The 144,179-nt window shown below is 38.5% G+C and overlaps 1 protein-coding gene across 2 annotated transcripts; it reads right to left on the bottom strand.

Annotated features, from left to right (window-relative positions):
• Nucleotides 1–67,047: 67,047 nt before the first annotated feature.
• SYK (spleen associated tyrosine kinase) lies at nucleotides 67,048–111,791 on the bottom strand. Of its 2 annotated transcripts, XM_083351245.1 has the most exons (14): nucleotides 111,658–111,791; nucleotides 99,379–99,836; nucleotides 96,997–97,157; nucleotides 91,263–91,401; nucleotides 89,735–89,822; nucleotides 88,710–88,750; nucleotides 86,541–86,609; nucleotides 77,383–77,467; nucleotides 75,720–75,897; nucleotides 72,723–72,932; nucleotides 70,003–70,189; nucleotides 68,815–68,955; nucleotides 68,274–68,386; nucleotides 67,048–67,697 (listed from the first exon to the last, which is right to left on the bottom strand). In XM_083351245.1, the coding sequence occupies exons 2-14, from the start codon at nucleotides 99,784–99,786 to the stop codon at nucleotides 67,625–67,627; spliced, it is 1,893 nt and encodes a 630-aa protein (XP_083207371.1). In that variant the 5' UTR covers nucleotides 99,787–99,836; nucleotides 111,658–111,791; the 3' UTR covers nucleotides 67,048–67,624. The 2 variants fall into 2 exon arrangements, with proteins under 2 accessions (XP_083207371.1, XP_083207372.1); XM_083351246.1 differs by lacking the exon at nucleotides 72,723–72,932.
• Nucleotides 111,792–144,179: the final 32,388 nt, after the last annotated feature.

Below are 144,179 nucleotides of genomic sequence, written 5' to 3'. Positions count from 1 at the left end.
TGTCCTGAAAATGAACCCACGAACCTAACAAGTTGTAACCAATAAGCTCATTCCTTGAAGCAAGACTCAGCATTAAGAACATCCACAACTGTTGCCAGCCCTTTCAGCATCCCAATAAGTTTACACTCTTGTTTCAGAAGGTTAGATCAGGATATCCTGGACAGAAAGAGGAGGAGATGAACACAGAACTCCCTGTCCCCTTTCCCTAACAATAATGGCATTCCAATTGAAGCAAGAACCTTTACATTATCTTTACTCCCTATTTAATTTTATTTATTTATTTTATTACATTTACCGTATATACTACCCTTTCCCTGAGGACTCAGGGCATAACTAACTACCTTATATTTTTCCCCTTATGAATATCTACTGTCAAATTGATTTTCATATTTACAGCCTATTGTGACTCAGGGGGTGATGTAACTGATATAACAGGCAGGCAAGCAAGCATATTTTCCTGCATTGTGACCATGACACTGTAAAATGTATTATCTCTGCACTTTCAGACCTTGTTGAAGATTCCCTTCATCTGGTGGTTTTGTTTTGTTTTTTTAAAATCAGCAAATATTCATTCTTTACTGAAACAATGGCACCATATTCCACAAACCTTTGCCACTTTTTTTTAGCTCAATGTATGGAGGGTAGAAAGAAACCAGGAAGGAAATATGTATGAGGTTGTCTGTTTTATCATGCAGAAGGGATAAAAGGCCAATCTAGTGAAGCCAACATATGGAAACAATGATGGCCAAACATATGGGTTTAATGGAGATTTCTTCTCAAGCTGTGTATGTTAGCTTTTGACAGGAGCCTTCCTCCTTTAAAACCATGCTTCTCCTGATGCAAACACAATCAATCATGGCTCCTTAGGTAAATCCACTGCTGCTTCCAGTGTTACAGATCAGGTTATGATTAAGTGAACTTTACTCCATCTTAAAATCATCATCCAAATCCTGCCAGGAAAAAGCTAATCAGCCCAGGTTGCTTAAGTGTAAAAATTGGGACATTATGTTATTAGAAACGTATTAATTTCTGCAGTGCAGCCAGGGTGTACTCAGATAAAAAAAAACCTCTTCCCATATGTGGGGTGATACTGTCTGCTGTGAAGGGACACTGTGTTGAGCTCCTGGAACATTATGTGCAGTGCAGTCCCTGCCTGTAAGAAGTATGAATTCTTTCCATCTTCTTTGCACGAAGGACTTCAGAGCAGAATGTCACTTCTGGGGGGTGGGGGAGTGGGCAGTGCAGCTGACCCATTTTGCCAGAGTCAGAATTAGCTCGCATGCGGGAGGATTATTAATTTGATATGCATATAAAATATAACTAGGGATTAGTAAATGTTTACAAAATAATGTTTATTTTTTTAAAAAAAATCAAGTTGCAGAGAAGGAAAAGTAAGTACAGGATCATGATGCGTTTGAACTATGTACAATAAGCTAACTTTGCTCAAGAGGATTTGTAGGTTTGTGGAATAAATAATGTAGGAAGATGAAACACACATTGGATGAGATTCAACTTTCTCTAAATCATGTAAAATGCAAAGATTAGGAAATCATATATAGAACAAAATGGACACATGGGCAAGCAAATATCTTTTTTTATTGAACCATTGCAGAGAGTAAGGAAGATGGCCTTAATGGAGATACGCAGGAACCAAAAAGGGTTGAAGCATTTTTAAGTGCAGAATGATGAACTCACATTTGGAAACATCTCAAGTAGATGCTATAGGAAGAAAGAGGAAGTACCGCATAGTCAGACTTGCAACATTCTGTTATTATAGCCAACCTGAATGAAAGTAGTTTTAGCCTTCCTGTGGAGTTGATCTCCTGGTCTACCTACCTACCTACCTATCTATCTATCTATCTATCTATCTATCTATCTATCTATCTATCTATCTATCTATCTATCTATCTACTGGAGTTGACAACTATTTTAAAATTCACCATTCCTTGAAAGTATGCAAATGCTGGCATCAAAAGGCAAACAACAGTAAGACACCAGCAAGAACATATCAGAAAAATGAAACCATTCAAGGTGGCAAAATCAAAAAGAAGGGCTTTCTATTAAAGGAGCCCAGCATTTCAGGCTTCTCTGGAAACCTAGGGTGGCAGCGTTTGCTGCTTTAAGTTAAGGCAATTGATAAAGCAGTGACGCCTTTTAGGCATTAGAAAGTCATGCTCTTTAACAAATGGCATGTTCTGCTTCTGTGAAATAAATATAGAAGTCATAATTCTGACATTCCATACTGGGGTCTTGAGTGCATTGCTGTGGTTATTTAACATTCCCTTTGCCTTCTCATTTTCCATTATCTCCAGCCAATAGTGAATGGAATTCATTAGGACTGCAAGGGCAAAAATTACCGAAAGCAGACAACTAATCCTGCTTTCTTCCAATCTACTTCTGTTGCAGAGCCATTACAAACACTTAAGCACTGCAGCATATTTCATTCCTTGATACTTAACTGAATCTCTTCCCTTGAATCAGTAATCTTACAAGTGATCGAGTCTGATCTTTCCAACTCATCTTTCTTTCCAGCCAACAATACTTTTCAATTAGGTTACCATTACAAAGTGCAAAAGGGCAGTTCTTAGAAACAGAATAGTGCCCAAGGCATATGCAGATCAGAGGGAACTGCATAACTCAACACAACCAAGTGAACCATTTAATTAATTGGCATTGGCCAGTGGCAACCATCCATTTAATGCTTGCCTTAGGCTCCTCTTAGAAGACATGAGAACGAAGTATGGTTGTTCACCATCATCTTTCTTAATTAAGAAAGATCAGTACAAAATAAATTAAAGCAACCCCAATACCCTAAAAATATAATGTTGTAACAGTTTAATACATGATTTAACCAAAGATTTGCTCTTTGCACATCTGGGTATGATATGGACTTATCACTAAGGTACAAAATGTAGCATTTTTAAAGGTGATTTCAGGATACTTGTCATTTAAGAAAGCTTCCAGATAATGACTGGGGACCTGGGCTACTGTAAGCCTATTCTTTATGAAGGAAAACCTATATTTCAGAAAAATGTGCTTAAGAATATTTTTGAATATCCTGTATACATTGGCATCCAGATCTTGTGAGATTTGCTGGACTAACCAAAGTAGAATTAAAAAGTACTGGATAGGCATCTCCTGTTACCACTGATTAGGTCTACCAGATGTAAAGTTCAAAAATTCACCACTAGATGGGAGAAAGAGACATGGAGGGTGATCTTGCTATAACATCTGCCACCCATTGATTGCCAGGGTTGATTTTGGCTGAGCTATTTGCTGACATCTAGTGGGCTTATGGGTTTCTACAGCTAAAATCTGGTAGTCCTACTGCTGATGGAATCAACTCTCTTTCAGAACATGAAGTTCTGGCCCAGGGATGTCCAACCTTGGAAACTTAACCTCCGTGAACTTTAATTTGCAAATTTCCCAGAATTCAAGTCCACAAGTCTTAAAGTTGCCAAAGTTGGACATCCCTGTTCTAGCCTATAGCACTGTTCGGGGGCCTGTTATTCCTTTGTTAGAAGTATCTACTAAGCTGCTTTCTGTGCCTTTTGCTGGCTGATTTGTGTTGTGCTTATTCAATCACTTTTAACAGCATGAAAAATGAAGCTTTCTTTCCACCACAACTGTCAATATTTCTGTTTTAAAAAATGAAAATTAGTCTCCAACCCCCTGCAAATTTATTGTTCATAGAATTACAATAACTGAAAAAAAAGAAGCTGTTCCCTGAGTATTAAGTATTCTCATCCAAGCAGAAAAATGCTGCTTTTCTACTAAAGGAATTAATGCTCAAAGCTCAATGCAATAATGTTCCTATGTCAAAGTACAACTTGTACGGTACTCCTAACTAGAGACATTTAGCAGAAATTATTGTTATCCTTCTAAGTATCCAACAAATCAATTTAATAATAATTCACTCAGTATGTTATTCCTTTCCTAATTGTTCTTGCTCTTTTGCTTCATTAGGGACAAAATGTCCTCTGATTTACTTTTTAGGGATATTAATTTTTGAATGAAATAAATACTTCCATTAAAGAACAGGAAAGAGATACAGACAACTTTACATGTTGCTGCCATTTTGGGCTACCACACTGGCTTCACATATGGTAACCCTATGACAACCATTCCTCTGCGTGGATTTGTTTTAAGCAAGGAGGCAGACCAAAGAAGAAATATTTCTTTACCTACAATATTTCAAATTCAATCTATTATGATTAGTGATTACCCATCTCTGTAGAATATTACACTTTAAAGAATTGTGATAATTTAAACTCTTATTATTTCATACATCAGACTCATGGGAAAGTAAATTTCCAGAGGCCACTGAATGGCATTTCCTAGCAACCCTATCTTGACTATTAAGGAGGAAAATGTTGGACATTGAAATTCGGTGACATCTAAGGTGGCACAGATTCCCCATCTCTGCCTTATCTCTTCTATGCTTTCCTCAAATCTCACTCTCTGTTGATATGCTTCATTTTAGTCTTTTTCAGACTTTTCACTGCTGTATTCTTCCATCAGCCAATTTCATTTGGGTTCAGTCATATGTTACTCTAACCAGTTTTCAAGTAATGTTTTACTTGTTCTGACTTCTTCCCTTTTTTATGGATGCCATATGGCATCCTTCATCAATGATGTGGTTGCTGACAGGGCTAAATATTGGGATCTAGTAAACATCTGTTGCCATCTATTGGTCTGCTGCAAATATGCACCTTGGATCCAGTTGCAGTTGTGGTCTAATCTGCAATACAATGGTACATTTTCACATTGATAAAGAGGCTACTAACTGCTGTGTAAACCATATTTGGGGTGTAGCCTGGGCCATCTTCTCAGAAGGTGAGGTGGGTTTCCTTCTCTTGCACTGTAAACACAGGAGGGGAAAAAAGAGGCTAACTGGTTTGAACTGCATAAGTTTCACATTTAAAAGCAAAAGTACTAATCAGAATTCTTGTGCCATTGCTAACCGCAAAGCAGAACTGTGAGACACTTATTTATTCCTTGCTTATTCATTTCAAGTCCTGATTGTTGCTAGAGACAAAACAACAACAACAACAACACAAACCTGGCTTCCTTAGGCATTTGCTAGAGTAATGTCTTAACTGGCATTCTGTTTACATATGTGGGTTTAGTGCTCTCCTGAAAGAGTGTTAGACTTGTGTTTAAAAACCAGAGCTTCATAAAAGATCAATTTAAATCAAGAAGGAGAGTTGCCAGATGTATCTTGGTATTTTTTTCACCAAAGGAAGTGTAAACAGATTTTCTATTGCTTATGTTACAAGGAGTTTCCTTTGTATGTTTTATTGTTTTAAGAGGGTTTGGTTGGGGGAGCCATTTTGTCTACTTGTCTAACGGGCTACTTTTAGTCAGCACTGCCACTTCCTTGTAGCACTAATCAAGGACAGAACACAATTTAGCCTTCCACTTCACCTCATGCTTTTCCTCCACATCTGTGACATGTTAGCTAGAATATTTCTGGATACAGGCCTAACACTTTCTCAAAACCCTGCTAGCCCCATGTTCAGCTGACTGGCAGATAACAGGTGTGGAGCTCCTCCATGCCTGTAATTTTCACTGGATAATTTAACAGGGGCCTATAGCAGCCATTATAAGTCCCTGTGTACACTAACTATTCCTTGCCTTAACAAACATTAAGGAGAACATTGGTGATTGTTTTCCCTTGGCGGGTGATGCTAGCAGGAGATGCAAAGCGAAGCCAGGAGAATCCTCTATAGTAGGGGTTAACCAGCTGTTTCTTTTGGTTTCCATACATTTTTATGAATTTTCTTAAGACTTGATCCTTATTTATAATGTTGAATGATTTTAACCTCTGAAAAACATATTCATATTTTCTTCACATAAATTGGATAGTAAAACCTTATATTCTTTGATCAATTGAATATATCTGAATCAGCTCAGTACAGTTTAGTTTACAACAGCCAGTCAATACTGAAGTGCAATTCTTTTATAATAATAAGCTGAGACTGTGGTTTAACATTAAAGAAATATGTTTTCAAAGCAAGTCTTCCAGATGTTAACCTAAAAAGTGAGTTATGGACTTGTTAATCATGCACTGAAATATAAAGACATAGATTAATAAAGACAAGGGATATCATTAAAATCTGTGTGTATGTCTTAAAGAAAAGATAGTTTAGTGATTCATGAATAGTATCCATAAAATGTTATGAATTATTTTAGCACACTATGGATTAGATGATAATACAAAATTCATCCAGACGGACTCCTCACGGGTCTCAGATTAAATCCTTACTCAGCCATGGAGTTCATGGATTTAAACCATTCCTCACAGGAGCAGATTTGGATTAAAATGTAATTAATAAATAAACATGCAATCCATAATTTGATCTTCCCACATATACTGTTTCAGCATTCACTGTATATATAATTTTTCTAACAAAGCTTTAAGGTGATTGATTATTAAGTTAAAACAATATGCAATGACACCATTGTCAAACCAAAAATAAGGCCTCTGTTTCATTGTTTAACATTTAATTAAATATTAACTTAATTAAACTGTTAATTAATTTAACAGTTTTACTCTACCTGGTAGTTTAGTTTGAAGATGCTTCAACTCTGCCTATATCTACCATCCTCTGTAGCTGTATCATAGACCCTGAAACAACATCAACCTTCTCCTGAACTTCAAAACAATTTGTCCATCTATTTTGCCAGGAAACATGTAAACTGAGGATGGAAAAGACTCTGCCCTCCTAGTTATATTGATGCACCTGGACTTCATTGGCGACATCCATTTTGCTCTCTGAGTTCATGGAGAGCTAACCTTAATCCTAAGTGGATTTGCTCTCCAATTGGTTTTACCTATGGATTTTACCAGGACATGTAGATAGGGTGGGCCTGAAGAGTTTCTACACTCCTAAAGCATAGTGAAGCGATAAGAATCCATTGGCAATGTAACTTTTGCCCTCTGAGTTTACAGAGAACTAACCTAACACTAAGAGCATTTTCCCTCCAATGGATTTTTCCCACAAAGGTTAACAGGAAAGATAGATAGGGCAGGCTTGAAAACTTGATGCCCTCCTAACCATACCAATGGACTCGGAATCTGTTGGGGATATCCATTTTGCTTACTGAGTTCAAGGAGACATAACCGTAACCCTAAATAGATTTCCTCTTCCCTCATGGAATTTTCCCATGGATTTTACCAAGAAATGTATAGAGGGCAGGCTGGAAAAGTCTCCACTATATTAAAACAATTGATGTGGAAGGAATCCACTGGTGATATATATTTTGCCCTCTGAATTTGTGAAGATAAAATCTTAACCTAAGTGACTTTTTGTCCCAATGGAATTTTCCCAAGTACTTTACCAGGAAAATTATAGAGGACAGGCTGGAAAAGTCTCCACCTTCCTAATTATACCAACGCTAATAAACTATTGGTGACATCCATTTGCTCTCTAGGTCCATGGAGACATAACCCTAACCCTAAGTGGGTTTTCCCAGTGATGTAATTTTCACATGTATTTCAACACAAAAGATATAGAGAGTGGACTGGAAAAGTCAGTGCCCACCTTACCATACCAATGTGCTCAGAATACATTGGTGACATCCATTTTGCTCTTTGAGCAAAAACCCCTAAGGGGTTTTTCCTGCCAATGGGATTGTCTTATGTATTTTAGCTGGAAACTTAGAGAGGGCAGGCTAGAAAAGTTTCCACCCTCCAAATCACACCAATGCCTTAGGAATACATTGGTAGCATCCATTTTGCTCTTTGAGTTCATGAAGACCTAACCCTAACCCTAAGTGGATTTCCCTATAGATTTTACCTAGGAACTTAGGTCATGCCCAAAAAGTCTCCACCCCTCTAATCCCAGTCCTATGCTAGGAATCTGTTGATGATGTCCATTTTGCTCTCTGAGTTCTTGAAGATTGAAACCTAACCCTAAGTTGCTTTCCCCCCCAATGGAACTTTCTCACATATTTTACCAGGAAACATATAGAGGGTGGGCTGGAAAAGTCTCCACCCTCCTAATCATAGCGATGTGCTAGAATCCGTTGACAGTGTCCATTTTGGCCTCTGAGTTCATGGAGACCTAACCCTAAGTGGGTCTTCCTTTGTATTTTACCAGGAAATATATAGAGGGTGGGCTGGAAAAGTCCCTGCCCTCTTAATGACACTGATGTGTGAGGAATCAGTCACCTTTCCTCTCTACAAGCAAGAGAGGTTGAATCTAAGTGATTACCATAGAGACTGCTTCAAAAGAGCAGAACTTTCAGATTGATTGAACCCCAAGGTTATGCGTGTGGAATAAAAAAGGCTTTCATGTTTCCTACTCTTCTCGAAAGAAAATCAGAGCCAAAAGCTATCACATCAATTAGAGTTGTTCAAATGAACTCCAGATTCTCTGTTCATTTGCAGCAACCATGCTATTCATAACTCATCACAAGAACCACTAATCCTAAGCAGGAGACAGACACATCTACTTCATGATAGCATTTCCACCATGCAGTGGGATGCAATGGGCACACTATTAGAAAACACCTGTTTAGTACAATGGAAAAGCTGCCTCCAGTGATTAAAAGATCTCTTTGTGACAAATGCTGCCCAACTGTTTTACTGCAACTATAAAACAAATGGGCTATTTGCATATGAAAGGAGATTTTTTTTAAAAAAACATTTGTGAAAGATGGAATAAGATCTCTCTCTGGCAAAGAGAATACGGTTTTTTTCTTGTTACTATCAGGGTAGTGAGGGCTTTGCATTTTCTATTCTGGGATGATGATTAATAACAGATTAATTTCGGGATTGGTACTAAACAATTCATGCAACAGGTGTCAGAATTAGGCACGATGTGGCTAAGAGACATGGATTGATTTAATATCTATCAATATAGCAAATATAGCAAGGGAGACTTACAAGAGCTTGAAATAAAACATGTACAGTACACACTAGGCATTATTTGTGACAGCAGCACCACTGATTATTTACCTCAAAGGCAAGCTGACCAAAGAGATTTAAATGAGAGTCTTTAAATGAGAGTCATCTTCTGACTAGACGCACACACTGAAAGGAAGTACATTGTGATAGGAGAGAAGAAAAAACATACAACATCCCAAGTATCATTTGTCAAGAAGGCTAACAATAGGAACTTTTCCTGAGTTGGTTGAACTCAGTTTTTATGACGGTGGGGGAATGCCAGTCACTGCAATATTCTTTTTGAAGACACTGTACAGAAGAAAAGATGGGGGAATGAACTGACTTTGGATTGGCACAAAAGTGGGAGAGCACTAAAGCTCATCTTGAAAGTCTGCTTAGCTGCCTTGTCTTTCATCTCCTCACAGGATAATTACCACCAAATGCCCTTTGAGAAGGAGCTCGAAAATTGTTTCCGTTTTAAGAAAAATCATGCTGCAGAGGACTGCTAATTTGTTGTCAGATTTCAGACATGAGATCTTGCAGGCCCCAGGGGCTGCAGAATTGAATTTGGGCCATTTACAATCCATGATCATGGCTTGCCCACTTCTAATCGAGAGCAGATGAAGTCAGCATTAATAGCTTATGGCAAACATCCAGCAAATTAACAGCAACTCCTGATTTGAAGAGGTTCCTGTTCCTCATTCCCTTCATTTTTTTGCAGATTTACAGATGGCAGTTGAGCAAACAATAACAATGGGAAGGAAAAGGAAGATCAGGAGATGATCAGGAATGGTCATGAGAACCACTTTGGGGTGGGGAATCTTAGCTGGGGCCTGTCCTGACATCTCAACTGCCTTCACATCACCCTCTGGGAAGGAGTTGAAAAGTTCAACATACAAAATGTGGAATTCCAGCTAACGAGCAATGTGTATTGACTTAGGTTACACGGTGCCCATAACACTAGAGATTGTCTAGCAGTTTGAAAGCATGCAAATGTGAGTAGATAAATAGGTACCACTGCAGTGGGAAGGCAACAGCATTCCATGCATCTCAGCATATAGTCATGCTGGCCACATGACCAAGGAAGTGTCTTCAGACAACGCTGGCTTTCTCGGCTAGGAAATGGAGATGACACCCCCCCCCCCCAAGAATTGGACATGATTAGACAGGGAAAACCTTTACCTTTTTATACTTTATATTTATAAAGATATTTACATATTACTAGTTAATATAGTGTTGTAAGTATAACAGCTGCCTCGGTGCCAGGAACTGCCAAGGATATGGTTATCCTATTTCTCCAGTGACTTCTACTACTTAATTATAGTTGAATTTATTCACAAATAAATTTAAAAAATTAACAAAATAAAATAAAAAGAGCTTTTTGGTGTAGTGGCTAAGGTGTTGACTTAGAGACCAGGAGACTGTGAGTTCTAGTCCCACCTTAAGCACGAAAAACCATCTGGGTGTCTCTCAGGTCAACTCACCTCACAAGATTGTTATGGGGAAAATAGGAAGAGGAAGGAACTTGTTGCCTTGAGTTATATATACATGAAAAAAGCAGGATAATAATCTTTTAAAAAAGAAAAGCAGTACTGTATGGTACAGGCAAACACATTTTCTTCCAGTCCATGTTCCCCATACTTCCCCCCCCCCCATTTGCTTCCTTTCCCCTCTTTCAATATTCATCCAGTATTTTGTGGACTTTAAGCAGTCTTTCCTGTTTTTGGTGAGGCAGTTTTTGGTGAGGCAGTCATGAGGCAGTCATGGGGAGGGGGAAGATATATTTATTACCTGGCAGCAAAGTTCAGATTTCCCTCAAAGATGCTGACTGCACTTCGGCTACGTAAGAATTCACATGTAGAAGACTAGCTTGCTGCATGAGATGTAGTGTGTTTGTATGTTTTTATTAATATGGATGAAGTCTTAAATTACTCCAGCAGACCTCAGATCCTTTGCTCCACATAAATTTTCTTCATACAATCAGAAACTCCCTTAATGAGACTGAAGTTCACTTGGCTTTTTTTTGCCTCTCTTTCAAAATCAGCAGCTTGTCTCTGGAAAATGCTTCCATAATTTTCTCACTTATACCCTAGTTGTCTTTCTTTGCTGTGAGAGAGGTTGGTAAATATAATGAATCATCTTCTCCAGCTATCTCTTGGCATTTTTAGCTAATTCCTGCAACAACAGATGTTCCTGGCAAATTTGTCACAGCCTGTTAATTGTTCTTCTAGTCATTCTGACCCTCATCAATATTTCATATTAAGTATTTCTATGTGTTTCTTATTATGGTGTAACATATTTTTAAACTAAACAATTCAGTTTTCCATTTTCTGGTGTTTCATTGGAACAAATATTAATACGTAATACTGCTATTAATCCACAGAAAAGTAATTTTATGAAACAGCAAGCAATAAAGAAAATTGTAAAGAACCCTGCACAAAGGCTAACTCAACAGTACACGGAAAACTGATCCAATTAAATCATACATTTGCTATTCATCTCTTTTAATTAGTGCTTTGCTGCCTTGTCTACACCCACATTAAAAGAGCCAAGAATAATGGCTCTTGGCTCATATACATTAGCATGACACAAGTCTCTATTAACCTTATAAAGAGGAGGATGACAGGAACAAAATGACATTTATGTGACAAGAAAGCAAGAACTCCTATCTGGGCATTGCACATGCTGTTCAACTCAGACTCCCTGCCTTGATGCTTCCCAAGTTCTGCTAAGTGAACAGAGTTAATTTTAAAGGAGCTAAGAGCAGCTCAAAGTAGGGAAGATATCAGAGGCAACAGCTAACATTTTCAGGATTTTGTAAAGAAAAAATTATGAAAACTGTTTTTATAACAATATACATATCCTGGTAGTTTTTAGAATCCCATGGGCTGAAGTGCTCAACAGCTAGTTACTATGGATAGGTGAGTTTGTTAGTTTTGTGCTCATTCATATTTTCTTATACTATATCTCCTGTTATTTCCTTCCCATTCATGAGGTAACCTGTGGATTTGGGTTCACTATGAAAATTGATGTTAAATATAGGTACTGCCAAGCAATAATTTTAGGAATCATTATACCGGTAATCTCCCATTGGAAACATTATCTGGGTGGATTAATTAAAGTTTCTTTTCAAAAAAAATAAATAAGGAAAGTTTGTGAAGCTAGAAAAAATACAATGGTTAACATAGGAAAAGCACCTTAGAGCAGATGGCTTACTGGCTTCTTATTATAAAAACTTTGATATGAACTACAATTGTTGCAACAAATGGATGAACTTTATTTTAGAAACTGGAAAGAAACCAGACAATTGAATAGAGGCTGATATATCATTAATACCTACAGAAGGTCAAATTGTTGCCAAAATGTTTATAAATTATTTATGATGATTTTAGCTGAAAGAAGGAAAATGGATTTACAGGAGTTTATTTATGTGAGTTTTTACCTAAAAGTCAGCTGGTGGAATAATATTGGAAACGTTCGATATTTTGAAATACCTGGAACAATTTAATGTAAAACAAGCAGTACTGATTTTTCTTCATGTGGAAAAGGCCTTTAACAATTTGAATACCCACAATGGAGGAATGGTTAATAATAGAACTAGCAAAGATAGCAAAATTAACCTGATTAGAGAAAGATCAACAACTATATTTATTAGTGATTGAAAATGACATATGGATTTTTTAAGTGAAAAAAAAAGAGACAAATGAACTTGTAATTTATGGGTTTAAAGATTAGAAAGAATAGTTTATAAAAAGAAGGAAATTATAAACAATAAATTATAAACTATAAACAAAATATAAATGTATGTATATCCATTGTCAAGAAAATCAGAAGCCACTTCTTTAAAAAAAATTCTTTTCTTTCCTTTCCTACTTCTTTTTTCTATTTTTTTCATTATTTACTATCTTTCTTTATTATCTTTATTTTTATTTTGTTATAAAAATCAATAAAAATATAAAACAAAACAAAAACATTAAAGCAGAAACGTTGTTGTTAGTTGCGAAGTTGTGTCCGACCCATCGCGACCCCATGGACAATGTTCCTCCAGGCCTTCCTGTCCTCTACCATCTTCTGGAGTCCATTTAAGCTCACGCCTACTGCTTCAGTGACTCCATCCAGCCACCTCATTCTCTGTCGTCCCCTTCTTCTCTTGCCCTCAACCTTTCCCAGCATTAGGCTCTTCTCCAGTGAGTCCTTCCTTCTCATTAGGTGGCCAAAGTATTTGAGTTTCAGCTTCAGGATCTGGCCTTCTAAAGAGCAGTCAGGGTTGATCTCCTCTAGGACTGACCGGTTTGATCGCCTTGCAGTCCAAGGGACTCGCAGGAGTCTTCTCCAGCACCAGAGTTCAAAGGCCTCAATTCTTTGGCACTCAGCCTTTTTTATGGTCCAACTTTCACTGCCATACATTGCAACTGGGAAGACCAAAGCAGAAGCATACAAATATTAAATAGCACAGGAAATAAAGGACACATTGCATGAAGACCATACTGAACAACATTCAACACTATCAGCTGGGAATAGCACTATAGGGAAGCAATAAATAACAGAATAACAGACCTTGGAGGTTTTCTAGTCCAACCTCCTGCTCAAGCAATGTGGCTATCCAGAGCTATGAAATATGAATTCTACCACTTTGCTTGTTTCAGGTTGCACATTTATTTCTAAGAGCAACCTTTAATACAGGGACACCTTCACACCACAATTCTTAAAATGTAAGGAGTCACTGATTCTGCTAGGTCAGGGGTGTCAAACTCAATTTCATTGAGGGCCACATCAGCATTGTGGTTGTCCTCGGGGGGCCAGGTGGGTATGGCCAGGGTGGGCGTGGCCTCCTGGGTGGGCATGGCTGGAGTGCATATGGCCTACTGGGTGGGCGTGGCCAGCTATACATCGTTCGTATCAAGGGTGCCTATGGGGGCCTGGGCAGGAGTGGGACAGATCTGAGGGTCTCTGGCAGAAGGAGGGTCTCTGGGCCAGGGCCAAGGCCCTGGGGGCTGTTCCCTCACTGTTTCCAGAGTGGCTTCACGGGCCACATGAAACCACTTCGCGGGCCGGATCTGGTCCCCGGGCCTTGTGTTTGACATGCCTGTGCTAGGTTGTGCCATATTACAACACTTTCAACTAAGGGCATGCACGTGGATGGCAAAGGTGATTCCTTCCAGACTTTTCAGAATCAAGATCGCATCCTAAAACAAAATCCAAAGAAAGGTTTTTTGGTTTTTTTTTAGAAACCATGGAATAAGAGGGGAAGGTTTTGGTGTGAAATTGTGCCTTCTGCTCATTTTACTTCTCTTTTTCTGTATATCAGGCAGGAAACAGGAGTGGTAGAAACAGATAAAGTGTAGGGCAAACGTAAACATACAGCTGAGCTCTCTTTTACATCAATGAAAGAAGAGATAGAACATTTCAAACATGCCATTTATGCAACTAATGGAAGTTTACCATGCATCGACATGAATTTCATTCCATTGAAAAAACTGAATGTGCAGAATGTATATGCCACATACATGTGATTGATTGTGCAACTAGTTCACATAAATTTGGGGCTTGTTTAAATAACCAACTGCATATACTTGTTGAGCTGTTGCAGTCCTACTTCTCTCTCACATTTCTGCAGACACTTCTTTTTCCTAGCAAGATTAGGTAAATAAATAGTAGGAGTTCAATTTTTTCACCTTATACTTTAATTTGTAACACATTTAGTTTAATGAAGAACCATTTTTCCTGGACTTTAGCAATGTTTCAACGATACATGGTTAGGTGAATCTTTAACAGCTGACAGTTGTTAGAATATAAAGCTTTCCCCGTCAGTATTATTGGAGTCATACCTCACACTAAGCTAAGGTTTGTTTTATCATGGTTAATAGGCTAAGCTAAGCTGATTGACTTTACATATTATGTTGAGTTATAAATAATATTTACATAATTTAGTGGTTGGATTTACACTATACCAAAACCAAACAGGTCACATTATGGCTTAGTGCAATGATTGAATCCTATCAGTGTCTAAAGCTAGGAAGAGACAAACTTGTGGTATTGCTTGCCATGCAGCTCTTGTCATGTACCTCTTCATGAATTATAATATTTTTTCTTTCAGTAACTTCAGAGTGAGGCAGACATTTGGCTTTATAAAATTTACTGACAAAGAGTTAAAAGGAGACAAGTATAGCTATTTGGCTTCCATCAGCTAGCCATACCCTTCTGAGATTCAAACCCGGGCTACTTGCATGTTAGGCAGCTATATGAACCTCTAGGCCACGGGTTCTCCTCACTTTTTGTCATATGTCTCTCTCTCTCTCTCTCTCTCTCTCTCTCTCTCTCTCTCTCTCTCTCTCTCTCTCTCTCTCTCTCTCTCTCTCTCTGTGTGTGTGTGTGTGTGTGTGTTTGTGTGTGTGTGTATATATATATATATGTTTTCTGAGGTTTTCGCGGGTGTTTGTGGATTATTATATATATATAGTAAAGGTAAAGGTAAAGGTAAAGGTTCACCCGCACATGCGTGCTAGTCGTTTCTGACTCTAGAGGCCGGTGCTCATCTCTGTTTCAAAGCCGAAGAGCCAGCGCTTGTCCGAGGACATCTCCGTGGTCATGTGGCCGGCATGACTAGACGCCAAAGGCGCACGGAACGCTGTTACCTTCCCACCGTAGGGGTCCCTATTTTTCTACTTGCATTTTTACATGCTTTTGAACTGCTAGGTTGGCAGAAGCTGGGACGAGTAACAGGCACTCAATCTGTTACTGTTTTCTGAGGGTTTCACAGGTGTTTGTATGTAGATCTTTGGTCATTCGGGTTTTTCCCCACGTAGAATTGAAGGTATAAGAGCAACGTTTCAATGAAATCTCATCCGTCATCCTCAGGCTGGTGGCTTCAGCTTCGTTCTTCTGGGAGAAGTGTGTGGTAGTGGCTGTTTGTTCCTCTTTTTTAAACTGCCAGAGGGGGTGTGTTCTGTGGGTGGAGGTGTGCTCTGATTGGGTGGGGGGTTAGCTGTGTTCTTATTGGGTGGGAGTGTGTTTTGAATGGGGGCTGTGTTCTGATTGGGTGGGGATGTGTTTTGAGTGGGTGGGCTGGTCTCATTCAAAAAGCAAATCCGAACCCACAACGATATATGGTGGTTGCATTTTGTCTATGGGGTGGGTTTGGGTTTGAGTCTGGTGAGGGTGATTGGTGGTGGTGTCCTGTGTTGTTGTGGGTCCGGTGTCGGTTTTCATGGCTGGGACTCGTTTGTTGACTAGGGCTAGTTTCCAGATGTCTGGTAGGCGGGAGGTATCATCATGTTTATTCATGTTGTGGGGGTGTTTCTCTATTTCGATGGCTTCCATAATTATTCTCTTGTCGTAGTGTTCAGTTTTGGAGATTAATTTCATTCCTTCAAAGTCAATTTCATGTCCTGTTGCTTTAAGGTGCTGGAAAAGGGAGGAAGTTTTTTTCTTCTTTTCTGACTGCATTCTTGTGTTCTGCGATGCATGCATTTATTCTCATATTAGTTTGTCCAATGTATGTGGCTGGGCAGCTTTTGCATGGTATTTCATAGACTCCTTGGTTTTCTAGCTGGATCTTCTCTTCGGGGTTTCTTAAGATGTTGGCTATTTTTTGGTCAGTGCTGAAGGCTGTCTTGATATTGTGTTTGTGGAGAATTTTGCTGATTTTATCTGTGGTGCCTTTGATGTAGGGGAGGATGGCAATGCCGTTGTCCTGTTCTGTGTCTCGGTTCTTGGGGGGGGGTGTCTCTCTTTGGATTAGTTTGGTAATTGTGTTTATTTGGATTCCATTGGAAATATATATATCAGAACAAGAAATCCGAAAACTGTGATAAGGTAGAAAACTAAAACAGTTTTATTAAAAATCAAGCTTTCATTGGCTAACTACCAACATCATCAGGATGAAATCATCAGAGTGGGGAGACTGCATTTATATCATCAGCGTTTCTGCACTCCACTCATAGAGCACATCACCGCTCTGTTTGTTTTAACCGGCCGTATTCTTTCAAGTCGACTCGCATTCGTTCCTATGGAGTGTGATTTTCTCTGAATGTCTGCTGTCAGCAGAGGATTACTATCAGTTCTATTAGCTATAGTCATTGCTTTTGTCATTGCCTGTGTTTTCATGCTGGAGGCTCTAAATAGTTCTTTTTTACATTCTGCGATGGGGGGTGATTGTGTAATTATGCAGTTCTGGTCTTGGTTTGATGGAGCGCTCTGTGAGTGCTCGCATTGTCTGCACTTGCACTGTGCATGCTGCTCCTCTTCCCAACCCCTGAGGGCTTGATACACAGGGGAGAGATCAATATGCCAATTGATTGAGGAGTGGTCAGAAATCCAAGCTTCCTTGAATAATCGTCCGCCCTTGGTGTTATCACAGGTGATTGCCTCAGCCGCCGCCAGATTGAAGGTGTGATTGTGTGTGTGGCCATGTGTGCCCACACCTGTGAGTGTTGTTCTTGTCTTTTAATGGCGAGCTCATGTTTGTGTACCCTGGTCCTCAGTCATTTTGCAGTCTCCCCAATATAATTACAATGGCAGTTTTCACAAGCCATCCTGTATATGACTGAGGACTTCTCTTCATTGGGGAGTGGATCTTTAGGGTGCATGATACGAGCCTGCAAGGTCTGATCAGGTGGATGGGCAACACCGACCTTGTAGGGGGCCAATATGTGCATCGTGGCTTTGGATACACCGTGAATGTAAGGCAGTGTTATCCGTGCCATCGAGGTGTTTTCATGGGGGTGTGGGTGTTGGAATACATGTTGAAATGTATTTTATATTGCAACCACAACTACAGAGTTATCCAGCCAGTAGATGACAGTGTTTAGTTTGCATCTATGGTTATAAACTATGGTTCCTTTATGTTATGAGGAGAGTTTCTGGTGACAGTTAAAAGACAGTTGAAACCATGAAGCAGCAAAGCTCATGGTGACTGTACACTGTACACTTTATTTGATTTGCATGGCTATGTAACCATTCCCTGCTACCAATGTATACTGATGGGCTGTCTGGTAAAACAAAGCAAGGTTATGGCATGAGCTTGAAAAAAAACACCAGTATGCCTGTTCTTGTGGAGTCTGTCTGTCAAGAACAAAAAATGTTTATTCACGGAGGATATATACGTGTAACACTTGTAGCAATTCTAGGTGATTAGAGGAGTAATAACAGCAACAAAGAGCTAGACATCCTGCAAATAGAATGTGTATTAAATAACTCCTGGAGGATTCATTAGCCAAGGCTTAGGAATAGGGATGGCTAGAGACCAATAGAATAAATTGTTAGATCATTACTAAAATTTCTATTAGATGATATTTCTTATATATCCTGCCTTGTCCCACCATCCACTTTAGTGAAATTGTATAAAGCTCTCTTATCCTTTGTTCTGAGTTCTGGCATTTTACTGCCTGGGACCCCTTTTGCTGAAGCGCTTCAATAAAAGGAAACGATACCTGCACTTCCTGTCTGGTGTTCTTCATTGGCTTCGGCACCAGGCTCAGACCTGAATTGGGGACCACTGTATGGCTTTATAATAAGCCTCTCCTGCCATTTCTATAGAATAAAACAGAATTTTCTAACACAAACGTTTTTAGATTTCCATCCAATCCTGTAGCAAAATATGCTCCTGTGACATATTTATTTATTTTATGACAGGCTCCCACAGAAGCCTGAAAAATGTTAGGCTGCTTTAATAAATAGCAGAGGAAAAGTTGTGCTTTTGCTCAACAGGTTTAAAATACTACTTTGAAATCATTTTGAAAGAAATCATAGCCATAGTGCTATATACGTATATATGGCCTTGCCTTACCAGATAAGGACAGGATATAAATCAAATAAATACTCTAAATAGCTGCTGCTGTAGAAATTGAAAGAAAGAATAATCAGTAAGCTGCCTGGCATACATAACCTACACAAAGAACTGGAAGCAGTGGAAATGGCAATAAAAGATCTGTTTCTTATTAGGGGAACTGGATAGAATTTGGGAAAATCTGTTCTGAGGAAAAGTTATAGTGTTTAGTAGCCAAGGGAGGTTCAGTTAAATATCAAAAAAGGAAAGCAAGTTCAAGGATATTTAAGTATTTTTAACCAGTTATTTAAAACGCAACACTTTATTCTCTCCTTAACATAATTATTTTGATAAATACTGAATTTTATTCATTAAGGCCTAGCCATACAGTTTCCTTAAATTGCCCCATCTTGTGCTCATGCCAGCTCAGTTCTAAATTGGCTTTATAAAGTCCTTTCTGGACTGAGACATTTTGCAAAAAAATTCAGTCCAGACTTCACTGGGCAATTTCTCTGTTGCCATGCCCTTTCACATTTATTTTCTAGAAGGAAATTAACAAACTTTTTTCCTTCCTGTGATGGGTCTTCCTGAAAAGTGTGTGTTTGTGTGTGTGTGTATTTTTGTGAGTGATCATGACCAGTCTAAAATCATCCAATAAGGTTTTATGAGTGAGAGTGGACTTAAGTCTGGGTCTCACTATGTGAATCCTACATCTTCATCATTTCACTACATTGTATTAAACACACACACACACACACACACACACAGTTAAAATGCATCAAAATACACACACAGGGAGGCACAACAACCAGTTTAAAAATAATAAATTCTTTCCTGTGCCTTGTTGACATATAATGTTCTTAAATCCACAGCTATCTCTAATAGGAGTTCTGTAATACATGCCTAGCATGTAGAATATTGCTGGTTTGAGAGTTGGCAAAAATGATTCCAATGCTGGTTTTCCCCCTCTGTAAGCTACCTACCTTTTCAGTGATTTATCTAAATATATTTAAAATAAGTACAATATTATGTTTCATCATTTTGCCAGTCTCTTGGGGAAAAAAAGGGTGAGACCATTTTATAATAAATGACAGAAGAAGTGATGAAACATCAACTGAATTCTTAAATTATAGGAACAAAATCATCAAGGCTTTATAAAGCAAAAATGGACGCTCAAAGGCTTCTGAAACAATCCTAAATTTTAGAGAAAGAAAATTGCCTAAAATTAGCAGAATAATTTCCCACTATTTCTCTTGGCCTTTCACCCTAATGGCAGGTTGAATATTAACATAGATTCATAATTAAAAAGCAAGGGATCCTCCTGTTGTGTCTGTAAATAGTTGCAAACTTGTAAAATGGTAGGTTGCAAAAGTAGGTCCTTGAAGCGGGAGATTCTGGTGCAACCATTGGTTAAAGTAGCAAAGAAGCGGGAAAATAGCGATTGATGATTGGTTACAGTTTAAACAGTTCTACTATAAAAGCTTGAAACATTTGACAGTTGACAGTTGACTTATGTGTATTGAATAAACTCTTTCATTGTGAACCACTCTGAGTCCTTGTCTACCTGAACCAAACAATTGGCGACGAAGGTGGGATAGACGGCAGACCAGAGAAGGTTCGGCGGAACAGCTGCGCAAAGGCGGCAAATTTGAAATAAAGTCACAGTCAACCACAAGCGGCCGCGGCAGAATCCTGTAATCCTCCGAATGGCGCAAATCGGGTCCTTAAAAGAATTCGACCCAAGCTTCCCAGAGGACTGGGAAGAATATGTAGGACAGGTCGAAGGATTCCTGCTTGTTAACGGGATAACGGACGACCGGAAAAAGGCGGCAGCGTTACTGACAATTTGCGGCACACCAGTTTACCAGATCGCTGTAGGACTTTGTCAACCACAGCCGGTCTCAAGTGTTCCGTATGCCGACCTGTTAGCTAAACTAAAAGTACATTTCATGCCAAGGAGGTCCGAACTCTTTTGGCGTCGTATTTTCGAAAAAAGGAACCAGAGGCCAGGCGAATCAATTCAAAAATTCGTTGCAGCAGTCAGAGAAGCCGCAGTACAATGCAAGTATGACAACTTGGAAATCAGAATTCGGGACCGAGTAGTACTGGGCTTGAGAGACGAGCATCTACAAAATAGAATAATCGCCAAGCCCACCGGCGATCTGCAAGAAGTGCTGGACGAACTATTAACGTACGAATCTACCGGGTATCGTGACCCCCCCGTAGTAGCATGGCTACGTCTGCCGAAATCAATCAAGAAGGCCTTGTGGACTACGGGGAGGTGGACCAGCAATGGGAAGATGACATCGCCGAAGTCACCAGACGGTTTGGGAAAATGGCGCCAAAACCATTTCGAAGCGAAGGGCCTGAACCAAACCGCCGATCTCAAACCGCAACACCGCAACGACAAGTAACAGCGACCCAACGACAATGGAGAGACACCGCAACGAGACCGCGCGACAACGACAACAGGTGTGGCAGCTGCGGGGGCAACCATCCCTGCGCAACTTGCAGGTTTCGTACCGCCAGATGTAGATCGTGTGGGAAGACCGGCCACATCCAAGCCATCTGCAGGGGTCGTGCACGCGACAATCGCCTTCATGAAGTCGACGTTTGGCCCGAAGGTAAGGTAACCCCTTACTATAGTGGCAAAGAGACCCCTAGACCGTGGGCTAAATTTCGGAACCGTGGGGAGGTGGCGCGAGTCAATCATAGTAGGAAGGGAAAGATTAATAATTTTCCGGAAGGAAAATTAAAAATCATAGTCCATTTGCAAGGGGTTCCTTGCAAAATGGAAATAGATTCAGGGGCCTCAGTATCTATAATATCCAGTGAAACCTTGAAAATGATTGAACAAATAAGTGGCAAAAAAAATTCCACTTAGTTCAACTAAAATCCAATTAACAGACTTCCAAAAAACCCCAATAAAAATTAAAGGGAAAATTACCCTTAATGTTAAATTTAAGGGGTTTAAGGGAGCTTTAGATTTAATAGTTACTGAGGGCCAGAGGACTAGTCTAATTGGCCTCAACTGGTTTCCTGCCCTGGGGATCTGGATAGGGGGAATAAACACAGTTATTAAAAATAAGACCCTCGAATCAGTCTGCAATGAATTTGCAGACATATTCGATGGGTCTTTAGGTAAATACAAAGGGCCCCCAATTAAATTTAATTTAGACCCGTCGGTTAAACCCATCAGGCTTAAGGCCCGAAGGGTGCCTTTCGCCCTGAAGCAAAAAATCGAGGCCGAGCTCGATAAGCTTGTAGGCCAAGGCGTCTTAGAACCAGTCGAGGGTGGTTTGTGGGAAACGCCGATCGTCACACCCCTTAAACCTAACGGGGATGTGAGGATCTGTGCTGACTACAAAGCCACCCTGAACCTGGGAATGAAAAAACACGCTTACCCGGTCCCGAAGGTGAAGCAGGTCCTCGCCACGATACAGGACGGCGCCATATTTGCCAAGTTAGACTTGGGGCAGGCGTACTTGCAATTAACTGTTTCTGAAGAGGCTGCTGAAGCTCAGACGATAGTTACCCACAAGGGGGCGTTCCGAGTCCACAGACTGCAATTTGGTATTGCAGCAGCTCCAGGCATCTTTCAAGAAGTGATGGAGAGGACCTTAAAAGGCATACCTGGAGTATGCCCTTATTTTGATGATGTCCTGATAGCTGGAAGAAATGAAGAAATATTAGCAGAGCGTCTGGAACAGGTATTGGAAAGGTTTAGGAGGGCTGGATTGAAATTAAAAAAGGAAAAATGTTGCATTGGGGTTAAGTCCACTGAATTTTTAGGATTCAGGATAGACAAAAATGGAATTCATCCAACCCCTGATAAAATCAAGGCAATTAAATTGGCACCAGAACCAAAGAATAAGGCTGAATTGCAAGCCTTCCTTGGCTTAGTTAATTTTTACCACACATTTGTGCCACACAAAGCTGCCATAGCAGAACCTCTTCATAGACTTTTAGATAAAAAAACCCCGTGGCAGTGGCTTAACAAACATAGAGTTAGTTTCCAAACATTAAAAGACATTCTTTCTAGCCAATCAACAGTAACCCATTTTATTGAAAATAAACCAATTTATTTAGCTTGCGATGCTTCACCTTATGGTGTGGGGGCTGTTATCAGCCACTTGGACACTCATGGTGTTCAAAAGCCAATCGCATATTATTCCAGGACGCTTACTAAAGCAGAGCGGAATTATGCACAGATCGATAGGGAAGCATTGGCAATCGTGGCAGGAGTAAAAAAGTTCCATGATTACCTTTATGGTAGGAACTTTACTATACTCACTGACCACAAACCATTATTGGGACTGTTTACCACTGATAAACAGACACCCCAAATAATGTCGCCCAGAATGCTGAGGTGGTCAATTTTCCTCTCAGCATATTCATTCTCCCTCCAACACAGACCGGGCAAGGAAATGGGACATGCAGATGCTCTTAGCAGACTGCCATTAAATATCACTGAGGAAGACCCTGCCCCTGTGGGACAAATAATGTCTTTACAGGACATCCCTGAGTGGCCTTTAACCGCTAAAGATATAGCTGTGGCAACAAATAATGATCATATCCTAAAAAGAATTATGGCTTGGGTCCTTAGTGGGTGGCCAAGTACCAACCCGGATGCCAAGTACATTCCTTATTTTAGAAGAAAGGATGAACTGTCATCCCATTTGGGATGTGTTCTGTGGGGAAACCGTGTTGTCATTCCCGAAATCCACAGACCTACAATATTATTAGAACTACACGAGGGGCACCCTGGAATAGTACGTATGAAGGCATTGGCTAGGAGTCACTTATGGTGGCCAGGACTTGGCAAGGACATTGAAGAATGTGTTTCTAATTGCTATTTATGTCAACGTTCTAGGCCTGAGCTGCAACACACGCGTACTCACAAGTGGGAGTTAGCCAGGAATCCTTGGTCCAGGATTCATATTGATTTTGCTGGACCTTTCCAGGGGTTAACCTTTCTGGTAGTAGTGGACAGTTTCTCTAGATGGCTAGAGGTAGTACCCGTCAGTTCAATGACTTCGGGTAAAACAATACAAGTTTTAAGGGGCCTCTTTGCCACTCACGGGTTACCTGATGTAATTGTGTCAGATAATGGGCCCCAATTCACCTCTGTTGAATTCCAGGACTTCCTCAGGGCCAACTTGATTAAACACACGACATCAGCACCCTTCCACCCGTCCACCAACGGCTTGGCTGAACGAAATGTGAGGACCACTAAAGATGCATTAAAGAGAATCATCCGTGGCGATTGGCACCAAAGACTGGCAGAATTCTTGCTTACCCAACATACGACCCCGTGCACGGCTACAGGAAAAAGCCCAGCAGAGATTAGGTGGGGAAAAAGATTAACCACCAAACTGGACAGGCTACATCCTGACAGACTACCATCAAGTGCAGAACTGGACATTCCAAACAGATCATTCAAAATTGGGGACCTAGTCTGGGCCAGGAATTATACACAAGGGGACAAATGGGTCCCAGGGGTGGTCACTGAGATATTGGGACCCTTGTCTTACACTATTGAGGGGGAAGGGAACAGGGTCAGCAAAAGACATATAGATCAGCTCAGGAAGAGAACTATTGGTCGTATGCCAGTTGAGGGGGATCAATGTATACAAGGGGGGAACTTTGCATCAGGGTTTATTGATAACAACCTGCCAGTTAGTGGGGAAGCAGAAATGCAAACCAGCCCGTCCACAGCTAACCAACAACAACACAGTCAATTTGACTGGGAGCTGCCCCCCTTGAGCAGGCCAGCAATAACTGAACAGCAAACACAACAACAACCACAACTTGTTAGCAGAGAAGCATCTGAGTCAATTAGCCAAGAGTCCAGGTCCACCAGAGTAAGCCAGCCTAAAAGACAATCTGATAGAAATGATTCCGGTATCCAAAGCAATAGATATCCTTCAAGGGTCCATAGGCCACCCAAATATTTAAGAGACTATGTCCATAAATAACAACAACTGGGGGGTAAGGGGTGTTGTGTCTGTAAATAGTTGCAAACTTGTAAAATAGTAGGTTGCAAAAGTAGGTCCTTGAAGCGGGAGATTCTGGTGCAACCATTGGTTAAAGTAGCAAAGAAGCGGGAAAATAGCGATTGATGATTGGTTACAGTTTAAACAGTTCTACTATAAAAGCTTGAAACATTTGACAGTTGACAGTTGACTTATGTGTATTGAATAAACTCTTTCATTGTGAACCACTCTGAGTCCTTGTCTACCTGAACCAAACACCTCCATCCTCCACAAGCCAGGAAAAATGGGGGGAAAAAAACTCAGGTCTATTTCATGCATGTGCTAAGTAGCATTGCTCTAACCCCACTACATTTTTTCACCTTCTCCTCCAAAATTAAATGTGGCCCATGACTGAAAAGCCTGACCTAATTGTTAAGTAGAAACCATTTGATGGCAGCCATTTTATAGATAAAAGTATTATAGTTAAAGATGCATTTGTTAAGTGTGAGGATGGATGAGGCCTCATAAAATTTGGCAGGGAATTTTATATAGTAGTCACTTTAGGTTGGTTTCTATAAAGGGCACATGGTGAAATTGCTGTGTCATTGTTCCGAAGTAATAAACAGTCTAAATAAACAGTCCGAGAAATAATCTGAAGTTTCAAAAGCAGTTTGTGATGGTGACTATCTGTCTCAATCTGAATGAGCTGCTAAGTAAAGAGTAAATGATTGTATTTAGGGATTCTTTAAAAAAAATTACTTATCCCTTATGTACCTATACTCAGGAATGAGTGCAACATACAGACTGATATTGAACCCTTAAATAGAAAAAGGTCTGATTTGTACTTTGTTGGGATCAAGAAAATGCTTGCAGATTGGACTGGAAAGTTTAAAAAAATCTAAGAAAGCAATGAAAAATTATTTCAGCTCTGTTGCAAAAAAATCAGCATTGTCATATATAGGAGAGGTTAATTTAAGCAACTTTACCTTATTCTAATGGTAATTTAACTTATTTCCTTTCTTCTCTGTGAACTCTCTACAGTAAATTACTCTACATAATTTTTTTTGTAAATAATTATACTTGACTTACCATATCAATTTGTTCGTGTATGTATTTGAATAGTTTTTTTTCCCAATGACTGACAGGTCGAGATAAATTTTCACTGTAGTCTTCCTAGAGCTAGACATTCCTAGAAATGATTATTTATATACTTTTTTGTTTTTGTTTTGGAGTTGAAAACATTACAGAAAATGCAATTATAAAAGCTTTTCAGATTAGCGTTTGACATTACTGTACATACCCATTCTTCAAAATGTAGGTTAATAGCACCATGAAACAAAACTTTTGAAAAAAGAAAAAAAAATCTGAAGCAGTTAGATCTTAGGGATTTAAATTATTTCAGAACATATTTGAGTTCAAAGTAGCTAAAATATCTGCAAACCTGATATGTTATAAATTCATGGCACGGATGAAATGATCTGAAGAGCAAACAAGTAGCGATTAAACCTTTAATCAGCAGCATTATATATTGCTAGGTTCTTCTTGTGGCTGCGGGAAAAGATGCTGTAATAGATCTTTAAATAGAAAACCTGAGGCCAAATTCCGCTTCATCTATCAAAAGCAGCTGCTAGCAGATTATCTAATTTTAGCAGCTTATCAATTCCTTAGTGCTTATTGGTTGATGTAACTCTGATCCTCTGATGCTAGATGACTTTTGTGCTGAATATAGCTAGAATTTAATGTGAATCTTTTGGATGGCTGCCCAGCCAAGCTGTATAATCCAAACAAAAAGAGAAGTGGAGAAAAATAAAATAAAAGAAAACTATAGACTCAATTAATCACGTGTACAATAATATATCTCAACACATGTCCACACAGCTGGTCACATGCACCATTCATGTTGCCAAGCACATATTTTATATATAGTATGTCAATGTTCTCTTCTTTCCTAAACATTGTCTTTGTTTTCACCTGACAAACACCTGCATGTTGTAGGATTTAAATGTTGCCAAGTAGTAATGATAATTACAGAATGCCCATAATAAATGTTTTCCAACCGAATCATAGGCATTTCATTCGACTATTATTTCCGTTTATCTGCAAATTAGTTGACAATCGTATCAACAAGAAAGGAAAGAAAATGGCGGTTTCAGTGTTTCTTTTTGTGATGTCTTTTGTTTTCTTTTCCTGGTCCCCCCTTTTGTGTTTATTCCCTTTCTGGCTTCTCCATAAAACCATCTGGGGCACACTTGCGCCACTGAGCATGTGGCTGAATGCTTTACATTTTTCCCTTGCTTTACTTGGCATCCTTTGTTAGTCATGTTGAAGGAGACTGGTGCCCTATTTTTTAACGTTATAATGATTTTATATAAAAGTGAGATACAAGGCTGAAATCAGCTTGAGTCATAGTTTTTTTCTCAGACCTAACTCTAGTTCAGTATTCACAATCCCTGGAAGATACTAGATATTATCATCTAACTCAGAGGTCTTCAAACTTGGCCCTTTTATAACTTGTGGACTTCAACTCCCAGAATTCTTCAGCCAGGAATTCTGGGAGTTGAAGTCCACAAGTCATAAAAGGGCTAAGTTTGAAGACCCCTGAACTAACTAACATGAACATGCCTGTGACTCACCTTGTGAACTCTTTTTCCTTTATAAACTATTTTGTTTTCTAGAGTACTCCCAAGTGAAAATCCACCAATTCAAAAGTAGCCCACACTTCATGATATCATGAGGTTGGCAGATTTCTCTAACTTAACTGAACTGTGATATCAATATGCAATCAATATGTAAATCAAAAGCAACACTCCCAATATATCTTTTTTTTACATCAGTGATGTTCTGTAATAGTTTCTCCTTTGAAAAGAATACTTGCCCTTTTTTCCTTCAAGTTCTTGAGTTCCAGCAGACCTACCAAGCAGGTCTTTTGAAGTGAATACCAGTGTAGCCATCAACTAGAAAGCTGGATGCTTGTCTGTTATGTTTGATAAAAGACAAACTAGGACTGCTGGCTTTTTGTTTTTGTTTTTAATTCACTTTTGGGTGAATTGAGGTGGACTGGAAATTTGTTGCTACTCCAGTGGAAATAATTATAATCATAATAGTAAAGTTGGAAGAGACCTTGGAGGTCATCTAGTCCAACCCCCTGCTCAGGCAGGAAACCCTATACCATTTCGGACAAATGGCTGTCCAGTCTCTTCTTAAAAACTTCCAGTGTTTGAGCATTTACAGCTTCTGGTGGCCGGTTGTTCCACTGGTTAATTGTTCTAACTGTCAGGAAGTTTCTCCTTAGTTCTAGGTTGCTTCTCTCCTTGACTAGTTTCCATCCGTTGCTTCTTGTCGTGCTTTCAGGTGCTTTGGAGAATAGCTTGACTCCCTCTTCTTTGTGGCAGCCCCTGAGATATTGGAACACTGCTATCATGTCATTCCTAGTCCTTCTCTTCATTAAACTACCCAATTCCAGCAGCCGTTCCTTATATGTTTTAGCCTCCAGTCTCCTAATCATCTTTGTTGCTCTTCTCTGCACTCTTTCCAGAGTCTCACCATCTTTTTTACATCATGGTGACCAAAACTGGATGCAGTATTCCAAGTGTGGCCTTACCAAGGCATTGTAAAGTGGTATTAATACTTCACGTGATCTTGATTCTATCCCTCTGTTAATGCAGCCTAGCACTGTGTTGGCTTTTTTGGTTGCTGTAGCACACTGCTGGCTCATATTTAAGTGATTGTCCACTAGGACTCTGAGATCCTCTCACAGTTACTACTATTGAGCAAGGTACCCCCTATACTATACCTGTACATTTGGTTTTTCTTGCCTAACTGTAGAACCTTACATTTTTCACCATTGAATTTCATTTTGTTAGATAGCGCCCAGTGTTCAAGTCTGTCCAGATCCTCCTGTATGTTAAGCCTGTCTTCTGGAGTGTTGGCTATTCCTGCCAGCTTGGTGTCGTCTGCAAATTTGATGAGTTCCCCATCTATCCCCTCGTCCAAATCATTGATGAAGATGATGAAGAGCACTGGGCCCAGACCAGAGCCCTGGGGCACCCCACTACACACTTCCCTCCATGTAGATGCAGTTCCATTGAGGACCACACGCTGAGTACAGCCTGTCAGCCAGCTACGAATTCATCTGGTGGTGATGCTGTCTAACCCACATTTTTCTATCTTATCAAGTAGTAGGTTGTGATCTACTTTATCAAACGCCTTACTGAAGTCCAAGTAAATTATATCCACAGCATTCCTCTGGTCCACTAATTTTGTCACTTGGTCAAAGAATGCAATAAGGTTTGTCTGGCATGATCAGTTTTTGACAAACCCATGTTGGCTTTTGGTAATGATTTTGTTTGCCTCTAGATGGTCACTGATTCGGTGTTTGTTTATCTTTTCCAGAATCTTCCCAGGTATTGAGGCCATGTTTTAGCAGCTGCAGACTAAAATATATTTCCTTCCTTATTTCTGCCATCATTGCAATAGTTAGAGCAAGTTTCTTTTTTTAAAAAACTTGGCAAGTTAAAAATGTGTGGGCTTCAACTCCCAGAATTCTCAATGCTGGCTGTGGGGTTCTGCGTGTTGAAGTCAACACATCTTAAGTCTGCCAGTTTGAAAAACAGTTTGAGGGCTTGAGAATAACAGTGGAATGAAATAATGCTATAACTACCAATAACACAGCTTGGAACCCAACATCTTTACTGTGTTATAAGCAATGTAGGTGTTTTATTTTTGACAAACTTTTGTCTTGGATATGAATATACTGTACCTATATCTGTAATGAAAAAGGAAGAGAAAATACTAACAACTTATTTCCATTTTGTAAGAACTAGTGAGGAAATATTTTGTTGTTTCAGAGCTACCTGTATATTGGGAGGCGCCGTTCAAACAGTGCAGCCCGCCAAATCGACAAAGTTTGAAGAAACGGTCCACCGTGAGGACACCAAATGCACCGAAGAATTCTCCAAGGAGGAAGAACCTGAAATCAACTGACTCCAAAAGCAGCCCAACACGCAACACCAAAACCCAAACGGCCAGCAGCGAGAGGACAATTACAAGGCAGTTCTCTTACCGAGATGTAAGGGGTGTGGCGGCAACCATTTTTGCGCCAACTGCAGATTTCGATCAGCCACGTGCAGAGCTTGTGGAAGGATAGGCCACATCGCAGTGGTTTGCAGAGCCCGCCAGAGAGACCGGCCACCCAAACACCAGTCGGAAGAACCAACTAGGAGAGGTACTGGGGCCCAGGGTCCACTTAGTGTGGTTTTTTTCAGAAGCCGTAGAAGCATATGCAGCACCGGGACTCGACGCCCTCTCAAACTCAAACTTAAGCTCATGATAGAGCTACAAGGAGTTCCATGTAAGATGGAATTGGACTCCGGCTCTGCAGTTTCAATTATTTCTCTAGATACTTTTAACTTCATGTGTAGGCGCAGTAACAATTGGGCCAAACTAAGACCCTCAGATCTACTCAAAATGCTCATGTTAAAGTTTTGGGAGAAGCCACTTTATTGGTAAAGTTTAAAGGGTTTTTGAGGCACCTGGATGTAATAGTAGTAGGGAGCCAGAGAACAAGTCTCATTGGACTAGATTGGTTTGATGCCTTAGGTATTCAGATTACTGGCATAAACCAGGCGCAAATTGCAGACCTTGCATCAGTATGTCAGGACTATGCAGATGTTTTTGATTCAACCCTAGGCACATACACAGGCCCGCCTATCTCATTTAAGTTAGATCCCAACGTAGTTCCAATCAGGTTTAAGCCTCGTAGGGTCCCCTTTGACTTAAAACATGAAATTGATTCCGAAATTGATAAGCTCATAGAACAGGGCGTGCTACAGCCTGTTGATGGTGGGGAGTGGGAAACTCCTATAGTCACCCACTTAAAGCCAATGGGGAAGCTCGCATTTGTGCTAACTATAAATGCACTCTAAATAAAGCCCTCAAGCAACACGCTTACCCAGTCCCAGTGGTCAATCATATTTTGGCCTCCCTGCAAGGGGGTACTATTTTTGATAAACTTGATTTAGCACAGGCCTATCAGCAATTGGCGGTTGATGAGGCCACAGCCGTGGCTCAAACAATTGTGACTCACAGGGGGGCTTTCAAAGTTAAACGCTTACTGTTTGGAGTCAGTGTTTCACCGGGTATTTTTCAGGGGATCATGGAGCATACACTCAAGGGTATTCAGGGCATCTGCCCTTATTTTGATGATGTTCTTATTGCAGGGGAATCCCCTGAAGTGTTGGTCAGTAGGCTCAGGGCTGTCTTGCAGAGGCTTCGCAAAGCAGGCCTCAAATTAAAAAAGAACAAGTGTAATATTGGGGTTTCTTCAACAGAATTCCTGGGTTTCCGAATGGATGCTAACGGCATTCACCCTACTGATTCTAAAGTGAAGGCCATTAAAATGTCTCCTAGGCCCAAATCAAAAGGAGAGCTACAAGCATTCTTGGGCCTCCTAAACTTCTATCATACATTTCTACCTCATAAGGCAGCAATAGCAGAGCCTGTCCACAGGTTTCTAGATAGGAAAGCTCCATGGAAATGGACTAACTTACATGAAAAAAGTTTCCAGGACTTAAAAGCACTATTGTCAGAAAAGTCCACTGTAACTCACTACAAAGAGTCTAAACCTGTATGTCATGCATGTGATGCATCTCCCTATGGGGTGGGGGCAGTTTTAAGTCACATAGAAAAAAATGGGAAACAGGTTCCTATTGCATTTTACTCAAGGACATTGTCCTTTGCTGAGCGCAACTATGCTCAGATTGACAAAGAGGCCCTGGCCATCGTTGCTGGAATAAAAAAATTCCATGACTATTTATATGGCAGGGATTTTTTTTTAATCCCATTTATATCCCACCCTTCTCCGAAGACTCAGGGCGGCTTACAATCTAAGAAGCACAAATCAATGTGCTTAGCAATAGCCTTCATTCTATGTATATGCCTGCTTATTAGGGCTTTCGCCCCCCCGCAAGTGGCATTTTTACAAAGTCAGCTTATTGCCCCCAACAATCTGGGTCCTCATTTTACCTACCTCGGAAGGATGGAAGGCTGAGTCAACCTTGACCCTGGTGGGACTCAAACCTGCACTAATTGCAGGCAGCTGGTGTTACTTAAGGAGGCATTAGCCCACTGCTCCACCAAGGCTCTTTTCACGGTATACACTGACCACAAACCTCTGTTGGGACTTTTCACAACAGACAAACAAACCCCCCACATACTATCTCCAAGAATGCTGAGATGGTCTATTTTCCTATCTGCATACAATTTTAAATTAATTCACAAACTGGGCAAGGAAATGGGCTATGCTGTTGGCCTCAGCAGACTACCACTGCCACTAATGGATCCTGATCTGGCTCCAGTTGGTAGAATATTGTCCATACAGGACATACCTGAGTTTCCCCTCTATTGCTGCTGAAACTGCCACAGATAAAATACTTAGTAGAGTGTTGTCATGGGTATACACATGCTGGTTGGATAAAAGTCCAGGCTCAGAATTTCAGAGCTATTTTATCAGGAGGCATGAGTTATCTGCCCATAAAGGGTGCATTTTATGGGGAAACAGAGTCATAATTCCCACTTCCCTAAGAGACAGGGTTTTACAATCATTACATGAAAGCCATCCAGGCATTGTCAGAATGAAAGCTTTAGCTAGAAGCTACCTCTGGTGGCCTGGCCTTGATAAGGCTATTGAGGCTCAAGTCCATGGTTGTTATACATGCCAGCAATCTAGGCCTGAAATGCCACAGGCTCCAGTTCACAGGTGGGAGGAAACACACACTTCCTGGTCTAGAGTTCACATAGACTATGCTGAGCCCTTTCAGGGACAGCCCTTCCTTATAGTAGTGGATAGCCACTCAAAATGGCTGGAAGTAATTCCAGTTCCTAACATGACTACTGCTAGGACCATCCGGGTGCTGAGAAAACTCTTTGCCACACATGGATTGCCAGATGTCTTAGTTTCAGACAATGGGGCCCAATTAACTGCTGCTGCATTTCAGGCCTTCCGTAGAGCTAATCTCATCAGACATGCAATGTCTGCGCCTTTTCATCCATCTTCTAATGGTCAAGCTGAACGCATGGTGAGGACATGAAGGAAGCACTCAAGTGCATTGTCACAGATGACTAGCATCACAGATTGGCAGATTTTTTACTCTGCCAGCATTCTACGCCCTGCACTACTACTGGTAAAAGTCCTGCAGATCTACGTTGGGGGAGGCATTTGATTACTAAACTGGACAGGTTGCATTCAGATAGAGTGGCAGCAGAAGTCTCTTGACCAAAACCCCCAAGGGGGCTGCACATGGGTGATTGGGTTTGGGCCAGGAACTATGGTCATGGGAATCTGTGGGTTCCTGGTCAAATTACCAAGGCATCCGGACCCCTATCTTATGAAGTGGGGTTGGAGGGAGGGCGAGTTGTCAGATGACACATTGATCAGCTCAGGAAACGGTTTCCAGAATGGCCACTAAGTGAGAACTGCATCATAAGTCCCTCCCAAGGTCCTCAATCTTGCGTCCAAGCCAGTCCTCACATGGACTATCAGGACTTTTCCTTCTTAACTGAGGCAGAACCAGAGGAAGAACTGGGAAGCCCTGGAGTGCAACATGGGTCCCTTGAAGGAGCAAGCCAACCGAACCTCAGCAACTGCTGTGCCTACTCTGCCGAACAGTCTGACTCTGGGGTGGACCAACCTGGAGAGGCCAGCCAGAGTGCATTGAATCCCCTTGACTCAGGAGCACAAAGGGACTCAAGTCCCAGCCCACTGGGTAAGCTAGTAGACCACAAAGTGATGGGAACTCCAAGACATTCCTCTAGGGCACACAAGCCTCCTTCATATCTTGCAGATTACGTGTAAAATAAAGAGCTATATATTGTTGAAATTCCTGTTGCCACTACACTACAGAACTAGTGCTATGATGTAACTGTCTTAATAGTGACATTTTTGAAGCCTATTCATTGAGACGTTGTTTAATAACATTGTAACCTACATTGTTTTTTTAAAACTTTTATTATTATTATCACTTTTATTTTAGTGTCTTTGGATAATGAGACTTGACAATTGTTGAGATTAATTGGTGTTATTATGGTCTGGTCTAAGAAGGGAGGGGTGTTATGTACTGGGCTGTTAAAGAATACCACATGGGTTGCTGGAGCAGCTAACGGCTCTCCAGCAACCCAGACTACAAGTCTCCTATGTGCAATTGGCTATCTCCATGCAGCAATGGTTGATTCAAACCTATTGGCTGTCGCCTAGGGGCTACACTATATATTGTGGCTAGTTGCAGCCTTTTCTCCAGTACAGTTTCTGCACGAAATAAACTATGAGTTACCTTGTACTCAGCTTCGCATCTTCATTCCTGCGCCAAAAAACCCGCTATTTAACAACTGTGAGGAAAAAAAATACTTTTCCCATATGCCATCTTAAGCCCTTTAACAGAACATCAATATATAAATAAAGCTAAATCAGTCAGATTCTGACAGCTGGTTTAAGATGTGGGTGCATATATGAGTCATTTTACATTTGGATAATCCGTTTGCACTATCAAATACATTTTTGATTTTGTCATTTATTGAAATTGCATCCATATTTTGCCATACTCCATTACACAATTTTCTTTATTCTGGTAGAACTTTAGTTTCATCTCATCCCCCCGCATAATAATAGTAGACATTTTTTGATATCTACTACTGTTGGCCAGAAGTTGTACAATTATATAGTGTTTGGTGAAAACTGAAGGTGATCTTTACTAACTAACTTTCCCTCTCCCCATCAGTAATGCCTATAAATTCTATTTTGAATGATTGGTAAATGGGATAATAAATTGTATGCTAATTTATTGTTGTATAGTATTAAGAAACAAAGAGATTGGAACCAAATGAGACTTGACTCAAATAACACTTCTTTTCTTCCAAACTGAATCCACATTCCTATTAAGATGACTAATCGGGCTAATACTAAAAATCTATGGAGTGTTGGTTACAGAAAGTCCCACTTTAATGAACAGATTATCACGTTTTAGTTGCAGTACAGTTTTGCACACTATTGAAATTGGCTCCAACTAGAAGTTTCCATTAAGTGATTCACTTGCAAGCTGCCAGATCCCCTTGATTTTTTACATGCTCTGCTTCTTCATTCTGTTAACCATTTATATAACAATCTTAATTGAATAGCTGTGCAGATGGCATTCATCCATCTGAGAAAGAATTTACTTGAGTTTTCTAAATCAGAGCTCAAGCTAGGGGTGGTCACGTGTGTAATTTTGCCATGAGAGACCCAGTAAAGGGAGGCATTTTAAGTATCAGTACCACAAATTGCAGAAATGGCATTAGATAACCACACTTTCATGATATTGCTTGGATTTCTTTTTTTAATTCACCAGTTTTGGAGAGTGCTTCCTGTTGGAAAGATGGATGAAGCTAGACGATCTCACGTTTTTCCATCTCCTGACTAAGAAATAGATGAATTCATTGCTTGTTAGTCATTCATTGCTTGGTTTGGTGCAGAAGTTATTTTATGTACAATGTAAAAAGCACATTCTATTTCATTACAGAGATGCTTCATATCAGTTAAGTCTTTCTAAACATGAACTTATTTTTTTTAAATGTTTGCTACGGATGTTTAGGAAATTGGGCTTACAGATATTAATATAAATTCTGAGTCCCAGTTTTTATTTTGGAAGTCTGGTTTTGGACTATATTTTGGACTATATTTGCCTCATGTAAGCTCACTAATTCCTAAAATGACTAAGCCATGTGGATTTTTTTTTATTTTTCTAAATGTTACCAGTGGGTTGCTACTGTAGATGAGTATTTATATATTAGATACACACAAATTTAGAGAAAAGTATGAGTTCTGTGATGCAGGGAGTGTAATCTGTACAATATGCTGCTAGGCAACATAACTAACCAACTTGTTTGGCAGATTTCTGCAATAGATCAGTAAAAGTAATTTGGTAACCTAGATGCAGCTTGTAATCTGAATACAACAGCAATAACTTTTAATACAATGACTTGGTATCTAGATCTACATATTAACTTAAAACTTCTCAAGCCACCTCTGTGAATAGGTCTGCAAAGTGTATTTATAGTCACAGGAATTCATAATTAATTAGGTCTCTCTAAATATAATCAACCAGCCAAATACATCATAACTAATATTGATAGAGGCAAAAGATTTCTAAGATATGGCCCCTATATTCTGATTGGGCCATTTTGACCTTAGTGGATTCCCCTGTTTCTATTCCCTTCCTCGACCAGTAAAAAAGAAATCAAAACAACCTTTACAAAAGTTTCAAAGCTCAGTCTCTTTTCCTCTCTCTTCTAACTCTACACATTAATACAGCATATTTTGTATTTACAACTTCAGATCATAAATATGGGCAAATGAACAAATTATAGTTCTGTTTTATAAATTTGGGTTCTCTTATTTAAAAAAAACTACACCAAACCATTCCAAATCTGAAATTGTCTGATTAAGACTAGTGGAACCAGTATAAACCAGGTTAGGAACAATAGTACTACAGAGCTTCTAGGATTTGCAGATGTTTCGTTTTAATGAGATTTAAATGGAAAATACTTTTCTAAAGTTATGGAACATTATTTTTATCTATCAGAACTTGTATGCACCAAGATTCAGCATTACCCACAATGGGGCAATGGTTGATGGATGATGGTCCTTGATGAGATGGCTAAATTAACTCCTCCCCCCCTCCCCAACTGTTTGGCCATCAGTCCTCAAAGAAAAACCTTTTGTCTTAGTTGTATATTAATCTTTAAAATCCTCTGAATCAGTGTGTGATTTGAATCCAAATTTTTAGCTTTTTTACAAGCTCACCTAACTTGATAAAATGTCTTTTTGTTCTTATTTTTCAGCATAAATTTGAATGCCTTTATACATTCTAGACAATTTGTTTGGTGACATACACTAACAGTGCATCATTTTATATATTTATTCAGGTTTTTGTGGACTCCCTTTGATACTTCACAGCTCCCCAGGGTTCTGCAGACCACAGGTTGAGAACCACTGCCATACACTAAAGAAAAGCCTGGGAATGGGCTTGCTTAATTTCTTTCTTTCTTCTTTCTTTCTTTCTTTCTTTCTTTCTTTCTTTCTTTCTTTCTTTCTTTCTTTCTTTCTTTCTTTCTTTCTTTCTTTCTTTCTTTCTTTCTTTCTTTCTATACCACCCTTCTCCTGAAGGACTCAGGGCAGTCTACAGGGCAATAAAAATACAATAAAAATACAATATACAAAAGTTAAAAATAAAATTAAATAGAACTAGCCCATTACAATAAATAATTAAAAATTACTAAATAAAACACCCCAAACCCATTAGACCAGGCTGGCTTGTTCAAATAGGTAAGTTTTCAGATCATGGCGGAAAGAGCGAAGGTCAGGAGCCATCCGGAGCTCAATCGGTAATTGATTCCAAAGGGCTGGCGCACCCACAGAGAATGCTCTCCCCCTGGGGGCCGCCAGCCGGCACTCTCTGACCGGTGGCACCCTGAGGAGGCCCTCTCTGTGGGAGCGCACAGGACGAAGGGAAGTTGACGCTGGCAGCAGGTGCTCCCGTAAGTAATCCGGACCCATGCCATTTAGGGCTTTATAGGTAATCACTCTCAGGCTTGTGTTTTTCAAGAGGATATGATTGGCCACTGTGAAAACATTGGAGATATATTTCCAAAACCTATACAATTGCCCAATCACTATGGCTGTCATCTTGTGAAGAGGCTCATGAAGTGGAAGGTAGCATTAACAAAAGAGTATATATGAATATAGAAAGGCACAGAATGGATCAAATACACGATTTCCAAATTTATATGGAAGAAAATATAAATGATATTGCACTTAAGTTCTGCCTTTAGTAGACCCTGCATTCCTATTCTACTCTTTTCCATTTGTGTTTCCATTTCCATCATTATTTCCATTTAAGTTCACCACTAGGATTATAGCTCTTGGTTCATATTTTATACTCTTTTTGATTCAGTCCGGTTCAAAAGAAATTCAGAGGATGAATCAATAAGATTGACAAAAGATGGTGTTCTTATCTTTTTCAACATATTTGTAGATTGAAATGCTGAAATGAGAATTTTTATAGAAGCTATGGCTCAATAATGGATCATATAATATTGCCACTGATGCATTTGGCACATTGCTATCATGCTTTCAGCTCCAGTATACACTCTATTTAAAGCCTTTGCCAGTATATATTCTATTTAAGGTGTTTGCTATAAATATGTCTACTGTTTATAAATATGCTGTACAAATGACTGTTGCACTGAGGTAAGTTAAAAGAAATATTTCCAGTGTCAATATAAATAAATGAAGAAAGTGCATGATAGTTCTGCTGCCAACTTAGAAGGCTGACATTGTTTGAAATTACATATTTTGGCAACAGAAATTATGCCACTGAAGAGAAATAGACTATTTTGCTTATAGCATTACTGGAATAAATTCAAAATGAACCCAACAAAAGTAACTGAAATTTTCATCTACCACTGTTCATTAAAGAGTTTCAAATAGTGAATACTTTTATTGATCAACAAGTAAATGGATGTTTCCATGTGACTAGAAAAAAGGAACATAAGTCTAAAGGAAACCATATACAGAACTCCCTAGTTTAATCTCCATTGCTATTTTTAGTTTTTTGTCCTCTCTTATCAACAGGAAACATTACATGTCTGAGTATTCCATTTAGATTTTCTATCAAGACTGGCATTGTTCACTCTGACTCGTGTTCCACTAAAAGTGGCTTGAATCCTAGCTCTTGCTTTTTGTTGGATTCTTAGTTATTGTAAAAAGACAACAACTTTTTATTTGCTTTTTATTGTTTCTTTCATAGAGAACAAAAGAATCAGGGAGGGAGGGAAGGAGGGAGGGAGGAAGGGAGGGAAGGAAGGAAGGAAGGAAGGAAGGAAGGAAGGTAGGAAGGAAGGAAGTCACCTTACCACACAGACAATGGAATTACTTTTTTAAAAAATGTTTCTTTTATTTCTAAATAATGTTCCCCATATTGAGGCTCACAGGGGTATTTGCCTCCTTCTTAAGGATGATTAATTGACTGCAGCACTGCATGGTCACTTGATAACTCTTATCATCAATCAATGAAAAGTCTGGCCCCACTATATAGAGATTTGATATTCATGCTTTTAGTAGCATATCAATGCTAATTGAATTGTTCAATTTCTAGCTACCGTATATTTAATTTAATTACAATCTAGATGTTAGAAGGATATGATGATTATGTGGACCAGCCATGTGATTAGCATATACATCCCTAACCATATCAAGGTTCATAATATTTCTCTATGAACAGGATGACTCCAAAATTTGAAATCATCATCCTTTGATTTCTCTTCATGATATGCTTGAGAAGCAGCTTTTGCTGAAAGATAGGCTCAAATCTATTTTATTTTATTTATTAAATTTCTATATTGCCCATCTCATATAAGTGACTCTGTGTGGTTTACAAACAACAATGAGGAATAATAAATCTGGCTGTGAAAATCCAAATCATTGCCAGTTGCCAGCAAAAAGATACAGAAAACTATAACTCCTTGCTGTTATTTAGCAATCATCTTTGACCTTTCCAAGGCTAACTTGTTAACATCAGGACTGAACAGGATTTAAAACTAGGCTTCCAGTCTCTGTCTCTGTCTCTGTCTCTGTCTCTGTTTCTGTCTGTCTGTCTGTCTGTCTGTCTCTGTCTGTCTCTCTCTCTCTCTCTCTCTCTCTCTCACACACACACACACACACACATTTATTTATACCTGACAGGAAATAACATGTAAGTTGCCTGCTTGCAAGGTGTCAAAGAATCATTATCTTTCCGCTAGATGTTAATTATATCACAACCCTGGTGGTTTACCTCTTGTCTGTACTAATGGGGAAAGGAAACAATGGCAATTTGCCTTGTGAGAATAGTTGTGTGTACTGGTTCAGGCACTGGGTAGAAACTGGGAGATTGTGATTTCTAGTCCCAACTTGGGCACAAAGCCAGCTGGGTGACTTTGGGCAGTCACTTTCTTTCTTAGCCCTAGGAAGAAGGCAATGGCAAACCACTTCTGAAAACCTTTGCCATAAGCCTCATTGGCAAACAACAACGAAATCACAAGACAAAAAGACAGGCAAAGAGAGACCGCCTTGCAAGCAGTTAGAGCATAGGGGATTTTAAATAAATAAGCATTGACCATGATATTTTCTTTTATTTCTAGCAAGAGTCTTTACATTCTAACAAAGCCTCCCTTTGTATATCCATTTCATAGGAAAAAGTCTTGCTTCAGGAATACACTGGTGGAAAGAGCAGAACCTCTGGCAGTAGGACAAGGTCACAACATGACAGTGCCACTAGCATTTCCCACCCCCTTTACAAATATCCATCAGAGTCACACATTTTGGATCCATGTATTTCAGAGAACTTCCATCTGCATGGTGAACAGTTACAACTCTGAAACCTTTTTGAGTACATATGTGTATCTTGTTTCACTTCAGTGCACTGCCTCATTACTATGGTAATTTTCTCTGTGTGTTTATATTAGGCTTGTTCCCTTAGTTAGGAAACAAGAATTGCTTTCATTGTTGGGCTTCCTCCAGTATCTCCATCATTAATTATAAACACATTTTCCACGTCAAATCTTTTCACACCCTTTGATCTCCAGCTAGCTATTTAAAGACCCTGATAACAGCACATCACCAGTGTTGGCAAGAGCCATAGATCCTGAAGGGAAAAAAAAATTCTGCATGGAAACACTGATCATTCTTATTGTGTTTATTCTCTCAGCATACCAATCTCAACTGTTTCTTCGCTATTTTTCCTCATGTACAGCGCTGCCTCTTAGCAGCAAAATTCATTCACTTCCAAACTATTGTTGAGGTAATAATGACTCTGCTACTATAGGACTGAATTCTATTGACTGATACTTCCACACTGCTGTCCTACAGGTCTGAAACATTATTTCAGTTGCTTGGAAACTAAATTGAAATAGTTTAAACACCAGCAATTACAAACTTTATTTTTTAAAAAAAAATAAAAAATTGCTTGAATGTTCAGAGTAGCATAAATCGTGAAATCTGCATTACAGCTGTATAGTACTGCAGACTCAATTTCAGGAAGGTGCTTTGTAGTGTTGGAAGCATGAATGGAGCACCTGCTATTTTTTCAAGAAGCAACATTTTTTCCTTGGGTCACACAGCACAGTGGGTTTATGTTCACACTCCCCAACTGATCTAAAGCACTTTTTTTTTCAGATTGAATCCTAAGTGCTCCATAACCCTAGGAGCAAATTCAAGAAGAACAAAGAGGAAGTAACAACTTAAGGGAAATAGAGACTCGTTTTAGAAAGAAAGAAAGAAAGAAAGAAAGAAAGAAAGAAAGAAAGAAAGAAAGAAAGAAAGAAAGAAAGAAAGAAAGAAGGAGTCTAAGTAAGGGGAAAGCCCAGCTTGAATGTGCACCTGAGCCTCTATTTTGCAGCCCTTCTCAATCATTTTCAGATCATTCCACTGCAACATGGCAGCAAAATGGCTGATTGTCATGGTGACATTTTTTTGCCAGACAAAAGACATCCATTTTGAGGCTTACAGCTATTTTCCCCAAATTCTAAGAACAAGTCAAAAGTATTTAGATCTACCCATGTGTTGATATGATCACAGCCCTAGATTTGCATACACTGCAGGGCTTTCTCTTAAATAATAATTTTGAAAAGGGTGAAAAGTATTGCCTTCCCCCCAAATTACAGGGTAATTTTTATGAATCACGTTTGTACTTTAATAATAATAATAATAATAATTTTATTTGTATACCGCCCTTCTCCTGAAGGACTCAGGGCGGTGAACAGGGCAAACATATAAAAATACAAGACTATAAATATTAAAAAAGATTAAACAAAGTGCCCAAAACTAACAACAATAAGTTAAAATGCACTAAAACAATATTAAAATCCAAACCCATCACCCATCAGGCCAGGCCAGCTTGTTCGAACAAGTAGGTCTTCAGATTGCGTCGGAAGGAGTGAAGGTTGGGCGCCATCCGGAGCTCAACCGGCAAACGGTTCCACAAATCCTGCGCTCCCACAGAGAAGGACCTCCCCCTGGGGGCCACCAGATGACATTCTCTGATCGGTGGCACCCTGAGGAGGCCCTCTCTGTGGGAGCGCACAGAGCGGAGGGAAGTTGATCCCGGCAGCAGGTGATCCCTAAGGTACGCTGGACCCATGCCATGTAGGGCTTTAAAGACCATTACCAGCACCGTGAATCTCACCCGGAAGACAACTGGGAGCCAAGGCAGCTCACGGAGCAGAGGTGTAACATGGGAGTATCGGGAAACTCCCAACAGTCTCTACCTAACAGATTGCTAATACTGTACTCAGGTTAACTGAAACCACAAATAAGCAAACATGAAAAGCCCTTACATGGAATGGGTGCAAAATACTGATACTCTTTCCATTCTCTGAAAATATGAATGAATGAATGAATGAAGTGTATAAATAATCATAGACCTTCAGTTCCAGTATACCGTTCTTCCCTTCCTTACCTTGTTAAGTCTGCAACTCTCAAATTATTTGTAGTTGAAATCATTAGTTATTGGAAAATTGGGGCATTTTCTCTAGTAGTCCCTACTTTATGGAATATTTTCCCCTAGGAGATTAGAAGGCTACAACCCTGTTAGCCTTTCATAAAATTTAAAAACCTGGCTGTATTCCAGAGCGTGAGCTTTCAAATGTTCTAGGTCCCCATTTCATGGCTTTATTATTAATTGGCCAAGTATCTTGGCTGCTGTGTATATTTATTTTGGATTGTTAAAATTGTTCTTATTGTTTTAAAATGTATTTATTGTTTTAACTGTAGCATTTTTTAAACTGTAAGCCACCCACATTCTTTCACTGAGATAGGCAGCTATAGAGATTGCTTGCTTGCTTGCCTGCTTGCTTGCTTGCTTGATTTAATGAAGAATGTAGTAGTCAAAGAGGATGACATCCCATACACTAATACACATTTTGAACAAACCCTGATATTTTGCAATGTATTTGAAAATTCATTATGTTGGGATCTATTATTATGTGGGCAATGCATTCTGTCTCTTTTTTCTGACACCAAAGAATAGGATAGGGTTTTTCATTAGGACTTTGTTGAAATGAATGATGGTTTAGACCTTGATGGAAGGACTTTGGATCTCATTTACCTGCCATTTCAATTGCATACAGTTTAAACCAGTTCAAGAGAAACATAAGCACAAATGATGCTATATAATACTTAAATGGAACCAGAGTAAAGTATATATGTCTTGTAAGTGACATATTACAATATAAACAGCAAAAGTGTTAGAAACAACATACGGTATGCATCTTAGATTCTCATATTCTTTGAACTGGAGAAATAGACAATGTACTTTTTGAACTTATTTTTATTACTTACTAGATATATATCAACACATTCCTCATATATTACCCAATATCAATTTTCTGTCAAGTTCGGATTTTGTAAGAATGTACAAAAAGCAGCTTTGAACCACTATCTTCATGTTCTGGTTGTGATGATCACATCAAACATAAATTCAGTAATAGGAAGCAAGATAATGTTTTAGCAGCTGCAGAGGATTTCAGCTATCCATGACAGATATATAAGAATATGTACCTTATCTGTATATTTGAACTTAACTTGTTTAGATAAATTGGGAAATTGTCTAGGAAACAAAGTTACAAATACATAAGCCTTTCCAATCTATGAAGATCAACATTTTATTTCAGTTTATTTTAATGGTTGTAGTCATTTGTTTCATCAGTAACTTGCTGACATCATACATGCCTTGAACAAAACATTTTTATTTCTGCCATTACACAATGGTCATTGAGAGACAATAATCTTAAATATAAATCTATATACTTCTGGCACTTTGGATACTTGAAAACATATGTGATTTTGTTAAGGTTTTGCTACTATAGGCAACATATTAATTGCTAAGCAACTTTGTTTTTTATATGACACACTTGAGATGTTCTATACTATTTATCACTGCAATGTTATTTAAGTTAATGAGAATGTAGCCATTTCAGTGCCAAAAGGGTCCCCTGATTGATGTTATAAAATGCAGCTGAGAGATCTAAAAGCATTCGAGTCTCAACAAATGTCATCCACCACCACAATCAATGCTATTTTGATCTGAATCTTTATGGAATGGGATGTGATAATTCACTTCCTATAGGGCATTTTGCAGCTAATTCTCATCATCCTTTCCAAAACCTTCTAGGAAAGGAAAGTTGACCACTGAGTAATTCTTGTCCAATATGGTTGGATCGAGGGAGGGCCTCTTGAAGATGAAGCAAAACTGAAGACATTACCCTCTCCTGCAGTAAGCACTTATGATTTCCCATATCTATTTCATTATGACCTGCTCTCCAACGCCATGCAGAAACCAGGAAGGGTATGTATCTATCCCATAAGTGGCAGCAGTCAAACTGGAGAATGCCTTATCCACTTCTTTGGAATCACTAGGCCATAAAGAATCCCAGCTAATATGTTGACATATCTCCCTTGGATTCTGTAAATGAAATGTTGAGATTTTGGGCAATGTTAGCAACTTTATCAGTAAAATGGTTACAATAGCCAGGTAGAAGAACCACATGCATATTCTTACCACATGGGAGTTGCCTATTGTAAACAAGGCTACTGCTTAATAGTATACTAATACAGTGATAGAGAAGAAACAGTGATGCTTACCTGTACCATGCTTGTCCAACACACAAAGGTCACTGAGAGACAATAATCTTAAATATAAATCTATACTTCTGACACTTTGGATACTTGAAAACATATGTGAACTTGTTGAGGTTTTGCTAGTATAGACAACATATTAATTAGTTGGATGTAAATTTAGACTTTGCCGCGTAACAGAGTGAGCGCCTGTTACTTGTCCCAGCTTCTGCCAACCTAGCAGTTCGAAAGCACGTAAAAATGCAAGTAGAAAAATAGGGACCACTCCGGTGGGAAGGTAACAGCGTTCCGTGCGCCTTTGGCGTCTAGTCATGCCAGCCACATGACCACGGAGACGTCCTCGGACAAGCGCTGGCTCTTCGGCTTTGAAACGGAGATGAGCACCGGCCCCTAGAGTCGGAAACGACTAGCACGCATGTGCGGGGGAACCTTTAAATTTACCTTTACCTAAATTTAGACTAGGGCATCTACTCATTCTCAGCCAGATTACTTTTGTCTTCTTCTACTAGTACTTCAGGCTTTGCTTCTGACACTTCATTTCCTTAGGCTTCTCAGTAAATTAGTTGGGATTTCTGATTACTGAAGAGAGAGGCTGGTCAGGAACAAGCCATTGAGATCTGGTCCATCTGTCATTGTCAGAGGCTAATTCAAGCAGTTAATGGAACTTCCTGGCAAATCACTGGGAAATATCCCAGGATCCTCTGGAATCTTATGCTAATAGGTATATTTTTTTCCCACTATTGTTCATTCTGTTACCTACCTTATTCTGTACACCGCCCCGAGTCCCTCGGGAGAAGGGCGGTTTATAAAAACAAACAAATAAATAAATAAATAAATAAATATTCACCCAGCAAGATCTCTGATGACAATCAATATAATCTACACCAAGATATTATTTGACCATGTCAAAGGGATTTCTGTAATAATGCTGTGAAGTAAAAATGAGATCTACCACATACATATCCACCTTTAATTGCTATTAGCCCTTACTTTCGGTGGTGTGACACAGAAAATAAGAAAATAATATCTCTGTTCAGAAGATACATACTGGGACTTTTATGTGTATGTTCTCTCTGTTTCTTCACCAAAACTGTAATTTTGTAATATAACTTGAAGCATACTTCATCTCTCCAAATTTCTTTGAAGGGTCCTTGTAGAGGCTCTCACTGTTATTCACCTGGGCAATTCTGCAAAATCATATCTCACAATCAAATCTCATGACCTCATTTCAAAAGGAAAGTTCACTGGGCTCATTCATTCTATCTCAGAACAACCTCCCAGAATGGTTGTGATATTTAGGAGAGACCTTCATTTGTATTACACTGAATTTTCAGGTAAAAGAATTGATAGGGTACCAGTAGTATTCATGTGATTAAACACACAAAAGCACACACATTTACATCTACTAAATTACTCTATAATTTGGGTTGAGCCAATTCCCTCTAGCACAGGAGTGTCAAACTCACAATGTCATGTGACATGTCACGACATATCGTAACTTTTTTTTCATTGCCAGCAATGAGGTGGGCGTAATTTCGGCATCATGTATCCGGCTTGCGGGCTGGCAGTTTGACACCCCAGCTCTAGCACTTTGTCAGAGGACTATTTTAAACCTACAATTTCTCTATTTCTTTGACCACGAAGAGGTAAATTCATGGTAAAACCAATGGAAGTCAAGTATTGATTTGAAGTAAATTTATGGACACTCCTTTCCTCAAGTTTTGATTTGGTTATTAGAGTTTAAAATATAGGAGGAGAGATGTTTTTGGTTTCTGGGGTGGGGACTACTGGAAAATTAAATAAAAAAAATTAGGCCAGTTTTTGCTAAAAACAAGAACAAAACAAGAATCTTCTAGGACAAATCATTTGAGGCACAGTTTTAAACTTTTATACCATCACTCACCAAATATTGTAGCAATAAAATAAAATAAAATATAAAGTAATAAAATAAAATATAAAATAATAAAATAAAATAATAAAATAAAATAATAAAATAAAATAAAATAAAAAATAAAATAAATAAAATAAAATAAAATAAAATAAAATAATAAAATAAAATAAAATAAAATAAAATAAAATAAAATAAAATAAAATAAAATAAAATAAAATAAAATAAAATAAAATAAAATAAAATAAAATAAAATAATAAAATAAAATAAAATAAAATAAAATAAAATAAAATAAAATAATAAAATAAAATAAAATAAAATAAAACCTCATAGTAAGTGCACCTCCTTCCATATACCAGCAGCCCTGGACATATCTTTGTGTACCATAAATGGCTCTTTTGTGCAGTTCTGGAAAAGAACTCAACAAGCCAAAACCTAGAGCTTATTGTGGCCCATCTGTTTGTTCCCTTTTCTGTTATTATTTTAGAAGAATTTCTTCAGACTTCTGATAACAGAGTGAAGACGAAAGTAAAAATATGATCTACCTACATGTTCATACTGTATCATACATCAGCTACATTTGCACAACATAGTGAGTAACTAGCTAACCATAATTTAGCCTAGTTGACTGATTAGTCCTTTATTTCTTTTGGGTAGTTGGAGAGGGGTATAAATAATCCAATTCTATTTTAATTGTAACTTACACTTTTGAGAGTTCTGTTTGAAAGGTGGTACATACTGTAACTGCCGCATACTGTATGTAAATGTAAGACTGAAATATAAGTATATACTGCAATGTCTTTCAGTAATGTACAGAGGTGTTAATTCCTTAGTATTTAGTCATGCTCAAATAAAACATGTTTTCATAGGAGAAAATTGCCATTAATGGAAATGATATTGATATTTCTGTGTATAAACAGTTGACAAACTTGTTCCAATGATGGATTGTGAAACACTCAAAGACTCTTTGGAGTCCTGTATTAAGGAGGTCTTTCAACTTTTTTGAAGAGTAGCCATTTTTTCCCACCTGACAAATATCAAATATCACAAACAGTTTTTTAAAATATCCCCAACTTCCATAAGTTTATTTTAGGCAAATCCAGCCTCTGGATTTTCTGACAGACTCTAATTTAGTCTCCAAATTGCTAGACCATTCCTCTAAGTAAAAAAAAACAAAAACCATATCCAGATATGCTAAAACCAACATCCCAGGTTGATTTTCCTATGATGTGCTTTGAATAGGTATTGTAGTGGAATATGTGGATGACTTTGAGGAAAAGGGGGAAGAGATGCTGCCTCGGAAACAGACAGAAAGGCAGAAGTCCCCAGTACACAACATTCAGTCCACTTTGTATCAGCACCAAAATAGGATCAGTGACTGGAACTGTAATCTGCCACAAATCAAAATAGTTAAATGTATTCAAAGAATCAAGGGAGTGACACACCGATAAACAAATTTATCTCTTGAGTGGGTGAAAGTTTTAATGTTAATTCAGACTATTCAATAACTCTGTGGTAGAAACAGTTCACAGTTAGTTACCACACAAGTATTTACTTTCCAAATTCCAATCTTTTTGTAAATTAAGTCGTGTCAAATAAAGCGGGCCTGGACTGATCATAGTTTTTAATTTTGGTTTTTTATTGGTTTAAACTGTTCTTATTTCTCATATTGTTTAATCCTCTTTTAATTTTTGTATTTATATCTGTTAACTTTTTATTGTTGTGAGCCACCCTGAGTCCTCAGGGAGAAGGGCGGCATATAAATTTAATAAACCTAAACCAAATAATATCTATCTGATCTTCCTTTTAAAAATATATTTTGGGTAATCTGGGCAGTTGTCTCATGCAAACGTAATGTGATACATAGTGGTGTACTCATAAATGCTTGCAAGAATTCACAGAAAATGTATTCTTGTAAATTAATGTATACTTCTCTCTTATTTCTCCTTTATATAACTAACACATTTACTTACTTTTTTTTCATGGAACAGAAGATGCGTCTAGGAGATAATCTTCATATGTTTTTAATGGTTTTTAACGCTCCTTTTAAAATGAGTAGAATGGTACTCCATTGATGTAATAATAGATCCTATCAAGCTTTTAGGCATTCGTTTACTGATGGTGGCCATCTACAAACAAATAGCACAGAAGAGAACAATAATGTGATGTCACTGCTAATCAAACATCTAGTTTCCATTTCACATGAGGCAAATTGTTGCCATTAGTGCAGTCAGTTCTTTTTATAAATACAAAATAGGACTGGGTCACAATCTAGATCCAAAGAGGAACAGATTCAGAGAGCGTTCAGTGTGTGGGTAGCCCTTATCAGTAACTCCTTCAACCAAATATATCTTCCTGGGATTGCACTGCAGTTGAGGAAAGCACTTGTGCAATCCTGGGAAAAGAGATGGATTTTTGACGGAATCAGTTCTATGCAACTCAGTCCACTGTGTACTGAGACGAATGCAATGCATTGAATTTAAGAACCATTTGTACCTGTGCTGTTTGTATAACTACTAGCTTTCACTTTTTATACGTTGGAACGCCAGCTTCCAACTGCCAGCCATGTTTAATAAACCTAAACAAGATTATGATGGGAAAGGCCAATTGACAATATGCTTTTGGAGCAATCCAGAATTCCTTTGCACAGAGCAAAAGCTTACAACAGCTAAAGAAAAATGGTGTTGTATGACTGCCACCAAGTGTTCTTTAGAGAGTGTCAAGGTCTCTATAATATCTGAGGATAATATCTCAAAGGGTAGGAAAAAAAGATTATTAGATATATTATTATCCCACAAGGCAGATCACTTAAGACTGACAGGCATGCAAAGTCTGTACCTTTCTCCTCACTTATTTCTTTTTGTATATCCTGCTATGATATTTCTGTATCTGTCTGTCCAGCTTTCTCTAGCTTTTAGTTCAACATTTGCTCTCAAACAGTGCAGAGGCTATTTGTTTTAGACCAGAAATACTGTATATTGTATTTTTCCCTTTGAGAATTAATGGGTGCGATGAGATATTTGTATCTCCTAAGGACAGAAGGCTCAGAATGAACTAAGAAGTGCAACAAACGTCAATAATATTAACAATAATAAAGTTTATTTCAAGATGTAAAAAAAAAAACAAGAAAAAAGTCAAGGAAATAATTGGTCCACTAATGGAAGAAGATGGCAAGGAAATGGTGGGCAGCAAGGAGATCGTAGACTTGCTTAATTCTTTCTTTGCATCTGTCTTCGTGCAAAACGAAAAAATAGACCAACCTACCAAAAACAGAACATAAAAGACAGACTAGGAATACAAATTAAGACAGGCAATAAAGTGGTAAGAGAACACATGTCCACTCTAGATGAGTTCAAATCAAAAGATAGATTGTATCCCAGAGTTCTGAAAGAGCCGGCAAATGCAATGTCAGAACCGTTGAACCATCCCATAGCACTGGGGAACTACCACCCGGGAATTACTACCAAGACTGGAAAAGAACTGACATGGTTCCCATCTTCAAAAAAGGGAAAGACTAATCAGCCTGACATCAGTACCTGGGAAGATCCTGGAAAAGATAATCAAGCAACAGATCTGCAAACACCTGGAAGCAAGCAAAGTTATAACCAGAAGCCAACACGGGTTTGTCAAAAACAGATCATTCCAAACAAATCTTATTTCATTCTTTGACAAAGTGACCAAATTAGTGGGCCAACAAAATGCAGTGGGTATAGTATACATGGATTTCAATAAGGCATTTGACAAAGTAGACCACACAACATACTTCTTGATAAGCTAAAAAATGTGGACTAGACATCATCATTACCAGATAGATTTGTAACTGGCTGACAAACTGCACTCAACATGTAATTCTTAATGGAACTACAACTATTTGGAGAGAAGTAAACAGTGGATACCCCAAGGTTCTCTTTTAGACCCAGTACTCTTCAATATTTTCATAAACTATTTAGACGAAGGAATAGAAGGGGAACTCATCAAATGAACACCAAACTTGCAAGAATAGCCAACATCTCAGAAGAGAGGCTTAAGATCCAGAAGGATCTCGGCAGACTTGAACACTGGACCTTATCTACTGGTAACAAAATAAAATTCAGTGGTGAGAAAAGTAAGGTTAGGCAAGAAAAACCAAATATACAGAATTGGTGGAACCTGGCTTGATAGTCACAACTGCAAGAGGGATCTAGGAGTCCTAATAGACAACCACTTAAATATGAGCCAGCAGTGTGCTGCAAACACCAAGAAAGCCAATGCAATCTCTGTTAGGCTGAGTTAACAGAAGAATAGAATCAAGATCACATGAAGTGCTAGTATTGCATTATAAAGCTTGGTAAGACCACACTTGAAATACTGCCTCCAGTTTAGGCCACCACAATATAATAAAGACATTGAGACTCTGGAAAGTGCAGAGAGTGCAACAAATATGATTAGGGGGCTGGAGGCTAAGACATATGAAGAATGATTGCAGGAATAGAGTTTATGATCATGATCATGTTGATAAATAGTACAGAAATTCAAAAGAATTAAAAGTGGGCTAAAAGCAAAAAATATTCATTGCAAATAAATGTTAACTGGTTTAAGTACTCCATGTAAAAATAAATAGATGGACTGATAGACACGTTATTCCATAGCATATAACAGTAACAAATAAACCAAAAAGCTTGAGATAGACATTGTTTCTATATGTAAGTATCACATGTAAGTGAGAAGGATCCAGAATCCCTTTGTGGTAACTTTTATATTTTCAAAATTGTCATTTTTATGTATGCAATTCCTTAGTGTTAACAGGAGACACATTATTTGGTTAAATGGATACGCTTGGCTCCAGAGACTGTTTCTCAATTACAAGAATATTAGTGTGAAACTTAAATTAAAACTTAGAAATGTTCCTCTGTTATAAACAAAATATTCCCTTTGGCAATTAAAAAATATTGTGATTTTAATTAAAAGAGCTTATGAGCTTATCAGAGAAATAGCAGATTTTCAGCCATGCTAATTATTTTTATACATTTGCTATTTAGATTTGCAAATTACTCGATGGTACATTTAATTGCTTTTAAGGGATATGATTATTTCATTTCATTATTTCATACAGTGCTTGAAAAAAATATTATTCTTTCTGTCTCTGTCTTTGTCTCTCTCTCACACACAAACTTATTTATACCTGACATGAAATAACATGTAGGTTGCCTACTTGCAATAAACCAAGGTGTCAAAGAATCATTAATTATCTCAAAGCCCTGGTCTATACTAATGGGGAAAGGAAGTAGTGGCAATTTGCCTTGTGATAATAGTTGTGTGTACTGGTTCAGGCATTGGATAGAAATGGGTAGATTGTGAGTTCTAGTTCCAACTTGGGCACAAAGCCAGTTGGGTGACTTTGGGCCAGTCACTTTCTCTCTCAGCCCTAGGAAGAAGGCAATGGCAAACCACTTCAGAAAACCTTTGCCATAAAAACCGCAGGAACTAGTCCAGGCAATCACCAGCAATCACCAATGATCACAAGAGAGAGAGAGAGAGAGAGAGAGAGAGAGAGAGAGAGAGAGAGAGAGAGAGAGAGAGAGAGAGAGAGAGAGAGAGAGAGAGAGAGAGAGAGAGAGAGAGAGCGCACCTTGCAAGCAGTTAGAGCACAGGGGATTTTAAATCAATAAATATTTGCCTTGATATTTTCTTTTATTTCTAGCAAAAGAGCCTTTACATTCTGATAAAGCTTAAAACTTCTCTCTCTTTCTCTTTCTCTCTCTCTCTCTCTCTCTCTGATACTTCTTTTTTCCCCCAAAGAAGAGAGTTTAGAGAAGTGAGAAATATTTGTTACGAGATATTTGAACTGACCTCTTGAAAAGGACTTTTCAAGAGGGACAGGCCACCCTGCATGTTGCTCATTCCAGCTTAAAGTTCAGTGCAATTTTAATCAAGTCTAACAATTTTCCGATTGTAGCAAATTATGAGAAAGAGTGTATATATCTAATTTTACATATATTAACTTCAGCGAGAATTGTAATCACCCAACATTGGAAAAATGAAGATTTACCAACAGAGGAGGAAGAGTTAATTAAATTTTATTTAGATTGTGCAGAAATGGATACATTGACATTGAAAATGAAAGAGAAAGAAGATTCAGTATACTTTAGAACATGGGATACCGTTTATCAATGGCTAGAAAAATGAAGTAGAGAGCAAGGAATTTAACATGTATTTCTAAATTAAATGTTGGAACCAGACAGTATGTTGCTGATAAAACATTAAGCATTTGTTGTTATAAAAATAATAAAAATATATAAGACAAAAAGAAGATATCATGTTGGGGGAGACCAAGTACACTATTGGAACTCCTTGGAGAAACGTTAAGGTGGACATGCATAATATAAACTGTTAAAATGGAAATAAAAATAATATATACAGAAATAATAAATATTTGAGCGGCTACCTCAGTTGGTGTGAGAGGACTAGTCTGCAGGCATAGGAATTTAGGATTAGAATGTAAAACCATAAAGCACGTATATAGGAGCCTGTCTGGCTTTCAAATTTGATGCCTTTTCTCCCTTGGAATTTTATTGTTGTGATACCTAAAGCATTGTAACTACAGTAATACTGTTATCAAAGCCTCCTTCATTAAAACATTTCAAGCAAACAAATTATAAGGGGACTTTGGTGCCTCTTTTCCCTGGTGCAGCACTCTCAAAAGGCTCTGTGGCCAACTGTGGCAAAGTGAAATTTAGAAAATGTTTTCCTGTTTTCTGTATGAAATTAATTAGAAAGCATATTAAACAAATGGTGAGTTTAATTAATTTTGCTGACTCTAGACGGAGAAACTCATTATTTCTAGGAACAATTATAATCTCGACTAAATAAAGGTAACTCATCCCAAGGTCACTTTCAACTGCAAAATCATCTTTTGCTAATGCGTTAACACTGGCAAGCGTTTTGATTAGAATTATTTATGTACACATTAAAAGAATAATAACTTTGGATATTTAATAGAAAGCAACACCAGCAGTAACAGCCACCATTATCTACAAGTAAAGTCAAAATCACTAGCAAGAGACATTCTAAAGTATTCTCAGGCATCTTGAGAATATAATAAAGGCATAAAAACAGAGACTTCTGTTTCAGGGAGAAATAGGTTCTGAGGAAAATGTGAAGCAGTTTTCAGCATAGCATGACAACAAAATGTAATCAAGATTCAAAATTCTTTGTATCTGTGAATTCGGTTCATACGTGCTAGAATCAGATTTATCTTTCACCTCCAATGGGGAGGTGAAAATAGTTAGGTAAAAATAGCCTAACATGCTAAAGTGTCTTTGTGCAAATGAATACAGTATGCTTCTCTGTAAACTGTTTTATAGAGTTATGCTGTTTTGCTTCATGCATGCTTACAGATAATCTTTAGGTTATGACCACTTGTTCAGTGGACCATTCAAAGTTAAGACAGCACTGAACATGGGGACTTGTAGCTGATTCTCAGAGTTCTGGTTGTCAAATGATCACAATCTAGGCATTTGGGTGTCTGTCTCGCAATTATGTTAATGCAAGGAAGTATGGTCACGTGATTATGATTTCCGATGTTCCCTGCCAACTTCTCACAAGTAAAGTCAACCAGGAAGCCAGCAGGAATTTGGAAGTTGATCCTAGTCCTGCTGTTTTTTCACCTGCCCACATTTCTTAGCACCTGCCCATGGACTTCCTGTGCCAACATTCCATACACCAGAGGTCCCCAACCTTTGGGCACCAGGGACTGGTTCCGTGGAGAGAGTTTTTTCCATGGACCAGAGGGGGCGTGGTTTTATGTGCTGCTGCATCTCATGGATGGGCCTTTGCTTGTTTGTGTGGACCAGTTGCTGGCATGCCACAGACCGGTACTGGTCCACAAACTGGGGGTTAGGGACCCCTGCCATACACTCATCCACCGGCCTGCTTGCCTAAGAGTGCCACCTCTTCCTGCTTACATACCTACACAGACCTGAGGTTGCTAGGCAATGCCATCATGTGACATTGAACTTTGTAGCTGCATTGCTTAGTGATGGTCATAGCAGTCCCAACTGCCACTGTAACCGGAAGACTTTCTATAGTGATAAATCCACACATTTAAGGGAACTGATTCCCAGCAGGGATACCTGGGGAAGGGGGACCAAAAAGTCAACATGGCAATGGCAATTGAAGCCCTACCTACAATCATGCTCATGTAGCACACAAAAAGGGGGCAATGCTTCAGTCCTGGATTCCACCCAATTCTAATTTTAATTAGAATAATAATTGTATTATAATTCACCTAAATCTATTGCCAGCAAGTAACCTGTAGAAAACATTACATTCACTGAATGGCATTTTTGTAAAGGTTTTAATATGTTAAAAAGGCAGAGCTGTGGCAGTAAATGGTTCCTTATAATTTTCTCAGGTCAGCTGTAGCTTTAAAAAGTTAGTGTTTTCTCATTATTTTGGAATGAAAACATATTATTTATATTCCTTCTGAGAGTTTCAATTATTTTTCTGGCATTATGATTCAAGGCATATAAATATTATTTATTTATTACACTTCCAGGCATAATCAAGTAATACAGAGCAGTCAAAAACTTCAGGCAAGCAGCTCAAAACATGTTATTTTGGCCAGTTTTTAATGAGGATCACATTTTATTTTTCTTGTTTTACTGAATTATTTTTTTCCTCAGTTTGAATGCATTAAATTGATGGTCACAACGTGTAGTAGGAGGGGTTTTTTGGTAACTTTTTCTGTTACTTCTTTTGTACAAGCTATTTTTCAATTTATTTGATAAAATGCAGAAGATGAAGTCTTAATTTAAAAGCATTTTCCATAAACTTTATTTCATTTTCCTCTCAGGGCTGGTTCTAAGTCTAGATTCTCTAGGGCACCAAATTTTAGGGGGTGCCAAAATTGAATCGATTCTTAAAATATACAATATGAGTATAAAATCTGATTGTCTTTATTGCTTTAGAGCAGGGCTCTTCAAACTTGGCCTTTTAATGACTTGTGGAATTCAACTTCCAGAATTCCTCAGCCAGCATGCCTGGCTGAGGAATTCTGGGAGTTGAAGTCCACAAGTCATTAAAAGGCCAAGTTTGAACAGCCCTGCTTTAGAGGGTGGGAGGGAGGGAGGGAGGGAGGGAAGGAAGGAAGGAAGGAAGGAAGGAAGGAAGGAAGGAAGGAAGGAAGGAAGGAAGGAAGGAAGGAAGGAAGGAGAGATGAACCAAATCATAGGTAGTGCCAGAATATGACTTTGCTTTGGGTACTGGCTTTGTCTGTGCAGTAGACTGAACATTAGAAGCCATACCTACATCTTTCTATCCAAAACTGAATGCAGCATATTATTTTTTGCAGGCAATAAGAAAGAAATGGCTACTGAGGAGAAGCAAGCTCTGGATGAAATAGTGCCTCCATCAGAGAGTGGGGAAAACTTGAAAAAAATCCCCCCCCTCTTTTGAATAAGCCTTTTTCCTTTAGCATCATTGCTGAGGCTCTTCTGCCTATCTTGTTTATATAGTACATTTTCCTGCTAGATACTGTAATTCTTTACCTCCTTTCTGTAGTACAGTGGTGTGGGAAAGTGAAGGGAACTCATAAGGATGCCATTTAGAATTGCTGTTAGTTTCCTTCGCTTCACTTCTTTCGTGTGCTGCAACCTCCCGCATTATTTGTAAGTTAGGCAAGCCTTTCCTTCAAAGTTTTCCTTCATCAATTAGGCAGTCCTGTTCAAAAACTCAAAGGGGATGAATTGCTTTTCCTCTGTTAATGTTCCCTAAGATTTTTTAAAACACTTTGATCTTTCAACGCAAAATTCAACTGCTTGCTCTCCTCAGATCAAATTATATTTCTCTTTCAAATTCTTTTCCTCCATTCCCACAAGATCTTTCCTTTCTCTTTCGTTTTACTAATGTCACCAAAGGGCTTTCCTAAAATCCTCCAGGTACTCTCTTTCCTTGCATTGGCACAAGGAAGTTCCAAGTTTGTAACAATCTCATTCTCTGCTTCACCAAGAAATAGATTAACTCAGTAGAACTGGGCCCAATGCAATCTATTCATTGCATTGCCTGCTTTTTATGTCTTAAAGACAAGTTATCTTTCCAGATATTTTGCAACTATATTGATTGAGAATGATCAGTGTTGTATTTGGAGGGCACAAGTTGAGATAGATAAGGAAGACATCAGTGCGTTGAGTTCAACTAAGAATAGACTTGAATTTCAGGCTATATTTTTAGTATAGCAATTACAAGGCAAGCTAACAAATTAAATATCCAAAAGAAGCCTCTTGCAGTTACAGAAAGGGATTCTAACAGTTAAATTTTGACAGTTGAACCACTGAGGCCTCCTATCCTTCAATGGTTTTTATTAATGTGTTCATGTTCTGCTTCTTTATGGCTTTGTACTTCTATTTGTATCATAAAGGCATATAGACACCTGCTTATAAAATCAAAATCTTCCTATGATTAGTCAAAGCACATTTTGTGGTTCTGGTATTTTGTTCTGCAAGAAGAAGGCTGTACTCACATTTCTCACAAAAGTCAGTTTTGATTCTTCCTTTGTTTTTTCCTTGAGGGGAATGGGTAGCTCATATTCTCCGTTTATCACTAAATGCACATCCGAGGAAAACAGACAAGTTGATTTATATCAGCTTCATATGACTTGGGTTTGGGTGTCTTTCCCTCATTAGCTATACCTGGTTGTGGCTTTGTCAGCTTTTGGAAGGCATTTGAGTTGTGTCAACTCCCACAACTGGTGCCTTATTTCCGGCAGATGTCCCAGATGTGAGCCTCTGGTATTCCACCACAAAAAAACAGTTCTGTAAAATATGCTTGCTCTAACCTGTCCATGGAAGTGATTTAAACTTAGCTGTGCTTTTATAGAACCTGCCCAATTGATGGGGGCAGAAGGCTATCCACTAGATATTTTTTTGTGGTTTGGCAAAATGACTTCACTTGAAAAAAATAAAATAAAATGTGAGGATGTATCTTTCTTAGGTTGTATTTTTCTTAATCTTCCTTAAGATTTGGATGGTTTAATCATTATAGTTCTTGAGTGTCCTATCTCTATCTCCATTCTCTACTTTGTGGCCTTAGTTCTGGACTGAAGGACTGCTTGGCAGAAACAAAGCAAGTTTGATCTTGGACTCTTGGGAAAGTGACTATCATTCATCATTATTGAGCAAATTCTTAATTGGTTTCTGACCAGAATTGAGCTGCAGTCAATATAAGTAGTCTGTAGTGGTTGAATCTAACAGCATTTGGCATATGTTTGACACCACAATATATGCACAAAAGTACTGGGACTGGTATAATGATATCATAATGCTTCTTTCAGCAGTCTAAATCTACTTGATTCGCTTTCCTTGGTTGAACCTTGGTAGTTTTTCTCTCTTGGCTGATCAAGTTAATAATAAATTAATTTATAATTTTGGAAACATTGCTAATCATAACTTGGATCATTCTTACGTATCCTCTCCATCTTTCATTCCCATTTCATTGGCGGGCTGTAAAAGTATACAACTGTCACTGATGATATCTACTGAGAAATCTGTAGCAATGCAACTTTAAATGCTACAGAATAGGATAAAGGAAGAAGAGAAAACAGGAATACAGGGCATTTAAGAGCATTTAAGAGAAAGAGATTTGGTTTGCGTGAACTCTGTGACTAAGAAATTCAGGGCAGCTTGATTTTCTATTTGTTCAATATTACAACCAAAGTACAAGGAAGGAAGGGAGCGAGGGAGGGAGGGAGGGAGGGAGGGAGGGAGGAAGGAAGGAAGGAAGGAAGGAAGGAAGGAAGGAAGGAAGGAAGGAAGGAAGGAAGGAAGGGTTTCTCAAAGCACATGAGACAACTGGAGAAATCTTTTGGTAACAAATGAATATTTTGTTTATTGAGTCAACAATGAACAAATATAACGTTTATTTATTTATTTATTTATTTTATTGGATTTGTATACCGCTCTATTCCCGTTTGACATTTGCTAATGTCTGTGGATTTTCTCTCTTGTTTCCTAAAAATACATTTTCCTGCATTGTGCTTACAGCATTAAGACTCAGAAATCTACATCCCATTGTTGAAATTTATCAAGGATCAGAGTGGAGGTCCTGGTCTTCTTGTGTTTCTTGCCTAAAATTTTTGAGTTGTGTGGTTAATATATAATAGTTAATAGTGTCTAAACCTGGGCTATACACTTAGTCTATCCATATGTGAACCATATTTAAATGGAAGCGGTTCAAGAGGTAATACTAGTTAGTTTGAAAAAATATGTGTTTGACAGATCTTATGGAGATCTCATCATCTCCTGAGGTTATTTGGAGGAAATTTGTGCTGCTGACCCAGAGCAAGTGAAGAATTATCTCAAAGGTGCTTTTTCAAAAGGCAACTGGAATTTGTTTTTCCTTAAAGATGTTTCACTTCTCATCCAAGAAACTTTTTCAGTTCTGATTTGAACTTTTGAAAAAGCACCTTTGGGACATCCTTGACCTGGATGACTGAGAATCTCCAAACACATGAAAACACATGAAAAACATTATCTGCAATATCAGTTCTTCCCCCAGCAGCCTGGATCCCTGGTCTTCTTGGTTGGTGAAGGCTCTAGAGAGGTAACAGGAGGCTGGATCAGGGCAATAGTGATGGTATCCTTAGGAGTGCAGCTATCAAACCTGCCTTGAAGGAGAGAGTGGTACACTTGCTCCTCAAGAAACCATCATTCTTCCTGGCAACTTTGGACAACTGTTGCCCATTCTCCAACCTCCCCTTCTGGGGGAAGGTTCTTGAGAAGCTGAGCTCTGCAGGAAACAGATCTTCTGGACACTTTTTCATACTTCTTCCAAGGTATATTTCACAACATATAATTATCTCATTGCTTATTTAAAGGCCTTTTATATGGAAAAGCAAATATAGCATTTTAAATAAATTAATACATTGACAAGGCTTCTCTTATGCCTGATAGGCATTTTGGCATTCCTGGTCTCCCACTGTTGATACCTAATAATTGATGAGCCCCACTTGTTGGTCTGTCCCACTTGTTCTGGCAGAAGTGACTGGCTATGGACCTGTTTTTCAGGAAATTTCAGCAGGCAGGGTCTAGGACAGGGGTCAGCAACCTGAAACAGTGAAAGAGCCCACACAAAAGGAAAAACTGGAGCCGCAAAAAATGTGTGCGCATGCGTGTACATGTGCACATGCGCAGAACAGGGTTTGACTGAAGAGTGGAGCCAAGGCGAGATATGCACCTACCCTGCATATTTGAATTGATTGGTTGAACTTTTTTAGTCCCCCCCTTTTTTGGGGAACTACACGTAGCAGAAGACTGGGAGCCGCAGGAGACGGCTGAAAGAGCCGCATGCGGCTCCGGAGCCGCGGGTTGCAGACCTGTGGTCTAGGATAAGAGCCTTTTCTGCCATGGCTCCTGCCTTTTGGAACATCTTATTGGAACATCTTATTGAATGAGATCCATTCCAAGTTTTCTGGTGGGTATGTTTAGTTTTTATTCAACTCTTGTAATTTTAATTGTTTTTATATTTGTGTTTTATTGTATTCTAAGCTGCCCAGTCACTTTGGATGGGTGCCATATAAATTCATAAAATTGTTTTAAAAATAAAGCACCAAGCAATATAAACTGCAAGGTGAGGATAAGAGGAGTAGGTTAAATGATGAGTTAATAGAACTGAATCCTTTCATTCTAATAGTCTAGAAAAGTATACTTAAGTGAAGTGCTGCTTTTCTTATGCCAGCTTGCTCCCCCCCACTGACATGGCTAAACTGGTCTGAAAGGCAAAGTATTTGGGAAGTGCCTGTATTTATCTGAATTTGGCTTTGAATTTTCCATTAAGTTAATGCTATGTGTTAAACAAAAACCAATTGGCTAGATATGTGCATTGTATTAAAACACTAATTTAAAATCATAATGGTTGAGTTCACACCACATGTTAAGTTAAAAACCAAATGAAAATACCTTATGTCATAATGTTTAATTATCTGTAGATTTCTTGAGATTTATTCGCTCGGTTTATCTGTAAGGCAAAGTTCAGTTACTTAAAACCGAGCCAAGCTAAATATAAAAATATTTCAATTCAGGAAGGATATACTTTTCACTGAGACATGCACACATTTCCTATGCATTACATGCATAAAATTTACTTTTCATGATTTCAGAATAATGATGCTGTTGAAGGGACTGCATGCTACTCACTAAAATGAAAACTAGAAAAGAAAAAAAAAGCAAACTCTATTCAAATACTGACATCTGCTGGTCAAAGGCATGTCTTAATTTCTTTGGCTGGTATGGGAAGGACATTACATTACATTACATTGGTTGTATAGTTATATCCAAGGTTTTCTTCTGAAGGGTAAGAGGCATACATGGGAGAAGAGTCCCGATTCCTTCTGAAAATAAGTGAGTCAAAAGAAATAGTGTCTGCAGATCACCCAATAAGCTCTTTGAGAGAACTGCATGATGACAAAGATTTCATCAGAATCCTGAAATGCTGCTGTCAATCATTGGAATTGAGATTCAAATATATCTTACTATATTTCTTGACTGCAGAAATTCCCCAATTTCCCTGAAATCTGCAGCAAGGGTGGGATAAAAAAAAAGCACCTCCTAAAATTTTTGGAGATCCCTAACAATCAACATATATAACAACGAAACAGTGATTGGCCCTGCTAGCCCTAGAGAGTAACAAGCACAAGCTACAGACCGAGTTGTAACCAACATGCAAATGTTGAATGTTTGTAAAAGAAGTCCATTGCCATCTGTAAAATATCTTTTCATCTAAAATAGCACTTCATGCAGAAACTGAGGATTTGCCTACTATAGAAGAATGGACATTTAAAAGTTTCTAACCTGGCAGAAATGGCGAAAATCTCAGCATATTTGAAAGACCATTCGCAACAAAGATATATTTTGGAATGGAGAAGATGGATTGATTATATCCAGAATAAATATGGGACCAAAAAGTTTTATTTAGCATTTGAATGAGTATTAGATTTAGAAGATTTGTTATTATTTAGTTATTTTTAAGAAGACTTAAAGTGCGATAGGACTTAAAGTATTATTATAGTTAGTTTGCATATTATAGTTTAAGATTTTTAGGGTCAATACCCTGTATTTGCTCTGGGAAGTCGGGGGGGGGAGGGAGAGGGAGGGGGAATTGGGTGGGGGTGGGGGGATGGGTTTTTATGTTTTTTATGTTTAAAATGTATCTGTAAAACTCTTTAATAATAAAAAAGAAACTGAAATTGTAGATTGAGGGGGGAAAACTAGGTAAAAACAAATTTATTTTTTTAAAACTGCAGACAGTGGAAATAAGGTGACAAAAACATACTCTGTTCATTTGTGGATGATAAAAACATAGCACAATTTAAAAATGCATATTAAACAATGTCAAGGTTTAAATGTCTTAATGTATTAAATTGCATTCCAGTGTACCCTTTATTTTGGCTGTTCTTTATTTTCTCACATTTCACAGATACTCTTTATACAAAAGTTTTAAGTGTCAAAAGAAATAATCTTCTACACTCAAGCGAGATGAGGAAAAGATTATAGCAGCTCTCTCTTTTGTACACATTTACATTTGAAGCCTCTCAGAAAGCATTCCAGTAAGTAGTTACAGGTAGTGATGTGATTCTGAATGTTTATTTACTATGATTCTTTCCCCCCCTCTGGCAATAAAGTCAAAATAAAAGGAGTTCCATTGTTTCCCTGTTGAATCATTTCTAGAAATGGAAGCTCCTTTTTCCTTCAACCCACAAAAAAGTTTAAAGAGACAATTAGAAAGCAGCCTTTGTAAGCATGTTTGGAAACTCCATGGAATTCAAGGTGTTATAGGTTTCTGGCTTAAATGAAGATGAGTTTTGTTTTGCATAAACTATGTATAGTCAGTTAATTGTCTTTTCATAGTTTCAGTCATCCTTATCAGCCACACATTTATCTCCAATGGTTTATTACAAACAGGAGAATCAATCTTTTAAGGTGTCTAAAATAGGTAAGAAAGAAGGCCTCACCTTCAATTTTGAAAGGTACATCAGCTTAACAAAAGTCAGTATTGTTGACTGTTGTGACAATCTATTGTTGACAGATTGTGACAATCGAGGTTTAATCAGAGATTGGAGATCTTCATGTAAGCTACACATACTATTTCTCATTAAGGAAAGGCATCAGGATTTTAAAATAGATACATTTATCTTATTACTATGACGATATTTGTTATATGCAGGTGGGCTTGAATTCATCAGCCTCATTACAAATATATTTGCCATAGAAACAGATAAAATAAGATCTTGTGAATGTATATAAAATTAACAAATGAAAATTAAGTATAAGCTATTCAATTTTAGGGGACGCGGTGGCTCAGTGGGTTAAGACGCTGAGCTTCTCAATCAGAAGGTCGGCCATTTGGCGGGTCAAATCCCAAGTGCCGCGTAACAGAGTGAGCGCCTGTTACTCGTCCCAGCTTCTGCCAACCTAGCAGTTCGAAAGCATGTAAAAATGCAAGTAGAAAAATAGGGACCACTACGGTGGGAAGGTAACAGCGTTCTGTGCGCCTTTGATGTCTAGTCATGCTGGCCACATGACCACGGAGACATCCTCAGACAAACGCTGGCTCTTCAGCTTTGAAACGGAGATGAGCACCGGCCCCTAGAGTTGGAAATGACTAGCACGCATGTGCGGGGGAACCTTTACCTTTACCTTATTCAATTTTATTATTATAGAATGTTTTTCTTTATGCCTAAAGAGATTTAAAAATAAATTAAAGTGAAAATGTTTTATGTCTAGTTATTTAAAATAATATAGATAATTTGTTTTATATTAGTTCTTAAATCTTCCTGATAGGATGTATGACTACATATACCAGACGTCTTCAGGGATAAAATTAAAATATAATCCTAATAACATTTTTTTAAAAAAATACAGAAAATGCTATTGATCAGGAATTGCATCATTAAGCATTACAGAAATCATTAAATTCTAAGCCAACAATGATGTTTCAAAAAAAAAAGTTGCCAATATTATCAATCAAATGCTTTGTGGTGTTAGTCCAACTCTCCCTTTTTAGTGGACTTTCTGAGGTAAGAAACAGATGCAAGATTACAAAAATGTACGATAGTTATAGACTAAGGCAGAGGTCTCCAACCTTTTTGGTTTGGTGGCCCAGAAAGGGAGGCAGGCACCGCTACGTGTGTGCAAATGGGCCGCATGTGTGCGCATGCAAAAATGTCCACCCACGCGCACACATGCACACATGCAAACGTGGCTGCTCAGGTGCGATTGCTGCAAATGGGGTGGCGCTAGTGCCAGTGAGACACTCTGGGGCAGGCTTAGGACAGCGCTACTACCAGAGGGATACTTGGGGCGGCACTAGTGCTGGTGGGACACTCAGGGGCGGGGTGGTGCTAGCACCAGAAGAATACTCGCAGTGGTGCTAGGGCGAGTGTGGGAGGGTGAGTACTGGGCATCTCTTCATGTGGCCTGGTGGCCAAGCAGCCACAGCCTGGTAGTGGGCTGCAGCCCACAGGTTGGGGACCCCTGGACTAAGGAATATATTTTTTTTCTTCCATTAGTTCCTGTCTGATTCTCAGAGACTGCCTGGAGAAGTCCCTACAGTTTCCTTGGCAAGGTTTTTTCAGAAGTGGTTTGCTCTTGCTTCCTTCTTAGTGTTGAGACAGTGATTGGCCCAAGGTAAACCAGCTGGCTTCATGCACATTGTCTCCTGTTTTCTATCCTGGTGCCTTAACCACCACACCAAACTGGCTCTCTAAATAAGTTAATAAGGGTCATCTAAAATTACACTTATATTGCGCAAGCATATGCAAAAGGATTTGCATTTATTCTTGCAATACCCACAAGTGCCTGCAATCTTCTGCAGCATCCTTGGATAGAACACTGGTAGAAGAATATATTTCACTGGCAGATGTTAAGCTAACAGGAGAAACATGCATAGTTGGATATATACCCTACCGTGTAGTGGAAACATTTCAAGAAACTTAAATTCAGATGCTAAGGCACGAACATTCAAATTCTTTTTCTGATAGTCCTATCAGAATAGCACACAGAAAAGTAATATTGCACAGTAGATGCAATATTAGAAACTCTTATTAAATGAATCAATTCAGTAACAGTTTCTCCATGCCTGAACTGAGAAATTTTTGGTTACTTGAAGATGTTTGTTATCAAGGCATCTTGCTTATCAGCCGTGGATGGATTTCTAGTCACCTCATAATACCCTCCTTATCACAAGCTAAAACCATGAAGATGGTAGATGGTAAGTCAGCTTTTGGGCTCACAATTATATAAAAAAGAGTAAAGTAAAAATAATGTGTAAAGAAGACATTCATCTTTGGGATAAATGCCGAGAAAAAGATGGCCCTTCCCTACTACGTAATTCAAGTGGCTTTCTGTGTTTGAGTCAGCAGAAATCTATCTTGGCATAAAATGTATTGTCCCATCGCCTTTCCTATTCCTGGATCTGGAGAACCCTCACAATTTGTTAAGCTCTCGATGAAATTGCTGGGTCTGGAGCAACTATGCCCAGTGGTTTCCATGGCTTTTTTTTGTCATAGAACGCTCAGAACGGAGTTCCGGCACCTTTTTTGGATGGAACCTTGTAGAGTAGGCAAGGTGGGTTGTATGACGTGTGAGTTCCGGCACCTTTTTCTTTTACAAAAAAAGCACTTTCTGCCAAAGGCTAAGAAAAAGAGAATGGTGACAGATACCTGGGAACTGAAGGGAAAGGTGTGTAACTCCAGAACCTGAAGCTAATCCAACTCTTGAGAAGTCACCTGACTGTGCTGCTGACAGAATAGTCCATGAAGGATCTAAGATTTTACAGACTTTGGGATGACTAGGGAAGAGGTCCCCAACCTTTTTGACACCTGAGACGGTTTCATGGGAGACAGGTTTTCCATGGACTGGGGGTGGGGTGGGGGCAAGGGAAGATTTCAGAATGATTCAAGTGCATTACATTTATTGTAAATTTTCTAAATAAATAATCCACTTTATTTCTAGTATTGTATTAGATTAGACCACTTCTAAAAAAAGTGGGAAGGAAAAGAGACAATCCTAAACTCAACCTTCCAGTAAAACAAACCAAAGACCCAGCACACTGAGGAAGTGCTGAAAAAAAGCATGAGAGAGAAAGAGAGAGAGAGAGAGAGAGAGAGAGAGAGAGAGAGAGAGAGAGAGCAAACCAACACAGCACCATGCAAGCCCAGCAGCCTTAGAAAAGATGCAAATGAGAGAGGGATTCCCTTGGAGACACAGTGCTTAAGGGGAAATGTAGCTTCTCCCTCCCCCATTGTAAGCTGGGTAGGAGGGCGGTTGCCTTGCAAACTTTAAGAACTTCACGAAGAAAGGAGGGACACACCCACACCCACATCCACACAAATACACCAAATGAAACCTTGAAAAGCAGGCAGGATGTTGCCAAAACACGAGACACCTGGAACATCAAAATAAAAGCAAAAAACTCCAGTTGAAGTGCAGCAGAGCCCAGCGGTCTTAGAAAAGGTACAGACAAGAGAGAGAATCCCTTGGAGATGCAGCGCTTAAGGTGAAAGGTGGCTTCTCCCTGCCCCTATTTGCACCCTGAGAAAGACACCCTCACACACACACACACCTTGGGGAGGGCTCCCCCTCCAACGAGGCTTTGGGGGAACCCCCAGTTGCAAGGTTGTCTGGCACACGTTTGTCTTGCAAACTTGGAGAGTTGCACAAAAGGAACGCGAGCCCAGCTGGGGTGCCGGGAGGGGGGGAGGAGGAAAGTGAGAAAGAAGAGGAGGAGGAAGAAGTAGCAGAAGGAAGAGGGAGCAAGACCAGGAAGAGGAGGAGGAGGCAGAAGAAGAGGTAGCAGAAGAAACAGGAGGAGGGAGAGGAGGAAGGATACAGAGCTCAGATGTTACAAACCAGTTGCAAGTGCAGCCATAGGAGGATCTTGCACTGAGCAAGATGGCTTCTGCCCTGCCACTCTCCCACCCCTGCCCAGACCCCTGCAGACTTGCTGCATTCATGGAAGTGAAAGACGTGCTGTCAGCGCACCTCCAGCTGCGCGGCCCAGTTCCTAAGTAGCCGTGGCCCAATACCGGTCCATGGACCCAGGGTCGGGGACCCCTGGACTAGGGGGTTCCTCTCCCTGTAAGATACAAAACATAATGGATAAGAACAACTTAAGCCTGTCTCATCAATGGGCTGGGGACAAGACAAAGACATCACAGGAACACATATATAAAGAAGTTGCTAGAATATGTTTGTATTATGGTTAGATGCAAGTGGGTAAGGATATTTCAGAGAACATTTGAGGACAACAATGATCAGAATAGTTAAAGCAATGGTCCTTCCAATCATATACTGTATATTGATACTGAGAAAGAACGAGGGAATCAAGTTCAGATGATGGATCTAAAGACAGTAAGAATACCATGCAAAAAATGATTATTCAGTCCTGAGCCAAACAAAGGCTCACTGCCTTTTGAGCATAGAATAAAAAATATGACTTTGTTTGTCAAGATGGAGAAAAAGAAGAAAGGGTTAAGACAGAGGAAAGACAGGTTAAAGCAGAAGGAGAGGATAAAAGAAAAATTGCATGATTATCCCAGGAAGAATTATGAGTTATTGTTGGAAATAAATGGAGATACTGAGCAGTACTCCAGGAGACAAGCCTGACTCATTAAACAATTAAGGTTTTAATATAGAGTAACCTAAATAAATGGTGTTCCCAGAGCCCATCAGAGTTTTGATTATATGATACAAAAGACTGAAGTTAAGCGCTGATGTTAATTCATCTATACTTTTTATTTTTTTTACTTTTATTATTTAATAAGTGAAACCTTAAAGATTAAAACAATAATAGGGATCTGTTGTTACTGTATGAAATAATTTGCCAATTTTGTTAATAGATGTTTATATTTTACAAAATAATAAATACTAATGGGGAATATTTGACAGAAGTGAGGATATAGTTTTTGTTTTGCATATATATATATGTCATATGTTTTAAAGCTATGATCTGTTATTTCTAACTTTATTAGCTCATTTCTAATTTAAAACCAGTCTCTGCTTTGAGTTTTCAAAAGTGAAAGTATCCGATTCTCTTAACAGCAATAATGATGAATACAAACATTCTTTTGATATCATAAAAGATGGTACATTTGAACACCAAGACAGAAAGCAACCTAACAAAATCCATTTTTTAAAATAGACTAAGCAAATATAACTAATTCCAGATCCTTGAACATCAAAATAGCTCAATTTGAAAATATTAGTGTAGCTACTAGCAAGTTTTTTTTTAAAAGTAGCAACGTAATTCTATAGCAATGGTCTTTTCACAATGATTCTTCTGGAGTGCATTATGGTACTTCTGCAACGTATTTGAAGAATCAAATTTTGTATCTGCCTCTTGGGATGTCTTCATTGCAATTCCACAATAGATTTATTGAGCAATGTCATAGTAGTAGTTGCGCAGCTTTAATTCAACAGTAAAAAATGATGGCCGATCATCAACACTGGAAGAAGGAAGAAAAATATTTTTGTAGCCAAGCAGACTCTTTATTATTTGTCTGGCAATTTACAGTCAATATATTATCTCTTTAACAACAACATTTACCAGCACTTTCTCTTGCTTCAGGACAGCTTATTGTGTAACTGCTATCCTTATCAGATAACTTAATAGTGGTTTCTCAGCACTTAGCAAGAAACAGCCAGCAAAATACTGCATTACAAAATGACATTTTGGAAACACAGGAAAGGATCACAAATCTAGGCAAAGTCGTGATCTGTATTTTGCTTTCATCTTCTTACTTATCAATACTATCAGATAGTTCCAAAAGAAGGGTATCTCTTGGGTGAAGGTTGAAACAAAGAATGAGTCAAAAAGTCAGGATGGTGGTCATAACCAAGAGATCAAATCTTGGTATTTATGTTGTGATCAATGAAAAATGGGGTGTATCCCTTCTCATCTGCTAAAGAATTCCAAACTCAGGTAGCAAGGAATGCCTGTATATGCTGGTTTTGATGGAACATTTAACTATGGTCAATGAGCTGGTTATGCTTCAAGAAACTATTGATATGAGAATACTTACCTATATGTCCAACACAATTTCATTAATTCATAGATATCAGATGAGCAACCCACTGGACATTCCAGTCGTTCTCCTCTTTCAATCATCTGTGCAACATCAATTCCTTTCATACCCTACAACCAACGACACAGAAAACTGAGACGTTGGTTTCAACTGAAATAAGAATATCACAATTTCTGAAATATTTTTCTCACAAAGAAGTATTGTAATGCATGGCTTTTCAACCAGTGGTACCGGTACCACCTGAGGTACATTGGCACCTGGCAGGTGGTATGCGACCATCCTAGAAAAGTGGTAGCGGGGGAGGGGAATGAGCTGAACTGGTGGCAGCACCGCACAAGCCTAAGCGAGAGATGGCTGGAGCTAGGCAATTGGTGGTACTCGGATGTTGCCATATCCTAAAAGTGGTACAATGGGTGAAAAGGTTGAAAAGCCCTGTTGTAATAGACATTTGAATAGCATCTACATCTTGGTTTATTTTTAAATCTATGATTTGGAATTAAAAAGGAAAGTTTAATAATGGCAAATAAAGTTTATTTACCTTATATGGCTTTTGCCCATAGGAAAATGTCTCCCACATTAACACACCAAAACTCCAAACATCACTCTTGCTAGAAAATTTGAAGAAGTTCATGCATTCTGGAGCATACCATTTAACTGGCCATTTGCCATGATGTTCTGCCTGTAATGACACCCAAAATTAAAGAAAACAGTAAAATACATTGGTGTATTATATCTATCAAGCACAATCTATAGAAGAATCAGAAAACATATTCCATTTTAATTGTTCAATGAACCACAATTTGTTGTTGCAACCCAGAGGGTTTACAGAATTTATTTATAAAATAGATTTATTATGCAATAAAACAGTAACAGTAATTAATAAAGAAAAAAATAAATTATATAATATCAGGTTAATACTCATTAGCAAAATTGTTATAAGAACAAAACCATCATCAGTTAATGGTACTATAGAAGAAATGTTTATAATATTCAGTTGCTGTTCAAGCAAAACTTGCCAATCTCCACATCTTCTCTGTGTTCAATAAGAATTCAATCTTATCTGAATCTGGCTAGAATACTTTGCTTTTTAGAAGACGTTCTAATTATTTGGTATGGGTAGCTGAGGAAGTTGGGCAATACTGTATAGTAGATAGTAGGAATAGCCTATAAAATGCTTTTTTAAAAAGGGGTAGACTCGCTGGGAGTGTGAATGTTTTAGGCCAGGGGTCTTCAAACGTGGCCCTTTTATGACTTGTGGACTTCAACTCCCAGAATTCCTCAGCCAGGCATGCTCACTACCTGATATTTCTAGAATATATTTCTAGGACCATGAGTGAATGAGGTGGATTTCACAGGAAGCATCTGGCCCATCCCTAACTATAAAGAAACTGATGCCATTAGAAAAAATACTAGAATTCGTCCAGTGAATTCTAGATCCTTGATTTACTCAGCTTATATAAATTTTAAGTAATGTTTAAGCAATGGCTTTTGTGATGTCCTGATAAATGTTTTCCCCAACAAGTCATATACATTTAACAAATAAGCATAATTTCACTGGGCTTTAAAAAACTTAAATACAGGAAGAAATGTTCTATTCAATTCTTTTCTCCCAACAAATTTGTGCAAGGCATAAAGTTGAACAAGAGCCGAATTATAGTGACATCACAGTTCACATTGACATTTGATGATAAAAATCTTAAAACATGTTAAAGGATGGAAAAATTACCTTGTAGTAATCATTAGAACCAAGAGCTTTTGAAAGTCCAAAGTCACTGATTTTGGCATAATGTTGTGTAACCAGAAGCACATTTCTTGCAGCTAAATCTCTGTGTACAAAATTATTTTCTTCCAAATATTTCATTCCCATGGAAACTTGATGCACCAGCTCTATTAGGTTCTTTTCTGTGACATCTCTGCAAAATCAAACCTGACTTTTAGAAACCTATTTCTTTTTACATTCTTCATTCCTTATCCCCACCCAGTAGAGAGCAGATACTAATGATACTGTCAAGATTAAAAACTTGGCAGCTACATGCCTGGACTTTATTTGGATACTCAAGCTGGAGGTTGACAGATACATTGAATAAATATTCCAACTTAATTGCTTAATAAGGACTAATTTATAGTCCTTATGCATTCATTCTTTTTCATACATTATTGCTAATTTTTTATTATATCCATGTAGCATCCACATAGTTTAGAACAGAGGTGGAATACTTTCCTCCCAGTCTTGTACTGTCTCAGAAACCTTCAGAAATTGTCAATGGATTGTAAATTCTAATGTGACAATTATGATTTGACAGTTGATTATTATTTATACAGGAAATAAATATACTAGTTAAATTAATCTTTTAAACTAATCTTTTAAATTCAAATAAAATTAGTATTTTCTTCTCTTTGGTCATTTCTTTGTCCTGATCTTAACAAATGTTTGGAATGTGCCCTGAAAAGCTTGACTTAGTTGGTTTACAAGCAAATGCCAACCATTAAATAGAGATTTTCTGGAAAGTAGACTTTGCAGAGATCAAAGGTTCACCTAAACCAGGAGTGGGGAACAAAGGCCCTTTTATGCCTTGTGGATTTCAACTCCCAGAACTATACTGGCTTGTCCTAGCAAGAATATATACTCAATCAATATCACAATTAAAAGGTAAAGGTTCCCCCGCACATGCGCTTGTCCGAGGCCCAGCGCTTGTCCAAGGCCCAGCGCTTGTCTGAGGACATCTCCGTGGTCATGTGGCCGGCATGACTGGATGCCAAAGGCACGCGGAACGCTGTTACCTTCCCACCGTAGTGGTCCCTATTTTTCTACTTGCATTTTTTACGTGCTTTCGAACTGCTAGGTTTGCAGAAGCTGGGACGAGTAACAGGCGCTCACTCTGTTACGTGGCACTCAGGTTTCGACCTGCCAAACTGCTGACCATTTGATTGACAAGCTCAGCGTCCTAACCCATGTTGATGATGTAGACTGGGGTGGGGAACTAGGCCCAATATTCTTCAATATTTTCATAAATGACTTAGATGAGGGAATTGAAGGGGAACTCATCAAATTTGCAGATGACACCAAACTGGCAGAAGTAGCCAACATCCCAGAAGATAAACTCAGAATCCAAAAAGATCTTAACAAACTTGAATAATGGGTCCTGTCCAACAAAATGAGTTTCAATGTGGAGAAATGCAAAGTTTTACATTTAGGCAAGAAAAATCAAAGGTACAAGTACAGACTGGGCAAGACCTGGCTTAAAAACAGTAACTGTGAAATGGACCTTGGAGTCCTAGTGGATGATTACTGAACCATGCAGCAGCAGCCAAAAAATACAATCCTGGGTTGTATAAACAGAGGCATAGAATCAAGATCATGCAAAGTATTAGTATCGCTTTATAAAACCCTAGTAAGACCACACCTGGAATATTGCAGTCAATTTTGTTCACCATATCACAAAAAAGATGTTGAGAGTTTGGAAAAAATTCAGAGAAGAGCAATTAAGATGATCAAAGGCCAGGAGACTAAAACATACCAAGAATGGCTGCAGGACTTGGCTTTGGCTAGTCTAAAGAAAAGAAGATACAGGGGACACATGATAGCAGTATTCCAGTATTTGAGGAGCTGCCACAAGGACAAGGGGGTCACGTTATTCTCCAAAGCACCAGAGGGTAGGACAAGAACAATGGTTGGAAACTGAAAAAAGAGAGAAGCAACCTAGAATTAAGGAGAAACTTCCTGACAGTGAGGACAATTAACCAATGGAACAAAAATTGTGGGTGCTCCATCACTGGAGATTTTTAAGAAGAGGCTAGACAGTCACTTGTCTAAGATGGTATAAGTTCTCCTGCTTAAGCAGGGAGCTGGACTTGAAGACTTCCAAGGTCCCTTCCAGCTCTATTCTATTCTATCTGTGGACTTCAACTCCCAGAATTCCTGAGTCAGCATGGCTGGCTCAGGAATTCTGGGAGTTGAAGTCCACAAGTCATAAAGGGGCCATCGTTCCCCACATCTGGCCTAAACAGACTAAATCATTTACATTTGTGACATTTCTATATTGCAGTGACTTCCATGCTTTGCAAATGTACTTGTGGAATACTAAATTCAGCAAAAATCGCAACCATGCACTCAGGTAAGCAGGCATGGCAAGCCAAAATATATATCCTTTATATGAATATATGTATATTTGTATTCAGTAAATTCACTTGTAGTAAAATTCAGTGGTCTGTCACAAAGCTGTATATATGCCTTCAATGTAAATTGAAGAATAAAATGTTAATTTTGAAAATGTCACTGTTATGGAAAAGTTTATTTCTGAAGTATTCAAAATTTCAATTTCCAGATATTACAAAAACTGTTATTTTCATATAACTTGCAGTTTCCAATGAGCAGCGATCATTATAATTATCAATTTATATTCCATCCATTATTGGTCAAAACTTGCCAACTTACTGTCAACTCACCCGTGTTTTAACAAATATTTATTCAAGGGGCCAAGTTCAGCCATTTCCATTACCAACATCCAAGATTCAGCTTCACATATCCCAATCATTCGGACAATATATGGGTTATCAAGTTGTTGCATTACATTTGCTTCTCTTAGGAGTTCATCTTTTATTGCTGGATCATTACTTTCATTTTTGAGAATTTTCACAGCCACAGTTTTCTTTCCTCTATAACAGAAATTCCAAGAAAACAGAATTATGTTAAGTTTAGGGGAAGGGCAGATGGCTGGAAATGAGGTGGCCTATTTCTATCCTAAAATAAATTTTGCTGGCCAGCAGTAGTTCACTTGCTTTGCTCTGTTGACATTTTCCAAACAGAATCAGCCTTAATTTCAAATCTGTAGATACCATTTTAATATTTTAAGATCATAGGCCATTACTGTGGCTTTATCAGAAGTTCCCATTCTTTAATCTATGTTTGAAATATTCCAGAAGAGTCCACTTTCAAATTTTTCTTGTACTTTTGATAGAGATACAGTATGCTATAGGTGTTATTTCTATAATGGATTCCATCACACAAGAAAGCAACTCAGGTGCCTTTGAGGCAGCCAAAGCACCTCGTCCATACTGATCCCTAAAAACATTCTTAAATTGAAGACACATCCACTGTTGCAAACTGGGAAGCCAAAATTCAATTTGAAGTTGGAGAAAATCCTTAAACTAGCCATTATATCATGATCCATCTTGTATCTTAGCTTTCCAATTAAGTTATTTATCATCAATTTTCAAAATAGAATTTCCCCAAAGAGGTAGATGTTCATGAGTCCCTATCACAACTCAATTTACATCCTAAAATGGCTCATAGATTTCTCACCACTACTTTTCCTAGAAATCTTTTCTGCCACATGTTTCAAGAGCTTGCCATAGAAAATAGCACAAAGGGAATAGATAATAATTGCCAAACTTAACCCATGAAAGCTAATATTTGATTATATGTTCATTTAACGAAGACATGCTAATAAAAACCACAATAACAACAACTTTATTGTCACTTTGAATGTACACCAATCGGCATACATCAAAATGAATATGGTAATATGATCATTTAGTATCTTTTGTGATAGTGTATTAATGTATATTAATAGATATATGGGTACATTTTCAAATGTTAAAAATATGTTAATATAATGTTGAAGTTTTGGAATTTATCAAGAATTGTGGTTGTATTGAGCATGGGGTGGTGGTGGGTTGCAAAACAATTACGTTTAAAAAAAATGGAAGATATCAAGGGATGGTTGTCAGAAATGTATGACCAATCTTTTTTGAAAAAATGCAAAACAGATTATTTTCTAGCAATCAAAGGATGCAGTAATATATGTTACTATAGCACAGATTCTGTGATATGTTACAATAACGTCTTGTAATATTCCTGTTATAGTAGTGAATTCATTCAATGTCTATTGATAAGTATAATATATTAGATTTTTCTTTTCTTTCTTAGTTTGTACTTTTGATTTTTTAAAATTAAAGATTGTTTTGTTACAAAAAATAATAATAATAATAAAATATAAGTTGCACATATAACATTTTTCCCAACAGAAAGGGCAAAGAAAACATTTTTGTTAATTATATACTTTACCAGATTAAAATTAAAATGCTAATTTTCATATGAACAAATTATAACAAATACATTTAAATAAGAATACTGTTATGCTAAACTGTAATCCAAAGTATTCTTTCTAGGCTAATTAAATGAAACTTCTGTATAAACATATACAAAACTGAATTTTAAGGATACAATTATATCCATATTTATAAGGAAGATTCAGCCTGAAATTTGGTAAGCAAACTTAGTGGAACTTCTGACTGAGCTCAGAGATAGTAAACTGCCAAAGTCTTTGGTTTAAAGGTAACACACTAGATTTTTGTTATAGAACTGGATTCCAGTGCAAAGATCTGTGACTTAGTTTCATTACGTTAAAGTAATAAACTATTGTTTATGGGAACAACTCTATATTCACTTCAAATTACCAAGTGTTTTGGAAAGTTATAACAAATGAACAATATTCATTCGATTGAACTACTTAATTTAGATTGCTGGAAGAAATATCAACAACCTAAGATACGCAGATGATACCACTCTAATGGCAGAAAGTGAAGAAGAACTAAAGAGCCTCTTGTTGCGGGTGAAGAAGGAGAGTGCAAAATTTGGGTTGAAACTTAACATTAAGAAAACCAAGATCATGGCATCTGGCCCTCTCAATTCCTGGCAAATAGATGGGGAAGAAATGGAGGTAGTGACAGATTTTGTTTTCCTGGGCTCCAAGATCACTGCAGATGGGGACTGTAGCCAAGAAATTAAAAGACGCTTGCTCCTGGGAAGGAAAGCCATGGCAAATCTAGACAGCACACTAAAAAGCAGAGACATCACCCTGTCAACAAAAGTGCGTATAGTCAAGGCTATGGTCTTCCCAGTTGCAATGTATGGCTGTGAAAGTTGGACCATAAGAAAGGCTGAGCGCCAAAGAATTGAGGCCTTTGAACTGTGGTGCTGGAGAAGACTCCTGCGAGTCCCTTGGACTACAAGGCGATCAAACCGGTCAGTCCTAGAGGAGATCAATCCTGACTGCTCTTTAGAAGGCCAGCTCCTGAAGCTAAAACTCAAATACTTTGGCCACCTAATGAGAAGGAAGGACTCACTGGAGAAGAGTCTAATGCTGGGAAAGATCGAGGGCAATAGAAGAAGGGGACGACAGAGAATGAGGTGGCATGATGGAGTCACTGAAGCAGTAGGCGTGAGCTTAAATGGACTCCAGAAGATGGTGGAAGACAGGAAGGCCTGGAGGAACGTTGTCCATAAGGTCGCGATGAGTCGGACACGACTTCGCAGCTAACAACAACAACAAAGATAAAGGGTTTCATACAAACTTTTTGTAATAATTACTGTAAGAACAGTATCAAAATCCAATAAAGAAGAGGATACTAGACAAATAAAGATGGGGAACAATAACCTACTTTTTCATTTCGTAAGTGCCTTTTTTTACTGTACCAAAATTACCAGAACCAAGTTCTTTTTCTTCCAAAGTCAGTAAATTTCGGTCAAGGGTGACATTTTTAGCTTTCACTTCTTCTGGATCTGCATATGGACTTTCATAAACTTCTGTATCCATAGGCAAAGGTTCCCTCTCTTCACCTGTTAAATGAACAGAAATTACTTTATTACAATAGTCATTTGTAATCTGTCCTTATTAAATTTAAAATATGAACGTCAAAATATTAGCTCAAAATGAGGCACTTTTTTTGAAATAATCATAATTATATTTTAGTTTGAACTTTGGCATTGCACTATAATGCTTTTGTTGCTATGCTATTTCATGCATATGGTTTTCATTTGCTTTTGTACATCTTAATGAATCACGTATAGTTTCAAACTTTGTGAAATCAGACGGAATTAGAAGAAAGAAAATGTATTTTCATGAGGAACACCCAAATGCTGGACTAATCCAATTTCTGACAAATAGGCAAAGGATTTCTTGGATAAATTTTATAAAAATACATTTGTGTTATAAATTATCCCAATTAGTCAGTCTTTCTGTTGCTATTGCTGATTTTATTTCCACATATAAGCTATTTTATTCCAAAGGAAGAAAAAAAATATTCATCAATGTGAATGTGATTTAAAGACAACTACTAGAGTCTTGGGTGTGGTTTCCAACCAGTATTACAAAATAATTTGGAATGGAAAGAAAGATAGGCAAAACAAAGCCTTTTCCTTGGATTCCATGTTAAAGAGCAAATGTCTTTTTTGACGTTGACCAAATAAATTTATAGCCATAGAAAATTATTTGGAGTATTTATTGAGGCTAGAGTCCCTTTTAGACTCTACTGGGAAGGGCCATGTTAGATACAAAATGTAAGGAAGCTTTTATACCAGTTAGCAAAAAGTAACAACAAAAGATCGAAAAGGCTAGCTACGCTGGCTAAGACAGCCCCTATTTACTGCCCTTTCGTAAGGTCGTGTAGACCTGGTTCTTTTCCTAGGCACTGGAGTTGGGTTATCAGCACTGGAGCTTTGGCATGGATATATGAAGTAACAATAGCAATAGCACCTAGACTTATCTACCACTTCACAGTGCTTTACAGCCCTCTCTAAGTGGTTTACAGAGTCAGCCTATTGCCCCCAACAATCTGGGTCCTCATTTTACTGACCTCAGAAGGATGTAAGGCTGAGTCAACCTTGAGCTGGTGAGGATCAAACCCCTGGCAGTCAGCAGAATTAGCCTGCAATACGACATTCTAACCACTGTGCCACCACAGCATAGTTTATATACAGTTTTATAGGTTTTTGGACTTTAATGGAATCTTTGCTTTTATCTGGTTTGCTGCCCAGAGTTTATTGGATAGATGGATGGCTATATAAACTGGATATATAAATAAAGTGAAGTCTAGCATTTTTTCCAGGCACTAAGTAAGAGAAAAATTGGAGAAGTCTGGTCCACAGTTATACAAAGCACCAATATATCTCAATCAGTGTGTAGAAATCTTAGGCCAATGTGAGACCTGAACAATTGATTTCACTTGTTTGCAGTGAAATAAATAAGCATTTTAACTTGTAAATAGTTACCTTCACTGCCTGTATTTTAGACATTATCAGAAATTATACAAAATCATTACATACCTGGTTTTGCCCACGAGGGTGCATAATTGTTAAACATTGCAAGTAGTGCAGAATCATCTCTCTGGGCAGGAATAGAGAAAGATGGCTGTGACAGAAACAGATTTTTTTATTTCAATCATTTGGGGTCAAAGAGAAAGACAACATTAAAAAGAAAATTACATGACAAACATTAAGCAAAAACAAAATGCAAGCGGAGTTAAAGAAAGAGAGCAAATCTTACTTAAATTTTTGAAAAGTTATTTGCTGCTTACATTTGGCAGTAAAGCAAGGCTTACAATGAAAAAACATAAAGATTTCTACAAATATTTTAAATAATTTCCTAAAGAAGGAATTAAATAACACTTTTATATTTCAATTGTACACAACCACAGATCTTATTTTGGAATCCCATGTCCACTGAAACAAGAACTGCTCAGTGTTTTTCTTCCAATATATTTTATATTTTCACTGCTATTTTTTCATTTTATAAACCATTCTTCAAAAGTGCATGGACTTTGAAGCAGTAATTTGGGAAATAAATGTAATTTACTGGTCTAGCATTATTTGAAACAAACTTATCCCTAAATATCTCTTATTGTTTTTCCCAACCATTGATCTATGCTTTTTTTATACAAATGAATAAAAATGAAAAGCTGATTAACATATTAACATGTAACATATTAAGCTTGCTTGGAACACTAGAAAACTGACAAATACAAATGTACCAGGATAAACAAGTGATGCAATAGACAATTGTGGTGGCCATAAAATCCATCCTTCCTTCCTTCCTTCCTTCCTTCCTTCCTTCCTTCCTTCCTTCCTTCCTTCCTTCCCTTCCTTCCTTTCCTTCCTTCCTTCCTTCCTTCCTTCCTTCCTTCCTTCCTTCCTTCCTTCCTTCCTTCCTTCCTTCCTGTTATGTCGTGGGCTCGGGTGAGCAGGAATGAATACAGACATTTGTTCAGAAAGCAACACATCCTTTATTAGTTATGACAGAGCTTAACCCTATAGAGTCAAACCCCATAGCAGCAGCCAATAGAATGGAACCCATGCTTCCTGCCAAGGTTGACCAATTACAGGGCCGGAGATGGTCTGTCTAGGTTTCAGGAGAGACATTGACTCATGTGGTGTGATACCACAAGCTCAGTACATAACACTCCTTCCCCCTAAGACCAAACTAAATTCCCCCAACAACTTGACAACAGTCAAGGCTTATTGATCACTCCCAATAACCAACATACAAAATAACACAAAATACAAATAATAAGTAACGGTGCCTTTACATACCGTGTGATTATAACACGACCTTTACAGACGTGACTTCAATAAGATTAAAAAATGTCTCAGTAAAAATGTGTGTCCCCAGGCGGTTCAAATCACCCTTATTTCTGTAGGTAATGGTAGTGTTCTGTACCAGCCTGCTACCGGCCTTGCAGAAAGGCAACCCCTGTACAAACGGCAGAGGCTGGAAAGCGTCTGAGGCTGGAAAACGTCTGCCAAGTTTATTACACAAACAAACAACAAAACATGAAACAAGATACCGGAGCTTTGATCCTCAAACGGAGCGGTTGCTTTCAGCAACCAGCCCTTCCCCAAACACTCCCTTTATTAGAGTTCAGGGCGTGGCCTCCCTGTGCCTCCTTCCGAGGAGTCCCACAGCCTTTCTCTGCTTGCTTCTACTGGTCTGCCTCCTGCGTCGGGCGTCCTTGAACAGGGCCAGCTGTGGGTCCTCTTCATCTGCACTGTCGGGCTCGCGCAGCTGAGTCTCCACCAAGTAAGAGGGGTCTGGCTGGGGGCTCTGCGAAGCCTCCAAGCCATCATCAGCAAGTTCGTCTTCAACACCCTCCTCCTCCCCCTCGTCTGAGTCATCCGACCCGGCTGCCGAACCCACAGGCTGACCCTGAATCACAACAGGTAGGGAGGCTTGTCAAACACTTACAATACTCATTTAACAACATAGTCAGTTAGATATGCCGGAGGTTTGTGTATCTGGGATGAACGCCTTGGGGTTCCCCCCACTTTGTGATCTACCAGCTTACCTGGTGGGCTGGATAGACCCAAGTCCCCTTGTGCTCTGTTGTCTAGGGGAAGTGACATGCTCTGGCTGGCCTCAGCAGGTTGGCCCACCCCAGAGTCAGCCTGTTCTGTAGCATAAGCGCAGCGATTTCTGAGATTTAGCTGGTCTGCCAGATCAGGGGGTCCATGTTGCACCTCCAAGCTCCCTGGTATATCCCCAGAATCCATTTCTATTGAGGGGGGGGGAAACCCTGGTGGTCTTGGTGTGGGCTGGTCTGGGTGTCTGTGTGAGGGCCTCTGGAGGGACTTATGCTACGGTCCTTACTTAATGACCATTCTGGAAACCTTTTCCTTAATTAGTCAATATGTCTTCTTATTTGACGATCCCCCTCCAACCCCACTACATAAGATAGGGGCCCTGACACCTTGGTTACCTTACCAGGAACCCACAATTGCCCAGGCTCATAGTTTCTGGCCCAAACCAGATCACCCATATGCAACCCCCTCAGGGGCTAAGGCCTGGAGGCTTCTGCTGCCACGCGGTCCGGATGCAATCTGTCTCCCCCAACGAAGCTCAGCAGGACTTTTACCTGTAGCAGTGCAGGGAGTGGAGTGCTGGCAGAACAGAAAATCAGCCAGTCTGTGATGCCAGTCACCTGTGATAATACGCCTGAGTGCGTCCTTTGTAGTCCTTACCATCTGTTTGGCTTGTCTGTTTGACGAAGGGTGGAATGGTGCAGATATAGCATGTCTGATGAGGTTAGCCCTGAGAAAAGCTTGAAACTCAGCAGCAGTATATTGAGACCCATTATCAGAAACCAGAACGTCAGGCAACCCATGTGTTGCAAAGAGTTTTCTCAGCACCTGGATGGTCCTAGCAGTAGTCATATTAGGAACTGGGGTGACCTCCAGCCATTTGGAATGGCTGTCTACAACTATCAGGAAAAGTTGTCCCTGAAAAGGCCCAGCGTAATCAATGTGAACTCTGGACCAGGGCGTATGTGTTTCTTCCCACCTGTGAACTGGGGCCTGAGACATTTCAGGCTGAGATTGCTGACAAGTATAGCAACCATGAACTTGATCCTCTACAGCCTTTTCCAGACCCAGCCACCAAAGGTAGCTTCTAGCTAAGGCCTTCAGCCTTACAATGCCAGGGTGGCCTTCATGAAGAGATTGTAAGACTCTATCCCTCAATGAGGTGGGAATTACGACTCTGTTGCCCCATAAAATGCAGCCCTTGTGAGCAGATAACTCATGCCTCCTGACAAAATAACTTTGGAATTCTGATCCTGGACTTTTATCCAGCCACCCCGTGTATACCCAAGACAATACCCTGCTCAGAATTTTATCTGAGGCAGTTTCAGCAGCAATGTCCCCAGTGTGAAGAGGAAATTCAGGTAAATCCTGAATAGACAATATTTTAGCAGCAGGTGCAGGGTCAGGCTCCATTAGTGGCAGTGGCAGTCTGCTTAGGCCATCTGCATGGCCCATTTCCTTCCCTGGTTTATGAAGTAACTTAAAAGTGTATGCAGACAAAAATATGGACCACCTTAACATTCTGGGTGAAGGTATGTGAGGAGTTGGTTTGTCTGTTCTAAACAACCCCAAAAGAGGTTTGTGATCTGTGTAGACAGTGAATTCCCTTCCATATAAATAATCATGAAATTTTTTAACACCTGCCACTATGGCCAATGCTTCCTTATCAATCTGGGCATAATTACGTTCAGCAGATGATAAGGTTCTGGAATAAAAGGCAATGGGAACTTATTTCCCATTTCTCTCAACGTGGCTCAAAACTGCCCCACCCTGTAGGGAGGTGCATCACATGCAAGACAAACTTTTTTAGACTCAATGTAATGAGTGACAGTAGACTTTTCAGATAAGAGACTTTGCAAGGTTTGGAAGCTTTTTTCATGCGAGGGCAACCACTTCCATGGGGCTTTTTTTTTTATCAAACAGCCTGTGTAGGGGCTCTGCTATGGCAGCCTTATGAGGTAGAAATGTGTGATAAAAATTGAGGAGGCCCCAAAACGCCTGCAGCTCCCCTTTTGACTTTGGCCTTGGAGCCATTTTAATGGCCTTCATTTTTGAATCTGCGGGGTGTATTCCATTAGCATCGATACGGAACCCCAAAAACTCCATAGATGAAACCCCAATACTACATTTGGTTTTCTTTAATTTGAGGCCTGCATCGCGAAGCCTCTGTAAAACAGCCCTGAGCCTATTGGCCAATACTTCAGTGGATTCTCCAGCAATGAGAACTCATCAAAAGAGGGGCAAAATCCCTGAATACCTTTAAGTGTGTGTTCCATAACCCCTTGGAAAATACCTGGTGCCACACTGACTCCAAACTGTAAATGCTTGACTTTGAATACTCCCTTGTGAGTTACGATTGTTTGAGCTGCGGCTGTGGCGTCATCAATAGGCAATTGCTGATACGCTTGCACTAAGTCGAGTTTACCAAAAATAGTTCCCCCTTGCAACGAAGCCAAAATATGGCTGACTACAGGAACTGCGTAAGCATGTTGACTAAGAGCCTTATTCAATGTACATTTATAGTCTGCGCATATACAAACCTCCCCGTTAGGCTTCAGAGAGCTGATGATAGGAGTTTCCCACTCCCCCCCCATCAACAGGCTCTAGAACATCTTGTTCCATGAGCTTATCGATTTCTGAATCGATTTTGTGCCTCAGGGCAAACAGAACCCTCCTTGGTTTAATTCTGATGGGTACAACTAGAGGATTTAATTTGAACGAAATTGGCGGCCCCTTATAAGTTCCCAGATTTGACTCAAAAACATCTGCAAATTCCTCGCAAACGGTCATGAGGTCTGTTGTCTGAGTTCAGTTAATGCCTGTAATTTGAATGCCCAGGGCATCAAACCAATCGAGTCCTATAAGACTCATTCTTTGTCCCTCTACTACAGGGGTGTCAAACTCAATTTCATTGAGGGCCACATCAGCATTGCGGTTGCCCTCAGGGGCCGGGTGGGTGTGGCCTACTGGGTGGGTGTGGCTAGAGTGCGTATGGCCTACTGGGTGGGCATGGCCAGCTCTACATCAAGGGTACCTATGGGGGCCTGGGCAGGAGTGGGACAGATCTGAGGGTCTCTGGCAGAAGGAGGGTCTCTGGGCCAGGGCCAAGGCAGTGGGGGCCATTCCCTCACTGTTTCCAGGATGGTTTCGCGGGCCACATGAAACCACTTCACGGGCTGGATCTGGCCCCCGGGCCTTGTGTTTGACATGTCTGCTCTACTACTATGACATCCAGGTGCCCCAGAAACCCTTTAAATTTTACCAGTACAAAGGCTTCCCCTTTAACCTTAACATTAGCGTTCTGAAAGTCAGTTAACACAATATCAGAGGGCTTTAGTTTAACCCACTTGTTGCTGTGCCTGCAAACACAGTTGAATGTGTCTTGAGAAATGATGGATACAGCCAAGCCGGAGTCCAACTCCATTATACAAGGAACGCCTTGTAGCTCTACTGTGAGCTTGAGTTTGGGCTTGAGTGGGCGACGAGCCCCAATGCGGCAAATGCTTCTCTGACTATTGAAGAATCCCACACTAAATGGACCCTGGGCCCCAGTACCTCTCCTAGCCGGCTCCTCCGACTGTTGCTTGGATGGCCTGTCTCTCTGGTGGGCCCTGCAGACCATGGCAATATGGCCGGTCCTTCCACACACTCTACACATGGCCGAGTGGAATCTGCATCTGGCGCAAAGATGGCTGCCTCTGCACCCCTTACATCTAGGTAAGAGAATTGCCTTGTAATCGTTCTCTTTTTGCTGGCTTCTCCGGTGTTGTGCACTCGGTTGTTGTTGGAGCTTGTTTACTTTGGGTTCTTCATCTCCTGATGATTCTTTGGCATGTTTGGCGACCTCAGAATGAACTGAATCTTCAACCCTCGGGTTTTTGGTTGGCTGTACGGTCTGCACAGCTCCTCCGGCGGCTTCGTTGGCCATGATCTCGTCCTGAGCTTCTGAGAAGGTGGGGTTGGGTCTCGCAAACAGTCTTTGCTGTAATGTTCTGTCTCTGAGACCGCAGACAAGCCGGTCTCTCAGGCGTTCCTCTAAGTTCAAAAACTTGCAGAGGCGTGCGGCCTGCTTTAGGCCCACAATAAATTCTGACGCTGTCTCTCCGGGTAGCTGTACTCTCTAATCAAACTTAAAACGCCATGCCATCTCTGACATTTTCGGCTGAAAATGTCCAGTCAACTTCCTTTTGAGATCTGCAAATGATACGGCTTTGATGGGCATTGGCGCGAAGAGATTTTCAGCTAAGTCAAACGTTGCTGGTCCACAAACGTACAGCAATGTGGCAGCTTTTAGGCCTTCCTCTGCAATCTGGTTAGCGTGTAAATAGTTTTCTACCTGCGAGAGGTAAGACGGCCAATCTTCTGGATGCTTGATGTCTAACTCTCTGAATTTGCTGACCTTCGGCAGCTCTTTTGATTCCGGTGCTCACGGAACCTGATTTGAGGGCTCAGGAATGCCTCACTGAGCATGTGGCCGCTAGTGTAGTGTTACTAGCCGGCCTAGAGAGGGGGGGAAATGCCTCTTCCCACCAGCGCATCTTGCCGACCCCTCGCTGACTTCAGCCCTTTTCAGGCGGTGAAGCAGGATCCCACCTTTGTCACCACTGTTATGTCATGGGCTCGGGTGAGCAGGAATGAATACAGACAGTTGTTCAGAAAGCAACACATCCTTTATTAGTTATGACAGAGCTTAACCCGGGCCGAGCCCAGCCACTATATATAAGTCTAAAAAAAATCTACAATCTAAAAAATAAAATTACATGCACACACACACACACACACACACACTATGTAAGTACCTATATCTGTTAGGAATATGTAAAAAATCTACTTTGAATGAAGCAGAGAAAAACAGAGATACGTAAGATGACTGATCCGTTAATGTTCCTGTCTCCTCCAAACCATTTGATTTTCTCTTTAGCAATAGGGAACTGAGAGTGTTGAAACTGACAGAACTGAATTGATTGGAGAATTACTTTTAAATATGAAATTCATTCGTATGAGACTTTAACACATTTAAGGAGAGAGGAAAAATAAATTAAGTTTTCCCTATTTAGTTATGAAGACGTGAGTACGATCCATTTGATGGGAAAAGAAACAAGCATTTGTAAGTCTGTTTTGGAAATTAGGCATCTCCTTTACAACTAACATTTATGTAAAGTGCATAAAACTCATTTCTCATAATAGGCTGTGAATAAATACAATACTTATGTTTGTTTTAAACTTATCAACATAGTTAACGTTCTAATAAAATCGTTCTAATATTTTTCTATTAGAAGAGTTTCCACAGCAAATGAGGTCCATGAACTATTTTATTTAATGTATATCACATACATAGGAAGCTGGAAGGCCTTGAAAGAGATTACAAAGTGGCAATCAAAATCACCCATACAGTTATTATAGTTTGAGAGGTAAGTAGCAGAAATAAGTCTAATGCTTTGAATTATATAGGCAAGGGATTCATAAACTGATGATACCCAACTTTTTTTCTCCACCCCGAACCAACCCAGTGATGCCCTCGCCATGATGTCCCGCTGCCTGGAGGCGGTCCAGGTCTGGATGGGGAGAAACAGGCTTCGTCTCAATCCTGCCAAGACTGAGTGCATACTGGCATCTCAGACTAACCAGTCCATTCCATCTCTAATGATGGGGGCTGAGGTGTTACCCCCCCGTCGATAGGGCTCGCAACTTGGGCGTCCTCCTGGATTCACGGCTCAGTTTTGAAGACCATATAGGAGCCGTGACCAGGGGGGGTTTGCCCAGGTTCGCCTGGTGCATCAGTTGTGGCCCTACCTGGACCAAGATGCCCTGCGCACAGTCACTCATGCACTCGTGACCTCCCGATTGGACTACTGCAACGCTCTCTACATGGGGCTGCCCTTGAGGACCACTCGGAGGCTCCAGCTGGTGCAGAATGCAGCCGCACAGGTTGTGATGGGGGTTTCCCGATACTCCCATGTAACACCTCTACTCCGAGAGCTGCATTGGCTTCCGGTTGCCCTCCAGGTGAGATTCAAGGTGCTGGTGATGACCTATAAAGCCCTTAATGGCTTGGGTCTGGGATATCTGAGGGAACACCTGCTGCCGGCATCAAGCTCCCTTCGTCCTGTGCGCTCCCACAGGGAGGGTCTTCTCAGGGTACCACCGGTAAAAGATTGCTGGCAGACAATACCCAGGGGGAGGGCCTTCTCTGTGGGTGCACCGGCCCTTTGGATCCAGCTGCCTGTAGAGCTTAGGACTGCCCCTGACCTTCGCTCATTCTGCCGGGACCTGAAGACCTGGCTCTTCGAGCTTTCTGGCCTGGACTGAGAGTATTAACTGGGGTTTTAATTGTATTTTAATTGTAATTGGGGTTTTTAGTTCAAGGTTAGTGTAATCATTTTAATTGTTTTTAATTTTTGTAACTTCTTGTATTGTTTTTTAAAAAAAACCTTGTGAACCGCCCTGAGTCCTACGGGAGAAGGGCGGTATATAAGTCTAATAAAATAATAAATAAATAAATAAAATAAAATAAACTCTGGGTCATGATCTCCTGGTGAAGTCTTAAGTAGCTTTGAAGGAAATTGCATTTCTGCTACTACATCTGGAGGGCGCAGCCTATCTGACTGCTAGCTTAGGACTCAACGCTTATTCAATGACCTTTTCTGCAACTCTTTCTACTCCAAGCAACCCAGCCAAGATCAAGTTGCTCTTATCTAATCTCCTCTTTGTCCTCTTCTTTGGTATCTCTACAGGGTTGGGAAGGGAGTTGGTCTATTAAGCCCTGCAGTCACGCTAACTCCAGTCTAGCTAACATTACTTCACAGAAGAGGACAGTAAACTTAGGCTGCTTCATGTCTCAGAAATTAGACCTGCTTGTAAAAATACTTATTTATTTTCATTCTAACCACCATAATTATTCTAAAACAAATCACTGTTGTATTTCAAAACAAATAAAATGCAAGCCCAAGTATAAAATAGCCATGGATTAATTATATAAATTAAGAAGTCAAAGCTGAAGGAAGTTGCTAGATGCTCACAGAAGATTAGCAACAAGAGGCAAGGTAAACTACAAAAAGGTTGTAAGTCAGCAAAGTCAAGGTAATTTTTAAATGTATGGAAAGACTTAACAAAGTCATGTTTAATTGCACCTTGTGGCTTCCTGGCTTTGGGAAAGTGTATGATTTGATTCTGGTGATAATTCCACCTGTTGTCCAAGTCTAGAAACCATAAAGGATATCAAATGAATAAATAAATGTATGAAGAAAATATGAAAAAAATCCATATTTATTTTTTTCAGCCATTCACAATAGATCCGTTCTAAGTATAGCATATTTTGCGAAGTACATTGTAATAACTGATTTTTAAAGTTAAGTGAATGTTTGCTTCCATTAAAACTCTGGCTAAATTCAAACTTTAAATTATTTGAAAAGAGATCCACTAAAATCAATAGATCTTAAATTATTCATCTGCAGGTTTATTGATTACAATGGCATATTATAAGTATTCTGGATTTTATGACAACGGGTGCATTTTTAATTAGAACTTTTAGCTTTGTAGTCAGCTTGCTATATTGCTAGTTTTAAAGATTATAACTGGGAAATACAGCTTTATGCCTATATATATTTAGCAATAATATGAAAGATGTTAAGAAATTTTCTGGGTTGAAACTTTTTAATTTCTTTTCCCCAATGGTTCAATTTGTTTTCTGTATATTTGAATACTGCAAATGGAATTTAATTTATTCGTAACATACACCATCCTCATGTAATCAATTAAAAAGTTTGATCAGTTTGGTCTAATTAATACATCTATGGAAATATTCATTTAAATAGCTTTTGTGAAACCAAAGTTTTTGGAGATTCTTCCTAGAGGAATTTATGATACATATTCATTCCTTCCAGGCATGGATACTTGGGTAACTGCTTCACAAATCTATCAAAAATAGCCATCTGCACACAAATTTAAGGCCTAGTTTGCTTAAACATGTTTGCAGATAAGCATAAATGGTTAGTATCATATTAAACTATAAAGCAGAGGTCCCCAACCTTTTGGGCACCAGGAACCTGTTCTGTGGAGAAAGGTTTTTCTGCGGAACAGAGGGTGTGTGGTTTTGTGTACTGCCTGCACCTTGTGGATGGGTCTTTGCTTGTTTGTGAGGCCCAGTTACTGGCATGCTGCAGCCCAGTACTAGTCCACGGAACAGGGGTTGGGAACCCCTGCTATAAAGCACCAATTTATAAGGCACAATGATCAGATTTACCAACCAGTCATATGATGACATATCACAATTAATAGATTATGTCTAAGATAAGAAGATAAAAGATTAACTAGTGCAAACAAGGTTAAAACAATCATTTTCACTTACATGCGTGTTCTAGCACTGAAGTGAATGGAAAAGATAAAATCCAGTCTTACAAACTAGGACAGGAATTTCCAATGGTGTTTAATGCTTGAGACTAAAAGCTTTATTGAACTGGGTTCATTATTTTCTCTGCTTCTTCAAACTGAGCCTTGGTGGAGCAGTGGGCTAATGCCTCCTTAAGTAACACCAGCTGCCTGCAATTAGTGCAGGTTCGCATCCCACCAGGCTCAAGGTTGACTCAGCCTTCCATCCTTCCGAGGTAGGTAAAATGAGGACCCAGATTGTTGGGGGCAATAAGCTGACTTTGTAATAATGCCGCTTGGGGTGTGTGTGAAAGCCCTAATACGCAGGCATATACATAGAATGAAGGCTACTGCTAAGCTTGTAAGCCGCCCCTGAGTCTTTGGAGAAGGGCGGGATATAAATGGAATTAAAATAAAAATAAATAAAAAATAAAAATAAATATCTTATATGAATCTATGTAAGTTTATCACATGCATTATTTTTAAAAAATATAATACCATCATGGTCTCCAATTATATTTTCTGCTTCTAATGCATTCAAATCCTATATGCACTTGCTTACAGAGCAAACTAATATATCTAAAACTACTTCATTAGTTATTCTGAAAACAGAATTGATGTTTCAAAATTTAAAATATGATAGCTATTATTTTATTTTTATCAGATAAAACCCCATATATGAATATTCAGTAATCATGGGTGCTATAGTTGCCTTCTAACAAATTAATATTATATAACATTTAAAAAACAAAACATATTGAAGAAAATGCATAAAATGTAAATTGCAACCTTATTTGTAATTTGGAATTAAATGTAATTTGAAACTTATTTAACCAGCAAGAGTAAATACATAAACCATGCTAAACACTTAAATATTGTCATACTTTATATTATTTAAAATATTACTGGTTTTCACCAATGCATTTTCTTACCGTGGAGTTGCGAGGCTTAGAAATTTTGGGGGGTAATGTCCCTAAGGTAAAAAGATATATCAATTACTATAAAAATATCAGTTGTGACTTATTGTTAAGATCAGCATCAAGGAGCAAAGACAGGTAGAAACTTTATCTCCATGCAAAGACAAACCAAGTTCCCTTTTTAAAAAAATGAAACAGTAAACAAATGAGCACATGTGAATTGATCCTGGAACAGATTTTTCTGGAACAGAAAAGGTTATGTACAAATTTTTGTCTGCTTTTCAAGAGGATCTTGTACTTCCGCAATTTACTGGAGAGTTTTTCAACAGGCTGAAAAGTAGAAGAACCTCATTATTAGTTCATCATTAGCAAATTATCAAATTGGGAACAAAATGTAATAACTCTCCCTAAAATTGGCTCCAAGTGGAGAGAAATCTTATCATGTCAGGTTTTCCTGATGTGTAAACTAACTACAGTTTATTATAAATGAAGAAGAAGTTGGTTTTGTATGATAGTGAAAACATGGGCACTTTGTTTTACTAGCACTCCTAGTGGAAGTTTGGTTTTAGTGACATGGATCTACAACCTGAAAGCAGCCAAGTTATCTAGAAGTCACTTTAATGTCAATATTTATGAGAGTCACACTTCATTTGTGCAATGTGCTAGGAAAAAAATTCTTTCAAATATTTGCACGCTTTTCATTTAAAAGAATATGCCATTCATATCTGATACAATTTCATGCTGAAGATGGAATGGATCACATATTGGTACATAAAAGTTCCTCTGCCCTCATACACCCCCACACCATGTCTCACCACTCCAAACTGAGAGAAAATGATGTTTTTTTCTAACTGATGCGATAAATATTTGCTATATTTTTAAGCAACTGTATTTCAGAAAAATTAATTATGCCAGCAATGACACATTAGAGTACTTTTAATTTTATTACTAGGAATTTGCCTGATCTTGACACAATCAGAAGTTAGTAATTCACACTGTATGGATTTGACTTCAATATTTTAATAATATAAGCTACTTACTACTTCTTGATTGAAAATCTGGATCACAAACTGGCTCTGTTATTATCCTTAGAAGTCCATCTGCTTTGTAGGAATAATGTTCCACTAGCTGTCATGCAGATGAAATAAAATAGCAGCAATTAAGCCAAAATAAATGCATGCACAAGGTATTAAATCTTTAGTTGCAGCCCAAAAATATAATTTTGGATTATAATTTCTACTTAATACTCCACTTAAATATCAGGTTTCAATGAATAAGCAGGAAAAGTTCTTGGAAATTGGAAAATTCATAAGAATATGAGAACTTCTGATAAGCAATTTTATTAAGATTAGAAAGCTATCATGAAAGAATTTGTAGCATTTCAAGTACAAGCGCCATTTCTAGAATAAATATTCAAACCTTTTGTATCATATTATATTGTTCATCCTTTTTAATGGACTTCTTGGCTGCTCCTTGGGGCAGAAGGTTCAATATCTGTTTTGATAACAGATGTGATATCAGACTGTTTTCCTCTAAAACATGTGAGGTTTAATTCTCATAATAAAATGAGCTGTGAGCTGTGCACAAATTTCTCTTTTTCACTAACCATTGACTAATTAGGTTTCTGCAGATATTAAACTTGAACACCCCAAGATTAAAAAAACAATGAGGCAACTGCATGTATGCAAACTATCTCATAAGTGAAAAGTATATAAATATAAAAGCAGTAGAAAATTTTATGGTATGGAACAAATTCCTGTAAATTTTGCATGTTTGTGTTGTGATGTTACAATGCATAATTTATTTAACAAATTTATATGGCTGTCCATCTCACTGAATGTGAATCTAGGTGAAGTACAACCAACAATTAAAATAATGTCACAACCATTAAAAAAACTTAAAAAATAGAAAAAGTAAGTTGCTATCTTTCAAATATATTAATCAGTTTCAGCTTGGGGAGGGGGACAATATATATATATATATATATATATATATATATATATATATATATATATATATATATATATATATATTCTTTTATATACATGTTTCTTTGCATGTAGCCTTGTCTCACATTTCAAATAATTTTTTCTCAAAAAAACTTAATTTTGTTTGTTTCAATGATTTGCCTCCTTTGCAAGATTACAATTTTCCAAGGTAGTCTTTCGAGAGATTTTATAATTGAAATTCACTCAAGATACAGAAAACATCTGAAATATTCTGAAATGGAATCCTAGATTTTTTTCAGTAGCTATTTTCATTTAGATCTAAATAGATCTGAATATAATAGATCTATAATAGACATATTATAATAAATGTTTTCAAATTTGCTGTGCCACAAAATATGCTGGGTTATCTTAATTGGATAGGTTAATTTAATCAATATTAAACATGGCATATTTTATACACACAACCACACACAATACACATACATAAGGCTTCAATAAATGTGACCAAGAAAATAATTACAGCAATTGTTAAAAAATGTGGATACTTACAGCAACATAAATATGTATACAATTAGCATGCAAGTTCAATAGATAGTTAAGTGAATAGCATTCAACAAACCTGGCATAAAGTATCAAATTTCTTTCCAGCTGGTATTGAAAGTTTTCCTTTCTTGTCTTTATCAATGCGATAATGTAGTACCTTGCCTTCATTGAATAAGCAAAGAGCATAGGATCCATTGTTATCTCTTTCCCTTATCCTAAAAATTAAAAGAATAATAAAGTAAATTATAGTCTAAATAAAGACAAGGGGCATGAAAATCTAACTTAATATTCATGACAAAACATGTTGGGATACATTGTCCAAACTACAATCATTAACTGCTCCTGCAAACAGTAGGTAAACAAAATTGATTATTATGTGGTTCAAACTGAGATTTTTTTAAAAAAAGAATGAATAATTTATTTTAAAAGGAAAAGGAGAAAAAAGAAACAGATTGCAAATTGCAAATTATATGGAAAAGTTTGCAGAATAATGTTAAAATGAAATTAAAATGAAAGTAGAACTTATTCCACTGGAAGAAGCATCTCAAATTTTATCTTTATATAACCAATTATATTTGGATTAAAACAATTATACAGAGTAAGAGAGTTGGAAGGGACCTTGGAGGTCTTCTAGTCTGACCTCCTGCTTGTCAGAAGGTTGCAAAGTGTGGTCACATGACCCCAGGACACTGCAGCCATCATAAATGTGAGTTAGCCGTCAAGCATCTGAATGTAAATCACATGACCACGGGGATGCTGCAACAGTCATAGGTGTGAAAAATTGTCATAATTCACTTTTTTCAGTGCCATTGTAACTGTGAACAGTCACTAAACAAAGTGTTGTAAGGACTATCTGTAGAGCAACCTTCCTCAATCTGATGCCTTCCAAATGCTTTTGGGCTAAAATTGCAGTTTAATACACCTGAATGACACCAGATCAAGAGGACTACCATACAAATTGGTTTCATTTACTTACCATCTCCCTTCTCCCTTAATCATGTTCTTAAAAGGTTATATTTTTTAAAAGTATAAACTAAGGAAAAATGAAGGCCAGTTAAAAAAAAAACCCTGTCATGATTTATACTCATTCTGTGACACATTCTGTAAAAAAAGATATAACTGATATGATCTTAATATATTATTTCCAAGCCTCCGTGAATGATTATTATATTCCAGTTCCTGATTCACTATCATTCTGTGTATTTTTTGTTTGACCTATAAATAGTTTAGTTCTAATAAAAAGGCAGGAACTACAAATAGTTCAGAATATTTTTATCTGCAAATTACAGCATTTTTCTGCATTTACAGAATTTAGACTTTCACACAATCTAATTCAGGTTTTCAGGATACAAGAAAAGAGTTTCATAATATAATCACATATGACTTCTGGTTTGCCATCGTGGCGCGTGTGGGCACATGAAGGCGAGCTCCGTCTTTCGTGTCCACTTTCATCCCACTGGGGGACCCTGGAAAGGGTCAAAAGTCACCCTGTAGGGGTGACGAGCAAGGAGGGGATCTCTGCTTGATCGCAGGAGGGCGACAGCCCTTCTGCTTTATCCAGGACAGCACTCCAAACCGGTCCGGCCATAGCAATACGGCTCGTCATTAAGCTGCTGACAGCCGAAGTCAAAATTACTACCAAGCACCTTTAAAGCAATGTGGATGAAACTGGGTGAGATCGGATCTTCTCTTTAAATATCTTTTCCTGCAAAAGCTGCCCAAAGTATTTTTTCCCCTGTGAGGAGAGAGGGAAGGAAATCTCTACCCCACACTCTAAGAACAGTGGTGACTGACTACCTAAGGGAAACAGAGCAATTATAAGAACTTTAATCTAATTAGATGCATAAACTTTTGAAATTTGGGGGCTAAATGTTTTCCTATTTTTACTGGAGACGTTTTTTATCTAAAAGGAAAAGAAATAAACCTTGAAAAACTATTATAAAAACTAGGGACTTTAAAAGTTTTAAATGGCATCAGTGCCATCTTGTGGCAAAGTATGGTGTTACAACTTGTTATTGACTAAAAGAGACTTGGCTTGAAGCCCAGAATCTAGAAAAAACTCTCTTGACCTTAACAGACACCACCTATGAAAAACTTAGCTATAAAGAAGGAACTTCAGCGCGGCATATCTGGCCTGTTGGAACTATGAAGATAAACCTTTACTGATTTTCAGCATTATATGTGGAAAATTGTTTTCCTATTTCTTTACATGAGAAATATCTGTTATTACACGAGATGATGGAATACTTTGGACTATAAATTCTTACTTGGCAAACAATTTCCACTATAAAGACTACCTACAACACATGAAATAGATGTCCCATACCTAACTATAAAAACAAAAAAAAACTATTTTTAATGTTTGATTTTAAAATCTTCAACTTAATACATTATCAAGAGAATATGGATGAAGATCAGGAAAAAAATCCTTTTTATGTTGAAATCAATACACAAAACCATTCTTTCAGTGTGTAACAAAATAAGAGGCAACATAAAGGAACAAGATGCCAGCTTAGATATGAAAACCCACATGCTGACTACAACCAAAGAAGTAACAATGCAGAAAGTAACAGAAGTAGAACAACTAAATACTAAGACAGAGGACCCAATTGATCAACAGATCCAGCCAATGGGAAAATTAGAAAAAGAGAGTGACAACACTGAAAATGGAAAAGACATTTTACATAAATCAGAAGAAATTTGAGGAAAAGGAAGAACAGATTGGAGATTGGAGTAATAGGGAGGCGATTAAATGAATACAAATGGGCTATTTCTTCCAAAAAAAACCTGTAATTAAATGTTTTTTCTTATTCAAATAATACATATAATAATAGAGGAAGAACTGTTTGAGGATTCAAAAGTACGAACATGGAAGGTTAGTTGGCAAGGAAAAAAAGCCAGAGTAAGGCTGAAAGAAACTAGGGTTTTGATTTATTAGACGGGATTTCATACTACTGATTAGAGGGTTGAATATGGTGGAAAATAGATAATTTTTAGAAAATAAAGTAACATTATAATTGAATAGGTAAGATGTGTAATAAGATTAATAGACTTTTGGTTTAATATGGTGGAAAATAGATAACTTTTAGAAAATAGCATAAGATTATTTGCAAATAGATATGATGTGTAGTTAGAAAATTACATTTTGTTATAAAAAGGGAAAATTGTAGAAGTTGAGATAAGGAAAACTCTGGTCACCTAAAGCTTGCAAATTATAATATACCAAATGTTAATTTGAATATTAATGGGAAATAAAAGCCTGGGGGAAAAAGCAACAACAGGACATTGATTGTATATAAGGATTGAATTCAAACACAATTAAGATATGTATAAGCTAAAAATTATTGATAAATGTAACAAAGATGGCTTTACTTAGTTGATAATAAGAACTATAGTAGCCTAATATGAGATAGTAGATATTAAGGGAAAAAGAGAGGAAATATCTGATGTTGTAACTTGAGATTTGTGCTAAGGATTTATTTATGTTACTGAATTATTGATTACCCAGTCACCACATTGCTTTTTAAATGTTTAATTGTAAAATTAGAAAACTAATAAAATATACTATAAAAAAATAAAATCACATATTATGCAGCTTATCTGATTTATTATATTGATCTGTTACTTATTTAATAAATTATTAGAGATCTATTATTAAGATCACAGTAGGTATAGTTGCCTATCACTTGGGGATATTGCAATCTGCCTTCTAAATGGTAGACGAAACCTATAAATTGTAACTTTTCACTTGATTATCCTCAACAAGTAAGAATTGCTTCACGGTTATTAGGTAGTTTGTTATTTTTCCTTTCAAGACAGAATACTGTTAATAATTTATAAAAGGAATAGTGCTGTAGCAATTTGGGTCAAGTTTTCTTTTCCTGAAGACTGCTCTACTGCTGTTTTCCTCAACCTGGGTAGCTTCTATGTCTGTGGACTTCAAGAGTTTTCAATGAAGTCAGGCTAGCTATAGAATTCTAGGCACAGAAGAACCTATCTTAGCGCAAGCTTAGAAGTAACTTTGAAAACACAGCAAAAAGAAAGGCAATGCTGTAATTGTCTAGATCTGAGTTCAAAGTATTAATGCTAATCTAAAAATAATACTGAAGAATGAAAGAAGATTAAAGAGTACATGATGAAGTATAAGACAATACCTATTTTGAAAAACTGTTTAAATAGTATAAACATGGTCATAAAGCATAGCAAACTAATTATAGTTTTAGAGCAAGGAATATGGAAATATCTCTCAATTTCAGTATCTTTCAATGTAAAATGAGCGTCAATGGGAGAAATAAACAAAATGTTTCTTAATATTGTTGTTACGGTTTTGAACCCACAATAGTTTCTTCCATTGGGCACAATGAAGAATGCATAATTTTCATCCAAAAATTACGCTAGTTTACTTATTTCAGGATCTATTTTTTCAAACCACTGTTCTGGATGCACAAAAGGAGATCATGAAGACAACATAGTTCTCTAGTTATTCATTCAGGTTCTGACATTCAGTGATTAAATGAACTATGAACTAATTGAAATATTGACCTATTTAGCTACAGAGATTGTAACGACTATCTACTATTAATTTGTTCATTTTATTTATTTATTGTAGTATTTTATCAATTTTCTAATTTTACATTTAAGTATTGAAAGAGCAACGTGGTGGCTGGGTTAATCGATAATTCAATAGCATACAAAAATCTTTAGTACAAATCTCAAGATACCACATCAAATATTTCCTCTCCTTTCCCTTAATATCTACTGTCTCATATTTGAACTAATACAGTTCTTATTATATCAATTGAGTAAAAATAGCATTATTACATTTATCAATAATTTTTTAGCTTATATATATCCTAGTTACTTTTACATTCAATCTTTATAGACAATCAATGTCCTGTTATTAGTTTTTCCCAATTTTTAGTTTCCCATCAATATTTAAATTTAACATTTGATATTTATAATTTCCAAGTTTTACGTAACCAAAGTTTCCTTTATCTTAATCTTTAGTCTATTAGTCTTTCATCTGCCAGTTTGGAGGGCTGCTCCGGATCGAGCGGAAGGGCTACCGCCCTCCTGCGATCAAGCGGGGGTCCCCTCCTTGCTTGTCGCTCCTAGTGGGTGACTCTCAACCCTTTCCAGGGTTCCCCAGGGGAGCGAAACCGAACACGGAAGACGGAGCTCGCCTTCCAGCGTCCACGACGGCAAACCAGAAATCTTGTTCATTTTATTTTGACTAGAAGGTGATAGCATATGAAAAAGTTTTTCCCAGCTCCCCAATCAGTGGACATAATTCTTTATTCTGTAAACCACTGATTATAAACAAATCACGAATGCTGTTTTAAGTTAATGAAAGTGCAATGATCAGCATCATAAAGAAATTTTGGAATTGTTAAAAACATTGCTTTGTTTAACCTTTCCTACTCTTCTTCTGGCGATCAAACCTGTCAGTCCTAGAGGAGATCAACCCTGACTGCTCTTTAGAAGGCCAGATCCTGAAGTTGAAACTCAAATACTTTGGCCACCTAATGAGAAGGAAGAACTCACTGGAGAAGAGCCTAATGCTGGGAAAGATTAAGGGCAATAGAAGAAGGGGATGACAGAGAATGAGGTGGCTGGATGGAGTCACTGAAGCAGTAGGCGTGAGCTTAAATGGACTCCAGAAGATGGTAGAGGACAGGAAGGCCTGGAGGAAGGTTGTCCATGGGGTTGTGATGGGTTGGACATGACTTCGCAACTAACAACAACAACAACTCTTCTTCTGTTTTTTAGCATTAAGTTATGGAACCTGTAAGGAAAAAATGTATACTTACAAAAATTTCCCATTAGTCTTTGTACCCAGAAGTAGGCGCTGCTCTGAGTCGCCCCGAGATATCATCCCATGGAACCAGGGCATTTTCAAGTGTGCAGTTGTAGCAATTAGTTTCTCCAGTTGTGGTTTCTGACTGATAACTGCTTGCTCGAGGGCATGTCCCTGTAAAAGTGTAAGAATATAATATAGTTAATTATGGAAGTTGGGATATGAATGGTTCTGACATAAACAGAGCAGTTTACTAAGATTTTAAACTATAAACATTCAGAGTGCACAACTTTTTAGCATAATGTTTAGAGATCATTTGAATGTTCGGCTTGCCCTGAGAGAAATTTACCACACTGACCCGTTTTTGAAGAGTTGAAAATATCATCAATGGCTCACTCCAAGGGCAGTTTGTCCATTTTTTCTTGTCCACTATCAAAAGTGGTGTTTTCTAACTTCTTCCAGTACAAGCAGTACTGTGAAATGTTTGTGATATAAACCCCCGGCAGAGACATTGTAAGATCACAATAAATAATCCAAATAAATTTAAAATAACATGAGAAATGAATTATAAAATCATTCAACAAGAATTTTGAAATACATATATAAAGTTGGATATTAGCCAAAGTAACGGTTAGCTGATTAGATGACAAAGCAGTGAAAAGAATGTTTATTTTTTTATTTATTCATATATATATTTATACATTTATTCATATATTCAAGAGCCTTGGTGGAGCTAATGCCTCCTTAAGTAACACCAGCCGCCTGCAATTAGTGCAGGTTCGCATCCCACCAGGCTCAAGGTTGACTCAGCCTTCCGAGGTAGGTAAAATGAGGACTGTTGGGGGCAATTAAGCTGACTCTGTAATAATGCCACTTGGGGTGTGTATGAAAGCCCTAATAAGCAGGCATATACATAGAATGAAGGCTACTGCTAAGCTTGTAAGCCGCCCTGAGTCTTCGGAGAAGGGCGGGATATAAATGGAATAAAAATAAAAATAAAAATAAAAAATATATATGAATAAATGTTGCCTAGAGATAACATGGTCAATGTTTACAAAATAACAAACTTAATTACGCACATATTTAACTGGAAAATTCCAGGTATTCTGAAATCCATTCTCATATTAAGAGAAAAAATGTTGCACCCAGCAACAGTAGTATGTTAATTAGGGAGTATGATAAGCGTGCCATTACAGGTTGTGGTTTTGGTTCATCTCTTTGTTTCTTACTCTTTTACATTCAGTGGTGATTTAATGTTTGTAAACCTTTTAAATTTTTAATATTTCTCCACAAGTTATGCCCTAAAATATATGTGCGCCACACAAGTTCCAAAATTAGGTTCAGCTACTTTTACGACACTTAAATATGTAGATTTGGATGATTTTCTTCAATAAATAAATGAATAAATACAGTGTTTTTAACTCATTTGTTTCACTGGGTTCTCTTTATGTAGTTTTAGGATTTGTGTGGAAATCAGATCACATTTTAGGTCATACTTATGCAGAAATACTGAAAATCCAAAAGGGTTCACAAACTTTTAAGCATTGCTGTACTTATTATTTGTTAAACAAGGACATCAGCATGTCAGGAAGGTATGTGGCAAGCTGATCTATTTGTGCAGTTCACAGAAAATGCTAAGAACAAAATTGGTTAAAAACATGCCAGAGTTTCCCATCCTTTTAAAGTGATAAATACATGTATCATTTTAAAATGGTGGGGAACTATGCCGTGTAGCTTATGGTGGGAATTAAAATGGTATGTAGTTAAAATAGTAGGAAAATATGTCAAATGTAGTTTAAGACCTAAAATAGGGTTCAAGTAAAGGTAGTCCTTGACTTAAAACCACACTGAGACTGGAATTTCCATTGATAAGCAAGGTGGTTGTTAAGTGAGGCATGGCTGATTTTATGACCTTTTTGCCATGTTGTTAAGTGAATTACTGCAATTGTTAAGCAAACCGTGCAGTCATTAAGAGACTCCAGTTTCCTTCATTGACTTGCTTGTCAGAAATTGTGGAAAAGTCGCAAATGATGATCACATGACCAAATTGTCATAAATATAACATGCCGGTTGTCAAGCGCCTGAATTTTGAACATGTGACTGTATGATACTGTGACAGTCATTAGTGTGAGGACTGGTCATAAGTCACCTTTTTCAGTGCTGTTGTAAATTCAAAAGGTTGCTAAATGAATGGTTTTAAGTTGTGGATGTCTATACTGAACAAATGCAGTATAGAAACCAACTCCAATTCCATCCTAAAAATCCAGAAAAACTGGAAATCCTGGCTTTGTCTACATATATGACATGGTCTTGGCTACTTGGCCAACTTATAGCCACTACCTTCCCAAAAGCAAAAGAGGAAAAACTACAGAAAAGGGGGAAAAAAGAACCTTACATATAAATTCCAGGTTTCTTTAACGTATTCTTTGATTAGATTTTCCTTTAAGTCCTCAAACTGACTTGTTTTGGGTTCCACTCCTGGTGGCCGATTAAATGGTTTCCTGAGTAAACACATGAGACCATCAATTTCATCTGAGTGGTAGTCAATGAGTTCTACAGGACTCCGGTGGGATTTTCCTCCAGTAATAGCATAAGTGCCATTAATTTCCCTCTCAATGGTGTAATGATAAACCTTTCCATTATATGCCAGAGACAAAGCAAAACCACCCAGATAGTTTCGGCTCTGTCGCAGTAAATACAGTCCGTTGTTTAGTCCTCCTTGCAGCAGGTAATCTTCAGCTTCTTCACGTGTGATGTTGCCAAAAAAATAGGACAGGTGGCTAATAGAATCAGAACCTGCCATTTTCCCCCAATACTTCTCTTTGCTTGTTTGCTTTTGAGCCTATATTACACCTAGAAAGAATTACCGGTAAAAAAAAAAACAAGTTAGTGACACTTTTGTATGAATGTATGTTATTTTGTGTGCTACCTCGATGATCTTATTGAAATCAGGAGATGGAAATATACACAATGAGATCATGAGCTAAGAGATAATCAATGAATCATAATCATAAACCAAAGGGAAACAATATTTTTGCTGCCAACAATATCCGCATAATGCATTTGTACAGGAGTACGCAATGTAATGCCAGAAAATAAACACAAAAGAGAAAGCATTCTGTGGCTTCTGAAATGCCTTCTAACCCTTTAATAATATCTTTATTCTTGGTCAAAAGAGGGAAGTGACTTAGAATAGAGCAAGTACCCACACAAGAGCAAAAACAAATTCCAGCAGCTTAAGGATAACCTGCCAAGAGGTTAGGAGATCCTTTTCCATTTTTAAGCGTCCCAGCTGAATTCCATGTTTATCTGTCTGTCTGTCTGTCTGTCTGTCTGTCTGTCTGTCTGTCTATCTATCTATCTATCTATCTATCTATCTATCTATCTATCTATCTATCTATCTATCTATCGTAAAAATTCAAAAATAATTTTGCCTTAATAACTTTGGTCTTACCCTAAATTAACTCAGGGAAAAGAAGCATTTGAACCAAAATTATTATCTATGTAGAATTATGTCAATAATTTATATATTTCACCATCCTTCTGTTGCATATGGGCTGAAAGAGTGCACTTTCCTTAAAAGTTTATAAGTACATGTTCAAAACTGCACATCAGTTCTGAATCAGGAACTTCCTAGCTTAACTTTATTCATCGAAGTATGAATTGCTTGCATATAAATACAAGCAAAGAGTTTGTCTATACTGCTGATACATATAAGTCAGACATGTATACATTGATGTACTAAGAATTCTAAAAATCAATTGCTCTTTCATTCTAAGAGCTGCTGAATGATAGGAAAACTGTGTTTGTTTAGAATTCTGCATTTATGACTATCTTTGGACTATTCCTTAGAAACTGTTGCTTATTTCTACCCCACCCACCATGCTATTGATTTAGGTTTTTATTTTATTTTTTATTTTATCAAACTTGTATGATAAAGGCTCTTGGAATATCCTTTAAAAAATTATTTTAGCCTTACACAGAAAACCTCAGTTTAATTTCATTTAAATTAAAAATTCTGAATTAACTTGTGATCTGACAATATTAATAACTGATGAGCATTATTTGAAATGATTCTTAGAGATTTGCAGTGGGGGGAGGTAAAAATAAGATAAAAATGTATACATGGATAGGATGAGGTAGGAAGAAATGGGAGGAATTATACAAATATGTACACTTAATATACACTTATACATGTATTTTATAAATGTATTTACTGTATAAAAATGCAAAAAATATGAGCAGACAAGACTTCTTACAAACTGAGGTTGAAGTGGGACAGAATGAATATGTGCTTTTAAAAAATGTGAACATCAGAGAACAGATTTATCCTAAATTAGACAATTAGTAAAAAGCTTTTCCACTGTTCTTATTATAATTTTCAACCCCCTGTTAAACTAATACCATACATCAATCCTTAGGTGAATACAACAGAAATATTAAAAGCTATATGCAATCTCTTCAAGTAGAATAGATGACCAGTTAGCAATTTTCTACTAAAGTCCAGCTGGATGTATTTCACCCTCCTCAAAAAATTTACCTGTAGATTTTGAAAGTATATATAGGTATATATATATAGAAAGAAAATATGCAACGTGACAATATTCTTCAGCAAATAATTGCATTTCAATTGCAAGTAAATATGATTAAATTAAATATTCTTGCATTAAATAATATCCTAGCTTGCACAAGCTAAAATAATAAAAAATTGTTAATAAAAAATAATAGATTTTTTTAATTATTGGGAGTCTTAAGCACAATTATTATAGGTTTGTACTGATTAGACGGGCCAAATTACCAAATTAAGAAAGTCTGTTAGATTTTTTTTCTAAGAAAGAAACCTCTAATTTTCGGGGGGGGGGAAATAAAATAAAAACTTAGAAAGAAAAAAGTGTCTTCTGTAATTATTTTAGTGTCCTCTGTATTATTTTAGTGACTGAAGAGTTAGGATTACTGTTACAGTTAGCAAAATATGTCAACTGGTAAAATAAGAGAAAAATCCTCGGAGAATTTTAATAGCCCATCTGCCTACATCTATTTTTATAAGTAATTTGTTAACGCTAGCAAACCAACACTACATGAAAAAACCAACACTTTTCCAAACGTGCTAGCTACATTTCATTCTCCTGAAGATAATATTTAATAGTAAAAATAAGATGATTTATGAAGTTTACAATACAGTAGGAGAGGGAGAAACGGCTCTGAACTTAGCGTACCAAACATCTAAATCAGACATGTCAAACACAAGGCCCGGGGGCCGGATGCGGCCCACGAAGTGGTTTCATGTGGCCCGCGAAGCCATCCTGGAAACAGTGAGGGAGCGGCCCCCACTGCCTTGGCCCTGGACCAGAGACCCTCCTTCTGCCAGAGACCCTCAGATCTGTCCCACTCCTGCCCAGGCTCCCATAGGCACCCTTGATGCGAACGATGTAGAGCTGGCCACGCCCACCCAGTAGGCCATACACACTCTAGCCATGCCCACCCAGTAGGCCACGCCCACCCTGGCCATACCCACCCGGCCCCCTGAGGGCAACCGCAATGCTGATGTGGCCCTCAATGAAATTGAGTTTGACACCCCTGATCTAAATGTATAAAGCAGAATGCAGAGAGAGAGGGTGGGGAGAGAGAATCACTCCATAACAGATGGCTGTCCAGGCTTTGCTTGAACACATCCTGTGAAAAACAGCTGACTTTGTGTCTAAGATGGAACTAAAACTCATGGTTTCCTGGTTTCTAGCTGGGTCCCTTAATTGGTTCTCATAGAATGATCACAAAGGTCATCAAATGACAGATCTGTCATATTCATATCATATCATATCATAGAGCCATAGAGCCTTGGTGGAGCAGTGGGCTAATGCCTCCCTAAGTAACACCAGCTGCCTGCAATTATTGCAGGTTCGAGTCCCACCAGGCTCAAGGTTGACTCAGCCTTCCATCCTTCCGAGGTAGGTAAAATGAGGACCCAGAGTGTTGGGGGCAATAAGCTGACTTTGTAATAATGCCGCTTGGGGGTGTGTGAAAGCCCTAATAAGCAGGCATATACATAGAATGAAGGCTACTGCTAAGCTTGTAAGCCGCCCTGAGTCTTCGGAGAAGGGCGGGATATAAATGGAATTAAAATAAAATAAAAATAAATCATACCATACCATACCATATCATATCATATCATATTATAACCAGAATGTATACAGACATACATTCAAGGTGCTGGTAATGACCTATAAAGCTCTAAATGGCTTGGGTCTGGATTATCTAAGGGAACACCTGCTGCCGGCATCAACTTCCCATCGTCCTGTGCGCTCCCACAGGGAGGGCCTTCTTAGGGTACCGCCGGTCAAGGAATGCCAGTGGGTTATCCCCAGGGGAAGGGCGTTCTCTGTGGGCGCGCCGGCCCTTTGGAACCAACTTCCCGCGGAGCTTAGGACTGCCCCCGACCTTCGCTCATTTCGCAGGGAATTGAAAACTTGTTTTTTTGAGCTGTGTGGCCCAGACTGAGGGGTTTTAATTATTTATTAATGGGGTTTTAGTTTAAATTCAGGGACTTAATTTAATTAGTTTTAATCGATTTTAACTTTGTATGTTATGTATTTTTAATTTTTCCCTGTAAACCGCCCTGAGTCCTACGGGAATAGGGCGGTATACAAGTTTAAATAATAAATAAATAAATATAAATTAATAAATGTGATTATGGATGATTGGTCCCTGACTGAGTTTATTTTTTTGTGAAGGCTTACATACTTAACCTTATCTTAACCTTAAAACCTGGACCTTTTTATTTTACTATGTATACAAGTATCAATTATCAGCCAATTCTATGAATAAACTGATAAAAAGCCACAAATCTCATCAAGCATAGCACAACATATATGTAATAATTTGCATATATGTGAAAATGTAGAGCCAACATCTTGATTCCCTGATGAAATGCATGACCATTAAAAGCCATACCTAATGTCAGAATTAATAGAGCAATAAGCAAAAATAAAATTTTACTCATGAAAGTAAACAAAATCAAGTGGAACAAAGTGATATAATGACCTTAATATTCTTTAATTTAAGTGAAAATATTCCTATTAGCATGTCAGTGTAGCACAATAGCTAATGTCCACCTACCTCAACTTCCACAATTATGGATTGTTATATATAGCAGTAACACATGATGAGCTTACTTTAATGTTGCAAAGTTGCAGACGATTTGCTTTAGTCTTGTTATGCATTGCTTTATGGCTCTGAAATCTCCTGCATATTTTGGTCTGAAAAACCCATGTTTCCTTCAGAAATATTCCCATGGGATTGATGAAACATAAAAATCAAAGAGGACACAGGAGAAATCTACAAATACTTCTGCCCCATAATTATTTGCAAAACCCTGGCATTCCACCAATATGAATGTCACCAAAAAATTACTACACTGATTAAAAAAAGCTAAGCAAATCAATCAAATTGAAAGACAATGTAAAAAAAAATAGAAAAGATGTTGACACATAATCACTATGCAGCATATATATATCTATGCAGATGCATAACAACAACAATAATCCAGAAATACTTTGCAACTTTAAATTAAAAACTGTTCATTACTTGGATGACTTTTCTATCTATTTTTGCTGACACACGAACTGAGGACAAGAACCACCTACACCCCTAGAAACTGAGGTTACGCATAAATTGCACACATAAATAATTCTCAAGCACACCATTTCTAACTATCTGTATGGTGGAAAATTGAAATTACTGAATTTAAAGATTATAGAGTCTCCAGATGGCAGGGTAAATTGAGGAAGGAGCAATGTTTATTTCTTTTTTAACTGTGTCTAAACAAATATCTTCTGAATACTTCCCTTTTGGCTAGTTTCATTTTAGGTTAATACCTTAACTGGAATAGATTAGAAACTAGTTTGGGGAAGGTTCTTCAGTGCTTCTTAGGCCTCTCTCAACGTAATGTCCAACGTCCCTTCCTGCTGGTCCCAGCAAGTTTCACATGGGCAGGTGGGGGAATTTCCAAGATTGAATTTCTTTGCAATGGGGTACTCTCTTTCCATCCCTGAAGGCAAAAATCTGAAAAAACTTCTATGCTTCAGTGACATCTTCAGAAGTTTTTAACATAAACCTTCTTAAACATAACTAAAGGTATTATGACTGTTGAAAACCTTGAGGAAAGGTAGCACAGTCTAAAATTTGCCTTACAGTATTGTCTTGCTTGCAGATTCCAGTTACATGATACAGTACTTCTATTTAAAGCTCAGCCACAATGGAGCAGAGATACTGTGTATGTGGTTCAGGCCTATGCTGCTGGCTTAGTCTAGTGAAGGACACAAATGTTTTATTGTCTTGTCTAACAACCTACTGGCCTTTGGACCCCCTCAAAACAGTGGCATCAGATACCTAATTACAAATTGGTATCACTCAGCAGAAATAGAGAGGTCTGTTAGTTTTGATTTCTTCTTCACTAGTCTTTTTATCTCAGATTTGGTCCCTCTCATATGTAAATAAAAGGGATGTGGTGGCTCAGTGGGTTAAGACGCTGAGCTTGTCGATCAGAAGGTCGGCAGCTTGGCGGGTCGAATCCCGAGTGCCGCGTAACAGAGTGAGCGCCTGTTACTCGTCCCAGCTTCTGCCAACCTAGCAGTTTGAAAGCATGTAAAAACACAAGTAGAAAAATAGGGACCACTACGGTGGGAAGGTAACAGTGTTCCGTGAGCCTTTGGCGTCTAGTCATGCCAGCCACATGACCACGGAGACGTCCTCGGACAAGCGCTGGCTCTTCGGCTTTGAAACGGAGATGAGCACCGGCCCCTAGAGTTGGAAATGACTAGCACGCATGTGCAGGGGAACCTTTACCTTTATATGTAAATAAATCTGTAATTTTTGCTAACTTTTTACTGAAAGATCACAAAATGTTCTCTCATCCCTATGTATTCTTATATTTGTCTGGAAAACAGCCAGACACAAAATGAGTGAATATTCATGGGGTAATTTGGAATTGGCTAGATAAGGAGGCTTGTCACATAACCCTGAAAAACATTGATTGGGGTCTGAAACTCAGACCTCATAGAAAAATGGAGGGTGACTCTTATATCCCATTAGCAAAATTAGGAGTTACGTCTGCAGCATAAAGAGTTTTAAATTGTCTGTCTACACCAGGGGTGAGGAACTATGGTCCCTTTATGACTTGAAGATTTTAACTCCTAGAATTCCTGAGTTAAGCCATGCTGGCTCACGAATTCTGGGAGCTGAAGTCCACAAGTCATAAAAGGGCCATAGTTCCCCGCCCCTGGTCTATACCATCATCATGCTTCTTAATCATCTCATATTAATTGTGATATTGAACCAGTATATATTCTTGCTAGGACAAGCCACTGTAGTTCATAAACTATATGTTAAACATGTTCCTAATGTATGGGGAAAGTTAAACAAATATGGTTACTGTAGTATTATTTATTTATGATACAAAAAAAGCTAGCTCAAAATCCTATTAACATTATTTATGATCTGTATAATTGAAGATAGTTCAAATGTCAGAAACTATTACAAACAATAATAAAATATGATAATTCAATAGGTAAAATTAAAGTCTTCATGATTTTTACTTCTTACACTTTAACAATATTTCTCTGAATACAAATAATTGGATATTCAAGATTGATATATTTTTTGCTAATGTATCACAATAAACATTGTAACAGTTATATTTCTCCTTGTAGCATATAGTAATAAGAAAAAAATAATAGGCAAAAATACATAAAGTAAATAGGACATTAGTTTTACAATAGATAAAAGCATGAGATCTGGAATAGAATTTTATACTAATTTATTCTATGCTTATTTAGTCAATATGATTATTTTAAAGACTGCTTTTGCTAGATTTTGATTTTATTATCTCTATGAATATAGAGATAATACTCCCTCCTTATTATAACTGTATATATTTTTAATCAGTCAGCTTGACTTATTCCCAGAATTATTAGATTCAAATGTTGTTATATTTAGAAAGATTACCTAATATCAATAAGACTAAATAATAATTCAAAAGTGTCATCTCATTTATTTCAGTAGGTTTATTCTGTGCATAACTAAATTTGGATTCTCCCAATTGAAAAAGATATAATCATGACAATTATTTTCTTTTAATCATTTCTTAAGAAATATATGCTCTGCTAAGATAATAATTTGAATTTGAGATAAACCTTTATAAAGTTTAAGTTTTATAGAGAAGAATTACTATTCAAGAGCTGTCTCTAGAATGTAAAAACAATTACTATGGTAAAACCAACTTTTTCTCACCTTTTACTGAAAAAGTTGTAGATACTTGTTTTGAGTTCCATTATTGGGTCTCAATATACCTGCATACAGTATTGGTTATCAAGCAGAAAGCCAGTTGGCTGACTTTGGGCCAGTTACACTCTCTCTCTCTCTCTCTCTCTCTCTCTCTCTCTCTCTCTCTCTCTCTCTCTCTCTCTCTCTCAACCACTTGCAAAGATGGTAGCAAGAAAACTGCAGGGACTTGTCCAGGCGATTGCCAGGAGCCAAAACTGACAGAAAAGCATGCAGCTGCACACACACCCAATGTTTTCATGTACTAAGATTAGATAGTCTTACAAAATTCAGTAAAATTAGTTTGAGGGGGAAAATGTACATATTTGCAGTTTTGCAGCAAAAAATTTATGTGTCAACAGGGTTAATTGAATTTAAATACATAATGTTTAAAGGATATATTAAGGGATGGAAAAGAATTGGCCATAACATTTATATTATGCGGGTTGAAGTAATCCAAATCTTTGCATGTAATCAAAAGCCCTAGTTATTTATGGTCTGCATTCATGTTGTCTGCTTACCTATGGTACGGCAGGGATATTTTGAATTTCTTTCTCACACTTCCCATTTTCTGAGGACTATTGTAATTTTTTTCCCCTTAATGGTTCAATCAGTCTTTCCCCAAGATAAATTCTACAATCCATTACACCAGGAGTGTCAAACTGCCGGCCCATGGGCCGGATGCATCATCCAGAAGCAACGCCCACTCCATTGCCAGCAATGACAAAATAGTCCCGATACATCTCGCAACGTCATGTGACATCACAAGTTTGACATGTCTGCATTACACTAAGAAAGGTCAGCAACCTGGGGTGTTACAACTAAATCAGATTAATGGACAAACCACCTCTTCCTATTTGTGCTGTATCTATCTATCCCATTCTGCCCAGGAGAGACATGCTCCAGGTCTCATCTACTAATGTGTGTCATCTCTTCAGGCCCAGGAAGAGAACTTCTTTATTGTGGCACCTGCCCTTTGGAATATCATCCGCACCAGAGATTAGATTGCAAGGGTTTGAAGATATGGCTTTGCTTCTGGACTTGGGGATCTAGACATGTGGCAGAACCTGCCAATGGCTATACCGAATTTTGCTGAAGTGTTTCTGGAACCCTACTGTTGATTTTATTTAATAATTTTGATTCATAAAATGTGCTTTTTATATGCTTTTATACTGTATTTTTATTGCTTTTAGTTCTGTTTTTCCCCCCACTGTTTTCAGCTCCCAAGACTTATATATTTGAGATGGGCAACCCTATGAATCGATAAATGGCCCACCACAGAGCTAGTGCGTCCATCCAGCCATGGAGCTCTGAATTTCTATTTCCCCTTCATCTATTCAAGAGGTCAGAAAACCAGTTTTTTCCCCCCCTTGGACAAAAGATACTGCATTGACTTGAAATGTATTGCACAAGGTTACTACTATTAGTAACATCCACAAAACCAGCCACCACATCCCACCCTAATGTTCTTCCTCCTATCCTCCCTTACCATATCTGTTTCACTCTTCTCCTTAGCTGCCTGCCCTTCTTCCATCCTGACCAAATACAGATCCTTTGCTTTTTCTGCTTCTCTTATTGTGTCTTTGAAAGGACCATTACTGCTCTCAACTGCAGCAGCTAAACTGAAAAATTTGCAACCTTTGTTTAGGTCCAGTGGTGACATGCTGTCCACCAATTGCAGAGGAAAGGGAACAGCTTACACAGGAAAGAATTGAATTTGTTGGGGGGGGGGCAGACAGAAAGATAATCTCTCTTTACTCACTCCTCACAGGGAAGTACTGTCCCAAGTGTGAAGATGGCAACTCTATCTTGAATCCTACTTTAATAGGGCCTACAGATCTCTGAGATATTCAAAAGTGAAATTAACCTCCAACTTAGCCTACCAGTTTCACACATTCAGAATTTGTCAGCAGCACCCATTGGATGTCATCAGGGTGTTTCTAAGGGGATAGAACAAGGGGGAAAAACAGACTCCCAAGACACTATTCTTAAGTTAACAGCCATATACAGACACTGCAATAGAAATGGAAAGTTTGTCTTAAGATAATACCAGAGCCAGTCTGGTCTAGTGGTTAAGGCATCAGGCTGGGAACCGGGAATTCTAGTCCTGCTTTGGGTCCTAGGAAGGAGGCAATGGCAAAGAAAAATGCAGGGACTGGTCCAAGCAGTTGCCAGGAGTCAACAATGGCTCACAGGCATAACACATCCAACACACATCCTAAGAAGTTAAATCTACAACCCTTAAAAAATTAAGTTAAAAACCCCTAAGTTAAGCATTAAGATTTTTTTTAAAAAAAGTACTAATCAAGCATGACACAGAAAGCAAATGAAACCTGAGAATCTTGCTCATGAAGTATCAATCTTAACTTCCAATCCCATTTCATTTTTATCCTCCTGTAGGCAGAAAGCCATGGCAAATCTAGACAGCACACTAAAAAGCAGAGACATCACCCTGTCAACAAAAGTGCGTATAGTCAAGGCTATGGTCTTCCCAGTTGCAATGTATGGCAGTGAAAGTTGGACCATAAAAAAGGCTGAGCGCCAAAGAATTGAGGCCTTTGAACTCTGGTGCTGGAGAAGACTCCTGCGAGTCCCTTGGACTGCAAGGCGATCAAACCGGTCAGTCCTAGAGGAGATCAACCCTGACTGCTCTTTAGAAGGCCAGATCCTAAAGCTAAAACTCAAATACTTTGGCCACCAAATGAGAAAGAAGGACTCACTGGAGAAGAGCCTAATGCTGGGAAAGATTGAGGGCAATAGAAGGGGACGACAGAGAATGAGGTGGCTGGATGGAGTCACTGAAGCAGTAGGCATGAGCTTAAATGGACTCCAGAAGATGGTAGAGGACAGGAAAGCCTGGAGGCACGTTGTCCATAGGGTCGCGATGGGTCGGACACGACTTTGCAACTAACAACAACAACAACAACAGGCAGATGGTCTATTATCAATGCCTCTGTACATAGTATTCTGATTCCTAGTTTCCAGTCATCTGCATCAAGCCACCCTATTTCTGCACTTATTGTCAAGCAGCTTCTTTTACTTCCCTATCTTGTGTGGCCTGTAACATTTTTTTCTTTTCTTTTTGAAGCACAACTTCAAAAATATTCATTCACCAGACAGATAAAATCATGCCTATAAGGCAACTTTTGTCAGATTGATCTGTGTGCTAATATAACGAGACAGGATAAAAAAGCACAAGACGAAATTGTGCTTGATTTAAAAAAAAACTACTTCCACTTGTAGTCTGTATATTATGAAATCCTTCACTAAGAAAAGCAATCTGAAGTCAACTTCAGGAGCACCGCAGCTTTCACTTCGGCTTTGTCAATGCTTGTAATTCTTCATTAAAAACTACTATGTTTCTAGGTGCATCCATGTAACTATTATCCATAACTGTTCCACAGACATACATCCGCCTGTCACAACCTAGTGAACCTCCAGTTGTGTTGGACCACAACTACCAACCATTTTGAGAGAGAAGGCGAGAACTGTAATCTAAGGCAGGGGTCTCCAACCTTGGCAACTTTTAAGACTTGTGGACTTCAACTCCCAAAATCCCTCAGCCAGCTTTGCTGGCTGAGGGATTCTGGGAGTTGAAGTCCACAAGTCTTAAAAGTTGCCAAGGTTGAGGAGGAGCCCTGATATAAGGCACCCGCGATTTTTCAAGGACTTCCCACCGACGAACCTGCTTTCTTTTCATCCTCCTCTTCCACACTGGACACGTCCCTTTCCCCCGAAATGACTCACCCGCCGCCTCGTTTCGGCAAAGCTCGACCTCGCATCCCCACCTCCCGCCTTCCAAAACCACCTTTTGTTATTGCTCGGTTTGGAGGGTATTGTCCTCCAGTCACTCTCGTCTCCTCAAACTTTAAAAAAAAAAGTATGGAAGCCTTAACTCGAACCTCGGATTTCCTCCTCCTCCTCCTCCCGCAGTTACCCAACTCCAAATCCGGGCTGACAGAATTTGGGGAAATCCCGAAGCGCCCCTTTTGTCACCCCTCCCGCTCTTGAAATCCGGGCAGGAACGCTTCTTACTTGAGAAACCAATAGGACAGGTGGAGGGAACCTCCGATTAAGGCAGGGGTCTTCCAACTTGGCCCTTTTATGACTTGTGGACTTCAACTCCCAGAATTCCTCAGCCAGGCACGCTGGCTGAGGAATTCTGGGAGTTGAAGTCCACAAGTCATAAAAGGGCCAAGTTGGAAGACCCCTGGATTAAGGGGCCTCTCCTCTCCAGCCCCTGCCTTTTTCAGCGGCGGGAGGGAATTTGCGGAGAGACGCGCTTCCCAGGGGCAATCCTGGTCAGTTTGCGCGTTCAGGATCTCGGCGGCAAGGCTTCGCCTTCCCCACTAACCGGTACCTCGGTGCCAGCTCCCGAATCGGCGCCCTTCTCCCAGACGCCTCGGTTCTTTTCTGCCCGCGCCAGCTGGGGCGACTCAGCCGAAAGCCCCGGTCGGTTCAGGATGAGTGGAGCGCTCGCTTCCTCATTTTCTCCTTTCGCAGCCCCAACTATTTCCTCAGCGCGGAGGCTCAGCTGAGTAACACTTCCTCGTCGGACGAAGAAGCATCTGGCTTCGTTTGTTTAAGAGCCTCACAGGCCGATTAGGGAAGGAGCAAAAAAAGAAAAAGAAAAAAAAGCCCGGTTTGGGCGAGTAACCTGTTCAAATCGGGCAACGGGCGCTTCCAAAGACTTCCGCGGGAACGGGGCACCTTTCAGACGTCCAGCTTTACCAGCAAGTCCGGCAAAAAAAAAAAAAAAAAAGTTTGGGGAATTAACATTGGCTGTCACAGTCCACCGCCTGCTTCTAATTAAGTCTTGTGACCCGCAAGACCTTGGCTTATGTTTAAAATTTTCCAGAGGGATAGCTGCGTTAATCTGCAGCTGCAAAAAAAAAAAAAGCAAAAAAAAAGCAGATTGACTGTGGGCATGTTTAACACCAATGTGATTTGGCATGGACTTTGTGGAATTGCTTCCACTTGTTTTATTACGTTTATTAACTCGATAATAAACTTGAGCATTTTCTATTCGGTAGACCCTTAAACTGAAAACAAGATGCCTAAAACCACAAATAGGGGATACTTGATAAGATTTGTTTTATTTGTTTTATTTCATTCATTCATTCATTCATTCATTCATTCATTCATTCCCGCTATGTTGACTCTGAAGGAAAAAAAAATCTGACGTGAGAAGTGATCTAAGGGGAAAAGCTAACTCTCCTTTCTTCTCTTCTTCAATATAGCTTGGAAGCTGGAAGATGGTATCTAGGGGAGGCTTCCCGGATAGGCAGCTGCTAGGGTCCCTTTTGCTTCTGTCCCGATTTGCAGGATGTAAGAAAGCAAGAATAAGCACCATCTTGCTTATTCTCTGAGAGCAGATTGTCAGATCTTAGGGCCCACATTGGTAACCTGAGACTTGAGCACAAACAGTTCATCTGACTCCATGGGGGTTAGAAAATCGGTCAACTGGGGTTTTATTTATGCAGGGACAAATATAATTTTTTTTAAATTTGTTTTTAACTTTTGTATCTTGGTTTTTTAATCACCCTGTAAACCGCCCTGAGTCCTTCGGGAAAGGGCGGTATATAAATGTAATAAAATAAATAAAATAAATAAATAAACAGATGAGGAACCAACTCATTCTCTCACTTGCTGTTCTCCCCTCTCCATCGCATCCTGATGAGAACTGAGCCAAAATAGCCCATATTTACATATCAACCAATGAGGGAATTGAAATAGGAAGTGCAAGAAAACAGACTTTTCTAAAGGAGAAAACAGGTGAACAACAGCCATTACTTCTTGGAGGGAAGAAAAAGTACAACATGGAGGCAGCTACCTCTTCCTTTCACTTTCTTTGGGAGTATGGATGGAGTGGATAAGTGTGCTAAAGAAGAGAGAACAATTGTTGCCCTTAGTTCTTATTGAGCCTTTGCATTTTTCAAAGACCTGAGGAAGAATGTAATAATCACTCTTTTGCTACTCATAATTTTTCCTTTGATTATTCAGCAGGCAAGTTCAGCATGGAACAGCCTTCTTATCTGCAGACCTGAATTTTTCCTCCAGGCAATACACTGGTATACCAAATTTTGCCATTCAGAAAAATGGGAGGAACAAGAGAAACATCTTCTATTTCTGTGCTTTTGTTAATCCTCTCCAAAAATCAGGCAACAGGTACAGTCTGTCTGCTAAACATCACTATTGGGTAGAGGAGATCACAGATCAGTGGACTTTGTATATTTATTTATATATAGTAACACATTTCTTAGACATATTTAGCTATTATCTTGAAAGAGAACCATCTATATCAGGTTGCTTATGTTTATGTTAAATGAGCCCAGGGAGGGGAAGAAATATCAGTGCTTTTGAAAAAGAAAAGTCCTTAGCCTTTACAGGTGGTCCTCAACTTACAACCATTCATTTAGTGACTATTGAAAGTTACAACAACAGTGAAAAAAGTGACTTATAATCATTTTTCACTCTTATGACCATTGCAGTATCCCCATGATCATGTGATCAAAATTTTTGAATGCTTGGCAATTGGTCTGGATTTGATGGTTGCAGTGTCCCAGAGTCATGTAATTCCTTTTTCTGACAAGCAAAGTTAATGCAGTAGCCAGATTCACTTAACAATTGTGTTACTAATTTAACAACCACATTTATTCACTTAACACCTGTGCAAGAAAGGTTGTAAAATGGGGCAAAACTCGCTTTACAATTGTCCTGCTTAGTGGAAATGTTGTCATAAGTCAAGGACTATTTGTATCATCTCTATCTGACACTCAATTCCATATATTCTAATTAACAAATACAGCAGCATCATAGTACATTGAAAGCTTTATACTGTACTACTTTTGAAATTGTGTTTAGGAACATTTTTAAAAAATTTTTGCCTGCAGTGAATTCCCAGAATGCCGTGACATTCGCAGCTACTCCTATGCAAAGGTGTGAGTTGGGAAAAAGTTAAGGGTAAGTTATGCAACATCTGGATCTCTGTCATTTTGAAATTTCCCAACCAGCTGGTTAAGTCAGTTTCTTTCTTTCAGATATTATATAGTATTAATAGTAATAGTAGAAATAATGATAATAAATGTGTTGGAAATAGGTACAAGAACAAACTGCTTTTATTGTTTCATGTCTCTGGAGTGAAAAAAGTTCCAGATATTAATATTAAACAGTTAAGTTAAATTCAGTAAAGGTATTAGCCTTCATGTAGAATAAATCATAATAAAACAAGTATTTAGATTCTTCTGTGTTACTGAGAGATTTCATTGATAGTACGTTGATGATTCCTTTCTGTAGTTCTCTGTAGATGAAATCTCATGCTGTTGAAATGATTTCTTTCGATATGCATAGACTAGAGTATTGCCTTTATTAACATTTGGATCCCATTTGCTATTATACCATTTAGCTCTGTGTTTCTTCAAGTATTTCAAAATAAGCTTAAAGATACAATTCTGCTAAACATGAATTTCCTTAGGTAGAATTCAATAGTCACAGTACTAAAATAGATCAGTTGGATCTTTTCCAGCAGATTTTGCCAATTTTCTGTTACAAGGGATTCTAGAATGTCTTTGTCAAATATGTCCTTTATCTCCTTGTAACTTGAAAGAGAGCACTACTCTAGTAGTAAAGATGCCTGTATATTTTGTAATGAATAATCAGGGATGAGTATGTAAGGGACAAAATTTAATTTGAATTAAGATGTATAATTTTTCCTCCTTGGGTATTTTTGTGATTTTCTACAGTATACTTAAGTGTTTGCTTTAATTAGGGATAGTTTAATCTTAATCTCACTCGGTTGTCAAGAGGGCAACCTTTTATTGGAACTGGAAGGCAGCAATTGCCTCAATACTCACAGACAGAGAAAACACTTATCAACATACAAACATCTTGGTGAGAAATGATGGTATTTTTTTTTAAAAAAAGTGGATGCCTGTCCTGCATCCCTTCCTCCCACAAAGATGAAGGTGCTTTTTTTTTAAAAAAAAAAAATCTGTTCTCTGCTTAATGTGCATTTCTTTCATTGAACTCTTCATCTTGCTTCTTATATGTCTTGCTTCCTCCTCTTTCCAAAATTAGCCTTTGCTATTCCTGTATTTTCAGATTAATATTAATAATTACTTCTCCCAAAGTTCCTAAGCTGTAAACCATTTGAGACTTAAATTGAAATGGACATTTCCTCCCTCAGTTCTGTCAGCCTGATCACGCCTCAAGTGCAGAATATTAAGTCCTTTATTAGAGAGAGAGAAAGGGGGGAGAAATCCCAGGGAAGCCTTTCCTTGCAGGCCTCAGTACGTGTGCTAGGGCATGTCACCAAGGTCCAATCATTCAGAAGTATAGCCTCCTTCAGGTCCAGTCTCAAATTTGCAATTTTTGTCTAAAAGTGCTCTCTCTTTCACTCACTCACTCACTTACTTCCTCATTTCTTTTTGCAGCCCTAATTGTTTCTTCTGTGCCAGGGTTCAGTTGAACAACACTTCAGCCTTTTCTGCATTGCAGCCTTAAACTGCTCGACCTTTCACATATACCTTGGTTGGAAATTAAACTGGTTTAAGACATTCTTTTCTGAGTTCTAACCCTTTTCTTTTCTTTGGCCATGGTGATGCATGGCATGTTTAATAATAATAATAATAATAATAATAATAATAATAATAATAATAATAATAATAATAATAATAATAATAAGTTGGAAGGGACCTTGGAGGTCATCTAGTCCAACCCCCTGCTCAGGCAGGAAACCCTATACCATTTCAGGCAAATGGCTGTCCAGTCTCTTCTTAAAAACCTCCAGTGTTGGAGCATTCACCACCTCTGGAGGCAGGTTGTTCCACTGGTTAATTGTTCTAACTGTCAGGAAGTTTCTCCTTAGTTCTAGGTTGCTTCTCTCCTTGACTAGTTTCCATCCGTTGCTTCTTGTCCTGCTTTCAGGTGCTTTGGAGAATAGCTTGACTCCCTCTTCTTTGTGGTAGCCCCTGAGATATTGGAACACTGCTATCATGTCACCCCTCACTCTTCTCTTCATTAAACTACACATACCCAATTCCAGCAACCGTTCCCTATATGTTTTAGCCTCCAGTCCCCTAATCATCTTGGTTGCTCTTCTCTGTACCCTTTCTAGAGTCTCGACATCTTTTTTACATCGTGGTGTCTGAATCAACACAATTTTCTAAAATGGTCTCAAGGATAATTGTTTTTCTGCTTACCAAAGACATGCAAAGTGTCACATAGAAACTAAGAAAGACTCTTCTTGCCTAAACTTGTATGAACAGGCCCTCTGCCTTTTAGTGCAAATATATAAAAGACAGCAGACTTCACAGGCATCATATATTTATTCTGTGGGGACTGGAAGATGTTGCATGAGCACAAATGGAGAAGGAATCTGCAGCAGAGCAACCAACAAGGGCAGGCGGAATCAGAACAGATGGGTCTGGTGGCAAAAAAAATCCACAGCTGGGAGGGACAGATCAGATGTCAGCGAGGCTAGATAATAATGGAATTACTAAACAGTTCGGAAAATAAATATTTTTCCCTCTTTCAACTTTCTGTGCTAAAAGTAAGTGAAGAAGTATAAGTACAAAAGCTGCTAACAAAATGAGCATATCAGCTTGTGATTAAGGTGCAGGGTGATCAGGAACTGAAGGAACAAGATAGTGAAGGGAGAGCTAAAGAGTTTTATATATAAAAGAATGTATAGTATAGTTTGCTAAGCTAAAACCACTCTATCTTAATAACAATAACAATAACAATAACAATAATAATAATTGTTCTGTACCAGCCTGCTACCGGCCCTGCAGAAAAGGCAGGGACAACCCCTTTTATACAGTTTAGGGCGTGGCTTCTCTCTGCCTCCTTCCGAGGTGCCCCATTGCCTTCCTGTGTTTACTCCTGATTGACTGCCTCCTGCGTCGGGCGTCCTTGAACAGGGCCAGCTGTGGGTCATCTTCATCCACGCTGTCAGGCTCACACAGTTGGGTCTCCGTTGTGACCAGGTGGGAGGGGCCTGGCTGAGGGCTCTCATCAGCAAGGTCTTCAACACCCCCCTCCTCCTCCTCTGAGTCGTCCGACCCAACTGCCGAACCCACAGGCTGACCCTGAATCACAACAATAATAATAATAACAACAACAACAACAACAGGACCTTGGAGGTCATCTAGTCCAACCCTCTGCTCAGGCAGGAAACCCTATACTATTTCAGACAAATGGCTGTCCAGTCTCTTCTTAAAAACTTCCTGTCAAGCCCCGCCGGCCACCCGTCCGCTCGGGCCTCGACAATGCCCGTGCCGCCGCAGCCGCAGCCCCGCCGAGCAGCCGGCCGGTCCCCAGCTGATCGGCACGCCCGGGCAGCACCTTCCCCGAACCCTGGACGCTCGTTTAGAGGGCGTGGCCTCGTCTTCTGCCGCAGCGTGCCGCCGCAGCCCCGCCGAGCAGCCGGCCAGTCCCCAGCTGATCGGCGCGCCCGGGCAGCACCTTCCCCGAACCCCGGACGCTTATTTGGAGGGCGTGGCTTCGCCTGGACTTCGCGGAGTGCGCCGCCGCAATCCCGCTCAGCTGTTTGGCGTGCCCGCTCCCGGACGGCCGGCGGGCGCACGCTCGCCTCGTCACCGGGGACGGCGCTGGGCGCCCACCGGTCTGGCGCTAACGTTTGCTTCTCGGCGGCTGGACCCTGGACTGCGGATGGCGTCCGGGCGGCAACAGGCTGAACCCAGCGACCAGTTAGACTCGCCCCAGCAGTTGGACACGCCCCAGCAAACTGTGGAGGGGTGTGTGGCTGTGCCTGTTTTGCCACCCTCTGTTACTGGACTCGGGGGGAGCTTAACGTCCGCAACGCCAGCACGGACTGGGGCGCGCGAGGGAGCAGAAGGACAGTACTCACCTGGGAGGGGGCTTGACAGGCTGCAGCAATGCACACAATGGGTGGTGGCTATGCACGGTGATGGGTGGGGTGTTTATGGGGAGGCGGGCGGATGTCGGTTTGCTTTGAAGGGGTGTGGTTAGGGTGTGGTAACATGATAAAAGAGCGTTGAGGCTAGATGCCTCAACGCTGACTTTACTGCGGTTTGATTTGTGGAGTACTTTTGGAGTACTTTTGTTTCCTGGCAGAGGACGTCGTGACACTTCCAGTGTTGGAGCATTCACCGCTTCTGGAGGCAGGTTGTTCCAGCTGTCAGGAAGTTTCTCCTTAGTTCTAGGTTGCTTCTCTCCTTGGTTAGTTTCCATCCGTTGCTTCTTGTCCTGCCTTCGGGCGCTTTGGAGAATAGCTTGACTCCCTCTTCTTTGTGGCAGCTATCATGTCCCTGCTCATCCTTCTCTTCATTAAACTAGACATACCCAATTCCAGCAGCCGTTCCTTATATGTTTTAGCCTCCAGTCCCCTAATCATCTTTGTTCTTCACTGGCAATAAGCAGAGTTTATCTATCTAAAACACTTTAACAGTAAATATCCCTTTAATTTAAATAAAAACAGCATGTGTGTGTATCTGGAGAGTTCCCATTCCTTTCCCAGCTTCCAGTATAATGTTTACCACAGGCTCCTGAGTGTGGATTCTGCTGTTGATTTATGTATTCCATCTGTAATGGGAAACCCATCACTTTTTTTTCATGGGGATGCAGTGGACAGTATGTGGTTTCTACTGATTTCGTTTTTGTGTGAGCCCCCTCCTCATACTTGAATTCATCCTACCTGGTGCATCCAGAGGAAACATTAAAAAAAAGGAAAGGAAAATGAACCTAACATTTTGCTGTTCTACCAATGAATCTGACAAAGAGGAAAAAAAGTATTATGGTAGTCAAGGTCCCTTCAAAAGCAGGCAGCAACTCAACTGTCCAGGACAGCCTGGCTATGGCGAGCAGTACCACTGAACTGAAGGGGAGAAAATATTTCTTCCCCAATTCTCAGTGGCCAAATAGAAGGGGCGGGCGGGCGTGGCATTGTCTACAGTGAAAATGGCTTCATTGTAAGAAATGCATACCAGGGAAAGATGTATGGAGGTCTCATGAGTCCCATGAGCTGAGGTGTGTGGAGACATTTATTTAAACATTTATATACCACCCATCTTGTACTAAACTCCATGCAACTCACAACTAAAAATAAAACAAATCTATTTACCAACAAATGTATTAAAACCAAAAGACCTGGCACCCTAGAATAACAGTGGCGGAATGTGGTTCAGTCATAGGAGGACTATGCCAAGGAGTTAAAAAGCAGATTAGCCTGGAATCTTTGGTATGCAGGCAGAGAGCCAGGTGGATCCTCCCTAACCTTTCACGGGATATATCTAATAGGCAGAACTGTGCTTTTGTCTGGAAAGATTCCCATTTATAGACAAAAAACAATAAAGAAACTACTGTGGTAACTTTTTGTATCACACTTGTTTCCCTTGTGGCTGATATAAATTTTCCCATGCAGCCCACAACGGGTTCATCTCACCAATCCCCCTGTTCCAGAACTTGAGGGAAATGCTGAGTCTTGAGAACTTTTTGGAAGGTTAAAAGGGTGGGGCCCTGCCAAACATCCAGGTTATCCTGTAAATAAAATGGGCAGGGCAATATAGAAACTTTTATCAGGTGAACAACCAGCTCATTCTTTCATTGCTTACGCTTTCCCTTCTCTGTGGTATCCTGATGAGAACTGAGCCAAAATAGCCAAATTTACCTATGAACCAGTGAGAGGAAGAATTGAGATAGGAAATGCAAGCAGGTAGCCTGTGGTATGAAGAGTATTGACATTACTTTCACTTCTTAGGACATCAGTTATAAGACTGATGGGTAATTATATATACTGGATATATGAAAAGTTGAACGAGTTGTCTTATCTAAAATAAGTAAGATTAGGAGGAACAGGGTGTAAGGTTAGGAGGAACAGCGTGCTTTGGAAAATTATATTCTACACGACAGAGATTAAGGTGGCTGGATGGAATCACTAAAGCAGTAGGCGTGAGCCTAAATAGACTCCAGAGGACAGGAAGGCCTGGAGGAACATTGTCCATGGGGTCGTGATGGGTCGGACATGACTTTGCAACTAACAACAACAATAACATTCTACATTTCTGTTAGTTTTAGAATGTCACTATACAGTCATGGCCGAAATTGTTGGCACCCCAGAAATTTTTCCAGAAAATCAAGTATTTCTCACAGAAAAGTATTGCAGGAACACATGTTTTGCTATACACAGGTTTATTCCCTTCGTGTGTATTGGAACACAACAAAAAAGGGAGGAAAAAAAAGTAAATTGGACATAATGTCAAACAAAACTCCAAAAATGGGCCGGACAAAATTATTGGCACCCTTAACTTAATATTTGGTTGCACACCCTTTGGAAAAAATAACTGAAATCAGTCGCTTCCTATAACCATCAATAAGCTTCTTACACCTCTCACCCAGAATTTTGGACCACTCTTCCTTTGCAAACTGCTCCAGGTCTCTCTTATTGGAAGGGCGCCTTTTCCCAACAGCAATTTTAAGATCTCTCCACAGGTGTTCAATGGGATTCAGATCTGGACTCATTGCTGGCCACTTCAGAACTCTCCAGCACTTTCTTGCCATCCATTTCTGGGTGCTTTTTGACGTATGTTTGGGGTCATTGGCCTGCTGGAAGACCCAAGATCTCGGATGCAAACCCAGCTTTCTGACACTGGGCTCTACAGTGCGACCCAAAATCCTTTGGTAATCCTCAGATTTCATGATGCCTTGCACACATTCAAGGCACCCAGTGCCAGAGGTAGCAAAACAACCCCAAAACATCATTGAACCTCCACCATATTTCACTGTAGGTACTGTGTTCTTTTCTTTGTAGGTCTCATTTCATTTTCGGTAAACAGTAAAATGATGTGCTTTACCAAAAAGCTCTATCCTAGTCTCATCTGTCCACAAGACGTTTTCCCAGAAGGATTTTGGCTTACTCAAGTACATTTTGGCAAACTGTAATCTTGCTTTTTTATGTCTCTGTGTCAGCAGTGGGGTCCTCCTGGGTCTCCTGCAATAGCGTTTCATGTCATTTAAATGTTGACGGATAGTTCGCACCGACACTGATGCTCCCTGAGCCTGCAGGACAGCTTGCATTTCTTTGGAACTTGTTTGGGGCTGCTTATCCACCATCCGGACTATCCTGCGTTGCAACCTTTCATCAATTTTTCTCTTCTGTCCACGACCAGGGAGATTCGCTACAGTGCCATGGGTTGCAAACTTCTTGATAATGTTGCGCACTGTGGACAAAGGCAAAGCTAGATCTCTGGAGATGGACTTGTAACCTTTAGATTGTTGATATTTGTCCACAATTTTGGTTCTCAAGTCCTCAGACAGTTCTCTTCTCCTCTTTCTGTTGTCCTTGCTTAGTGTGGCACACACAGACACACAATGGAAAGACTAAGTGAACTTCTCTCCTTTTTATCTGCTTTCAGGTGTGATTTTTATATTGCCCACACCTGTTACTTGCCCCAGGTGAGTTTAAAGGAGCATCACATGCTTGATACGATCTTGTTTACCCACAATTTTGAAAGGGTGCCAATAATTTTGTCCGGCCCATTTTTGGAGTTTTGTTTGATATTATGTCCAATTTGCTTTTTTTCCTCCCTTTTTTGTTGTGTTCCAATACACACAAAGGGAATAAACCTGTGTATAGCAAAACATGTGTTCCTGCAATACTTTTCTGTGAGAAATAGTTGATTTTCTGGAAAAATTTCTGGGGTGCCAACAATTTCGGCCATGACTGTATATATATATATATATATATATATATATATATATATATATATATATATATATATATATATATATATATATGTATATATGTATGTATAAATCCCATTTATATCCCGCCCTTCTCCGAAGACTCAGGGCGGCTTACAATTAAAGCACAAATCAATGTGCTTAGCAATAGCCTTCATTCTATGTATATGCCTGCTTATTAGGGCTTTTGCCCCCCCCCCCAGCGGCATTATTACAAAGTCAGCTTATTGCCCCTAACAATCTGGGTCCTCATTTTACCTACCTTAGAAGGATGGAAGGCTGAGTCAACCTTGAGCCTGGTGGGACTCGAACCTGCACTAATTGCAGGCAGCTGGTGTTACTTAAGGAGGCATTAGCCCACTGTTTCCACCAATCTACGTTGAAGATTTGATTATTGAGAAATGTCTCCCAAAGTCAATTTTTATTTATTAAATATGGTTAGTATTGCAGTCAAAAGAACTGTAGAATTGCCCCTTCAATGGCATCATGCCAAAAATTCCCCCATGAAGCACGATCTAATGAATATGATCATATTGACTTCCATATTACTTATTGCCAATGTGTAACGCACTCACCATTTTATTGAAATTGCAATGAGTGTGTCAATGGATAACAATTGCTAAAAACATCTTTTTAAAATGTAAGACGTGTCAATTTAAAATGCTAAAATATAAAATATAAAAAGGACATCGGTCAATAGTAGTGTTAAAGCACATGCAGAGAGGACCAAAAGTATTTGCAAATTTTCAAACGCATTTGGAACTTACTTTTGTTGTTGGTAAAAAAAAAAAAATGATTTGGTTTGCAAATGTTACCAGCTTTGATTATTATCCTGCATATCACACTGCTATTAAAAATCACAAGAGCATTTTTCTCTGGTCAGGTATCAGTTCAGATTCCTTGTCACAGGATGGATTGGAGTCTGAACCTGCATTTTTATAGGGTTTTCCTTCAAAAACTTAAATGAAGTGCAAATCGTACTTGCCTTCCTAAAGCAAAATGAAGTTTTGTTCTTAATTATCACCTTGTATTTCATGAATAATCCACCAGTATTATAAGAACTACATGCAATTAGTATACGATCATTATATTTTCTCCGTGAATAGTGAATGGCATATTATTCTGTAGAAGTGTTACACTATGTAGGCATCATCTTAGGAAAAGCTGTTTGATGCCAGATCCACAATTGTACTATTCAGCATCATATATCTATGAAAATTATAATTAGCTTGGATAAAAAGGTCATAAGCCAATAACGACTCACACAGATATTTTTAGTGTGGGTTTTGCACAACAGAAACACTCATTTTTCTATAGCTAGCAAACATAAAATTAACATTATTAGTAGGCATTTATGTTCCAATGTATTTTTTGGATTCCTGTAGTGATTGCAGAAATTCTGTGTCGGCTTTGTTCTTGTTTCCAGCAGATGGCACAATACATTGCAGGAATTTGGAACAATAATATGGCTACATTTTTTTTATTATTATTGAATGGTTTTAAGAGGAATAACTCAGCTTTTTTATTAGCATTGGTATTAAAAATATTCTCTTTTTTGACAGCACTAGGAAAATGCTGTTTTTTTAGTTGTTTGTTTCCCACAAAAGTATTTTATATTACTTTAGTGGATATTTATACTTTTATCTTTGCAGTCGAAGTTTAGAATCATTAACAAGCAAGTCTGTGTGACTTTGGATAAAATCCAGGTAATTCAGAACTGATTTAAATAGGATATTATATTATTTAAAACTCTAAATCTGCTTACAGACATACTATAGGAAGTGGAGTACACACATACAGAAGAAAGATTCACTTTCCCACATTGTTGCTAACAGACTAAGAAACAATTTTTAATTCCTACTGGAGCAGTAACATTTACTGGTTTGGGTACTGAATTGGTATACTGTAGCTTAAGAAAAGAAACTCCACTCAGCTTTTCCCAAGTTCAGCAATGCAAGGTCTAAATTCTATTCTCATGTATAACCTATAAATAAAGGCTGATGTTTTTTAACTGTTGAATTACATAAATGAGTCTCAAGCTAACTTGGCTACTGAAATGATTATTGAGCTTCTTGTCTAATCCAAATTCTGTTATTGATGAAAAAACCAGAGACGTTAATACAGACTATTCAGTATCAGCTGAGCAGATTGGGAATTATTCCATTCTTTGCAAGCTCTAACTTTGGGGAATCACTCTAACTTTAGGGACAAAAGGCAAGACTTACGACACATCCAGCTTTATTCACTTTGTTCTTTTCAGCACCTTCTGCCTAAAATAGCTGCTCACTCTATTTTCAGAGTAGGGGTCTCAAAAGGGATAACTGTGTCATCAGCATAAATAATCTAGGTTTTTATGCAAACTTGGAGTCCAAAATCCAAATTATTCAAATAGATCACCAGATCATTTATATAAAAAATAAAATTGCCTGAAAAGATGATATAGTATAGAACAGGGGTAGGCAACCTTGGCTCTTTTATGTCTCCTGGACTTCAACTCCCAGAATTCCTGAGCCAGTTTTGGGACTTGAAGTCCACGAGTCATAAAAGAGCCAAGGTTGCCTACCCATGGTATAGAACAGGGGTCGGCAACCTCGGCTCTTTTATGACTCGTGGACTTCAACTCCCAGAATTCCTGAGCCAGCCATGCTGAGGGGAAAGGGAGAGGTTTCCAAGCTGAGGCATGCTGGCTCAGGAATTCTGGGAGTTGAAGTCCACGAGTCATAAAAGAGCCGAGGTTGCCGACCCCTGGTATAGAATAACAGAAAGAAGTGTAAAATACAGTGACTTAACAGTGGTAATATCTTTATTACATCCTAACAATAATAGTAAAGTTCTAAGACAGGTATGTCAAACTGCTGGCCTGCGGACCGGATGCATTACACCAAAACCGTGCCCACCCCATTGCCAGCAATGGGAAAAAAAGTTGCAATATGTCATGTGACGTCACAAGTTTGACACCTGTGTTCTAAGAGAACTTCATTAAAGCCCTGATGGCACAGTGGTTAGAATGTAGTGTTGCAGGCAAACTGTGGCCATAATCTGGAGTTGGATCCTGACAGGCTCAAGGTTGACTCAGCCTTCCGTCCTTCCGAGGTCAGTAAAATGAGGATCCAGATTGTTGGGGGCAACATGCTGGCTTTGTAAACTGCTCACAGTACTGTAAAGAACTAAGGAGCAGTATATATGTCTGAGTGCTATTGCTAAGTGCTATCTTTTATGTTGAAAGTGAAATATAATTAAGAGAAAAATAACTGATTTTGATGTTGGAACCAACCTTATCCCCATATCCCACTATCTGTTAATGATGATTAATTATTATTGATCTCTAAGGACCAAGTCTGATAAAATAGTAGCTACTGTATTCTGGATTAAGGATCAAAAGCTGTGACTTGGTTCATAAACACCTGGCTCTTCTAATTCTAGGATACTTTTATGTGTCCCCATCATCTCAAAATACATAAATATAATTGCTTTTGAACAAATCTGTTAAGTAGTAGTGCAAAGGAAGATGCTTCCAATTCAAAATAAAAACATTTAAAAATTTAGATGGTCATGATGTGGACAATAACAACCCTAAACCTAAATGGGGTAGCTGATGCTAGGCATATATAGGAGGATAGATGAAAAGGATTAGAGAATTCAACACACTAGGAACTGAATGCGCACTTTCCTTAAAGCACCCAGTGACATTGAGCAGCATCACCAATGACTTTTCAAGCAGATTCCACATACTAATGGCAATGCTAATACATTTATTTTGCACTGCACAATAAAGAAAGGTGTTATGTATAGGGTTTAAGCAACACCTCGGCAAATACCACCAGGTGGCGCTATACCGTTACCGTATTGGCTGGTTAGCTTTCGGCGGGAGATTCAGACGAACGGATTGGCCAGAGCATACCTGGCAAGGTATATAAGGGGTACAGGTAACCCCCTTTGTTCAGGACAGTCCTACCCACAATAAAGAGCTGTTGTTGTACTCATCTGCCTGCTGTCTGCCATGCGGTCCACTACACAATAAAAGGAAATTAGATTCATATATAATACCTATTTAAATACAGGTAGTCCTTGAATTAGAACAGTTTATTTAGTGACTGTTCATAGTTACACCGGCATTGAAGAAAGTGTCTTATGACCATTTTTCACACTTATAATAACCACTGCAGCATCCCCATGGTCGTGTGATTGAAATTCTGACACTTGGCAACCGATTTATATTATGACAGTTGCAGCGTCCCGGGGTCATGTGATCACCTTTTGTGACTTTCTGACAAGCAAAGTCAATGGGAAAGTCAGATTCACTTAACAACTGTGTTACTAACTGTGTTACTAACTAAGGTGCTGGTAATGACCTATACAGCCCTACATGGCATGGGTCCGGATTACCTACGGCAGCACCTGCTGCCGGCGTCAACCTCCCTCCGTCCAGTGTGCTCCTACAGAGTGGGCCTCCTCAGGGTGCCTCTGATCAGAGAATGTCGATTGGTGGCCCCCAGGGGGAGGGCGTTCTCTGTGGGCGTGCCAGACCTGTGGAACCGCTTGCTGGTTGAGCTCCGGATGGCCCCCGACCTTTGCTCCTTCCGACGCGATCTAAAAACCTATCTATTTGAACAATGCGGCCTGGTCTGATGGGTTTGGGGTTTGGATTTGATTTTAACATAGTTTTAATTGTTGTATTATATTGGGCATAATTATTTAATCTTTTTTAACTTTTGTATTTATATTTCGATATTTATTGCCCTGTACACTGCCCTGAGTCCTTCGGGAGGAGGGCGGTATAAAAATTTAATAAATAAATAAATAAACTTAACAACTGCATGTGTTCACTTAACATCTGTGGCAAGAAAGGTCATAAAATGGGGCACTTAACAATTTCTCACTTAGCAACAGAAATTTTGGCCTCAATTGTAGTTGTAAGTTAAGGATTTCCTGTAACTGTTAACTGTTTCTTTTCTTTGACATTTAATCATCAGTGATTTATCACCCAGTTCCCAGTGAATTGGTTGAACTCTTTAGTTCTCCAGCCTGTCATTCATGATAATGGAAGTTGTCCAATCACATATAAATTGCAAACAATATTTTCATTGCTTCTAAGAAGGGAAAACCGATTGCCTTTTTCTTCCACTCAAACATATGACAATTGATTTTTTTTTGTAAAAATAGAGCCCAAAGTAGTTTGTGAAGGAAAGACTTAGAATGGTTGTTATTAATATATTTGTGTGTGACTTCTCAACAGCCAGAAGCTCTACATTGTCCACATCTATGCATTTTCAAAAAAGCATTCTTTATAAAAGTGCTAATTTTTCATGTCCCAAATTTAGCATTCAGCACTATTCAAGGATGGCACTTTGCCCATCAGATCCAGTATTTGGGAGATAATTTAACTGACAAAAACAGTAATTGCAATTTTCACATTTTTGTTTTCTCTCTGTTGGTAATGCAGTTGCTAAATCCACAATAAATATACCATTTGATGTAAATCCACCTTTGCACACAAGGACTGGCCATGACAAATTGATCTTACTGAACTACTGTTAGCCCATATCAGTTAGTTGATATTAAAGAAGATGAAGAGTATATGATTACTTATCTGAGATTGTTTTTCAATGTTTAGTCTGCTGCTGATATATTACAATTCATTAATTTATAAAAAATTATAAAAGTTATGACTCACTGATGTCACATTATAGACACATGCCTACCATTCACAATGGATCAGCATGGTAGATTATGGTCCATAATGTTTAAGGAAAAGTTTTTTTTTGCTGCACTGGAGTTATTTGGGGAAATAATAATAGCAGTAATAATAATACAGGTTCTACAAAGCATTTGACTTTATTCTGAAGACATCAAATTCAATTAATCTGACAACAACAATTTTATTTAAGAGGGTTTCAGCAATAAACAATTTTGTGACTGATAAAAAGATACCGTATATCTTTGGGATGATATAGTGGTTATTACGATTCTTGGCAAGTAAAATTTATTCCACTCTGCTTTGTATAAAAAGGTACTACTAGGGATTGTGATGCCAAAAGTGGGACAAAGTGTCCTAGTGCCACACACCTGCTTTGAATTAATATATGTCACCACAATTATTGTTTTGTGTTTTCTAATATGTGACCCTCAACTTTTTGCTAATCATATTGTCCCAATAATTATCTTAGAGATACCTCTCCTTCGTATGCTGATTTTTTTTTCTTTTCCATCCAAACTTATTGTTAGCAGATATGTCCAAGGAATAATTCAAATTCATATATTTTGTGGATGTACCCAAACCCGCCTTTCTTATTTTTTACTGCTTTTTTCCACTTCAGTTAAAGAAATGAAGAATACTTACATCCAATGACTTAATTGTTGTTTTTGAAGTGGCAGAAAAGGTAAAGGAGAGTCCCTGAAGATTTTACTCTGCTAGTCATAGCCAACTATAGGGGGCGGTGCTTATCTCCATTTTGAAGTGGTGCTTGTTTTTAATTGGTTGCTGTAACCTGAGCAACCATTTCACAGCTATTGTAGAATGGGCAAAACATTTCCAAAGATTTGGAACATTTCTGGGCTGTTCAGTCAGCCTTGAAGGTTTGTTGGTCAATGTGATTAACTTTTGAATAGTAAAGTTTAAGAAATTATATAGTCAATTATTAATATTTCAAGCTATGGAGTTAAGAAAGAAGGCATACAAAAATTATGTTTTCTTGTGTATTATGTAATTCTGGTGATTAATTTTAATGATCTAAATAAATTAGAATTTTGTTAAGCAAAAATTATTTCAAAAAAGGTGTCAAACCAGATGAGCCTATCAACTGGGAAAAGAACAAGAGAGAGAAAAAACTTCCATTGGAGAGAGTAGAAGTATATTTCAACTTCAAAAAAAAAAGAGAAATCAGTTTTTTATTAATTCTTAAATATATATGTAAACAACCATTTCATAATGAAATGTACAGATCTGCAAAAATAATTATTTAACAAGCCCATTACTAAAGATGAATTAAATGAAGCACATAGAAACTAAAATTGAATAACTCTCTAGGCCCAGGTGTTTTTTCTGCAATATAATAGTTTCAAAGAGATTTTGATGAAACAATTTTTGATGGCCAGTATCTAATACTTCCTTCTTTGTGACAGGAGTCTTTCATATCTTTGATGTATAAGGGCCCTGGTAGCACAGGGATTAGAATGCAATACTGGCCACTACTTCTGCTGACTCCTGGCTGCCAGCAGTTTGTCAAATCGAGTCTCACTGGCTCAAGGTTAACAGCCTTCCATCCTTCCGAGGCGGTAAAATGAGGACCCAGATTGTTGAGGGCAATATGCTGGCTTTGTAAACTGCTTAGAGAGGGCTGTAAAGCACTGTGAAGCGGTATATAAGTCTGAGTCCTATTGCTATAAGGAGGGAAATGACCCCACACATCCAGTCTATCTTCAGTTAATGTATTCTACATTTATCACTGTTCTTGCAAAGAGGTTGAACTGTCTTTTAGTTGGCATAATTTACCTTGATCAGAATTCATTTGTCCTTAAGAGATGTTTGAGACAGATAGATTTTGATTCCCATTGGCAACAATAATTAAGGAGGCAAAAAAGAAATTCAGAGAATGATTTTGAAAAATAGGAACTGCCTTTTATAGCCATGAAGAGGATGAAAGGTAGCTCTGATATTCTTTCCTGGATGGAGAATGTTTGCAATCAAGAAATTAAGATCATTGTTAATGGATTAGATGTATTATTGTGTAAAGGACAAGATAAGGTAGTCTCCTCTCGCCTCTGTTTTTATTGGCATTAGAATCACAAGAAAGTAAAATTTTAGGAATCAAACTGGGAAATCAAATGCATAAATTCAATTTATATGCTGATTACATTGTTCCCACACTTAATTAAAGGACTGTTTAGAATCTACAGTGCTGCATACAGTCTACAACTGTACAACTGAATATCAGGATACTGAATAAACTATAAAACATGAATATTTACATACAGTGCTTTTTTTTGTAAAAGAAAAAGGTGCCGGAACTCACACATGTCATACAACCTGCCTTGCCTACCCTACAAGGTTCCATCCAAAAAAGGTGCCGGAACTCCGTTCTGAGCGTTCTATGACAAAAAAGGGCCCTGTTTACATATAATTTATATAAAGAAGAAAAACAATCTATTAAACAAACAATAGATTTTAATATCACTGTTAAACTAGTTGAGTACTTGCAAATTTACTTAACTGGAAACAATAACTTATTCAACATAAGTTTTAAAAACTTATTCAGTATCCAGTGTTTAAATGTCTGATTGGCCATAAAATACTGTTTCAGTTTATTTATTTAGAAATTCTTGCACATTCTTACTAATTTGACTTAAAATTCTAATCTGGGGTGTTTTTATCTTTTTCTGATTTAATTTTAATAGTAAAGTTCAGAGCTGACATGTTATTTTTTTTGTATTTGCTCTAATTCAATATTATTTGGAAAAAAAATTGTTAGGAGTGTTTTTTCCTTCTGTTTCCCCCTTTTTTCTATTAAATGCTTAAATAATTTTTATAGTTTGTAAATCCACAATGTATTTATTTTCTTTCTTTTTCTGCCTTATAAAAATTTTTAAAAAGTCTTACAAAAAATACTTTTTAAAAATCTTCTTACTGTATTTTTTTTACTAGAATATTCTGGGAGACATACATTTGCACTGCTTCTCCAAATTACTTTCTCTTCATCTGCTCCCTTCCAATTTAAGTTGTGTTTTCTATTCAATTTCTTCTTTGTATTGGTGATTTTGGTATAATGGTGTTCTCTTGGCTTCACATTTTCTACTACTTTCGCAAACTGCTGGAGTTTTATCAATGCCAGATTGCTCTGGTATTATTGCATTTCTGAAAGGATGGCCCAATATATAACAGATGGAAAAAGAACAAGAAATGGCAAACAATGAACATCTTATCAAAATACCCAATGTCTCCTTTTTGTTGTCATCTATGATTTCATAAATATTGTCCATTTTTTTCTTTATTTCTCCAGTAAAGCCTTTGAAATATATTCTAGGCAAATCAGAAATAATACTTCCTAGTCATTACTTTCAGATCAAGTCCATCCCCCTCGCCCCAATTTTCACATATCGCCCTAATTTTTAGAGATATCCAAAAGGATTTTATGTAAGGAAGCACATAATAACACTAACAAAATAGATTGGGCATGTTAGGCACATCTGTGAAGTTGTAGCAAATGGAGAAGAGACAGCACATTTGTTGCATTTTGAGATATCATGTTACTTCTAGGATGAGGAAGTGGCAGCAATTAATGAAACTGCTTTTTGCCTTTCTGTGTCTGCCAACACAATTGATTCAGGCTGCATATTCTAGCTTTTATCTTTGTTGCTAAGATGGAAAAATCTAATACCAACATCTTAAGGCTAAATAGCTAAGTGCATGGCATATACTGAAAATAGCCAATGACAGCCCACTCTTACAAAGTGTTCACTGCTTTTGAAATTGAGTAGGACACACAAGAATTATTTAAGACAAGCACAAATGAGAGGAATATAAAATGGGAATCATTAAGATGAAATGTGATTGGAAAATGGCATGTCAATCATGGGGCCACTGGTTGCTAGGGCAACGTCTATGTACAATATGCTCACTCAGAAATTCCAAGACTCATATGCTGATCATTTAGAGTTAGCAAAGAACAGGTTAAATAAAACAGCTTGAAACACCACTTTAAGATATTGAGTGGTAACTAGATGAGGAAGCAAATCCTGTTTATTTAGTTCCCCTCAAGCTTTCTTACATGACTTGCATTATGAATCTCATGAATTCCATCTGTGTACTGCAATGTTATAAACCTAGAAACTAATGGTAGATGACAGAGAGGTAAAGATTGATTCAGAGTTGGGGAATGTAGAAATTGAAGAACGGAATGAGAGGACGATGGAATTTCTACAATTTTTTTTAAATGATCAATATTCAACCCAAACCAGAACATTTATTGCTGGGACTGGTGGACATTCAGTTAGAAAAGAGCCATGGAAGATTTTTACTTTTTATTTTTGCATACTTGGTATATACTAGCTATTTCTATAACAACAAACATATCTATTCAGCAAGTCCAAAAGTTAGAATTTCTTTTTTTTTCTGTTTCAAGAAAAGATCTATAAGTATTTCCAAGTAGAAACGGAATTGGATGTAACCAAATATGTGGGATTATCTCAGGTATTATAAGGATACTGTCAGGACCCACCCCAAACCACGTCTTAGGAAGCGGCTCCTGTTCCATTGGACGGCCCTGGGGTTTCAGGTGTTGGATCCCTTCTGTTACCCCTCCAGTTGCGACCCCAGGTGTTGTGTCGGTTGCGGTTTCCAGCTTTCTCCTCCCTTAGTGAGCTCAGGGTTGTTTTCATCAAGTCAATAGCTTTTTCCAGAATCCGCCCTTCCTCACTAGCGTGCAGGGAGTTCTCCATCTCTTGTTTCCATTCCGGTTGGTGGTCGCTCCGTCTCAGGGTCACTTCTCCCGAAGCCTTTTCCCACTCACTTTTCCTTCCAACGCCCATCGACCACCGGGGTTTTCGTTCGTGCTGCTCCACCGTTTCCTCCCAGGAGGAATATGACGCTTCAGCTTCCCAATGTTTCTGGGAATTCGGCTGGGAGGAAGGCTCCTTCTCCGTGGGGCTTCCCTCCCTTCTTGCTTCATCATCAGACATCATATTTATTTGCAAAGTCCCCCAGTAAGGTTCCTCTTCCCAGGTTGACTTTCAGTGCAAGTCCTGTCTAATGTCAGGACCCACCCCAAACCACGTCTTAGGAAGACAAAATTCTTGGAGTCAAATCTATTCCAAAAAGAATCTTTACTATGACATGCTTGGTTGTAGGAAATGAGACAGGACTTAATATTATCCCATGAAGTAAACCCTTATAAAGAGTTCCCGGTTTAACCCCCACTTAACCTCATTTGGTCAGTCCCCCATCCTTTCTCTCGTATCATCCATCTCGTGGGAAAAAGGAACTTAGGACCCTTCATGTTTATTGCTGTCTTCTGTGACAAAAGCCAGATGCTAGCCCCCCCTTTTGTTTCCCCAGTTCAAAAGGCTTCTCCTTTCCTTTGAAATGCCTAATACCGGTTCAATACACATCTATCCTCTTCTCTTCGGGAGATGGCAGAATCCATGGAATAATGTTTGAAACATTCCATTTATGAATATGATATAAATGGATTCTGACAGATACTGCATGTGCCTTCTAGATGGTGGGATGAAGGCAATAGTTACAGAATCACAAAATGAAAACTTTAGAGGTGATCTATTCCATCCTCCTGGCCAATGCAAGAATCTCCTACTGCTATATTCCAAGCCAATAGCCATCCGATTTCTATTTAAACAGTTCCAGCAAAGGAGGGTCCACCATCTGCTGAGGATGTCCTGAAGAGCTCCTTACCATTAGGAAATTGTTCCTGATGTGCAAAGTACTTTAAAAGGTAAAGGTAAAGGTTCCCCCGCACATGCGTGCTAGTCGTTTCCGACTCTAGGGGCCGGTGCTCATCTCCGTTTCAAAGCCGAAGAGCCAGCGCTTGTCCGAGGACATCTCCGTGGTCATGTGGCCGGCATGACTAGACGCCAAAGGCGCACGGAACGCTGTTACCTTCCCACCGGAGTGGTCCCTATTTTTCTACTTGCATTTTTTACGTGCTTTCGAACTGCTAGGTTGGCAGAAGCTGGGATGAGTAACAGGTGCTCACTCTGTTACGCGGCACTCGGGATTCGACCCGCCAAACTGCCGACCTTCTGATCGACAAGCTCAGCGTCCTAACCCACTGAGCCACCGCGTCCCTGCAAAGTACTTTACTTCCTACTAATTTAAAACATATCTTTTGTTCTCTGTCCTGGCTTATGAAATAATTCTTAGCAGACCTGCCTAACATTCTGCATGACAATACTTCAAACATTTGAAGATGGTTAATTATGTCTCCATAAGTCTTCTTATCTCCAGACTAAACAAGCCCAATAGCACCAACCATTCTTCATAAAGGTTTCCTTCCAGGCTCTTCATCATATAGGTTGTTCTCCTGTGAGCCTATTCCAGTTGTCAGTGTTCTGCCTAAAATACGATGTACATTTAAGGCACCAATACAGAACATATGAACAATGACTTCTCATGATCTTGACATTATTTATATCCTGCCTGTATTTATTCTTTTTACAAATAACTCAAGGTGGCAAACATATCCAACACACCTTTCTCCTGCTATTTTCCCCACAACAAAAAACCTTTGAGGTGGGCTGGGCAGAGAGACAGTGACTGGCCCAAAGTTACCCAAGTGGCTTTCATGGCTAAGGCTTGGTTACAAGTCTTGCTTTCCCATTTTCTAGCCTGGTGCCTTAACTGCTAGACCAAACTGGTGCTTTATTAATACAGTTTAGGACTTTGCATTTGTCCCTGTTGAAATTCTCAGCATGCTAATTTCTGCCCATTGTTCCCATTGTCTGTCCTTCTAAATCTTGATATTGTCCTCTGTTTGCTAGCCCCCTACTTTTGCGTCATATATAAGTTTAATAATGGTGTTTTGAAACACACCAAGTGACTCTTCTCTCCATCCTGATCCAGAACCACCAATGTATACTCAATCTGAGTGACTTGATTGGCAAAATGCTGCAAAAACTGATATAGCCATCAAGTGGGAAATCACAAGATGGTTTCTTCCCCAACTGGGAATTTGCCATTTTTTAAGAGTGGCTGGAACATCCAAAGGAGATGGGAGATGTTCCAACACTGGAGGTTTTTAAGAAGATATTGGACAACAATTTGTCTGAAATGGTTGAGCAGGGGGTTGAACTAGAAGATCTCCAATGTCCATTCTAACTCTGTTTTTCTGTTAAGAAGTAAGCATACTCTGCCTCCTTATTGTCACAGGGTAGACCTGAAAATGGGTTTGTACTTGTGTTCAGCTTCATCCTGTATCCTTCTTAAATGCGTGTGATTTTGTATGCAGAGTTGTTTACTGTTTGCCTGAAAACTACATGATTTGCAGTCAGTGTTAGATAGATTACAGAAGATGATGTAATCAGGAGCATGGATCTGGAAATTAATGTATCAAAGTTTAAAGCAATTTTGTTTGACAGGGAAAATGGAGTGAATGATTACAAGTTATATATTAGTAGGGAAAAACTAGTGCAACTAGATGAATTTGTGTACCTTAATGTAATGTTTGAAAAGATGAAAATAAGGAGAATATTTAATATGTGCCAAAATATATTGTGTAATATGTATTCTGTTGCAAGGAATAAATGTTAATGAAAATAAATAAAATGTTATATATAAGCATATGCTGCCTACTTTTTATATAAAAGTGAATTGTAAAGGAAAATCAAAGTAAATTGAATGTAATGGGCATGGAATATAGATAGTCCTCACTTAATGACTGCAATTGGGACTGGATGAGGTGGAGGGGGAGAGAAGAAGAAGAAGAAGAAGAAGAAGAAGAAGAAGAAGAAGAAGAAGAAGAAGAAGAAGAAGAAGAAGAAGAAGAAGAAGAAGAAGAAGAAGAAGAAGAAGAAGAAGAAGAAGAAGAAGAAGAACAACAACAACAACAACAACAACAAAATCTTCTAGCGCATGGGTGTCAAACTTGCCACATCATGTGACGTGTCGTGATGTATTGCAGCTCTTTTTGCATTGCCAGCAATGGGATGGGCATGCTTTCAGTACGATGAAACCGGCTCATGGGCCAACAGTTTGACACCCCTGCTCTAGTGGTATCAGAATTAATTTTAAGTGGGCTTCCGGTTTGCGCGCGCGGCACTTTCGGACACTCAGAGAGAGCTCCCTCCCTGCCGTCCGATCTTTCTTCATTGGAGGACCCTGAAAAGGGTCAAAAGTCACCCTGGAGGGGCGACCACCACAAGGAGGCCTTCCTGTGATCGTAGAAGGGTGGCAGCCCTCCTCTTGAATCCGGAGCAGCTCCTTTTGGCCCGAAGAAGAAGAAACTAGCCATTAACATGGCCTATCATTAAGCTGTTCCCTGCCGAAAGCCAAAAGCACCATCTAGCACAACAAAGCAATCTGGAGGACTTGGGTGAGACCTTTCCTTTCTTATCTCCCTAACTGCCTGCCTGTGGGACTTTTCTGAAAAGTTTCTCTCCCCCCCCTTTTTTTTTAAAAAAAAAAACAGCTTTTGTATACTTGGGGGAATAACATTTTAAGCCTTAAAGTGAAGAAAAAACACACCATTTGATTAAGCAAAGAAACTAAGCAATCTCATTCCTACCTATTAAAAAGCTCATATTTTTGTGGGGATCTACTACCCTATTTTCTGTTTAAGATGTGAAGTAAGGAAAAAAGAACGGACTAATTATATAAAAGCTTTATATTAATTTGGAAGAAAAAAAGAATTTTACAACTTATTCTATATGCTACTGATGACATCCTGTGGCTAAACCTGGAATTGCAAGTAAACCTTTTGCTTGTTCTGACAGCTGACTGAATAACAGAGTTGTCCTTGATATTATCTTCAAAGACAAGCGTGGGAACACCTGACACTGAAAACAACTTTTAGGAGCATTGGAGGTGGAAAATTACTGACTTCTATTAAAATAGCCTCCATGGAAGACTTAGCTGTAAATACTAACGAAATGAATGACTATATCCCACCACTTAACTACAAATTGATATTGGACACAATCTTGTCTATAACTGAGCAAATTAAAGCCAAATTGCATGATAAACCTGACAACTCAAAACCACCAGATCAAACTTTGACCTTAAATGATGAACTGACAACCCAAAAACAAATAGAAGAACTGGAAATTAACACTGAAATAGGAGACTTCAAAGAGCAACAAACACAGCCTACATAGAACTTTGAAGTCCAAACTCCAACTTTAACTGCAAAACTTACAGTTCAAAAAATAATAACAGCTGAAGAAAGCAACATTAAGAGCGAAGATATCAAAGGCCTTCAAATACAGTATGTTGAGGATTCAGCTAATCAAACAATAACAACATTAGCTACTACATTCTACCTAACCCAGATGGAAATGGAACAAGAATTACATCAAACATCAAAAACTGAGCTATTAAAGCAATATTTCAATGATTATAAAGGGGACACCAGCTTGGCAAAACTGTCATTTGGATGGTTTCCGTGGATTCAGATAAGAGGTGGAGGAAGAAAGGGAGACACATTTGAGAATTTAAAGACACTAGGATGGAAGCCTGATTGGCACAAAAGGAAGGCGAGAGTTAGATTTAAAGATTTAGACTTGTCTTTTGGGGGGATTTGAAAGGACAGAACTTAAAAAAATGTTTTTTGATGGACTAAGGGGAATCTTAAAAAATATATAAACTGATTTCATATTTAGGTTTTAGATTTTTAAAGGAAAACAAAATTAAGCTTTTAGAATAAAACGTTGAATTATACTATAGAATTTAGAATCTTATAAGATAGTATTTTAATAAGTGTTGAATGGTTAAGACAAAAATCGTTTCTAACAATTGGTGATTTGTTAAGATGAAAACTAGAATTTACTGTTAAATCATAAGAATTATAAGGTTTGTAGACAAGAGAATTATTCTTTACTGAAATAGGGAATTATAGGTTACCCGAAAAGTAAGCTTTCTTTTTTATATTATAGGCCACTTTAGAGTATTTTATTGCAATTAGGTAAAACTTAAAAACAGTATTTTGATATATATTAGTCTAATTACAGGGACGTGGTGGCTCAGTGGGTTAGGACACTGAGCTTGTCAATCAGATGGTCGGCAGTTTGACGGGTCGAATCCCTAGTGCTGTGTAACAGAGTGAGCGCCTGTTACTTGTCCCAGCTTCTGCCAACCTAGCAGTTTGAAAGCATGCAAAAATGCAAGTAGAAAAATAGGGACCACTACGGTGGGAAGGTAACAGCATTCCATGTGCCTTTGGCGTCTAGTCATGCCAGCCACATGACCACAGAACGTCCTCGGACAAGTGCTGGCTCTTTGGCTTTGAAACGGAGATGAGCACTGGCCCCTAGAGTTGGAAACGACTAGCACGAATGTGCAGGGGAACCTTTACCTTTTACCTTTTTAGTCTAATTACATTGAAAACTTTCTTAATTGATTAGGTCATATCTAGAAATGTACTAACTTGATCACTTTGACTATGTGAAAACTAAGGGAATCAGAGAGGGAATCTTTATTGATGCAACATGAACTATTTACAAACAACTTGTTATTTGTTACTTTTCACTACCCAACCACCATATTGCTTTACAAATATATGTATATGTAAATATTGAAAAACCAATAAAACTTGAATAAAAAAAGAATTAAGTGCTCTCTTATTAACCTGATCCTTTTACATTATATTGTTTTATGTAACATTATGAAATGATGATTTTGAATTTGCAATAATAATTTAAGTGCAAATTATTGTGCTGTATGTAATACCTCTAGTTTTTATTTCTAAGAAAACAAGCTCTCTTTTTTGAAATCTGTATCCCAAGTGATTTTAAGTTTCAACATAAATAGTTATAAATAGCATTGAAATATGTTTCTGCAAAAGGAAGTTTCATCCATGCATACTAACCAGCAAGTTGTAAACTTACTTTAACCAGAAACATCTGCTTGCTCTTCCGTGTGTAGTTTTGGGCACTACCCCTGTTTAAGTTACTTTTAACAATTTAAAGAAGATGTTAAAAGTTCACAAGAATTCATAAGAGGTTGCAACACATCAATACTCCTTTGTTACCTGCCTGAATACACATCCTTCAAAAGAATTATGGTGATAATTTATAACCTGGAATCATGATGTATATATATTATTTTGTGGAAAAGGTGTTACTGAATTATTTGACACACTGACAGTCAGAGATCAGCAGTTCTGAGCTTAATGAATAAAGACAGTTAAAAGACATTGTAAAATATTAAACTTAAGTTGGTAAATGGTAAAACAATTATCCCGGATTACATAGATCCTTCCTTCCCTAGTTTTGAGTTGTGACAAATGGAAGGAAATGCACTCAGCTTCTCACTTAACTGCCTCTGACTATCCAAGTAACATTAGCTTCTACTGTATAGTGCCATTATCACCCATCCTTTCTACAGGCACAACATTTTCTCCTCTCCCATAATGAATCCTGTGTCCACTGAATTCCCACACTCACAGCTGGAGTGAGCTATTAAATGAGAAGAGAGAATGAATGGTGAAACTTCTGGACCCATTTTCAAACCATCTTTTGGCCATGAAATTTGTAAGCCACATTTTCTTAGCATGGAACTGGTTGTACCTATAGAAATAAACAAACACAAATTATGAAGTCCTTTCTACACTGAAGATTCAGAAATGTTGGTTAATTGGGAACTTGCACTAATCACAACCAAGCAAGCCAACTTTTTTTTTCTTGTTTTCAGTCTTCATACCTCTTATTAGCATTTTTACAATGTTATGTTCTTAACACTCTGGAAATATCTCAGAAGTGCCATGAATAGCTCACTTTTAACACATTTGCTCTTCTCCTTTTCCCATGAAGATTTTTTAAAAGCTCATTAGCACTTCTTCCCTAGCTTTGAAATGAAGGCTGAAAAGGCAAAAGAGAATGCAGTAACTACATGCTTGCTTCTATAACCATTATAGGATTATAGGCCTAATTGAAGGATGGGGGGGGGGCTTTCTTGTCCCCAGAAATAGAATCACTCTCAATTCAGTAGACCTTGAGGGGAAACTATATGAATTTGATGAACAGCAAAATTTTCAGGCCTTGTCATAACCAAGTCTGGACTGAGCCTTCTCTCCTCCTGGGGTTTTAAAATATCCAAGAATCTTCTTTAAAAAATAATTTAAAATAGTAGAATTATTTTAACTTTAATTTCATTAAGAGGTACAATGATCCTTTTCATTATCAGTAGATCCCCAGTACTGTACTCATATACTGTATATCGTGTCACTGACCTCTGTTTTAAAGAAACCTATCGTAGTTTCTGATCAACCCTGACTGCTCTTTAGAAAGCCAGATCCTGAAGTTGAAACTCAAATACTTTGGCCACCTAATGAGAAGGAAGGACTCACTGGAGAAGAGCCTAATGCTGGGAAAGATTGAGGGCAATGGAAGAAGGGGACAACAGAGAATGAGGTGGCTGGATGGAGTCACTGAAGCAGTAGGCATGAGTTTAAATGGACTCCCGAAGATGGTAGAGGACAGGAAGGCCTGGAGCAACGTTGTCCATGGGGTCACGATGGGTCAGACACGTCTTTGCAACTAACAACAACAATCGTAATTCCTTCCTCTTCCTTGGCTTCCTTTGCAACATGCATTTTAAAACTTAAGTTAAACATTTTCCCACATTTGCTTAGGATGAATTAGTCAAAGGTGAATAGTTAAATTGGCCAAAAGCCAATCTCCTCATTTCTACCCTTTCCTTGCCTGATGGACCTGTTAAGGAAAAAACAGTTCATTCCTAGCAGAGGTTGCACTGGTCACGGACCATAATAAAGTCTGTTCTGTTCTGCTCTTACCAGAAATCTGAACTGCAGATAAAATCTGCAGAAGGATTCTCCACTCTTCTATCAGGTTGGTTTTCTGCCATTTTTTAAAAAATCTTTTCTTTCTGACTTTCCCATCTTGATCAAAACTAAGTTGAAGTTGAATAAAGATGGATGGAGGGAAAACATATCATTCAAGCCCTGGTGGCTAAATTAAGCTTTAAAGAAAACAATCAAATGATCCTCCTCAAAGAAGAGGCACACAGTGTTGGGAGCTAGTTAGATGCTATCTTCCTGTAAAAGAGAAAACCATACTATTTCAGATTGCATTTCATTTAAAGGGCTCTTGTAACTGTTTTCCAAAAGAAAATCAGTTTGAACCAAAGTGTGGCCTTTTCTTAATCATTCTGAAGTAAAAGGAGACTTTTCTATGCAAGCCCTGCTCTTACAAATTATTTTTATTCCTCAGAGTGTCCCATTTCTCAGCAAAACCAGTCCTTTTTTTGTAAAAGAAAAAGGTGCCGGAACTCACACATGTCCTACAACCCGCCTTGCCTACCCTACAAGGTTCCATCCAAAAAAGGTGCCGGAACTCCGTTCTGAGCATTCTATGAGGAAAAAAAGCCCTGAGCAAAACACATTATAAAAATGCAGGTCAATAGAAATAGTCCCTTTGACCTAATAGAAACAGAAATATGGAAGTGCATTTCTATGATTTGACCAAAAATTATGTTTTGTACATAAACACGATACTGAACTTCTTTATATATTACAGTATCACATGTTTATGTCTTGGAAAAAGCATGATGTTGATGCAGAAAATCTTTATGTGAAATGGTCACCTCTGTTGATTAGATGTTAGATTTATTTCTATGTGGAAAAAATGTGTTACTTTTTCTTTTTTTTCCTTTTTTTTCTTCTTTGCAACTTCTGGGTTCAAGACTTCTAAAGAAATATGTTTCTCTTTTACAAAAAAGAACTGTCCAAATCTCTACATCTGGTCTCTCTCTTTTTTTGTAGTTCAATGCAGTTGTAAGGCAAGTTTCTAGCATAGTTCTCTCCTGTAATTAAATGAAACTGCAACCTTGTAATCCCTGAATAACTATAATGGCACAGATTGCCATTGACAGCTGAAATTCTGATGAAATTCTTATGTCCAGGCTATTTATATCAAAATCAGGTTACATATGGTAAAGCAATCTAAAATGATAAAATTGCTTTAAGGCATTTGTGCCCTATAGCTAATGCTGTATCCAAGAATTCTGCTAAGCTGATTTCTGTGGAATTCCATTAGACCCCGTACATTTGGGATATGCAGATCAGTATAAGCACCATCTTTTCCTATAAAGCTTAGCATGCAAGAATTTTGGGTTTTTTTCCCCAAATGATTTTTAAAAGATTCGTGTCAGTTTATATTTGCAGGTTTCCTTGTGTATGGAGCTTTTGCAGATAATAATTCCTAACATTAGTAGTTAACATAATTCTTCCTGTAATTTTCATTTAATGCAAATTTTTCACTGTCATTCCTTGTTATATCAATTTCCTGGTACAGGGTTTTAAAATAGAACGTTTCTCAGTATATTTTCCTTTATTATTAACATAATAAACTCTTTTGTATTTAGTTCACTGAAAACAACAGATTGTTGGATTTGTTGGAAGTGAGCTATTGACCAGTAAAAGGCAGTTGCTACTGTACACTGTTCAGTTCAGTCTTCTGAACTGAATCCATTTGGCAGATATTACAATCTGTTGCCATAGAAATCCATAGCAGATTTCACACTCCTAATGCAAACAGTCTCGCCATTTTGTCTTGATGGAGTCAACATTTACTGACCCTCTTCTAGTTCTTTTTCTACTCAAGAATTGGTTCAGAGTATTAATGGCTTAGGCTGGATTTGGAACAAAGGATTAATAGATCTGAATATAATCTACATATTAATGCCAGCTCAGGCTTCATTTTCAGATAACGTCTTGCATCAGTTAGATTCTGAATTAATCAAAGTTATAGAACTGAATGTGGTGAATGACAGATTTTTCAATATACAACTGTGTGCAATATAACTTGTTAGTTTCAGCCTGTGCTGCCATATTGCTGCGGTAGAGGCATCCTTACCAGGATAGTGTCAATATATTGAAGCATGTTCCATGATGTCCTAATGAAAACTTCATCTTTTTATACCTGCATCATAAACAACTATAAAAGAATCTGCACCACAATATGTATTTTATTGCTTGGCTCCCTTTTGTCTGATATTGCAAATGCTTATGTGCTCTTGGAAGATTAATCCTGATATAACATGGCCTCTGGGGTGAAAGGAATACAGAAGGAATTGTATGCTAAGCATCCTTTTGCATTCAAAAAGTTGAAAAATATCTATTGTGTTGCTTATCTAGATGAGGCAGGAGGAGATAAATATGGATATTTGGAGAATACATTAAGTAGGTTTCTGAGCCTCTTTTAGTTCTTACGCTGACCAAACAGAATATTCCTTTATAATTGGGGCTTTTTGCCACAAGTAGTCATCTCAGATACCAGGGCTATCAATTCCAAACTGTCTTTTAAAATAAAGGCATGAATAGGAATCTCTTTAAAGATTCCACACAGATAGTGTGTGTGCAGCCTTTTAACTTAGCTTTTAGAAGGAGCCTTGAAACTAGGACAGTGTTATTTTTAGGATAGTTTTTAAACACAGAGCTCTAATTTTTACATATGACAGATGTTGTTTCAAGAGCTGTGCAATCACAGGAAATCAAAAGCACTGGCCAGAAAAATTAACAGGCAGTGCCTGACATTAACTTGCCTCTGGAGCAATGTGGGTTTCTATGCCCCCACCACCACCTCTCCCCCAGTTGTCATAGATCTAATCCTCATAAATCACAGACCAATTGAACTGTAACCCTTCAGAATATTTATCAATTGGGTGGGCTGCACCATTTCAGAGGGTACGTCAGGTCAGACAGATTTAGTCTTTTTGCTGACAAGTCTATATAAAGACCAGTTCAACATCATTTCCATAGATAATGTTGAGGAGAATTGGAGAGTTTGCTTGCAGTGTGAACATGTATAGTCAAGATGTAACTCAGAGTCCTTGCTGTTCATAAGGGCAGCTAGGTTTATAGTAAAGGATTTTGGGGGAAATATGGATGTGGAAGATTCTTATTTTCAACTGAAATTCCCTCAGAATTATATGATTACCCATGTGACATTGAAGCCTAGGTGATGATTTCTCCATCTATAAGAGTATGTATGTATGTATGTATGTATGTATGTATGTATGTATGTATGTATTATTGCATATATTTGCAAATAGGGTAGGAGTAGAGGTGTGAATGGTCACTGAGCCAAGGGAAGATGAAATCAGATGGGAACTGGCGTGGAGGAAGGGGATGCTTACATTTCTCTTCCTGATAATGCTCAAAATGCCCCTGACCCAGTTGCTCTCCAAAGCTAAGCATGTGTCCCATCTGCCTTTGTTAGTCCTGCAGTTTCAATTTCAATCACAAATTTAATCTTATTTATTTTATTTGTTGTTATTTAATCTGTATTTCCTCTAAAGATTTAAGGCAATTTATACACCAGTAATCTTTTTCTTCTGATTATTAAACCCACGACAGCCCTAATGCCTGTGAGATGAGTTAAGTGAGAGGAAGTAGTCAGTTTGAAGACGCTCAGTGAGCTTCCATAATTTATAGTGGATTTGAAGCTTGGTTTCCCAGTTCTCTAGCACTTGGTGTATGT

This window comes from Vipera ursinii, assembly GCF_947247035.1.
Source record: "Vipera ursinii genome assembly, chromosome: 2".
Classification (NCBI taxonomy): domain Eukaryota; kingdom Metazoa; phylum Chordata; class Lepidosauria; order Squamata; family Viperidae; genus Vipera; species Vipera ursinii.
This window is presented reverse-complemented; position numbering and strand designations above follow the sequence as displayed.

What these genes read in the sequence shown, in the direction of transcription:
- SYK (XM_083351245.1), bottom strand. Translation starts at nt 99,786, where the DNA reads ATGGCAGGTTCTGATTCTATTAGCCACCTGTCCTATTTTTTTGGCAAC. An exon ending in CAAAGCCAGGAAGCCACAAG is followed by an intron (nt 77,468 to 86,540) that starts GTGCAATTAAAC and finishes TTTCTGTCACAG; the next exon opens with CCATCTTTCTCTATTCCTGC. An exon ending in ATGGGCAAAAGCCATATAAG is followed by an intron (nt 68,387 to 68,814) that starts GTAAATAAACTT and finishes CGTTGGTTGTAG; the next exon opens with GGTATGAAAGGAATTGATGT.